Genomic DNA, 144,179 nt, shown 5'->3' with positions numbered 1-144,179 from the left:
ATGCCTTTACTTAAAGATTTCCGGAGAAATTCAATAAGTCTTTGAAGGAACTCACTCAGGTTTTAAACCGATGCCTTTACTTAAGGATTTCCAGAGAAATACAATAAGTCTGAGAAGGAACTCACTCGGGTTTTAAACCGATGCCTTGTAGAAGGAACTCACTTGGGTGTTAAACCGATGCCTTTACTTAAGGATATTTCGAAAATTCAATAAGTCTTGAAGGAACTTACTCGGGTTTCAAACTAACGCCTTGCAGAAGGAACTCACTCGGATTTTCATCTGATGCCTTGACTTAAGAAATTCCAAAAAAATTCCATAAGTGTTGAAGGACCCACACGGATTTTCATCCGATGCCTTATAGTCGGATCTTGTTCTTGAATGTGGTGTATGATGCCCCCCAATCAAAAGATAATTTGTTGAAAGCCAATAATTGCATTGATTCAATTGAAAATGGTTACATCACGAACAAAATTGAAATCATTATCAAGGATAAAAAATTTTTGAGATGCCTGGCATTCTACGAACGATCCAACTCTTTTTGGGTGTTGATGTTCTTCAGCCTGTAAGCTCCTGAGCCGACTGGTTTTACAACCATATAAGGTCCTTCCCAGGAAGGGTCCAATTTTCTTTGTTGGCGTGGGTCTGAAGCTAAGGTGTTTCTCAACACCAAATCTCCTGCTAAGTACCAACGATTTTTTACTCGGGTATTGTAATGTGACGCTATCCTTCTTTGATAATGTTGAGTTTGTGCTATTGCCTTTGCCCGAACTTCGTCCAACAAATCAAGACTATCAAGCAGTCCTTGCTAGTTCACTTTTTCCTCGAACTCTCGGTCCCGTAATGTCCCCTCCATTATCTCCACAGGTGCCAACGCTTTGAACCAGTATGCTAACCTGAATGGAGTTTCTCCTGTGGGTGTTCGAACCGTAGTTTGATAAGCCCACAGTACATTATGAAGTTCTTCGACCCATAAGGCCTTGTCAGCTTCAAGTCTTCTCTTTATCCCTTCAAGCAGCGTTCGGTTAGTAACTTCTACCTGTCCATTGCTCTGGGGGTATGCCACTGAGGACATACGATGCTCGATCATGTATGTACCACAAAATTGCTCAAATTGTGGACAGTCGAACTGAGTGCCATGGTCAATGACGATAATCTTTGGAATCCCAAAGCGATATATGATTGACTCAAGCACAAATTTCTCCACTTTTTTCTCAGTGATTGTTGCCAGGGCACTGGCTTCAACCCATTTTGTGAAGTAATCAATTGCTACTATTAGATATTCCCGTCCGCCTGATGCCTTTGTGAACTTGCCCATGATATCAATTCCCCACATCGCAAAGGGGATGGGATCTAGAATTGAAGTCATGGTTTCCGCTGGGCGCTTCGATACCGTAGCATGAATTTGACAATTGCTACATCGACGAACATACTCCATAGCAGCCTCCTGGATCTTAGGCCAATATAAACCAAGTCTTAGAATTCTGTGTGCCAGGGCTCGTCCACACATGTGAGCTCCACAAATTCCTTCATAAACTTCAGCCAAAACTGATTTTGCTCCTTTGGGACCTATACATCTCAGAAGTGGTCCATAATAAGATCTTTTGTATAGTCTTCCATTCTGAATGACAAATCTTGCTGATCGTATCTTGATCAATCTTGCCTCTTTCGGATCCTCAGGTAGTTTGTCATCTCTCAGATATTCGACTATCGGATCCATCCAGCAATGCTCTACTTCAATATAGGAAATTTCTTTCTCATGATAACTTGGAAATGTTATCTCTTCAATGTAGACTGAAGGGTCTAGATTTTTTTCTTTGGCATTGGCTAATCAGGATAGCTCGTCTTCCACTGTATTTTCAGTCCTTGGAATCTGAGATATCCTCAAATTCCGAAATTGCTTTTGAAATGCCTGCACAATCTCTTGATATTTCTGCAAACGAGGTTCTTTAATACCATACTCCCCCTGGACTTGGTTGACTATAAGTTCAGAGTCACTATAAATAGTAACATCTGCAATGGACAATGCTTTTGACAACCGAAGTCCAACTATCAGGGCTTCATATTCTGCTTCGTTATTACTAGCTTTGAATGCAAATCTCAAAGCATATCGAATGATAAATCCTGCTAGACTTTTCAATAGAATTCCAGCTCCTGCTCCATCCTTATTACTCGAGCCATCCACATATACCTCCCAAATGGTTGGTATAATGGGATCTTCAACAGTGGTCTCCACTGGTGCAGTAGTTTCTACTACAAAATCGGCTAAAGCCTGAGCTTTGATTGTCGTTTGATCGTGTCGCTAACCAATCAAAAATAAAATTCTATACTAATCTAGCAAGCAGAAAGTACGGGGTCGAACTATAAGGAACTAAAAGGCTAAGTTACTAAGATTGAATTTAACAAAACTAAATTTAAACTAAATTTATTAACTAATGTAAAACGTTAACTATGAATATGTGAAGATCTTTGGGATTTCGAATCCCCAATGCTTTTCCCTAACCGATATAACTCTACACTTCAAAGTAAATTAGGGATGGTCTTCCTAGATATGCCCTATCTTCGCAAGACTATCGTCCTACGCGGAAGCTTGGCACGCTTAGTTCGCTGAGTTATAGAACATCTTTGGCCAAACTCAAACACAATCAACTAGAAGATATAGAACAATCAACTTAATGAAATAAGCATGGTTCATCTACATCCCAAAGCAAAGGAACTAGCTACTCATTATTACAAAGTTCATAAGAAAAATAAAGATGAAACATAGGGAGAGAGAGAGAGAGAGATGTGGTCTTCTTCTTCAGCAATGAGAGAGATCAGAGCCGCATTCGCCGTCCTCTTTTCTGTGGTTGGCTTCTCTTTTATGTCTCCCGCACACAATGAATCCCCTCTCTTTACCCATCGATTTGACCTTTATTCTTTCGGAATTTGGGAAAACTCAAAACTGGAAAGTTGTAGATATTTTCAATATTGTTTCATAGCATCTTGAATCATCGAAATCCAAGCTCATACGAGATATATATGCCCAAAATACTGAAGGTAGGTCTGTTTACCCGATTTTCAGGTTTATTACCAATTTTGTTCCTTAGACCTCCACCTATTTCCAATTTGGCTAAGATCTCACTTTTCATGATTTTTTGAGCAGCAAGATTGAATGTCATGATTTAAAATCCACCAATATCTAATATATTTGCCAACTTTACTCCATATTATCTCTAATATCCAAAATCTCCTTATTCCTGAAAAATACACAAAAATACTCAATTAGATCTCTTTAATTAAATAAGTATGGGGAATTAAATCAAATAAATAATGGCAAATGCATGCTTATCAAATACCCCCACACTTGAGTGTTTGCTAGTCCTCGAGCAAAACAAAAAAAATAAAACTAATACAGAAAATAAAGAAAGAAAAACCTAACTCACTTTCGTAGGAATCACGGTTGCACTTAGCATGTGCAACAAGCCTTTAAACCCCTAGGTTACCCTAGTGGACGAGTTGTGTCTCGTGAGTGTTTGCAGAGAATACACACACAAAATTCTTAAGTGCTCTTCTAATTATTCTGGCAGTAGTAAGAGTAGAAAGATAGATTCCAAGACAAAGACACACCACTAAAGATTAAAGGGAATATAGGCACCCCCACACTTAAGCTCTTACACCCTCTCTTGAGTCTAGCTCTAGGCAAACAATTCAATCGAGAAGTCTCTTCTTATCTTCAGTCTACCAGTTCACCCTCAGATAAGACTAAACTATGTACGAAATAATACCAAGAACTCAAGATCTAAGCAATATTGACCTTCTTACACATTTCACCTTTATAAGCACATTAATTCACTTCTTTCTTTAATGGTCACAGTTCTAGTCCGTGCAATGTCTTGCCTCTTAAGCTTTCTAGATGGCCTATGTAACGAGTGTTGGGTCAGCCGCTCTCAAGCCAGATGGCTTTAAGGGACTAGGTGTAGAATACTCCTCGAACTTACTTACTCAAGCCAACTAGGTTACAAGCCAAGACTGGACCAAAGACACCTCAACTATTTGACATGAAGCACGATGTTGGTGACACCGAGACCCGGTTACTAAGAAGGAGGTCTAACCTTTAAACTTCAGCATTTTTTTTTCTTTTTCTTTTTTCACATTATACTTCAATTTACTTCACATTTAATAGTCTAAAATCGGTCTCAACTTGTCACCATAAGCACAAGGCAATACAAGATAACTAGATGGTCAAACCTTTTGGACTACCTGGAATTCCTATTTTCCGATTCAACCTCGGTCTCAAAATGTAAAACCCATTACTATTCTCTCAAGAGGATGTTCATTACATCAGATGGGATTTCTAAAAGACTTAAACTCTCATTTTGTATCTAAGCAAGGAATTAAAACATTTATCTTACCAAAGCCATAAAAAATTGGGCACTTTTTATCTTTGTGACAATGCTCTACCAACTATCAACAAGTCTTACTTGAGTTGACACCCCCCCCCCCACACTTAAATTATGCAATGACCTCAGTGCATGCAAAAAAATAATAGAAGCAAATAGAGGAAAGAGTGTACCCGATGTTTGAACTCATGATAGAGCACGCAACAGTAAAACCTAACAACAAACAAAGAAAAGAGAAGAAAAAGAACAAGAAATAACATCTATACAAATGGGTTGCCTCCCATAAAGCACTAAGTTTAGAGTCTTCAGCCAGACTCGGTAAGAAGCAGCCAATGGAGGTGGAGGCTCAAATCTAAATGTGAATGGTGACTGCTCCAAAGAAGTGGAAGAGTCCAACAATGTGTTGACTTCCTCAATATTTAGGTTAGATTCCCCAAATGGCAAGCAATGTTGTTGGGGATCATCAATAAGCATGTTCGGAGTATAATCAACCACTACCTCATCAATAAAGTTAATCGCAAAGCACTCTTCATCCCTATTTGAGCTTAAGGATGCATTGAAGATGTTGACTCTAAGTTTCTTATTGCCAAATGATATGTCCATGACACCCGATCTACAATTGATGCAAGCAGTCACAGTGGCTAAAAAGGGCCGTCCAAGAATGACTGGTGGTAACTTATTGGTAGTTGTATTGTCCATATCTAGGATCAAAAAATCAACAGGAAAATATAGATCCTCAACCTTTACCAAAATGTTTTCAAGTAGCCCACGGGGTCGTTTGATTGAACGGTCTACCAATTGTAGAATCACATCAGTGGATTTCAAATCTCCTAGACCAAACCTATCATAAACTGAACCGGGTAAAATATTCACACTAGCTCCTAAATCAAGCAATGCTTTACTTATGGATAAATCTCCAATGACACATGAAATTAAAGGTGTACCTGGATCTTTAAGTATAGGGGGCAGTTGGTTGGAAATTACCGAGCTGACTGATTCAGTTAGGTGCACAGTTTTAGGTGTTTGAGTCTTCAACTTACGCTTTTGGGTGCACAAATCTTTTAGAAACTTAGCATAAGCTGGGACTTGCTTGATAGCATCTAATAGTGGGAGATTGATACGAACTTGTTGGAATAAATCAATCATCTCCTGCATCTTAGCATTCTTTCTAGAATCTGGAATTGAGGACTCAAGAGCTTCAGGGAAGGGGGCTTTGGGAGTGTAAGATTTAGGAGTAGGACCCTCTACAATCGGAATGTGCAACCCCTTACAAGGAAATTGATGGGAAATACTCACAGGTGGTGTTTCTTTACTAGGCTTGTGTGAATCATTGCTAGTCTCATGGGTCAAATCAACCTCTTCTCGACTCTCAAGATCAATGGGCAATGGCTTAGGAGTAGGCAAAGGTGCATAATATTCCTTCCCACTGCGTGTCACAACCGAGACTGCTTGGACTTGTTCTTTCCTAGACCCAATTTGATGATTAGGGTTACCTATTTGTTGACTAGGTAACTGACCAACCTCCCTCCTACTGATGGCATCAGCTAGTTGACCAAGTTGAGTTTCCAATTTGTTGATGGACTGAGAATGAGAATGCAACAATTGAGTGTTTTGCTCTAAGCCACTAAGTGCTTTTAGTACCTTATCCTCAAATGATGAATTATGTGAGGGTTGTGAAGATGATGGTTGCTCATTCCTATAGGCATTTTGGTGCATATTAAATGGAGGTGGCCTATAAGGTATTTGATAAGAGGGATTGGGCATTGAGTTTCGCCATGAAAAATTGGGGTGGTTTCGCCATCCTGGGTTGTAGGCATTGGAATATGGATCATTACCCAATTTAGAGACTCCTTGGGCCAAATGTGCATGCTCCTTAACAAACTCAGGGTATTGTGTAGCCAAATAGCAGTCAGTGACATAATGGGATAGGCTAGAACATAAAGCACATGCTTCAATCTGATTAGGTGGAGAGAAACTTGTAGGAAGTGGAGATGGGGTTTGTTGTCCTAATGACAAGAGATAATCCAATTTCTTAGATAACAAGTCAACCTTAGCACTCATCTCAACGGTAGGATTGATCTCATAGAGACCGCTCCTCTTTGGTTGCCCAATGGATGGAATCTCAGTCCTAGCTGCTGAAGCATGGTGTTGGGAGTTTTCACTAAGGGTCTCAAAAAGTTCCCATGCCTCATTCTCATTCTTGTGCATGAAAGTCCCACCACAAGAAGAATCAACCATTTGCCTATGTCGGTCTCTAAAGCCATCATAAAAGCATTGAACCAATTGCCATTTAGGAATAGCATGATGGGGGCACTTTCTAAGCAATTCTTTTAATCTTTCCCAGGCCTCATGAAATTGTTCTCCTTCTTGTTGGGAGAAACTCGTTATCGCTTCTCCTAATGCTATTGGTACAGCCAATGGGGAAGAACTTTTTAAGGAACTCCTGTTGCATTTCTGCCCAAGTAGAAATTTTAACATTGTCCAAAAACTGAAGCCAATGCTTAGCTTTATCTTTAAGGGAGAATGGGAAAAGAAGTAACCTTAAAGCATCAACTGAGAGGTTTTGAATTTTAACCGTGGAAGACACCTCTAAAAACTCATCTAAGTGCTTATAAGGCTCTTCATTGGCATGTCCATAAAAAGATGGTAGCATTTGAATCACACTAGATTTGATCTCATATTGAGCTGCCTCTATGTTATGCAACTTAATACAAGAAACCGGAGTATATATCGTAGGAATGAAATGCTCACTTAAGGGCCTCATTGGATGCTCATAGTTTGCCATGGTTCTTTGCCTTCTAAGGTTGGCCAAAGTCTCTTCTAACTCTAAGTCAAGTGGAGTCAACTCAGGGTTTAGGGACCGACGACCATGCATGCACACAGAAGAATAAAAAAAAAGAATAAGCTAAATAAGGAAAATTAAAAGAAAATAACTATAGTAAAAGGGAGAGTTTAGGACGTACTTGAAGCGCAATCCACGTGATCTTTCGAACAAAAATTACACATGTGGGATCTGAGGGATGGGGATTTTTAAAAATTAACCTAAACAACCCAATCTAATGCAAATATTACAATTGAAAAGTCTTAAATACAATTATATCTAAGAAAGAAAAGATAACAACCTGATATGGAGAGTTTATGATCAGATCGGGTTCATACCTAGTCCGACCCTCAACCCCAGTCGAGACGGAGAAAACCGAATCGCTCCCGAGCGAACCGGATCCGGAAGATGGCTTGCTGAAGAAGAAAGCTTATTCGGCTGCAAGCGTGCCCTAATCTTACTTATGGATTAGGGTAATCACCCTGATGATGGCAGACTCAAACTGACGGCTGCGGATAATCATTATCGAAGGGATAACCATCGCATAACCTAAAGGTTATCTCAAGAGTCCTCTACTAGCCCAAACTAGTAGAAGTCTGTCGCTCAACGGATCTAACTAATAAGATCCAACGACTACCCGAAGAAGGCTCAAGTGCATCCAACGAAGGAGATTCGAAGGTACACTCTATATAAACCTCACTACCATACAAGGTGAGAGAGGGATCAATCGATCAAAAAGAATACTATCTGAGACTCAGGTTCATATACATACTGATAGACCTAAACTATCAGCGATCTACTATCTAGATCACCTTTCCCAGTTCTTCATTCCTTAGCTCTGTGCTTCTAGCAGAGCCGTTTGTGATTAAGTTCATCAACTCGACTTAGCCTTCGGAGGTGGACTCCCGACCCCAGCCGGTCGGGCCACATCCGACGCTTTCGTTTTGCAGGACATCACGTGGAGATCCAAGGGCTGAGCAGATTTTGGACGCATCATTTGGCGCCGTCTGTGGGAAATGACTTGAAAAGCCATGGTGACTAGATCAGCAGCCGCTGCACAACGCAATTCCGGTGTTCAGATACCTGGAGTGAATAATCCAAATATTCCCCAGGAAAGCCAAAATCCTATCGAGGTGGATGATGGCCAGGGAGGACGTAATCCTCCTCCTGATACAATCCAAGATCAATTGGATCAGGTAAAGATTCAACTCTTGGAGGTGAGCCAAGCACTCCGCATGCTCACCAGACGAGTGGTTTTACCACAAGACCCTGATCAACGCGATTTAGGGAGACGTGCATTGCCGCGTGACCAGAGAATGGCTGAAGACCGGAATGCTGATCAGAATTTCCGTGAAGGAGACCGAGGACTTCGGAGGATCGATGATCAACCGAGGCGAGGCGATCGGTTCGACAGACCGCAAGAGAGTACAACTGATTCAAATACAAGGTTGGATACAGGGGTAAGAACTCACTCACCCACTGTCAAAAGAACCGTTCGTGATGATCGAGCAGTTCGTGACGAGAGGAATGCTCGGGAAGGACGGGTTGTTCGTGATTATCGAGTAGCACGGGATGATCGTGTTAATCGAGGTCGTGATCATATTGCTGAAGATCACCCGACCCAGATTGGTCAAGAATTGGCCAACATCAATGAGAAATTAGGGTAGTTGGCTAAGGGAAGAATAGCTGAGGATATTTACTCAGTCATTCGGAAGACTCCTTTTGCAGAGCCAATTGCGGGATATCGGTTTCCCCATAACTTCTGTTTGCCTACCTTCTCAACATTCGATGGCTCCGGAGATCCAACAGCTCACATCGGCTATTACCAACGAGACCATGGCGCTTCTCGGGTAATTTCGATGAAATTTTATGTGGTTTTTGGTTCATCTCTAACTGGAGCAGCACAAAAGTGGTTTTCGAACCTCCCCTCTGGAAGGATTGTAAACTTTGATGAATTGGCACGCCAATTCATAGGGCAATTCCAGAGTGGGATACAGGTCAAGAAAACGGAAGAAACCTTGTTTACTGTCAAACAAGGAAAGAGCGAATCGATCGGGAGAGTTTGAAAAGATTCAACAAAGTGACGATGGAGATAGAAAACTTGGATGAACAAGTAGCCGAATCGCTCTATTCACAAGACTCACTAATCGGAAACTCCCGGAGTTATTACTACAGGATATGCCTGCGACTTATGCCGAGTTGGTACAGAGATGCCGAAGCTGTGCTGAAGTCATGGAGATTCTAGATGCGCGCCAAGGAGATAATAAAGTTTCCAATAAGGAACAAAAGGCTCCCGCGAAGCGAGAAGCCAAAGAAAAATGTTCGCAATCGGGTTGGAAAATCCCAGCCTTGGCGCCAAAGGTCCCCCGGTAAAAGTGAGTACACTCCATTGAATGCTCCTCGGGCTGATATTTTGAATATCCTCAAAAGAAAAAATATTTTAAAGTGGCCGCCTAAAATTCTTTTGAAACCCGGAGAGCAAGCAGGATCGGGAAAAGTATTGCCGATTCCACAAGGACTATGGTCATTATACTAATGATCGTCGTCATCTCGAAGGCAGATATTGAGAGATTGATATCTCAGGGACATCTGTCCAGTTTTGTTAGCAGGAGAAGGGAGGAGCCACGTGGGCCACGTGTGGCTGCTCCAAAGAGGGATCGTTCGGTTAGTTCAGAACGATCGAGGGAGGCCCCTAAGTCTAAAAAAGGCAAGGAGGTGATTGAAGCTGCTACTCGGTCACCGATCCTTACCATCTTGGGGGACCAGAGCCCGAATCATTCCGGAGTCTGAAAACAAAATCCAAATTTGTTGGAGCCGGAGAGGCGCAGAAGCGGAAGAAGTTGAATGGTGAAGATTCTATCACCTTTAGCGAGGAAGACGAAAGAAACGTATGTCTACCTCATGATGATGCTATAGTCATCAAGGTAGAGATTGCACGGCGGGAAGTGCATAGAGTTTTGATTGATACAGGGTCTGCAGCTGACCTAATTTCCTACAAAGTGTATCAAAAATTGAAGGTGGATCAGGACTTGATGAAACCTTCATCTACACACCTATATGGCTTTGCAGGGTCATCTGCAGTAGCGGAAGGATCGGTTCAGTTGGATTTATCCATTGGAAGTTTTCCTAAGGAAACAACTGTCCGAATCAATTTTTTGGTGGTTCGGAAACTACCAGCCTATAATATGATTCTCGGGCGACCATCTTTATCCAAGATAGGTGCTATTGTTTCGACAAAACACCTGAAGATAAAATTCTCGACTGATATGGGAATTGGTCAAGTCTCCTCCGACCGAAGATCTCTCGGCAGTGTTATGTTGCCTATTTAAAAGACAAGGAGGGTCCGAGGAAGGTAACTGCCCTCCCCATAGAAGTTCGAGATGATCGGGAAGAGACAGAGATGCAAAGGCCCGAACCAATGGAGAAACTGGAGCAAATCCAGCTGTGTACCGAAGACGAGAAAAAAATTACTTATATTGGGTCTGAACAGCTGGAAGAGTTTAAAGATGAGTTGAAGTTATTTCTTCAACAGAATAAAGATGTATTCGCATGGTCCGCCGAGGACATGCCGGGATCGATCGGGCCATTGCAGAGCACAAAATCTGGATAGACCCTAAGGCGAAACCAAGGATACGTAAAAGAAGAAATTTCTCTATTGAAAAGTATGAAGCCGTTCGAAGCGAAGTTGAAAAACTTAAGAATTCTGGTTTCATAGAACCAATCGAGTGCCCAACTTGGTTGGCCAACGTGGTGATGGTGAAAAAGGCGAATGGGAAGTGGAAGATGTGTACAGACTACACAGATCTAAACAAAGCTTGCCCAAAAGATTGCTACCCGTTGCCTCGGATTGACCTCTTGATAGATGCGATCGCAGGATATGAAACTTTAAGTTTCATGGATGCCTACTCAGTGGTATAATCAGATCCTTATGAATAAGGAGGATGAGAAGTATACGGCTTCCATGACTGATCGTGAGAGCTATTATTACAAGGTCATGCCTTTTGGCCTGAAGAATGCAGGAGCAACATATCAGAGGGCCGTCAACAAGATTTTCAAAGAGCTGATTGGAAAGAATGTTGAAGCTTATGTTGACGACATGCTAGTGAAAAGCTTTACAAAAGCAAATCATATTGCAGATTTGACTGAGGTTTTCTCAGTACTGCGGAAACATCAAATGAAGTTAAACCCAGAAAAGTGTGCCTTTGGAGTTTCCTCGGGCAAATTTTTGGGTTTCATGGTATCACAGAGGGGAATTGAGGCTAATCCTGCCAAAATACAAGCTCTGATTGATATGGAGGCTCCCAAAACCGTTCGGGATGTACAATGTTTGACAGGGAGAGTTGTTGCTTTGAATCGATTTATCTCCAAGTCTGGAGAAAAATGTTTGCCTTTCTTCAAGGCACTTAAAGACCTGAAGGGCAGTAAGGAAGCAAAGTGGACTCGAAGAGTGCCAGAAAGCTTTCGAGGAATTAAAAGAAGCACTTGGACAACCACCGATCCTGTCTAGGCCAGAGAAGGGGGAAATATTACAGCTATATCTAGCGACGTCCCTTTCGGCGGTCAGTGCAATACTTGTTCGGGAGAAAGATAAGAAACAGTGGCCGATTTACTATGTAAGCCACGTGTTGCTAGATGCGGAGACGAGATATTCGAAGATTGAGAAGCAGGCTCTGGCTCTCATGATGGCCGCCAGGAAGCTAAGGCCATATTTTCAGGCTCATCCAATTAAAGTATTTACAACTTTTCCTCTTAGTAAAGTTCTTAACAAACCTGATTTGTCTGGAAGAATGGTGTCCTAGTCGGTTGAGCTCAGTGAGTTCCAAGTGAGCTTTAAGCCCAGAACCGCAATCAAAGCTCGGGCATTAGCCGACTTTGTAGTAGAAACTACCGCACCAAGTGGAGCCCACCATTGAGGATCCCATTATACCAACCACTTGGGAGGTATATGTGGATGGTTCGAGTAATAAAGATGGAGCAAAGCGCCGGAATTCTATTAAAAAGTCCAGCAGGATTTATTATTCGGTATGCTTTGAGATTCGCATTTGATGCAAGTAATAACGAAGCGGAATATGAGGCCCTGGTAGCAAGACTTCGGTTGTCAAAAGCATTAGCTATTGCAGATGTTACTATTCATAGTGACTCTCAGCTTATAGTCAACCAAGTCCAGGGGGAGTATGGCATTAAAGAACCACGCTTGCAAAAATATCGGGAGATAGTGCAGCATTTCAAAACCAATTTCGGAATTTGAAGATATCTCGGATTTCGAGGAATGAAAATTCAGTGGCGCAGATGAGCTATCCCGACTAGCCAATGCCAAGGAAAAGAATCTAGACCCTTCGGTCTACATTGAAGAGATAACTTTTCCAAGTTATCATGAGAAAGAAATTTCTTATATTGAAGCAGAACGTTGCTGGATGGATCCAATAATCGAGTATCTAAGGGATGACAAATTACCCGAGGATCCAAAGAGAGGCAAGGTTGATCAAGATTCGATCAGCTAGATTTGTCATTCAGAATGGGAGACTATACAAAAGATCTTATGCTGGACCCCTTATGAGATGTATAGGCCCCGAAGGAGCAAAATCAGCTTTGGCTGAAGTTCATGAAGGAATTTGTGGAGCTCACATGGGTGGCCGAGCCCTGGCCCACAAAATTCTAAGACTTGGGTTATATTGGCCTAAGGTCCAAGAGGCTGCTATGGACTACGTTCGTCGATGTAGTAACTCACAAATTCATGCTACAAGATTTAAGCGCCCGGCGGAAACTATGACTTCAATTCTAAATCCCATTCCCTTTGCAATGTGGGGAATTGATATCATGGGCAAATTCACCAAGGCATCAAAGCGGACGGGAATATCTCGGTAGTAGCAATTGATTACTTCACAAAATGGGTAGAAGCCAGTGCACTGGCGACAATTACTAAGAAAAAAGTGGAGAAATTTGTGCTTGAATCAATCATATATCGCTTTGGAATTCCAAAGATTATTGTCACTGACCATGGTACTCAGTTCGACTGTCCACAATTTGAGCAATTATGTGGAACATATATGATCGAGCATCGTATGTCCTCAGTGGCATACCCCCAAAGCAATGGCCAGGTAGAGGTTACTAACCGAACGCTACTGAAAGGAATAAAGAGAAGACTCGAAGCTGACAAAGCTTCTTGGGTCGAAGAACTACATAATGTACTGTGGGCTTATAGAACTACGGTTCGAACACCTACAGGAGAAACTCCATTCAGGTTGGCATATGGATCCGAAGCATTGGCACCAGTGGAGATAATGGTGGGGACATTACGGGATCGTGAGTTCGAGGAAAAAGCAAATGAATTGATAGTCTTGATTTGTTCGACGAATTCGGGCAAAGGCAATAGCAAGAACTCAACATTATCAAAGAAGGATAGCGTCTCATTATAATACTCGAGTGAAGAATCGTCGGTACTTAGCCGGAGATTTGGTGTTGAGAAACACCCTAGCTTCCGACCCGCGTCACCAAAGAAAGTTGGACCCTTCCTGGGAAGGACCTTATATGGTTGTGAAACCGGTCGGTTCAGGAGCTTACAGGCTGAAGAACATCGATTCCCAGAAAGAGTTGGATCGTTCGTGGAATGCTAGGCATCTCAAAAAGTTTTATCCTTGAGGATGATTTCAATTTTGTTCGCAATATAATCATTTTCAACTCAATCAATGCAATTTTTGGCTTTCAACAAACTATCTTTTGATTGGGGGGCATCATACACCACATTCAAGAACAAGATCCAACTATAAGGCATCGGATGAAAATTCGTATGGGTCCTTCAACACTTATGGAAATTTTTCGAACTTTCTTAAGTCGGGGCATCGGATGAAAATCCGAGTGAGTTCCTTTTGCAAGGCGTCGGTTTGAAACCCGAGTGAGTTCCTTCGAGACTTATTGAATTTTTGAATTATCCTTAAGTAAAGGCATCGGTTTAAAACCCGAGTTAGTTCCTTCTCAAACTTATTGTATTTCTCCGGAAATCCTTAAGTAAAGGCATTGTTTCAGACAACTAAGACCTAATACAACGGTGATTCAAGTGGCTAGCAAAGTTCAAGATAAAGTAATTTCTTATTTCTTCAAAAGATCCAAAGAGGCCAGTATCAAAACAATTACAAGAGATGGATACAATCTTCGATCAAAGAAGAAAGTCATTATAGGTGACTGTTAACAAGTTATACAAGATCGACGCGACTTTGCTAGAACAAACATATGAGTCAACCATTGGTGGGGATTCAAGGAAAAGAAGAGAAGAAATGAGGATTACAAAAATATTTCGGTATGCATAAAATCCTCCGCAATTTCATACTCTTTGTCCAGCTTGTCCAGGAGAAGAATGGTCCTCGACCAAACTCGCATTCAGTACAAGCTCGTCATAATTGACTTCTTCTAGCGGAGAATAAACAGGAGAATCTTCCAGATATAGCATAATATCTGGATCGGAAGGTGGAGGATCAATCTTATCCTTGGTCCAGTCGGGAGGAGGAATACCCAGGTCGGTAAATACTTCAGGATGGCAAACAAGACCGTAGGGAGTCGTATCAAAATGAGGATCCTTCCTTAATATTGATTCCCATACTTCGTTCTCACCATCCCTGACGCCCGCAAGTTATAAGCATTCAGCATATCAACAAAAGGCTTATCGTGTACATACTTGAAGACGCAGGCTCTACGAACATCAGTTGGAAGGGATTCGAGCAAAGGAACGACAGCCTTGCCTTTCGTGTAACGTTTCGATCCTTTGGCTCCCGACTTTCCAACTGTTCGCCTCCAGTCGCCGGATCTTCTCCTTGGCATCATCCAAGTCCGACCGAAGACGACCAATCATCGAATTTTTTTCTCCTGCCACCTCCCAAGCTAGATTCCGAAGGCGAGCAATCTCAACATCTTTAGCTTCAGAGATTTCTCGAAGCCTAGAAACCTCATTGCTCAACCTAGTGAGTCTAGTAACTGCTTCCACTTGGTTGTGGAAGTTACCAAAGAAGACTCCCGCAAACAACTTCCGAGTTAGCGAGGAGCAGAAAAGTAATTTTTCAAAATCAGAGGATAATGAAGAAAGACTTACATCACCAAGTGACTTCGTAAAGACTTCATCCGGAAGTTTGGAAAGAACTCGCGCTCTCGTAAGTCATTCGAGCAGCAAGACACCATTCCAACGCTCTCGTCAAACTCGTTTGACACTAATTCAAGCGAAGGATGAGAAGGATGAACTACACCAAGAGAAGGATGAGCTTCATCACTTGTCACCCGACGGCGCTTCCTAGTGGCAAAATCCTCCAACTCAGAAGGAGAGGACGAGGATGCCAAACAAGCACTAGAGTTAGAAATAGGAGCAGCACTGCTGGGACCACACCTTCATCGACGCCAACATAGTTGCCTCGGATGCCCGAAGAGTCTCCTTCGGGGGTGCACCAACAGGCTCACCAGCAGCACCATCGGCAACGGAGTGATCAAGATCTTCCTGGGAAAGACGAGCAATCACTTCGGGCAAAGAAGGCGCAGGGACGGCATCAATAGAAACTGCGGGAATCTGACTTGAAGATTCACCGCCAGCAGTCGCCTTACGCTTGGAGGATTCACTAGCTGTAACCACCGCACTGGCCCCAACCACCACCGACGGAACGATTTTCTTGCAAGATTTTGCTCTGATAAAGTTCGGGTTGATCTTAGGAGCCACTATGCAAAACAACAAACAAACCAGCCGTATTAGTACAGAAATAAACGACAGCAACAGCGGGGAAACCTAGTTTTCTAAAACTTCTGACAAACCAACAAACTAAACCCCAAGTATAACTACTGTGTAGTTTACTCAGGGGGGAAGTGGGGAAAGAGATGAGTAATCAAAAAACTCACTTGTTCAGAAGTTGATAGAGCTGTTGTTGGAGTACGAGCTGTTGTTGGAGTACGAGGAATACGGAAGCAGGCCGAAGGACGAAAGGTCGCTTTGGCACTTTAGCAAATCTAACTTGCAAAAGTCAGGATAGATGGAGAGTACCCACGAAGGCTTTAAATAGCCTCAGGTATAAGACGACGGTTGAAGGCTAAGGACAACCGACGACCTAGATCGAAATGACACTTCGAAATCCGCAAAAAGCAAGATCAACGGTCGAAGGGATGCCACATGGAAACATGTGGAAGCGAGCACCTGATGCAGAGATACCTCCAATCGTCGCACTGCCATTAAAATAATGGATGTATTTCCTATTCATTGGAAACAGTGAATGGTATACAAAAGCAGGAAAACGTTTGAACTTCGCAGAAGGGAAACGTGCGGACTTTGCAATAAATGAAGTAGTGGGGAGGATTAATGCATCTTCCCGAAACGCATCTTCACAATATTTCTACAAGATTATTATTCGGCGAGGAATGAAAAGTTAAGTGATAAGTTTTATCATTAATACTTTGATATTCAAGGCAAGATTCCGGTAGGAGACGGGGAAACTTAGAGGCCAACATGAAAAAAGAAATGTCTATTCAATAAATTGAGGGTAAATCTTTACAAAAGGACAACTCCCTAAGCCTTTTCTTCTTTGTTGCCCGAGGGACCCGGGTCGGGAGGACTTTTCTCGAGACCATGAGAAGAGCCTTCCTCAAGAGTGGCATCGGCTGAATCCTCTACAACAACAACTTGAGACTCGGCCTGTGATTTCTCCTCTGGAAGTGCCGGCTCGTCATTCAGGTATGCCTCATATTGAGGGTCAGCTGGAAAAGGATCATCTTCTTCCTGGGCCCAGTCCGGGAGATCCATACCAACTTTCCCGAAGACCTCTTGATGGCATACCTCACGAAAAGGAGCAGTGTCGAAGTCAGGGATCGATCCAAGGATTCGCTCCCAAACGTCGTTCTGCCCCATGCGATAAGCTTGAATGTTGTAGAGACCTAGCAACTCGGAGAAAGGTACGCTGTTCAGGTATTTCCGAATGCACTCCTTCCGAAGTTCCCGGCTTTATATGCTCGAGCTTGCTAGGGATCGCCAACTTCAGATGTTCTTCGAGCTCCCTACTTTTGATTTCAAGGCTGTCACCAAACAACGTGGCATCTGCCTTTTGCTTCCTGGCCTCGCGCTCGGCTAGCAGTGACGCGAATTTTAGAAACTTCGAGGGCTTCCTTGAGGGAGACCACTTCTTCCTCATGCTTTTTCTGCAGCTCCACGGTAGCTGCAGTCAGCTGGTCTATTTCAGAATTGGCCTTGGCCAATTTCTCTTCACAAGTTTGCAGCAAGGAGTTGGTGCGACCAACCCGGCTCAATGCTTCCATGTGTTGATAAAAGCTCAACACAGCATTCCTGGGAAGGCGGAAGATATCAGGAGAAGTCATAAGAAATTATGAAAACATAAGTAAGCAAGAAGACCGGTACCTTGTAGATTGACTAACAAGGGAGGTGTCATCCAGGGCTTCAAACTCCCGGCGATCGAAGGAGCAAGACCGAGGGAGCTCCATTCTGCAGCTTTCTCGGGATCTCGAGTAACCCTGTCGGTCATCTTCAGGGTCCACTGGGGGGTGAAGGCCTCCTCACCATCCATCGAAGTTTTGGATTTTTTATTGGAGGGAGCATCAATTGTGTCATGCCTCCTCTTGGTTCGGGCGAAGGAAGAGACATTAGACCTCTCCACCATTGGTTTCTTCCCTTTACCCGAAGCATCAGCTACAGGCCTGATATTCCTGATACCCCTATAAGAGGGGTCGGGAGAGGGAAGAGAAGCCTCTTGATCTACGGTCAAGACCTTGGGAGATCGTTGCTCGGCTGTCACAACGGCCCTAGCGGCCTTCACCCGCAGCTTTCGGGGTTCATTCTCGGGAGGCACCGCAAAGAAGAAGGACAAGAGTCGGAATTCAAAACATATCACTTCAGTCAAATCAAAGGATGATGGTTAGAAGCTCACAATGAGCCAAGCCCCAAGATCTTAAGGATGGAGTTATACTCCACTTCATATCCATGTATCTCTTGATACCACGGAATGGATTTGATCTTCCTGATGGCCGCCTCGTCTTCTCTGGATAAGGGAAGGCCCCGGTTACTCTCGGAAGAAAAAGTATCGTTCGCGCCATCTTTTGTGGTTAGAAGGGCAAGTTCCTTTGACAAGGATGTTGCCCCTCCAATCAAGTTCAGCCTTATTGCGTTTGGAAAGAAAAACCCATCCGGGAGGATGGGAGATAGAAAGAACATGAAAATGTACAAAAAGAAAAAGACCAGTAAACTTACTGATTCAATGAGACGGAAGCTTGAGAGCAGGAAGGCGCGAAGCAGACAACAAAGGTTCAAATTCCAGACAGGAAGAATGAAACCTACGAAGACAACGAACCGCTTTTAAAACTCCCGCACGAGTGTTCGGGAATCTGAACGATCGAGATTGATTCAAAATCAACGATCAAGATTCAAAGACGTTTTGAAAGTTTGAACTCACGAATCCGAAATAGGCGTTCGGAAACCGTCGCTTGGATGACTTGAGCCACGACAGATCAACTGCAACGAGATATGTGGCCTTACACTCACAACGCTCGAGGAAAAGTGACCACCGCATTAAATGTGATATGACATTTAATGAAGCACGCAGAGATCATCACCTGACGACGAACCCAGTTAAAAACCAAGCCCTCGGGATCGACCGAACGCTTGGTCTGGGGGGCTCGTGATATGGAGAGTTTATGATCAGACCGGGTTCATACCTGGTCCGACCCTCGACCCCGGTCGAGACGGAGAAAACCGAATCGCTCCCGAGCGAACCGGATCCGGAAGATGGCTTGCTGAAGAAGAAAGCTTATTCGGCTGCAAGCGTGCCCTAATCTTACTTATGGATTAGGGTAATCACCCTGATGATGGCAGACTCAAACTGACGGCTGCGAATAATCATTATCGAAGGGATAACCATCGCATAACCTAAAGGTTATCTCAGGAGTCCTCTACTAGCCCAAACTAGTAGAAGTCTATCGCTCAACGGATCTAACTAATAAGATCCAACGACTACCCGAAGAAGGCTCAAGTGCATCCAACGAAGGAGATTCGAAGGTACACTCTATATAAACCTCACTACCATACAAGGTGAGAGAGGGATCAATCGATCAAAAAGAATACTATCTGAGACTCAGGTTCATATACATACTGATAGACCTAAACTATCAGCGATCTGCTATCTAGATCACCTTTCCCAGTTCTTCATTCCTTAGCTCTGTGCTTCTAGCAGAGCCGTTTGTGATTAAGTTCATCAACTGACTTAGCCTTCGGAGGTGGACTCCCGACCCCAGCGGTCGGGCCACATCTGACGCTTTCGTTTTGCAGGACATCACGTGGAGATCCAAGGGCTGAGCAGATTTTGGACGCATCACAACCTAAACTAATTATCGAATTGCTACTTTTGCAGTTGCCTACAAAACAAAAGAAAAAGAGATTTGTTAAATAAGCAAAGAAAAATAAAAAAAATTAAAAACACTAAAATTACTCTAAAAATTATGCCTAATTGACAAAAATCAATCCTAGCAACCGTGCTTTGGTTCCCCGGCAACGGCGCCAAAATTTGATCATGTCGCTAACCAATCAAAAATAAAATTCTATACTAATCTAGCAAGCAGAAAGTACGGGGTCGAACTATGGGGAACTAAAAGGCTAAGTTACTAAGATTGAATTTAACAAAACTAAATTTAAACTAAATTTATTAACTAATGTAAAACGTTAACTGTGAATATGTGAAGATCTTTGGGATTTCGAATCCCCAATGCTTTTCCCTAACCGATATAACTCTACACTTCAAAGTAAATTAGGGATGGTCTTCCTAGATATGCCCTATCTTCGCAAGACTATCGTCCTTCGCGGAAGCTTGGCACGCTTAGTTCGCTGAGTTATAGAACATCTTTAGCCAAACTCAAACACAATCAACTAGAAGATATAGAACAATCAACTTAATGAAATAAGCATGGTTCATCTACATCCCAAAGCAAAGGAACTAGCTACTCATTATTACAAAGTTCATAAGAAAAATAAAGATGAAACATAGGGAGAGAGAGAGAGAGAGAGAGATGTGGTCTTCTTCTTCAGCAATGAGAGAGATCAGAGCCGCATTCGCCGTCCTCTTTTCTGTGGTTGGCTTCTCTTTTATATCTCCCGCACACAATAAATCCCTCTCTCTTTACCCGTCGATTTGACCTTTATTCTTTCGGAATTTGGGAAAACTCAAAACTGGAAAGTTGTAGATATTTTCAATATTGTTTCATAGCATCTTGAGTCATCGAAATCCAAGCTCATACGAGAGAGATATGCGTAAAATACTGAAGGTAGGTCTGTTTACCCGATTTTCAGGTTTATTACCAATTTTGTTCCTTAGACCTCCACCTATTTCCAATTTGGCTAAGATCTCACTTTTCATGATTTCTTGAGCAGCAAGATTGAATGCCATGATTTATAATTCACCAATATCTAATATATTTTCCAACTTTACTCCATATTATCTCTAATATCCAAAATCTCTTTATTCCTGAAAAATACACAAAAATACTCAATTAGATCTCTTTAATTAAATAAGTATGGGGAATTAAATCAAATAAATAATGGTAAATGCATGCTTATCACCGTTCTGGGCTTAAAGCTCACTTGGAACTCACTGAGTTCGACTGACCAGGCCACCATCCTTCCAGATAAATCAGGCTTATTAAGAACTTTACTAAGAGGGAAAGTTGTAAATACCTCTATTGGATGAGTCTGAAAGTATGGCCGTAGCTTCCTGGCGGCTATCATGAGAGCCAAAGCCTGCTTCTCAATTTGAAAATATCGTGTCTCCGCATCAAGTAATACGTGACTCACATAGTAAATTGGCCACTGTTTCTTATCTTTCTCACGAACAAGTACTGCACTGACCGTTGAAAGGGACGCCGCTAGATATAGCTGTAAGACTTCCCCCTTCTCTGGTCGGGACAAAAGTGGTGGTTGTCCCTGTCACATCCTCCCAGCCGGTACCCTAACTGGCATACCCGAGAGTGTGATCCACAGCCCCAAAGATCAAGTTTAGGAACGATCATATCCATTTCGCACAATAACATAATCAAAAGCAAGAACAAATCATACTGTTCAAGTAATTTATAATAAAAGTCAAGAAAGGATCTCAGAAGGATCACTAAGAATATCAAAGTGCAGAAAACAAGATACCAAATCAAAAGACAACTGTAGAGTATAGCGAAAATATACTCCACAACATATGCGGAAGGTAGATCGAAATCTAAGTAAACCTCTAAGCTAATACAAGTAAAGTAAAAGATAAGTCTAGAAGAAACAAGAGAAATCTAATCCACATCTTCAGTCGGCTCTTCTTCATCTTTAGTCTTCATCTTCTTCACCTTGCTCTTCCTTATATGGACCGTCATCGTATTCCAAACCTGCAGAGAAGTCTAACAACAGATATGGTACAAAAGGAGTGAGTTTCGAAAGAAACCCAGTAAGGCAGTTTAATCCATAATAACATAAATGGCAGGATTACAAAACAAACATAAATGCAATATGGTATGAGACAAACAATGAATGTATGAATCTAACTCTATGTATGCTGGTCTCTATTGGAAGACATGCTTTAAGTCATAGCACCGTACTTCTTTAGGAAAGTCTCATTCACTCATCATCAGTTGGTAATGGGTCCGGCATCCCTCGGGACATTCCATGGATGGGGGTATAGGTCACCACTCTCTCACATCACCATTGGTCTAAGTACCGGCGCATGTCAGGGTAAAGCCTAGCCAAATGCAAGTCTTCTACTTAGTTACATCAAGTCAGATCCAGATACGTCCATTCCTCGTCCCTGACGATCCTTTCCGGTATCCTTCACACTAGAGTCCTCATAGTCCCTGACTACGGACTCATCAACCCTATTGGTTATCCACATATGGTAAACGGGAAGCTCTCACGTCCTCTCATGGGTTGGTTACCGGTCTTGAGCGCCCGTGAGCCCAAGTCTATCCATATGCAACCCTACCAATAAATGGCCCCCACAATGTGATTCCTGTCCTCTCATGGGTTGGTTACCGGTCTTGAGCGCCCATGAATCCCCATTGCTACCACGGGTCGTTCGGTCTCAATACCCCTCCGATTAGGGTCTGACATAACGGGACATCCTAGCCAAACACTACTAGACAGCCCTAGGTATGAAAACCAATAATTCAGGAAGGTGTCAATGGGCATCTTCGGAGAACATCCCATACTATTCCCTTCAATGTCCAAGGACAGAAGTGTCAAAAGGACACCTCTCCTTCCCAAACCATACTTAATCAATCACAATCACAAATCAATCATATCATACACTTTTACAGTATATAGAAAATATACCATAATAAGATTCATCTCATATACAGTTGACAAATAAAGACATTCATATACTAAAGAAAGCAAGTAAATAATACTACTATAATTGAAGTAAATACAGCAGTAATATATTCATAAAAGAATCTAATTATGGTAACAAATCCAAAAGATTCTAATATAGAAACTAAAATCACACAATCTATGCTATTATAGAAGTAACCATTCTTACCTTATATAACTTGAAGAGAATCTCCAAGGATCAAGGAGAATCTTCCCAAACTTGGCAAGAAGGTCCTAAACAAGTATATATATCATATTAGGAAAGAAACCTAGAAGGAAAGATATCAAAACATCCAAAACAGACCAAATTTGGAGTTGCTGTACTCATTGGTCGATTGGATTGGTCTACTGTCTTAGTCGACCAATCAGTCGACTAACAGAGACAGTGGCCTATAAAATCAGAGTTTTAAGAATAAAGAACCGAATTTGGTGGTTCAAAAGGGTACCAGAAAAGGGGGAAACTACTATGACAGTATCCTAGTATATAGAGGACTTCAAAACACTAATCAAATCAAGTCTTCAAGTTACAAATTAGGAAAACAAAAGTTACCATAATTAGATCAATCATGGTTCTTGAAGAATTCATAGTAAAAATCATGGACAAGAACAATAGGATGATGGATCATTGATTGTGATAAAGAAATCATGAAAAGCATGCATAGATCTTCAAGAAAAATAGATCTAAGACTGAAGAACATGAATCTAAATAAGGAAACAAAACTTACCATAAATGTATTAGTCATGGTTCTTGGAAAAAGCATGGTATGATCAAGAAGAAAGAAGTAGAGATTGATAGGTTACAACTCTTGTAAAGAAAACACAGCGATTGACTACTAATATGATCAATAAAACAGATCTAAGAAGATCAGAATTTGAATCAAAAGATGAACAAAGACAAGATCATGATTTAGATCATGATTCCTTCAAAAGCTTGCAATGATCATGGTTAAGATCATTGCATTAGCCATTAATCCTTAGGAAGATCATGAGGGATGAGTAGAGAGATGTTTGCAACAGAGAATGCAGCATCTTCTCTACTATGTCAGCCCAAAAAGGAAAGAAAAACAGAGATGGAGAAGAAGAAGAGAGTGTAGACATACCTTTGATGCAAGAGGAAGAAGATTACTTGAGTTCTTGCGAGGGATCAACCAAGGATGCAAGGAAATTGATTAGAATGGAGTTCTAACTCGTTCCAGAGGCTTAGGAGGCAGAGGAGACGAACTAATCCCGAGATTGGACTTAAATAGAGCAAGAAAGACCTAAATCTGGAAAACAGATCTCATTGGTCGATTGGATTGGTCTACTGGCCCAGTCGACCAATCAGTCGACCAATGGAGACAGCAAGGTACAGATTGCACTGTTTTGGTCATAACTTCTTTGTTTGAAGTCCGATTGACCCGAAATTCGAAAGGGAACTTCACACAAACATAATAAGACTATCTAGCATGAATTGGGAATCATCCATGGTCCAAAAATCAGTACTTTATAACTTGGGAACATGAGTTTCTAAATTGGAAACATGAGTTTCTAATTTGGCTAGAAATAAAGGGGAATTAGAGAGAAGAAGGCTTCTCTCTAATGGAATATCAAGAACATATCAGAGGCAAGAATAACTAAATAGAAAATCAAAAGAATACTAATCCTAGAATGAGAGGAATCAAAAATAGAAACTTACTAGAATGCTTATATCAATGGTCAGCATAGAAGGCTAAAATGGCTAGAAATAAAGGGGAATTGATTCAAGGAGATGAAATACATTGGAACAGTAGTAAGGCTAAGATCAAACATGTTAAACATTAATTAGAAAAGAAGCTACAGTAGAATGATCATGCTGTCCAAAACTCAACCAAAATCAGTGAAGAATTGAGGAGATTCACCATGTGGTTTCAAGGAATGAATAAAGTGATTGGGGGTTCACTCTAAGACATAAGGAGATTAGAGAATAGGTAGTTACAGTAGTTTAACACTTTCTCCACAATCAAAGCATCAAGATAGAACAGTAAGAAGAAGAAAAGAGAGAAGAAGGAGATAGAACACTGAAATTAAGGTCCAACTTCAAGATGTAACATTAAACTAACCTTTCTTCACCCAAAATAGATAGGGTGTCCTGGCTAGGTTTGGGCTGGATTTCGCAGTCCCAGTGCCTCTTTTAACTCCTCGAAAGCTCTCTGGCACTCTTCAGTCCACTTTGCTTCCTTGCTGCCCCTCAAATCTTTGAGTGCCTTGAAGAATGGTAAACACTTCTCCCCAGACTTTGAGATGAAATGATTCAAAGCGGCAATTCTCCCTATTAAACACTGCACATCACGAACAGTTTTGAGAGCCTCCATGTCAATTAGAGCCTGTATTTTGGCAGGATTAGCCTCAATACCCCTCTGTGACACCATGAAGCCCAAAAATTTGCCTGAAGAAACTCCAAAGGTGCACTTTTCTGGATTCAGCTTCATTTGATACTTTCGCAGTACTAAAAATACCTCAGTTAAATCTGCAATATGATTTGCTCTTGTAAAGCTCTTTACTAGCATGTCGTCAACATAAGCTTCAACATTCTTCCCGATTAAATCCTTGAAAATCTTGTTGACGGCCCTCTCTGATATGTACCTCCTGCATTTTTCAGGCCAAATGGCATGACTTTGTAATAGTAGCTTTCACGATCAGTCATGAAAGCCGTGAACTTCTCATCTTCCTTATTCATAAGGATCTGATTATACCCTGAGTAGGCATCCATGAAACTTAGAGTTTCATACCCTGCAGTCGCATCTATCAAGAGATCAATCCGAGGCAACGGATAGCAATCTTTAGGACAAGCCTTGTTGAGGTCTGTGTAGTCTGTACACATCCTCTACTTCCCATTCACTTTCTTGACCATTACCACGTTGGCTAACCAAGTTGGGCATTCAATTGGTTCTATGAAACCAGAATTCTTCAGTTTTTCAACTTCGCCCCGAACAGCCTCGTATTTTTCAATGGAGAAATTTCTCCTTTTCTGGATAGCTGGTTTCACCTTCGGATCTATCCAGAGTTTGTGCTCTGCGACAGCCCAATCAGTTCCTGGCATGTCTTCGGCAGACCATGCGAATACGTCACTATTCTGTTGAAGAAAAAACTTCAACTCATCCTTGAATTCCTCCAGCTGCTCAGACCCGATATAAGTAATCTTTTTCTCATCCTCGGTACACAGTTGGATTTGCTCCAGCTTTTCTACTGGCTCGGGCCTTTGCATTTTTGCTTCTTCCCAATCATCTCGAACTTCTATAGGTAGGGCAGTCACCTTCCTCGGGCCTTCCTTGTCTTTTAAATAGGCAACGTAACATTGACGAGAGATCCTCTGGTCAGAGGAAACTTGACCAATTCCCATGTCAGTCGGGAATTTTATCTTCAGGTGTTTCGTCGAAACAATAGCACCTATCTTGGACAAAGATGGTCGTCCGAGGATAACATTATAAGCTGGAAGTTCCCGAACAACCAAAAAATTGATTTGGATGGTCGCCTCCTTGGGAAAACTTCCAATAGATAAGTCCAACTGGACAGATCCTTCCGCTACTGCAGATGATCCTGCAAAGCCATATAAATGCGTGGATGAAGGCTCCATCAAGTCCTCATCCACCCTCAGCTTTTATACACTTCATAAGAAATTAGGTCATTTGCAGACCCTGTATCAACAAAAACTCTATGCACTTCTCGGCGCGCAATCTCTACCTTGATGATTATGGCATCATCGTGAGGTAGACAAACGCCTCTTTCATCCTCCTCGCCAAAGGTGATAGAATCTTCACCATTTGGCCTCTTCCGCTTCTGCGTCTCTCCGGTTCCGACAAATTTAGATTTTGTCTTTAACCTCCGGAGTGATTCGGGTTCTGGACCTCCGAAAATTGTAAGGATCAGTGATCGAGGAGTATCAATCACCTCCTTGCCCTTCTTAGACTTCGGAGCCTCCTTTGATCGCTCCGAACTAACCGAACGATCCCTTTTAAGGGCAGCCTCGCGTGGCTCACGTGGCTCCTCCCTCCTTCTGCTAACAAAATTGGACAAATGTCCCTGAGATATTAATCTCTCAATATCTGCTTTTAGATGACGACAATCATTAGTATAATGACCATAATCCTTGTGGAATCAACAATATTTTTCTCGATCCTGCTGCTCTCCAAGCTTCAAAGGAATTTTGGGTGGCCACTTCAGAATATTTTGCCTTTTGATGATATTCAGAATATCAGCCCGAGGAGCATTCAATGGAGTATACTCACTTTTACCAGGAGATCTCTGCCGCCAGGCCTGAGGTTTTCCAACCTGATCGCAAACATTCTTCTTTGGCTTCTGCTTTTGCTCAGGAGCCTTCGTTCCTTAGTGGAAACTTTCTTGTCTCCCTGACGCACATCTAAGATCTCCATGACTTCAGCCTGCTTTTGGCATCTCTGTACCAACTAAGCATAAGTTGCAGGCATATCCTGTAGTAATAACTCTAAGAGTCTTCGGTTGGTGAGTCCAGTGAATAGAGCAGTTTTAGCTACTTGCTCATCCAAATTCTCTATCTCCATCGTTACTCTGTTGAATCTTTTCAGATACTCTCTGATCGATTCCCTTTTTCCTTGTCTGATGGTAAATAAGGTTTCTTCCGTTTTCTTGACCTGGATTCCACTCTGGAATCGCCCTATGAATTTGCATGCCAACTCATCAAAGTTTACGATCCTTCCAGATGGGAGGTTCGAAAACCACTTTTGTGCTGCTCCGGTTAAAGATGAACCAAAAACCCTGCAGAAAATTTCATCAGAATTACCTGCAACTGCCATGGTCTGTTGATAATAGCCAATGTGGGCCGTAGGATCTCCGGAGCCATCGAATGTAGAAAAGGTAGGCAAACGGAAGTTGTGGGGAAACTGATATCCCGCAATTGGCTCGGCAAAGGGGGTCTTCCGAATAACTGAATAAATATCCTCGGTTATCCTTCCCCTAGCCAACTGTCCTAGTTTTTGATTGATGTTGGCCAATTCCTGACCAATATGAGTCGAGTGATTATCTACATTACGATCACAACCTCGAACAACACGATCTTCCCGAGCTATCCGATCATCACGAACGGCCCGTCTGTCACGAACATTCCGCTCATCGCGAACTGTTCGATCATCACGAACAGTTCGTCTAATAGTCGGTGATTGAGTTCTCACTCTTGTATCCAACCTTGTATGTGAATCGGTCGTACTTTCCTGTGGTCTATCGAACCGATCGTCCCGCCTAGGTTGATCGTCAATTCTCCCGCCTAGGTTGATCGTCAATTCTCCTAGGCCCTCGGTCACCTTCACGAAAGTTCTGACCGATATTCCGATCTTCAGTCAATCTTTGATCACATGGCAATACACGCCTCCCTGAATCGCGATGATCAGGTTCTTGCGGTAATACCACTCGTCTGGTTAGCACACGGAGTGCTTGACTCACCTCCAAGAGTTGAATCTTTACCTGATTCAGTTGATCTTGGAATGTCTCTGGAGGATCATGTCGTCCCTGACCACCATCTACCTCAAGAGGTGGTAGACTTCTCTGGGGAATATCCGGGTTATTCTCTCCAGGAATTTGAACACCGGTATCACGTTGTGCAGTGGCTGCTGTGGCTACTGCCGATCTAGTCACCATGGCTCTACAAGTTCTTCCCACAGACGGCGCCAAATGATGCGTCCAAAATCTGCTCAACCCTTAGATCTCCTTGTGATGACCTGCAAAACGAAAGCGTCAGATGTGGCCCGACCGCTGGGTTCGGGAGTCCACCTCCGAAGGCTAAGTCAGTTGATGAACTTAATCACAAACGGCTCTGCTAGAAGCATAGAGCTGAGGAATGAAGAACTGGGAAAGTGATCTAGATCGTAAGCCTCTGATAGTTTACGTCTACCAGTGTGTATGTGGATCTGAGTCTCCTCACCTCGTAGGCAAGTAAGGTTTATATAGAGTGTACCTTCGAATCTCCTTCATTGGATGCACTCGAGCCTTCTTCAGGTACTCGTTGGATCTTAACAGTTAGATTCGTTGAGCGATAGTGTGACACCCAACACAAATCTAGCCCTAAGACCCGATATGTTTTGGGTGAAGTAGGTTTTGTTTAATGTTGACTTTGAAGTTTGACCGTGATTTCAGTTTTACTATCTTTTAAAATCTTAGGAAGCCATGTCAGACCTTTTCCTTAGAGTTGGTCCAATGTCCCAAAATGAGGAAGATGTCTTTGTGGGCCGTCTCAGTAGAAGATTTGGTGTTTGACCCAAAACCCATGGATATTGATGATGGTGTTTCCTTATGGAAACCTTACTTGATTTGGTGTTGAACTATTTATTTGTGAAGAAGAACTTGATTGATGGACCTAAAGCTTAGTTGGACCTGGTTTGAAGACATCCCTCCATACTAGGTAAGTAGTATGATGTGTTGAAAGAAGCCCATCCAAAAATATTGAAGTTAGGCCCATTAAATCCCTATTTTTGAACAAGCTGTCCAGGCAGTGGCATTTTGGTAAATATCTGTTTTGAAGGTTTTCAAAAGCTTTATTTCTTTTAATTTCGTGGTAAACTATTCCCATTATGTTTCTAAACCTCTAGATAGTGTGGGATCGACCTTTGAACTTCCTCTTTGGCAATCAATCAACCAACAGGGTCAATTTGGTCAGTTTGGTGAAACCCTAGTAACTCTTGAACTCTTTGTGCTATTTAAAAGGGGGAACTGTCACATCCTCCCAGCCGGTACCCTATCTGGCATACCCGAGAGTGTGATCCACAGCCCGAAGATCAGGTATCGAGTAATCAACCTCCCACATAAACAATAACATAATCATGAACAATCATAATAAAAGTGCGGAAGATAAACCATAGATCCAATAAGGAAAGTATGAATCATATATAAATCAGAGTACTAGATATAATCAGAGTGTCAAAAACAGATATGTAAAGTGAGGCAAAATCCCACTCTACAACCAGCGGAAAAGTAGCTCTAAAAGAGAATAAACTAGACAAAATCTAATCCCAGTAGCAAGTACAATGGGTAACTAAATTGTTCTCCACTTTATAGACAACATCCCTATTAGTGTAAATCTCATAAACAGCACAAGGACGCTTCCACTCAATGGTCGGACTAAGCATCGTACGGAGCATAACCACTCGCGGGATCTTCAGTGTAATTGTTGTAACCGCAATCACCTTCCTGGAGATATGCCTCTTCGCCTTGCGCTTCTTCATAGGGACCGTCATAGTATTCAAGACTGCAGAATAGTCTAACAAACATTGTACAATAAAGGAATGAGTTTCAAAGAAACTCAGTAAGGCAGTTAAATCCATAATAACATAAATGGCAGGATTTCAGAACAAACATGAATGCAATATGATATGAGACAATCAATGAATGAATGAATCTAACTCTATGTATGCTGGTCTCTATTGGCAAACATGCTTTAAGTCATAGCACCGTACTTCTTTAGGAAGGTCTCAATCACTCATCATCAGTTGGTAATGGGTCCGGCATCCCTCGGGACATTCCATGGCTGGGGGTTAAGTCACCACTCTCTCACATCACCATTGGTCTAAGTACCGGTGCATGTCAGGGTAAAACCTAGCCAAATGCAAGTCTTCTACTTAGTTACATCAAGTTAGATCCAGATACGTCCATTCCTCGTCCCTGACGATCCTTTCCGGTATCCTTCACACTAGAGTCCTCATAGTCCCTGACTACGAACTCATCAACCCTATTGATCATCCACATATGGTAAACGGGAAGCTCTCACGTCCTCTCACGGGTTGGTTACCGGTCTTGAGCGCCCGTGAGCCCAAGTCTAACCATATGCAACCCTACCAATAAATGGCCCCCACAATGTGATTCCTGTCCTCTCACGGGTTGGTTACCGGTCTTGAGCGCCCATGAATCCCCATTGCTACCACGAGTCGGTCGGTCTCAATACCCCTCCGATTAGGGTCTGACATAACAGGACATCCTAGCCAAACACTACTAGACAATCCTAGATATGTCATCCAACAGTTTAGGAAGGTGTCCATAGGGCATCTCCGGAAACATCCCATAATATTCCCGTAGTAGTCCAAGGACAGAAGTGTCAAAAGGACACCTCTCCTTTCCAAACCATACTTAAGCATACACATGCATCAATTCATATCATCACATATATGGTAACTTCATATATGGAAAGAAATCAATAATTGCAATCACCTTGTATATAATTGGTAAGTAAATCATACATGAGTGAATTCAATATGAATAAGTAATGCTACTGTAATCAAAGTTATGCAACAGTAGTATATCATTGTAAGAATCTAATTAAGGAAACAAATCAATGATATTCAAGTATAGAAACTAGATTCATGCTATCTATGTAATTAAGGAAATAACCATCCTTACCTTTTATAACTCGCAAAGGGATCCTAAGAAATCAAGTAAGATCTTGGCAAACTTGAGAAGAAGGTCCTAAACAAGTGCATACAACATATTAGGAAAGATCCCTAACAGAAAAGATATCAAAACATCCAACATAGACCAATTCTGGAGTTGCTGTACTCATTGGTCGAGTGGATTGGTCGACTGGTCCAGTCGACCAATCAGTCGACCAATGCAGACAGTAGCCTAAAAAAAACAGAGTTTTAAGATATGAAATCCGAATTTGGTGGTTCAAAAGGGTACTAATCAAGGGGTAAACTACATCAGTAGTATCCTAACATATAGGGGACCTCAAAACACTAATCCAATCAAGCCATCAAGATCCAAATTACGAAACAAAAAGTTACCATAATTAGATCAACCATGGATCTTGAAGAATTCAAGGTAGAAATCAAAGACAAGAACAATAGGAGGATGGATCATTGCTTCAGGTAAAGGTATCATGAAAAACATACTTAGATCTTCAAGGAAATAGGCTTAAAAGCATAAATCTAAATAAGGAAACAAAACCTACCATATATGTAACTATCATGATTCATGAAGAACACATAGTATGGTAGAAGAGAACAACTAGAGATTGATAGATCATGGATCATGAAAAGAAAACACAGCAATTGACTACTAACATGATCAATATAGAAGATCCAAGGAGATCAGAATTCAAATCAGAAGTTAAACAAAGACTAGATCATGGTTTGATCATGATTCCTTCAAAAGCTTGCAATGATCATGGTTAAGATCATTGTTCTAGCCATTAATCCTTAGGATGATCATGAGAGACAAGTCCAGAGATGTTTGCAACAGAGAATGCAGCATCTCCTCTACTGTCTCAACTCAAAAAGGAAAGAAAATCAGAGATGGAGGAGAAGAAGAAGAGAGTATAGACATACCTTTTGATGCAAAAGGAAGAGTTTCGACGAAGATCCGTCAAGAAAATCACCAAGGATGCAAGGGAGATGACTTGCAGAGGTCTTTGGTTCGTTCCAAGGAGTTTGGAGGCAGCAAATACGAAGTAGACTCGAGATTGGACTTAAATAGAGCAAGCAAGACCTAATTGCCAAAGACAACACTCATTGGTCGAGCGGATTGGTCGACTGGACCAGTCGACCAATCAGTCGACCAATGCTGACAGCAATTCCAAAACAGGGAATTGAAGACCCAGATCAAATCCAATCCTAAAGGGGTTTTGCACACATAACAAATGACTTACCTAATAGGTAGAAATGTCTTCAAACCATGATAGAGAGCACTCCAAGTCCATCAACTAATCCGATCTCCATCAAGATTCAGTTTCCATAAATAGAACTTCATCATCAACTCTCATGGATTCAAAGCCAGACACCAAGTCCTCCACTGGGATGGCCCAAAGCTGACTTCTTACTTTACTTCGGGTCACTGGACCTACAAATAACAAGGTTTCCGGGTCAAGGTTAGGGCTGGGTTTTACAGGAACTCCAAGTGTTTCACTCTCAATCTGTTTCTAAGCCTTGGGAGAACGTGGGATAAGCCCTAGATCCTCTCCTTCGAAGCCAAGGAAGATCCTCAAGCATCTGTTCAGGTTTCTTCAGCTGTTTCTCTTCTAAAAGGTTAGTATTCAATTCGTTTCTTCTTTAATTCATTCTTTCTTCTCTACTTCTGATTTTCTGATGATGAGAGGGGTATTACACTGCTGTAATGACCTCTTCTTTAATTATTTTAGCCCTAGAGTGAATTCCACAATTCACTCTATGTTATTGAAAGCCATATGGCGATGATTCTTGAATTTGATTCCACCAAAACTCTTAATGATACTTTTCCTAATTTTTTACCTATCTTTATAATTGTGGGGAAGGTCTCATATTATTACCATGACCTTCCCTTGTGTCCTCATAATTGAGGAGTTGATCCCTAATTGTCCTTGGACCATTGGAAGCCAGAAGGGAGAGATTTTGAGGGGAAATTCTTGGGTAACTCTCATGAGAGGGTAACTAATTGGCAACCCTTTTATTTTCTATTAATTCATTGGACCCTCCCGAAAACCTTTCTTGATTGTAAATTCTTTGCCCTAAGGGTGAATCTTTATTCTCCTTAGTCTTTTCGTGGGATACACGGATTCTTGTTAGTAATCCCTAATTGTATGATTTGAATTTCTTTCCCTTCACTTTAATTGAGAACCTTATTTTCTCTCATTGGTAGACCCTTCCTAATTCCATTCTTTATTTTGAAATATTAATGAGATGTTCCCTTATCTATCTTGGGTTGTTTTTGTGGGAGTTAATTATAGGTAACTCTCATGGGAGGTAACCAACTCTCATGAGAGGTAACCATATATGAAACCCTAATGTTCTTTTATCTGTTGGAAACTTCCCAACACTTTTTCAGATTGTGCATTCTTTGTTTCTCTTTCCCATGAGTGAATATTGATTCGTTGTTTCTCTTTCCCTTGGGTGATATTTGTGTTAACCTAAACTTGATCACTATATTTTCTTCATGATCCATGTTTAACCTAATTAGGATTTCTAATTATTCTTTCTTCGTTCTTGTTCTTGTTTGAGATCAGGAAAAAGATGATGCATCCTTGCAACCATCTATTCCATGATCTCATTCTATTCTTTGAGATCTATGATCATCATCATGATCTTAACCCTAGCTAATAGATTCTTGAAACCTTAACCCTAACCCTTGAATGATCTTTCTCGAAACCTTTTGTAACCTTCCATGTGAGGGAAACCTCATGGGTAATATTTCTATTAACCTAAACTAGATTTCCTATGATTTCTTGTTATTTTCTTGATAACAATCATTCCCTTTCTTTTCGTGATCATAACCTTTTCATGAGCCATATGTTATGATGAAACCCTAACCCCTTTATTATTGACCTATTGAGATTGATTTTTCGGACTATGATCTCCCCCATGTCTTCATTTGGGTTAGGTTGTGCTTGGTCATCAACCCCATGAGCAAAGCACCCTTGTATAGCAATATACATGGGGGCGGTTGCTAGTGGCAGTCGATTGAACCAAACGACCGACTGGAGCGACCGCCCGGTCTGTTTTCGGGGTTTTGCCCTATTTTGCCCCCTGTTCGTTATAAATAGTATCCCTCGCCCTATTAACGCATTATTATGTTCGGGATTGCTATTTTGGGCGATTAGGCGGCTGTGGAAACGTATGGGATTCAGGTCTGAAGTGTTGTTAATGATATGAAACCTTTTCTCTTCTATTCTTGGTGATTCTGATTAAGGTAATGAATCTCCATCTACAATTCTCTTCTTTTTAACCTCTAATTGATATGAACCCATCTCCTTTTTGTTAGTGGTTACCCAATTGAGTTGTTGTACTCCCTTTCCAATGTTCTTGATGAGATCCTGTCCTGTAACGAATCCCTGCATTTGTTAATGGATGGATCTAGTCAAGGGGAAAGTTTCTGGGTAATCCATTTATGATGATTGTTAGTTTTCCCTTCACCTAATGTCTCTAGGAGTGTTAGATTCGAGACTTTAGCCATGATCACTCGAAATCCGGATTGAAAACGGATGATCAGAAGCCTGAGTTTCGGATCTGAAACTCTCTGTTTTTGGGGCGGTCACTAGTGGCGTTCTCTCAACTTAAGCGACCGGCCGGTTTCCAGTGTCTGTGTAAGTTTGATTTTGGATTTGTTTTGACTCTTAACTCTTATATATTCTTGTAACCCTATGCCTAGGTGTTCTCTATTTCAAATAAAAGTCTTATAATAGTTTTTGGATTGCAAGTTAGAGGACTTCTACTAAATTACAGGTAAGGACATGCATTCTTATTTATATGCAATTACATATACATGATGATTCTGTTGTTCTATTTACTATTCTTTGATCATGTAACTTGCTGTAATTGTATAAAGCATGTGAATCTTATTGTACACTTGCTGTTTGTGGTATTCCTTGATGTACTTCATCTTTTATGATATTGCACAACTGTTCATGGTATGATAAAGAGTGTTGTAGTGTAGTTGTGATGGAAGGGGTATTTCTTTGGGATATCTTAGCTTGGGATATCAGAAGGATGTGGAATGGGACACATGCCTACTGATGTCTCCAGCACTATCATGATTACTTGATGACATACTTAGGGAGTCTAGAATTGCATGGCTAGGTACCCCACATGCTATTACCCTTTCGGCAGGGGAATTGAAGCCGGGTGACCCGTGACAATGGTGACGTGACTATGTTTCATCCAACAGCGGTAACCAGTCTGTGCGAAGACTCAGTGGTCCACTGTTGGTCATGTAATGGTAGGGTTGCATATGTTAGGGTTGGGCTCATGGACGTCCAAGGAATGGACCTGGTGTCGTGAGGAGTCATGAGAGCATCCGCCCCAACAATATGTGGATGACCATAGGGTCAAGGAGTGGAGTCCAATAGCGGTAGCCAGTCCGTGAGGGTTCTCACTCCTAGGTTGCGAAGGATACTGAACCGAGTTGGTTGGTGCCATAGGGGAAGTATCTGGACTCCATATAGTATGTTACCATTATGACCTTGCATTGGATTAGAAACCCCGACATGCGCTAGTACTAATTGCCAATGGTCGTGGTGAGAGAGTGTTGACTTAACCCCCAGCCATGGTTTGAGAGCCAGGTGTGGACTTACCCCTTTGCCCAGGATCCCTACAGAGGTAACCAGTCCTTGCCGGATCAGAGTGATGAGACTTACCCAAAGGAGGGCTGGTGTATATCTTAAAGCATGTCAGCTTATAGAGACTTGCATAGTTAGATCTTAGTAGCATTCATATTTCTGCATACCATCCAAATCATTTCATTTGTGCATTCGTGGATTGTATTGACATATATATGAGAATTGCTTGTTCCTTACTGAGTTCATTGGAACTCATTCCTTTCATTGTATGTATTATATAAACTGTACAGATAGTTGCACAACGTCGGAAGTTGGAGATGATTCATTTGAAAGAGCCTTCTCGTATGAAACTGATGTGACACGACCAGTGGTACATGGACTTGCAGAGCATGAAGCCTCCTGATGATGCTTGTGTGCACATTAGCACCCAATGATGGCCGATGGAGGCAGATTGCCAGGATTTTGATGATCGTATGGAGAAAGATTGGAGGACCCCTCTGCTTGCTGATTTAGAAAACCAGTTTTTAGTTATAGAAAAGAAAACCAAAGAGAAGATTATTTAGTTATTTATTTTGCTTCCGCTGAACTCGATATTACTTTTGATTCTTGATTTTCCCTCTTTCGTTCGTTCTTGGTTATTTATTGGAGTATTTGGACTCCTGTAACCTTTTTATTGACTATTGCACTATTCTTGCTCTTGATTATCTGTATTTGTATTTATTATTATTGATAGACTAAAACCATGGATTCTGTGACGGTTCGCACCCACGGGTTGTCGGGCGATTAACCGGGCCCGGTGGGCGGGGTGTGACAGATAGACTTCTACTAGTTTGAACTAGTAGAGGACTCCTAAGATAACCTCCAGGTTATTCGATGATTATCCCTTCAATGATGATAAGTGACAGCCGTCAAGTTATGCCTTCCGTCATTAGGGTAAATAACCTAATCCATAAGTCGGATTAGGGCGTGCCTGTAGCTGATTTAGTTTTCTTCCTCAGCAAGCTATCTTCTAGACCCGGCTCTCGCTCGGAAGCGAGTTGATTCCCTCTGTCTCGACCGGGGTCGGGGATCAAACCGAGTATGAACCAGGTTCGATCATATTTCCTCTGTATCACATGGTATGGTCACATTTATCTAATTTCTCATAAGTCAGAAGCTCTAGAATGTTTTAAGAAATTCATGAGCTTAGTTGAGAATCAGTTAGATAAAAGGATTAAAACTCTTAGAACGGATAGAGGTAGAGAGTATCTCTCTGATATGTTCAAAGGGTTGTGTGATGAAAAGGGGATATCTAGATAACTTACTATTCCAGGGACTCCACAGCAAAATGGGGTTGCTGAGAGGAGGAATAGAACCTTGCTAGACATGGTGAGATCCATGATGGCGCAGGCAAATCTACCCATCTCTTATTGGGGAGATGCTTTGCTGACTGCGGCCTATATCCTCAACAAAAATCCAACCAAATCGGTTCCTTCCACACCTTATGAGTTGTGGATCGGAAGGAAGCCAGATTTGAGTTACTTGCGCGCATGGGGATGTGCAACATATGTTCATTCTACTTCTCACCAATATGGAAAGCTTGGACCCAGAGGAAGAAAGTGTATCTTTGTGAGATATTTTGAACCCTCAAAGGGCCATGTCTTCATTGGACTAGATGAGAATGAGAGGAGAACGGAACTTGAGTTTAGGGATGCAACATTCCTGGAGAATGATTTTCCATCTCTTTCAGGAGTTAACAAAGAATCATCGGAATTCTTTGAAATACAAGATAGTAGTCTTGTCACTCCAGGGATTCAGATTCTGGATAATGAACCTGGGGTTCATCCAAAAGATCCTAGTGGGAGTGGGAGTGCAGATGTGATAGCTACCTCAGAAGGTGAGCAATCTGACATGCACTTGCACCATAGTGGGCGTGGGCTAGTTCCTCGTCGACGTTTCGACATACAGGATGAAGCCTACATGGTAACTCTTGAAGAGATCGACTGTGAGATGACTTCAGTCGATAAGCATGAACCAAAGAGCATGCAGGAAGCTCTTGCAGGGTCAAGCTCAAAGGAATGGTTGAAAGCAATAGAGGAAGAGTTGGAGTTGATGAAAGTTAATCATGTCTGGGACTTGGTTGACTTGCCGCCAAGTCGAAAGGCAATTGGGAACAAGTGGGATCTCAATCAAGAGAAAGGCGGATGGATCTATTGAGAGATTCAAGGCTCGTTTAGTGGCTAAGGGCTACACTCAACGAGAGGGTGTTGATTATGAGGAAACTTTTTCCCCTGTGGTTAGGTTTGCCTCAATCCGCCTCATACTAGCTATTGTTGCTCAGTTGGACTTGGAGCTTTATCAGATGGATGTAAAAACTGCTTTTCTCAATAGAGAACTTGAGGAAGAGATCTATATGGATCAACCTCAAGGCTTTGAAGCTAATGGACTTAAGCGCAAAGTGTGCAAGCTTAAGAAGTCCATATATGGCTTAAAGCAAGCATCTAGACAGTGGAATGTGCGCTTCCACCAAGCTATGATGGAAAAAGGGTATTTCATGCTTGAGGAAGACCACTGTGTTTACACCAAGAGATCTGATAGTAATTATGTCATTCTGACACTGTACGTAGATGACATACTTATGGCTAGCAGTAGCAAGGAGCTATTGGAAACCATTAAGAAATGGTTGTCCTCCGTATTTGATATGAAGGACATGGGTGAAGCAAGCTATGTGCTTGGTGTCAAGATTGTCAGAATTAGGCAAAAGAGATTACTGAGTTTATCTCAGGAGACCTATATTGACAATGTCTTGACGAGATACCAGATGTACAACTACAAACCAATTGATACTCCAGTGAAGAAGGGTTTGCATTTGAGCGTTGATATGGGTCCTAAGACTCTAGGGGGAAAAACCAAGATGGAAAGAATTCCATATTCCAATGCAGTGGGTAGCCTTATGTACGCTATGATGTGTACTAGGCCGGACATTTGTTATACAGTGGGTTTGGTTAGCCGATACCAATCAAACCCAGGCATAGAGCACTGGAATGCAGTCAAGAGGATATTGAGATATCTCAGGGCAACGAGTAACTACATGCTGTGTTACCAAGGATCGGATTTGTGGTTAGTTGGCTATAGCGATGCCAACTGGGCTGGAGACATTGATGAGCACAAATCAACCTCTGGATATGCTTTCTTGCTGAATGGCGGGGCCATTTCGTGGTGTAGCAAGAAGCAGACTTGTATATCCCTCTCAACCATGGAAGCAGAGTATGTGGCATGCTCAGCTGCAATTCAAGAGGCTGTTTGGTTGAGGAGATTCCTTCGACATACTGGAATTGTGATGACATCCAAAGAGGTTGCCCTTGTCTACTATGATAGTGCGGCAGCTCTTATCTATGTCAAGGACCCCAAGTATCATGGGAAGACCAACCATATACATTTGAGATATCACTTTGTTAAAGACATTATATCAAGGAAGAAAGTTGTACTTAAGCACATGTCTACTAGTCAGATGGTAGCTAACCCTCTTACCAAACCTATAGCCAAGGATGTTTTTATTTCTCATGTAAAATCCTTGGGTTTCCGTAGATTGTGACTTACTTTTGTACTGAGACTTTCTTATTATTGAGTAATATGAGTTCATTCCAGCATTTCATTTATTCACTTTCTATGTGATTGTGTTTTTTCTAGCATAAAACAAGATATGTCAATAGGCAAGAGAATGGCTCACTCACACGAGCATTTGCCTCTAGCGCCTAGGAGGCGAGCAGAGATGAGACCGATTGTGAATGACTTTGTGTAGGTCAATGCATAATCATGATGTTGCCTTGATTTGGGATCAAGATGAGTTTCTGTATTGTGAAGAGAATCGACATGAATTTTCCCACTATTCATGTTGCCTTTTAGGAGCTAGGTGCGAGTACTTTATGTGGCGCCAAGGGGGCGACAATAAAGAAACTCGAGTTAGGTGCAAGATGTTGCGACTAGACTAAAACCTGTATGGTGTTGAGATGGACATACGTTCTATTGTATATACAATGCTCCACCATAGCATGTATATCATACTATGAGTGCTTAGTGATCATTGGAAACGAGAGGATGGATCCCTGCTCCTCTCATTGTGTGAGTTCTGGACCTTATGGTCCATTAGTGTTGTTAGTGACTTTTGACAACATCATGAAACAAAGGATTGATGTGGCTACTTTGGGGTGTTACCTATGGTCATCATAGATTCAACCTAAAGGGGCATTACCGGGAAAGGAGTCAATTCTAAGTGTAGTGATGGTCTGGGGCAAAAGGAAAGGTTTGATTCAACTGCACCCTAAAAAGTGTTTGCTGGCACCAAGTGTATGTGTTACAGTAGTGAACATTTTAAGGACAAGAAGGTGATCTCTCAAAGGGATCGAGATACCTTTAGTCTGGTGATTTTGATTAAACCTAGGACATTGTGTTATACTAATACTTATTTGATTTGTTTCTTTGAGTGATGTGCCATTCTAGCCTTCTGGGAAGGTTTCTAGTTTGGGGCTTACGCATGCAGGTATATCACCGGTTGCACAACCCATCTTGCTAGTATGACTTGTGGATGTTTGTGTCTGGGACAAAATTGGTCTATGTATCTAGGATACATAGTAAAGAGATCAATATATATATATATATGACACATTGAGAGATTAACACTTGCCTTGTGCAAGTGGGAGATGTTGGGATTTTATAATTATTAATTTAATTATATGCCCAAGGGCAATATTGGAAACTCACTATTAGGGCAGTTACAAAATAGGGTTATATATTTTTGTAACAACCACATAAGTGAGTGTTATTGCATTACATAAGTTTTCCAGAAACGGCGGAACCCATCTCTCTCTCCCTCTCTCCTAGAAACGCAGGAAAGAGTTCCTTGCTTTAGATCACTCTTCCATCCTTTCCACACGGCATTTGGGTTGTGGAAATTATTCCCTTCCTAGTGATTGTGGAATCACCCCGGTAGAGCTTTGGTGGTGGAACGAGAACGTGGATCCAGATTTACTTCCACTGGGAATACTTTATTAAAGGGAAAGCGAATCCAGGTAAGGATCTTTCCCAATCAATTATAGAATTGAATCACCCCGGTAGAGCTTTGGTGGTGGAACGAGAACGTGGATCTAGATTTACTTCCACTGGGAATACTTTATTAAAGGGAAAGCGAATCCAGGTAAGGATCTTTCCCAATCAATTATAGAATTGAATATATATGGAGTATTACCTACACCTAGTATAGAGAAATGCCTTCGAATCATGTCTCACTATACTTTAAGTCCATCAACTAGACTCATCTTCAACAAACTGCAGCTTTCTTTCTAGATCAGCACAGACTCCCAAGTATGGAACTCCATCATCAATTTCCATGGGTTTTGGGTCAAACACCATGTCTTCTATTGAGATGGCCCATAGTTGGCTTCTTTCTTTACTCCGGGTCTTCGGACCTACAAACAACCGGGTTTCCAGGTCAAGGTCAGGGTTAGGATAGGGCTGGATTTCACATTCATAGTATTGACCATCATAATCATCAGTACCTGTAGATAAGTCTAACAAAGATGTTGCAAAAATGAGTAAGTTCAAAAGAACTCAGCAATGCATTTCATTCCATAATAACATAATAACACATGATAGCAAATCATACCGAATGCAATATGATATGAAACAGACAATACAGATATGATTCTAACTCTATGTATGCTGGTCTCTATTGGCAGACATGCTTTAAGTCATAGCACGATACTACTCCTCTAGGTAGGGTCTAAATCACTCTCCCTTAACCATCTCAGTATCTTGGGTTCTCCAGTTGGCAATGGGTCCTAAAACCTTTTTGAACAACCTTGGCTGGGGTTTAGGTCAACACTCTCTCACGCCACCATTTGGTCTTAGTATTGACGCATGTCAAGGTTAAGCCTAGCCAAATGCAAGTCTTCTACTTAGTTATATCAACTTAGATCCAGATACTTCCATTCCTCACCTCTCGTGTTCCTTTCCGATATCCTTCTCCTTAGAGTCAGCGTGTCCTATGGCTACATCCAACTTGGACTACGGACTCATCAACCCTATTGGTCACCTACAAATAGTAAACCAAAAACTCTCATGTCCTCTCACGGGTTGGATACCAATCTTTAGCGCCCATGAGCCCAAGCCTACTACTGCAACCCTACCAATGAATGGCCCCCACAATGTGATCCATGTCTTCTCATGGGTTGGCAACTGGTCTTGAGTGCCCACAAATCCTCATTGTTGCCATGGGTTGCTTGGTCTCAATACCCTTCCGATCGGGTCTGGTATAACAAGGACATCCTAGCCAAACACTTCTAGACATGCCTTAGGTATGTCAACCAGTAATCAGGGAAAGTGCCAAGGGGCGCCATAGGAATGCATCCCATTCCACCTCCACCTGTGTCCAATGACAGAAATGCCAAAAGGGCATTCCCCATTCCCCAATCACAACCTAAACAATCACATTCCCAAATCAGTCATTCACAAGCACAACTGATAATACAAAACATAAGTAAATAATCATTCATACATGATTGAAATAATAGTTGTATCACAAGAACAAGTACTACTGTAGTTGAGAAACTACAGTAGTAATATAATTATAAGAAAACTAATATGTTAGTATGATCATGTAATCTAATTAATTACAAGTAAACATGTATATTAGGTTATTAGGGATCAACCGTCCTTACCTTAAACAATCTTCAAAGAATTCCGAAGAATAAAGAGGAGAGATCCAAGACTAGCAAACAAACCCTAAACAAGCAGATAACAATCATTAGGAATAAGCCCTAAAAGATTAGAAGTCAAACGGATTAAAACGGACAAAGAAACAAGCTACTGTCAGCTTGGGCAGCTTGGTCCAGTCGACCCAAGGAATAGTACGGGGTAGAAAACCTAAATCGGTCATATCTTTTTCGTTTGAAGTCTGATTCCTTTGAAATTCGAAGGGGAGTTCCCTAAAAACAAAGTAAGATTATCTAAGAAGGTCTAAGCATCAAACATGGTAAAAAAAATTAGAGTTCTAGTTGAACCATAAAATTAGGGTTTCATCGCAGATAGTCCGTGGATCTCACAAAAAGACTAGAGAGAATAATGATTCACTCTAGGGAAAGAAGAATAGAAATTCACAATCAAGAAAGGTGCTGGGGAGGATCCAGCAAATAAAAGATAAAGCATGGTTCCCAATTTAGATACCCTTTCTTGGAGGTTACCAAAATTTCCTTCAAAATAAACCCAGGGTAGATTCACAAAGAGCAAGGGAAAATAGGGTTCCACCCAACAATCATGGGGATGCAAGCGAAGATCATGGTAATAGTATCAGACCTTCCTCACAATCATAAAGATAGATAGAAAAATTAAGGAAAGAGTAATCAAGATCTCAGGTAAAATCAAATACAATGACCATCACCATATGGCTTCAAGAATGTAGAGTGAATGGGGAATTCACTCTAAGGCTAAGAGGATCGAGAAGAGGCCATTACCAGTAGTGTAATACCTTCCTCATAATCAAGCAATCAGAAGAAATAGAAGAGAGAATAGATCAAAGAAGAAACAATTGAATTACTAACCTTTGTAGAAGAAGATTCGATGAAGAAACTCAAACAGATGCTTGGAGATCTTCCTTGGCTTCAAAGAGGAGGTTTTTGGGTTCTTCCCACGTTCTCCAGAGGCTTTAAATTGATAATGAGTGAAAAACACGGAGTTCCCCTTTAAATAGAACAATAAAACCCTAAAAATAATAAGAGTTTAACAATTTTGACCCCACTGTCACTGTGGGTCGATTGGTTGGTCGACTGGCCCAATTGACCCATGCTGACAGCAAGCCCAAAATAGGAAATTCAAGGTCCAAACCTCAATATTTTTGAATGGGCTTCTTACAACTCATCAAACAATTACCTATCATGGAGGGATGCCTTCAAACCATGTCCAACAACCAGGCTCTCCTTCATCAATGTATAGTTTTTTCTCCAACTCAGACAAAGTTTCCAAGTATGGAACACCATCATCAATTTCCATGGGTTCTGGGTCAAACACCATGTCTTCCATTGAGATGACCCATAGTTGTCTTCTTCCATAACTTCGGGTCTTTGAACGTACAAACAACAAGGTTTCCGGGTTAGGGTTAGGGTTGGTTTTCACAATAAAAGAATTTTCAACTAACTACAACTATACCTAAAAGTCAAAGCGAGTAGAGGTTTTTCTCCACCCACCACGTGTGTTCTGCCTTTACTCAGTCCACAACAACCCCCATGAATAAAATAATGCAAAATTAGGTTGTGGAAGGTTTTAAATAGGGTGCCGGGCAAGTTAGGGATTTTAGGTAGGGTTTTTTAATCGACCGCTAAGTTGGCCGGTCACTTGGTCAATGAACCGCTTTAAGCAACCGCCTCAAGGTACTTTTTAGTATATGGGCATTTGCACTCCCGGTTGATCCTTAGCTCTACTGCAACCTTAACCAACATGTGGAGGAATCTTACCTTGTTTGCAGACATCTTCCAACTTAACATTTTTCGTGCTGGATATCCATTTGCCCAGTTCATTTGGGTTTCTGTTGGATCTACTTCTGGTTCTTAGTAGGGCAAGTTCTTCACCAACAATATCTAGATCCTTAGGCTATGGGGCCAAAACCTGGGCCTCAATCCGGATAGAGTAGTACCAAAAAGGCCCTATTAAATATTGCATTTTATGTTTCCACCATTCTATTGCTATCCCAGTTCACTCTCTCTAACCTCTCTCGAACTGGAATTCTACTCCCTCCGACTAAGATTGGTTGAAGCCCGACACAATAGATGTATGCATATTAGGGTTGTTAAGCATGGGAGTGTATTGACAGTCTTATTTGTCAATGCTTCCTTATAGAGTAGCAGTTGAGAAATAGTGGGCCTGCTCGATTGATTCACGGACGTCGAAGAAGTGAGAAATCAAACAATAAGAGAACAAATTATCGAGATGGGGAGAAATGTCGGATAGTTGAGGCCGGGATAGTAAGGAAGGAGTTAGAAATCAAACATCAAAGGTTAAAACCTGCCACGCCGATTGGTTACCCAAGTCCCCTGCGAGCACAAGTGAAGGAATGGTGACAACATGGGTATAGAGATAGTGTCGTGGTGACCCAACGAAAAAGAAATCGGCCGAAAAGCATCCCAGTGTCAAGGTTAGGGTTTCGAGTTTCTAAAAGAGGTTAGGCCCTAGGGTTTGTTTCCTCTTTCTTCCTCCTCTATTTCTGACGGTCGAGGTTCTTTCTGATGTAATATATAATATATTAATCTTCTTCTGGAAATGAGACATCTAATCATAGAGATTCTTGTGCAAGTGTTCATTATCCTTTGATTCTTCTAATTGCATCGATCGATCTTTATTCTCCTACCATGTGGCATCATGGGCAAAGTGAGTTGCATCATGTTTGGTTTCTTGTCTAGCGGTTTGAGAGAGAGAGAGATATTTGAATTTTGAAGGAGAGAATACATTTGCTACAGAGATGGTAATTGATAATTCAGATATTTTCCACCGGGTGCACCGTTCACCAGATAATCACTTAATTAGGTCATTTGCATTAGGTGAGTTGTGAAAAATAAAAATAAAATGAACGACAGTGGAAAGAATCTGAATTCGATACGTAAAATGGTGGTTTCCTTCTTTCGCAAATTTAGGCATATTAGGAGGAAAAAGTAAAACAGAAATTTCGACCAGAACCATTGGATTATTAAAGGCGACATGTCGTCTCCTTTTAGTGGATACCTTTAGAACTTTTTAGTGGATACTTAGATACAGCCACTCTCGCCTGATAAAGTGGCCATTACAGGCATTACTCGAGCAAAGCTTGGCAGAAGGCTATAAATAAAAAACATCGCCACTGCCACTGCCACTGCCACTCACCACTCGCTAGCCGACACCGAGCTCCAGTTGAGTCACGTACGTTGCACTCTGTGGTAAAAACAGTAAATACAAAACCGACTCCAACAAAATCTTCAACAGCAAGGCGTCTTGAAGTTCGACAAGCCAAAAGTAAGAGAAAGGCTGCAACAGAACTGTGAGCCACAAACTCATTTTCATTTCTCGCCTGAGGAGATTCATTTTAGAATCACAAGAATATCCCACTTGGTGATCAAACAACGTCCATTCTTATGGTTGACACGTCAGTAATCTAACCGTTTCGTTTTTCAGGACTTTCTTTTTCCCCTTTTTTCCTTTTTGGTAAGATTTTTCAGGATTCTTCAGTCTTCGCCTTTTTTTTAATCTCTCTTTCCTTTGCTTCGTATTCTCTCGTAATTTCCTATTTTTAAATTCAAAAAATGGAGGGGAACCAATTCCCTCCAAATGATTGGCCATTTAACTAACACCACTCCAAAAACTCCAACCGCGTTACAAAAAAGTCGACACTGTGTTTCCGATTCCCTTCTCCTTTTTCTCTTCTCGTGTAGGAAAAGCTTTCTTCTCTATTCTTCTCTTCTTTCTTTATCAGATAAAAAAGTCGCTTTCTCGCATATATTCCTTTCAGCTTGCTTTTTCTCTCTTTTCATACGGACAACTCAAACAAGCGCTCAGTTGGTCCCCAGAGTATAAGGATTCAGTGGAGTCTCTCTGTCTGCAACTCTCTCCAAGAAGAAGGGAGCTCGAATACACAAATCAGTTATTCAATTAACTGTCTCATTGCAGTTTCTGTAAGCGATGTTCTTTCTAATTTACTTCCTTCTCTCTTTCTTTTTTTAATTTGTTGTACTTTGTGTTAGAATTGCTGTTGATCTCTTTTTTATGCCATCGAAGCGAATGACTCCTGTTAATATGATGTTAACGGTAGTTTAATGATCTTGTGAGTTTAGATTACAAATTTAGACAAACTGGAGTAGGTTCTGGCTTTATTTGAATTAGAAACAGGACATTGGTGCTGGTTTTTTATTAGATTATCATCTCGTATTAAAAGTTGGATCAATTAGTAGTTCTACGGTTCCGCTGCAATATCGTCTAGACCGTTTGATCTTGCTGGAATTAGTCTATCTGCTCTGTTTCAGGTGGGTGGTAGAATTTTAGTCATTCGTGATGTTTTGATAGGTTAAAGATCTTCCGGTGACAATAATTAATAATTTTTTTCTTCAGTTGTATTGATTTTAGAGAGTGTGTGCTCTGCTTTACCTCTAGTATAATCAATTCCGTCTAGAATATGGGAGATTGATTTGTTATGTTTGTCATTCACGTCTTTGACACAGTAAAAAGCTGCAGAAAGTGTCAATTTTGTTTGAATGAGGATTTATGGTAAATTGTTGTAGTTATAGTATTTCTTTTTATTTATTTATATGTATTTTTAATGGCTACATCTCTTACTTTGGTAGAGTAAGTTAAAGTTTCTGAAAATACCATTAAATTTTCAGAAACTTTTGGGTGTATGTCACTGTTTTGAGTTTCCAAATAGACTGAGACTTGAAGTCGAAATTAAATTCCTCTTTTCTATTAGTATTTGCATCTCTGTTTTTGGTGTTTTTCCCCAGCAAATGTATATCACCTAAAACATGTCAGTTTGTTGAGTTTAGAAGTCGAATCTTTCTGTCATTTTCCTTTTCGTTCTGTCATCTTTCAAGAGTGCAATGAGGAAGGGAAAATTTCATTATCTACGATTCAAATTATTGTGGCTTTTTTATTGGTACCTTCTATGACGTCTTTTCTCTTCTGGTTTGAGGCAGAAAAGCTTCATTTTGGCTCCTAATTTACCACATCACCGTTGAGACTCCCAATTTGTAGACATAATTCGTCTTTATGATTTATTATTCATGGAGGGTGTCTTTCCCTTGCATAAATTACATTTTTCTAGTATCTGGTAGTGAAAAATTAGTCTGTGTTTTCAGTTTTGGTCAAACATCCAATAGAGTTCATACCCAGTGCATGAGGCTGCCACTGCAGGATCTGAGGGGTTATCATGTCTACAGTCTTACCACTGCTTTCGCAGTGAGGCTGCTTCGAATGATTAATTTATTTAAGGTGCTGACCTCAATCGTCCAAGTGCGGTAGCAATACAATGAAAATGCCTCCATTTCATGTTTTCAATAAATTCAGCCTCAGAGCTCTGTTAGGTGTATTAGGTAATCTCATTGAGTTTATATCTGGTCTCTTTACGTTCCTTCCATAATTTTGAGGTACGTTATGATTCATTTTATCAAAAGAAAGACTAGAGAATGAATGAAGTTTGATTCATCATTAACAATGAAAATAATGACTAATTGTTCTTTATTTTCAAGTAACTGAAATACATTAGAAAATTGAATCTAGAACGAACTTACAGTGAAATGGACATGTTGGCAAAAACATTAGTTTGTTTATGTGACAGTCCCATCTGTTTGATACCATTATCAAACTTCTTTTTTCCTGGGTACAGAAAAAGATGACTTATGTTTATACTCTCATTTCTTGACCCCAAATCCCTCTAACCGGTGAAGCAATAGAGGCGATCCTGTGGCTTCGACTCTGCTACCTACTGGCAGGATTACCAGCAACTACAAGCACTATGTCTTCGTCACTGTTGCGGCTGTGGATAGTCAAGTATTGAATTGATGTAACAGAATGGGTATATTTAACATTTTATGATCAATGCTGCATAAATTATTCTTGGTCTTCTAACCTTTCCTCACTTCAGCGGTTCATTCAGCCATTGGTGAACCAGCTACATTGCCTTTCTATGAGAGACTAGAAGTAGTGTCTTAGTATTCTGGCAGGAGGCCGTAGAAGAAATATCTTGGTTAGAGAATATTCATATGCCGAGAACTGTGGTAGAATGATATTCTAACTGTTAGATATGAAGAACTACGTGTCACGACTATTCCCTTCAAATCTCACTTTATTCTGGCAACGTTTCATCGTCGGATTCACCGGAAAAAAAATAAAATAAAATTCTTCTTCCTCTCTTTCTGCTCACTCTCTCTCCTATGTGCATTCTTCTTCTTCTTTTTTCTTTTTTTCTTGTTCTGTTGTGCAACTACTATTGTGAGGCAGCAATAGGTTTTCAAAAGAAAACCCTATTGCTTCACTTAAAACATGGGCTTAATGGGCCGGACCCAACAAATCTCCCCCTCCGTGCCCATGAGGGAGGAAACCACAATTTGACTCCTTACTTGGAATCTATGTGCGCAAGTTCCTTGCACATCTCAAACTTCTCTCGAGTAACAATCTTTGTTAACATATCAGAGGCATTCTTATCAGTGTGAATTTTCACAATCTTCAACAGCTCATCTTCCACCACATCACACAACCAATGATATCTTACATCAATGTGCTTTGTACGAGAGTGATATATAGAGTTCTTGTTCAAGTCTATAGCACTCTGACTGTCACAATATACCACATACTTGCTTCAAACCCAATTCTTGGAGAAATCTTTTCAACCACAACATTTCTTTCCCTGCTTCTACAACAACAATGTATTCAGCTTTAGTTCTAGACAAAGCCACACATTTCTGTAGTTTGGATTGCCAAGAGACAACTCCCTTTGCAAAAGTAAACAAATACCCCAGAAGTTGACTTTCTACAATCAAGGTCACTTGCCATATCAGAACCAACATACCCTTCCAAGACTGGATTTGAACCTCCAAAACACAAACACAATTTGGAACTCCCTCTCAAATATCTTAAGATCCATTTCATAGCTTCCCAATGATCTCCTCTGGATTATCAAGAAACCTGCTCACAACACTAACTGCTTGTGTTATGTCTAGTCTAGTGTAGACCATGGCATACATAAGACTACCAACTGTAGAAGAGTAAAGAATACCTAGCATTGCTTCTCTTTTTTGACTGATAGATGAACATGATTGCTTACTCAGTTTAGAGTGACTGGCAAGAGGCATGCTTACAGGCTTAGCACCCTGTATGTCGAACCTTTTAAGCACCCGTTCAACATATTTTTCTTGTGACAATTATAGCTTCCTAACCTTCCTATCTCAAACAATCTGCATGCCCAATATTTGTCTTGCCAGCCCTAAGTCCTTCATATCAGAGGACTTGAACAACTGTTCTTTCAACTTGTTAATCATATCTGCATCTTGTCCAATGATCAACATGTCATCAACATAAAGGAGAAGAACAATGAACTTACCATCTAGAAATTTTTTGAAATATACACAATAATCTGCTTGAGTCCTCTTATACCCAATAGCCACCATAAGTGAGTCAAACTTCTTGTACCACTGCCTTGGTGCTTGCTTTAGTCCATAAAGACTCTTCTTTAACTTGCATACCAAGTGTTCATTCCTTTTGACTTTAACCCCTTTTAGTTGCATCATATAAATTTCTTTATTTAAGTCATCATGAAGAAATGCAGTTTTCACATCTAACTGCTCAAGCTCAAGGTCCATGCTAGCTACTAAACTCAAAATGACTCGAATGGATGTCAAATTTACAACTGGAGAGAAGATCTCATCAAAGTCAATGCCCTTCTTCTGTTCGAACCCTTTCAAGCCTTGTATACCTTGTGCTTTATTAGTTTCCCATATGCATCTCTCTTTATCTTGTATACCCCATTTGTTCCGCAATGCTTTTCTGCCTTTAAGAAGTGTAACCAACTCATAAGTATGGTTCTTATGCAAGGAACTCATCTCTTCTTGTATAGCTTTCATCCAACTAATTTTATCACTGTGGATTACTGCTTCCTGAAAGCTTCCGGCTCTCCCTCATCAGTAAGAAGAATATGCTCAGAACTGAGATACTTTTGTGTTGGTCCATGCTCTCTTGTGGACCGTCTCACTTGAAATTCTACAACCTCTTCTTGTGGGGGCTGCTCCCCCTGCTCAATATCCTCATGCTCCATAGAATCATCTGTCACAATCTTTGGATCATTAAGATCAACCTGTTCTTCATGAGTAGGTTCTCCTCCTAGAACGGATGTGTGATCAAACATAATATTCTCAACATGAGTTGGCTTCTCAGACTTCTCAAAGTATAATATTTTTAGCTTTACGAAATATTACATCTCTACTTCTGAAAGTCGTCTTCTTTTTTGAATCCCATAATCTGTACCCAAATTCTTCATTTCCATATCCTAAGAATATGCAAGGAACTGCCTTGTCTTCAAGCTTTGGTCTTTGCTCCTTTGATATATGTGCAAATGCCTTGCAACCAAACATCTCCAGATGAGAGTAGGAGACATCCTTCCCTCTCCACACCCTTTCTGGAATATCAGACTTTAAAGGAGCTGATGGAGACCTATTCATCAGATAACAAGCAGTATTGGCTGCTTCTCCCCAAAATGGTTTTTGCAACATAGCCATCTTCAACATGCATCTCACTTTCTCAACAATGGTTCGGTTGTATCTCTTTGTTACCCCATTGTGTTGAGGGGTTCTAGGAATTGTTTTCTCATGTTTGATACCATACCCTAGAATAATAGCTCTTGAACTCTTTTGATGTGTACTTTCCTCCATTATTAGTGCAGAGATACTTTATAATTTTTTCCTGTTTCTCTTTCGGCCATGGCATGGAATTGGTGAAAATAATGGAGTGTCTGGTCTTTGGATTTCAACAAAAACAACTACATCTTTCGTGATGCATCATCAATGAAAGTAATAAAATATCTATTGCCTCCTAATGATGGAACCTCAAATGGACCATAAATATCAGAATGTACCAATTCTAATAAATTTGACTTCCTACCATGATGTTTTTGAAATGAAACTCTATGTTGTTTACCAAATAAACAATAATCACAAGGATTTAAAAACATACATTTGACAAGAGGAATCATGACTTCTTTTCTAGAACATGCAAGCCCTTGTCACTTATGTGATTCAGTCTCCTATGCCGTAAATCAGGTAAGGAATCATCCTCTGCTGCATTCAATCCACCTTCACATATTCTTCCTCTTGTCATGTACAAAGAGCAATAAACATCTCCTGTAGCAACCACCAATGACCCCTTGGTGAGCTTCCACCTTTCATTACTGAAGGTACTCTCAAATCCTTTTTTATCCAAGGCAATCCCCGAGATCAAATTGAGACACAAATCAGGAGCATGCTGTACATCTTCCAAAGTGAGTGTGTAGCTCATGTTTGTCACTATACAAACATCACCAATACCCACAATATTGCAAGCACTAATGTTCCCCATCTTCATAGTTCCAAAGTCTCGTACTTTGTATTTAGTGAAGGAGTCCCTAATAGGAGTAGCATGATAAGAAGCTCTTGTGTCAATAATCCACTAAGCCTGGTGATCTGACACATACAAATGCTGGTCCTCACCAAAAGGAAGAAGAACTAAAGCATCATCAGATGCTATAGAGGCAGTGTTATTATCATCATATTTCTTCTGACTGCTCTCTTCATTTTGCTCTCTTTTCCAAATTCTACACTTTCTTTTCATATGCCCCTCTTTGCCACAATGGTAACACTTGAATTTTTCTCTAGATTTTAATCTGTCTTTTGATTTACCATGACTATTGGCTTTATCATGACCTTTGTTAAACTTGTCTTTGCTCCTCCCCCTGTTCTCTGTGACAAGTGCTTGTGCATCATTTGAACCCATGGACTTCCTTCTTGTGGCTTCATTCAATAATGCACTGGTAACCATGTTCAATGATAGTTTACCCTCTGGAACAGAATTGCTAACTGATACAACCAAAGTCTCCTAAGAATCTGGTAAGGAACTCAATAATAATAAAGCTTGCAACTCATCTTCAAGCTTCAATCTCATTGTATTCAACTGATTCACTATGTTTTAATATTCATTCAAGTATTCAGTAACTGAAGTATTTTCTTTCAACTTCATATTAACAAGCTTTCTCATCAGAAAAGCTATATTCCCAGCTGTCTTCCTCTTATAAAGACTCGCTAACTTCTTCCAAAGTTCTTGCGCCGATGACTCATTTGCAACATGCAACATGATGGAAAACATTAATGTCCAACCACTGTCAGATTGTGCCAACAGTTCTCCTATTTAATTTGGTCCACTCAGCTTCAGACATATCTAATGGTCGATTAATATCACCTTCAACAGGTTCATATAAATCCCTACAAAATGAGAGATTTTCCATCATAGGCTTCCAAATCAACCAATTTGATCAATTAAACTTAATCATAGTACTTGAGGTACTTTCCATTTTAATTTACACAACTATCGACTTGGTGTTGATACCACTTTGATGGGAGGCTATACAATATATTAGTGTAAATTAAAGTAACAAACACAACACTAATGGATCAGGCATTCAACAAGCAAACCATAACAAACACACATGAATTTTTAACGTGGAAAAACCCACAAGAGAAAAAACTATGGAATCGTTATCGGAGTCCACTCAAACTTCACTATCACTAATAATGGACATACAATCAATATTTCATATTTAGATAACAATAGAGGAACACAAAGTCACAACCACATCATCAAAGAAATTGAAATCAGAGAGAATGGAGAAAAGTCACCAGAGAGGCTTCCCGAGAACTATGGTAGAATGATATTCTGACCGTTGGATATGAAGAGGTAGGTGCCAAGATCATTCCCTTCAAATCTCACTTCATTCCGGCAACGTTTCACCATTGGATTCTCCGGAAAAACCAGAAGAAAAAAAAAACCTTTCTTCTTCCTCTCTTTCTTCTCACTCTCTTCTGTCTGCAGTCTTTTCTTTTCTTATGTTCTGTTGTGCGGCTACTATTGTGAGGCAGCAATAGGTTTTCAAAAGAAAACCCTATTGCTTCACTTAAAACATGGGCCTAATGGGCCAGGCCCAACAATTTCTTTGTAGATTTGTAGTCCAGTAATTGAGTTGAGAAAAGCTAATTGGTTCGTGAAGGGTCCAAAGCAACTAATTTTTTATTTGGGCTAATCTGCTGCACAGCCTTTATGGAAGTCTAGCTTTGAGTTATCTTCATGGTTGCTATTGGTAGTAAATTCTGGTGTCAAAATTTAGCCTATAACATTCTATGGTAGTAATTTTCCTCAAACGTCTATCACGAATTCCTATTGAGCTTTTTTCTAACCTTGGGTTTGTGGGTGGTTTTTTGCCTTTTATCTTTTTGTGTCAAAAGTAGTTCTTTGATGTTTCAGCAACTTTAATTTTGTGCCTTCTCAAGCATTATATACTTTTTTATCTTTATGATTAGCGCATGCCCAGATGATTCGTCTTTGATCGACTAGAAATCTACAGAAACCAATAATAATCCTTTTCCTTCAAAGTCGAACATAGCTAGACACAACGAAAGAAACCTGAATTAGACCCTCAACATTTGGCCATTCTTCCTTTTCTTCTATGTACTTTTTGTTATTTATTTGTTTATTTATATATTTTTTATTTTCTGATATAAAAAAATCACCAATTTATCTTTCTATTTTCTTTTTTTTTTTTTTGGGAATCTTTCTATTTTCTTGATTTGAGTAGAATCCGCAAAGACACCTTGAGGGTGTTGTGGGATGCATTTATCTGCTGTTGGATTTGGATTCGGACTGTAGGTTCCCTCTACGAATATTCCACTTCTATATCACTTAGAAAACTACACTTTCAACTTGGTTTTTTGATTATCAGTCTGACAATGAGAGGGGGGGGGTTTGGGGATTTGAATTAAGGTCACAAATACCTCTTTCGATTCCTGTAAATATTTACTGTATAGTCATATATGCACCTCATCTAAATTTAAAGGTTGTATCAAATGTCTACACTCATCTTGCACATTTCACATAAAAGAAAGAACAATGCACATTTCACATAGGAAAAAGAACAATCATTCAAAGAACATAAGATATATATGGCTTGGCAAATTGCCTATGTCTACGAAGTAATGTCCTAATAGAGCTTCGTATTTATTTAATGCTCTCCTACTATAAATTTTATCAATACAATGATCAAAGAGCAGTCATTTTTAATACATTTAATACATGGAGTACCCAAGTCAACATGAACTCTTGCACCTATAAGAAAATAAGGATGTAACCTCAAACAACTTATATTGAACAAACAACTACTTCAAAGGTGGAACTATTCAAATAAGGGAGATTACAATAGGAAATTTACCAACGCTCTTCAATATTTTAATTAGAATATGTCCGGGCTTCTTGTCCACACAAATCTTGCTTTTAGGCTTATTCTCTTGTCTTTTCTTGTCTACACATGCTAAGATCATAAACAATTCTATTTTGTTTCGCCCAAAATAGAGTGTTACAACAAAAAGAACGTGAATGTACTAAACCATCTGATTATATCTTCTGGATATATTCTAAATGAAATCTAATTCTGTAAACTGTTGGATTATCTCCTTAACGTTGCAGGTCAAATCTAGGTTGTTGGATATTTTAAGTCATATAAGATTGGAGTGCACTACACAAGATTATTTCAAGTGGAATATGATCTGATTGTATCTTAAATCTGCGATACTATGGATCATTTTAATCATAATGCTCTTTGCAGTGCACTATACTTTACATCCTTTTGACCAACCATAAGCCACACGATGGAATCTTTTCTTCCTTGAGTACTTAAATTCCAAGCGCATCAATCTTAGCCATTAAAAACAAATCTTTCTACTTAGCCTTTTGATAGCTGTTTGATTTGCATTATTCAAACTTTTATAATTATGTATTCCTCCCTAAGATTTGATTCTTTTTAAAAAAAGATTCCCAAAACTTTACAAAATTATACTTTAGCCCCTGTTCCAAAACAGCGTCAAAAAGACTTAGAGAGCAATTTCTCTTGAATCCTCAAACTGTCTAGATTTGCTTCCATATTGCTCACCCTTACAATAAATACCATTACTCCATTTGATGTTAGAATCACAATTCAAAAAGTGCACTTGAAAGAAGACTTCATGAAATACATCTTTCCGATTGAAATTGAACCCAAAAACAACTACATGACCATCCAAAAACTCATTCAAGATGACCCTTGGACAGTGACCTTTGAAATCCGCCATACTAAGGAACATTGGTTTCACCTAAAACTCTCAGATCTTCTCGTAATCTCAAACCATTATAGTAGTGCTAATCACTGTCTAAAACATAGTGAACACCTAAAATCTTCTATGAATCCTTCATTTCAATACAAACCACACTCTAGTACACTGTATCTTAGTTATCAACATGACAACACATATAGCTCTCTGATGGGACCCCTCACTTGGTGACTCTTCTTTGCATGTCAACCAATGGTAGTTGAAGCAAAATGTGCTTGTTTAAATGGCTAAAAGCTTGCAGAGCTTCACGGGCTTTGGCATTTCCTATATCCAATAGCGAATTCGTAATATAATCCAAGAGTCCACTTGCTTACTGTAACGAGGAAAACAACAAGACTCCATGCAAGTCTACTTCTGTCAACTTTTGGCTTACTTTTTTTTCCTTAGGACCATTTAGATTGGTTGGAACTTGCTTTCTCAATCAATAAGATATTTTAAAAGTGTGAGAAAATGCATGATTTTAATTGTCTTATTGGGTGTTAGGGAATAAGGAGAATAAGGAGAATGAAATAAGTCTCCTGAAGTGGATGTTGTTTGTTGGCTACTCTTTTCAGAGACTCTTTTGGGCGTTAAATCCTACCATACACTCCAAATACAAGTAAAAGTAATTTTCTCTATAAATTAGCCCCCTTTTTTTTTTTTTTCCTTTAACAGATGAAGCTGGTATAAATGGAATTCGTACATCACTGTGATTTATCTTGTTGGTGATTATTGTTGGAATAAATGTTTAGATTTGATTGAATAATGGTAAACTGATACACATGAATACATGACTTTCTCTATAAGAAAAATAATTTATTTGGATTGAAAATTACAGTAAAAGATATATCTAGAATAGAAGATTATTGGGATGGGTTGGGGGTGATGAACCACGGTGGTTATGGTGATTGGGCAGAATGCAAATAGACACTCTACTTTTGCTCTTGCTGGAAGAATGGTTGATAATAACATTCTCTCTATGGAGCTTCGAGCAATAAATATGGGTTTATCTTATGCATTGCATAAGGTAGTATAGTGGGTTTAGATGGCTTCCAACTCTTTGGCAGTGATTTCCATGGTGGCAGGTACTTTTCGAATCCCTTGGTACGTTGCAGACCTTGTTGGCGAGATTTAAAGAACTATCCATAGATTTCAGGGATACACCTTTGTTCATAGGGTGTGAGAGCTTAATGCTTGTGCGGACTTCTTTGCTAGCCTCATGGTTACTATTGTGAGATAGAACTTCAATATGATGACCTTCTTGTTGCTTCTCAACCTTATGATGCAGCTGGTAAATGCTATTATACAATGTAGGGGTGTCAATTTGTAGTTCGAACCATTAAAACCGAACCGCACCGGCCCGAACCGAACCTTAATCGGCTGTGTTTGGGTTGAGGGTGGCGGAGCCCGCACCAACCCGAAACCGAACCACAACCCATTATAGCCCGTTTTACAACCCGTTTTGTAATTTTACATTAAATAGTATTTGAATCAATATATTATCACTAGGTAGTTGGTATAAACAACTAAAGAATTAAGCATGAATTCAAAAATCAAATAGTCATTCTACTACTTAATATCTAAATTCTTGATTTCTATAGAATTTGTGAATTTTTTTTAATGGAAATTGACCAATAGCAACTTTGCTTTCCATAGAATATTGATTTTTGTTGTAGGATGCTCAATTATTTCTTGCACACCATAAACCGTTAGCGAGCCCGAACCCAAACCGCACCAAACCGAAGCCGGCTCGAAATCGTTATTTTGCTAATGGGCCGTGTTTGGGCTAGGTGTTTTTCAGCCCGAAACAGTTAGGCCTAGCCCGAAACCGCCCCTTACCGCACCGTTGACACCCCTAATACAATGTAACCTCTATACTTCTCTGTATTTTTTATTCTATTAATATTATACAAGCTCTCAGTTTACATAAAAAAGATTACAAGAAGTATGAAATCCACCTAAAATAAAAGATTATAATAAAATATAACTAATAATAAACTACCTAAAATGCAATATATGTATAGATATACTTATATTACAATAAGTGATTCTTAATATTGAAAATATGCAAAAAATATTGGTAATTTTTTTAAATTAACTATTAAAGAGAGGCAAAAGAACATGAGGTTAAAATAAAAGCAATTAAATTCATACTTTTTTAACGAAATTAAACACCCATTATGGTGACAGTTTTCGATTTTGACAAGGAATTTTTTCCTTTTTTTTAGTCTTATTTGAATATTCTGATGGCATAAATTTTTTTAATTTAGAGGACATGCTTGATTTGATGTAAAAATTCTAATTTATGTAATGATAATGGAGGATTTATTCTCAATTTATGATAGAATCCTTCCAGGTTGAACTCATGCGAAGTTATATTTTAAAATATCTTTTATTGGGTTATTATTCTTATTATAAATACGTGAGTAATGATATGGGTGTCTGTTAATACAACCTAGAGGGGGGGGGGCTGATTAGGTTGTAACTAGTAGATTGTCCCAATTTCTCGGTTTAATTGCAATGTCAAGATAAATTGAAGGTTAAATGAAATTAGACAATAACAAATAATCACAACACAAGAATTTATAATGGTTCGATTTTATAAGTTTACGTTCACTCCTCTCTTGTTCTTAAGAGAGTATTCCACTAGTGATTTTCTTTCAATACGGTTGGTAGATGTTGTGGAGAACATATATCCCGAGGACCCCCCCTCGGGACGAACGTACACCCCCACTCGGGATAGAGAAGTCTTCTTAAGGGAAGTCCTCTTAGGAGGATTCTGAGAATCCCTTATGGAGAAAACGCATACCCACTCGGGACTTGATTATTCTGAAGACTCGGGAGGAATCGTGTTCTCCCTTGAGAGGCACAGAAAACCCCCTCGGGCCATGATTATTCTGAAGACTCGGGAGGAATAGTGTTCTCCCTTGAGAGGCACAGAAAACCCCCTCGGGCCATGATTATTCTGAAGACTCGGGAGGAATAGTGTTCTCCCTTGAGAAGCACAGAAAACCCCCTCGGGAGGAAGCATATTCACCCCTTCAGGGAACATGCACGAAATAAGCTCAAGAAGCCCATTTGGACTAAGTCCAAGAGAGACATTGAAGAAGACGGCCAGGTCAAGAGAGTTAGTTATAGATAACTACTCAGTAAGAGCCGTTCCGAGAATTGGGGAGATGAGTCATCAGATTACGGCTCTATCTGGTCCGACAAAGAAGGAGCCGTTATTCCAAAGAGACTCCACTCACTCCTCAACTATGGATCCGAAACTTAAGGAATCGCCGCCTTCAGGTAACCTCTATATAAACCCACCTCCTACATGGAGAAAGGTACGAGAACTTTCATCTGAGTACTTACTCATTACGTTCTTGAGAACTCTCTCAAGAACCATTATTGTTGCCTAGGCTGACTTGAGCGTCGGAGGCGGTTCCCCGGCCAAAATTAGGCCGGACCGTTCTTGCTTTCTTTGTGTGTGCAGGCATCCCAGTTATTTCAACTTGGTTGGAGAGCTCTTAAGGTGGTCATCTCAATATCCGGCTCTCGAAGAAGTTCTAGACGCAACAATAGAGAATCAAACACTTACAATCTTTATTACGGGGGCAAGAGTACTCTTTATAATATTTGTTTACTAAGTAGGGCAAGAGAACCCTTTACAATCTTTGTTCTAAATAGGGTAAGAGCACCCTCTACCAATTATAATCAACCTAGACTAGAATTGAACAATCAATACAAGTTGAAGAAGTGAAATATATTACTTAACAAAGGGAGTGACATTTTATCCCTTGTGTGAATGTGATGTAATGATAAATGTATGCTCAAGATATGAAATGCACCACCAAGAAGTTTCAATGGCCTTCAACGATTCTAAGCTTGACTCTAATGAGCTTGCTTAACAACTTTGGAATGTTTTTCAAAGTTGGATGGAGTTGGAAGGCTATTGATCAATGTTAAATCACTCAAGTAATGGCTTTAAGACTTGTGAGGGAGTAATAGCTCAGTAGGCAAGGTAGAACCCCTCAAATGGGGGTGGTTGGGCTTATAAAGAAGTCATTCAATTGTTTGGCCCAACCTCCCAACGGATATAAGATTTCAGTGAAATTTTACTCCACAGACGTCCGTCTGACCAGATGGAGCTCCGTCTCAAGAAATAACTGTTAAAATATAGCTGTTGGACTTGAGTCAGGACCAGACGGTCGTCTGTCTGGCCTACTGTGACCAGACGGACAACCGTCCGTTGCACAATAGCTCATCTACTTTGAGACTTGGACTTGGCTTGGGTTTTTGGTCTTTTTGGTCAAACCTAAGCCTCATACACCTCCCTACTATGTCCTAGGTTAGTCTAGTGACATGATATGCATATAATTAATGTGGTTACATATGTGAGAGTGTCCTAAGTCCTAAATTCATCTAAGTCTTAATTCTTGACTTGATCTTCGCATCTTCTTGTGCATTGAACTTGATACTCATCTTGACTTTGGTTCTTTGTCCAAGATTGCTTGTCTTGGTTTGGGCTTGAGCATCCAATGAATTTGATCCAATGAGATGGAATCAATCCACTTTAGTATTGAGCTGGACAAATATAGCTTAATGTAGACATTAGTAAATTGTGTTTGTTATCATCAAAATTAATGGAGGCTGATGTGGCAATGCTAACATGGCATTTCCCAACAATGTCTATAAATTCTGTGGTGACTAGTGAATCACATGATCGTGGACATAAAAGCCAAATTATGTTTATCTTATATTGATTCATGTGGTTTTGAATGCTATTATTACAACCTAGAGGGGGTGATTAGGTTGTATCTAGTGGATTGTCCCAAATTCTCGGTTTAATTGCAATTTCAATATAAATTGAAGATTTAAATAAAATTAGTTAATAACAAGCAATCACAACACAAGAGTTTATAGTGGTTCGACTTTACAAGTCTACGTCCACTTCTCTCTTGGCCTCAAGAGAGTATTCCACTATTGATTCCCTTTCAATATGGTGGGTAGATAATCAAACCATTACAATCTTTGTTACGGGGCAAGATTACCCTTTACAATCTTTGTTCACTAAGTAGGGCAAGAACACCCTTATACAATCTTTGTTCTACATAGGGCAAGAGCATCCTCTACCCTCTACCAATTCTAATCAACCTAGACTAGAATTGAAACAATCAATACAAGTATAAGAAGTAATGAATATTACCTAACAAGGGGAGTGATACTTTACCCGTTGTATGAATGTGATGCAATGATATGAATGCTTCAAGGAATGCAATGCACCAACAATACGTCTCAATGACCTTCAATAACTCCAAACTTGACTCCAATGAGCTTGCTTAATAACTTTGGAATGTTCTTCAAAGTTGGGTGGAGTTGGAAGACTAGTAAACAATGCTACATCACTCAAGTAATTGCTTTTTGACTTGTGTGTGAGTAATAGCTCAGTTGATAAGATTAAACCTCTCAAATGGGGGTGGTTGAGCTTATAAAGAAGTCCTCCAAATGCTTGGCCCAACCTCCCAACCTCCCAACGGATATAAAATTTTAGTAAAATATCCGTTGGGCTTAAGTCAGGATCAGACAGAATTTTGTCTGCCAGACAAACAATCCGTCTGGCATTTTGTGAGCAAAACAAGTCTGTCAGCAACTAACCGTCTAGTGCACAGACTGCTGACTTAGTTTGGGACTTGGACTTGGCTTGGGTTTTTTGTCTTTTTGGTCAAACCTAAGCTACATACACCTTCCTAATGTGTCCTAGGTCAGTCTTGTGACCTGAATTACATATTATCAATGTAGTTACATATGCGAGAGTGTCCTAAGTCCTAAATTCAACTAAGTCTTGATCTTTGACTTGATATTCGCCTCTTCTTGTGCATTGGACTTGATACTCATTTTGGCTTTGGTTCTTTGTCCAAGATTGCTTGACTTGATTTGAACTTGAGTATCCGGTAAGTTTTTGGTTTAATCAAATTGCATCGAGATCCACTTTAGTGATGAGCTGGATAAAACACATCTTAATGAAAACATTAGTAAATTGTCTTTGTCATCATCAAAATTGATGGAGACTGATGTGACAAATGCCTAACATGACATTTCCCAACAAATGCTTTTTTCAATATTTAGTGTGTTCAGTACATTCATGATTTACTTGATGATCTTTAAAATTGTCAAGGGATTAAATGAAATTAGTGGGTTCGTATGCTTGCACCATAAGTTTAGTTGGTTTTGTTTCCATAAACATTAGCTTTTAATTTTTAATGAAAAATACAATGCTCTAAATTCTTAATGTAATTTTATCTCCAATGGAATAGTAGAAGATTGTAAAATTAGCTATAAATTCTAAGTTAATGATATTCTTTTAGAGTTAATGAATGCAACTTCAATGAGGAACTACATAGTGGTTAAAACTTCCACTATTTTGGTTGTGTCCTAAGATTGACTCATTCATTATCAAAAAAATAAAAAATAAAGATACTAATTGACTCATTAGCTATTATTCCATCATGTGCTTGATTGATTATCTTTTGAACCATGTTTGGAGGGATGTTATTTGAAATATCCATTAGAGGAATTTTGGGGCCTAGTTGAATATTAAAATTTTGAAAGATCATTTTATTATTCTTGTTATTCCATAAAACATTAGTTTAAAAAAAAAAAAAAATTTTTTGGTGATTGGATCCCTAGCTACTATAGAATTATATATTTATGGCTTTGGATTATTGATCTCTATTTGTTATTTGTTATGTTATTAATTTGTTATTTTTTATTTTTTTTTTTGTTTTTTGTTTGTGTGCGCATATTATGTTGGGAAGAAAATGATGGATTTGGTGGATTTGGATAGTAGCAATGTGTTTCTAACTTGTGGTCTATTGGTCCATGGTTGGCATATACTGACTAGTTCGAGTTATCACGTTTATCATTGTTGCATGTTCTTACTTTGTCATAAAATGCCATTTTACTGTTAGGGTTATTCTAATATAATATGTGAGATTAGATTAATTATTATAATAATTCATGGGGTTAATACATCGGGTTAATGCACTGTCATTAGGTTTGAGACGGGCCAAATTGGTCTATTGTGTAAGTGGACTAAGGTTTGAAATTGCTATTATAAATAGTTACGATGGCCCATTCAATTACTTTAGTTTTTTGTTCTCTTCTCTCTTCACAAGGAATATGTACAGTAGGAAATACAAGAATATTGAAGAAAGCTCCGTCACTCTATAGATTTGAATAGGGTTTGAGAAAAACCCAAAGTTACTCCAATATTTATAAAAAATATCTTTTGAGGCGTAAATATTTGAAGGTGTTAGTGATTCGAGAGAAAAGGGAGCACCAACAAGTTTTAAACATTTGGTAGTTAAAATGAGGTAGCGGGGAGATGGAATTAGATGGAACCTCAAAACTAAAACTAATAACATAAACCTTAGAAGTGTCTTAGGGTTTTGGAGTTTTTGATTGAAAAGAATCTAGTAGAAAACTAGTTAAATGAGATTAATCTTTTACGACCAAAGGTAATCATTCGTAGCCAATCTAATATGCATTTGTAGTTAATTACTTATTACTAAAGCATTAATATTAGGAGATATATTTCTACAAAAAAACATATTAGGATTAAGATTTATTCAAAAAGAGAAAAATTATGAGTAAGATTTGAAACTTTTTTTTTTTTGGCTCAACAGAAGGAAGAGTAAGACTTGAAGTTGATAATACCACGTGTGTTGACATGCATTTGTTGTCAACACTTTGTTTTGGGAGTGAAGTGTGTACTAGAAATCATTCTCTATGGGCTTTGGAATATTATATTGGTTTGGGGAGTGTGCATTGCAGTAGTGGGGATAGAATTTGTTGTGAATGTTTATTTGTTAACTTGGGACCACATCCCGTGGTTACTAAATGGTTATTTTTGTTTTCTTAAGTAGAAAAGTAATTTTGTTTTGGTTTTCTTCTAATTAGCTATTCAGACACTGTAGATTTTTTATATGTACATGCCTTTGAGCACCTATCAATAGAAATAGATGTTATTAGATATTGTACGAGGATGGTGCTATAACTACCTGAATTTTATGAAGCTGATAGATTTTTATTAGATGGACGGGAGTATAACTATTCTATATGTGAGGGCTTTGCACTTGACTCCAATTAAGTTAGAATTTTTGATCTTATATTAAGAAGACGCATTGGTCTTCGCTAATTGAACTGATATTTTTTCAAACATTTTCTCTCTTAATTTAATATATTTAAAATAAATTGTATGAGGTTGTGTGATGATTTTAGTATTTTTCTATGTCTACAAAAAAAAAAAAAAAATTCTTTTATGAAAAGGTAAATGTTTAAGATAGAAAATTAAATGACTAATATATGTTGACTTTTAGTTTGTGTTTAATATGGGTTCTCATTCTCATCCTTGAAAGTGTAAAATGCGTTTTTGACGGTAAATGCGAGATTGTTTAGATTCATGTGCATTATCTCTTTCAAGTTAGGATTTGACAATAGAGCGTGTAGTTCTATTGAGGCATATAGTTTTAATAATTCAATTTATAGCATTAAATCTTTACAAGAAAGTTATAACATTGAAAAGATTTTTTCGAATCGAAAAACTCGTGCTTCCTTTACTGTGATAAACTGCTAAAATTGTTAGTTTCATCATCAGAAATTTGCCCACAAATAAAATTTTCTAATCATTACGTTTTAGATGTTTTCTTCATAGGAGTGGTATTGAAGGGCTACACTTTATGTTTTTTGGTTAAGAAGGGCTACACTCTTTTTTTTTTTTTTTTTTTTTGGTACGAAGAAGGGCTACACTCACTGCAGGTATTTCGTGAGATATATCTCAAACAGTATGATTCTTTATAGCCATTGTTTTGATTCATGGTTTGTTATTTCATAGGAACTTCATACACTTAGAATGTTCTACCAAAAAAAAAAAAAGAAAAACACTTAAAATGTGATACTGCTGAGGTACTTATAGATTGGAATTTTGTCTTGGTGGTTGGCGATCCAGTCATTTTCGATTGCCCTTTTTTCTTGTATGAATGAACTAATCATTGCAGTGACCAACTGATCCAGTTTGTTTTATTCTTTTTTCCTTCTCTTTGTTTTAATGAATTTGTTAAGCAATTGATTTGATTCTTTATATACTTTCCAGCAAATCAGCCCCATGGGCATATCATGCATGTATTCCTATCGTGCACTTTTTGATTTTTATTATTATTTCCGGTGGAGGTTGAGTATGCCAACGTGCCAAAGGATGCGCACTGAGGTTGCTAAGTTGGAGATCCAGTGTAGCCTAAGGCATACATACCTTTATTTATTTATTCATTTTTTTTCCATGGCTTAGTGCTCGTGTTTGGACGAATTAGAAACAGGTTGAACAGAAAAGGGGAAAAAAAAAAAAATTCTTGTTTTTCCTGCAGCTACCGTTTTAGCTTTCTAATAGGTAATCTTTGGGACGTTGGATTGGCATCTCTGCTATTTGTTTAGGTATTACACAATTTTTGTTTTTGGGTTTCTCTGTTTATGCGCGGATGGAAAACGAAAGGCTGTGTTTTGGCTGATCTATCGGGATATTCTTCTTTCTTTACCATCCCAATTCCCAAACCCAGAAATGGAAGTTGTCAGTCCAACGATACGGGCGGAATGGCTTCCATTTCCACTGCTGCTCCTTCCATCTTCTCGACTGGAAAAGGGACACGACCCGCCATATTGTCCAGAGCGAAGTGTCCATGAGAGTGCAAAGCTGGGGAATCTCCGCTCCCTTTCTTCGTGTATGATGTATGAACAGAGCTCGAATTTTGTGATGTTTTCACAGTTATTTAGTAGCTATTATTATACCTTCAAATTGGTATTGATGGATAATAAATATAAGTGAACAAAGAATCTGTACCATATATAAACTTAAATTCAATATAATTGGTTTCGCAGTTAGATTTTAGGTGGGCCATCGGTAGTCTGCATGGCTCAGAGTCTTTGTGTGCCTTGTGGTCTCTTGATCTTCTTCTCTCACTTTATATACAAAACGGTTCTAGCTTTGGTAATGGAAAGATAGTCACTCATTTGGACAAAACCCAGAGCTTCTTCCGATTTTGCCAATTTGCTATTTCCCCGTGAACAGAGCATTGACGGTTTTGGAACATTTCCTCATCGGAGATGGTAAGAGTTATAATTCAGTGAGTGGACAGGTTAAATCACCAAAAGCGATCAAAATTAGGTGAGGAGCCCAGGCTGGTTGGCAATGCTTTTTGTTCTTCCATGTTGTTTACTTATTTCCATTGTGTTTAACAGTCATGCTGTTTCATGTTGTTTGCCCGTAGGTGTTGTTTTTGCTGTAAAATCAGTTTCTTTTTCTAACTTTTGATAGTTGACAGGAGATCCAGATTTACGAAATCTTCCTCGGATTTCTCATCATTAACTTCTTCAGTTCTTTGGCTGTTCCTGATACTATTCTCTCCCTCTCCATATTTCTTTTTATTCTCTTCTTTTACCGTCAATTGCGTATAGTCCTTTTTAAACTTGAACAGTAGAAAGCCAGGTATTTAAGCTTATACTGAGAATTTGATCTCGATTGTACTTTGCGACCTTCAGTTGAACCACATTTTTTGTGTTTCTGTGTGTTCGCTCTCTTTTTTTTTTTTTTTGGGGGGGGGGGGGGGGTTCTTATGATTGCAGTATAAAGGTATTTACTAATCAGTAACTGATAGAGGTGGAATAGCATAATACCTCTCTGAATCCAAGTGGAATATTAGAAAGCTTCAGATGGGACTTTGTTAATATTGCTATACCTTCTTAAGGTTCATGTGGCATGGTGCTGACGTTGTTCTGGTCCTGATAAATGCAGGCAAAGTGATCACTCTTGACTAGGAATTAAATATAGCCTTTGAAGTTGGTGTTGGGGGTGGACCACAGGTTGAGCGTATGCCTGGGAACAAGTGCAATCGTAATTCTGCCATTCCGACGACTAGAGTGGAAAGACTCTTGAGACAACGACAACTAAGGAAAAATAAGAATCGACCGAATGAGGAATCAGGTGATTTTAGCAGGGAGTGTGAGCATCCTGAGAATGAATTGAGTCTCAAGGATGGCAATAACTGGGGAATTAACAATGACGATGAGTTCCTAGATATAAGTGCAGCAGAAAAAGCAAGCTGTGGGAGATACGAAAGGCAGGGGAGCCGGTCTCCGAAACAACGACTTTTGGTAGTGGCTAACAGATTGCCAGTATCTGCAGTTAGGAAGGGTGAGGACTCATGGTTGCTGGAGATAAGTGCAGGTGGTCTAGTCAGTGCCCTTCTGGGTAAGTGTTCTCTAACATTTGTCCAATGCATTATTACTGAGAAATGTTGTTTATATGATTTTTATTTTTGTCTGGTCGTCATTTGAACCCCTTCCATTTCCAAGGCTGTGATGACAATTTTTACTTAACACACATTGTTGCAATACTTTCTTTTACCAACCGTAGCAGTATCCTGTTCTTTTGGTAGATATTTATCTTTTTCCTGTGTACATGAAGCTTTCTCTGCTAGAAATAGCTAAGAAGTAAAATTAAGGTGCCTTAGGTAATTTTCTTGCAGGTGTGAAAGATTTTGAGGCCAAATGGATTGGATGGGCTGGTGTAAATGTACCAGATGAGGTTGGGCAGGGGGCACTTACTAAAGCACTGGCTGAGAAGGTACTCCTGGTTTCGTATTTCAACTCATCCATGATTATAACATTTAAATATGTGACCTATAATAACTTACTAATATCCAAGGTACATAAACTTGTCTCAAACAGCAGTCTCAACCAAGTCAAGTTTCTTGAGATCCCAGCTAGTTCTTTTTGTTTTCCCTTTTTCCTGTTTGCTCATTTTAGAATGACATTTTGGTTGGTGAATGATAATAGTTGGCTCCAAAACTTTTACAGAAGCTTGTTTTTAGACTTAGGGTTAATGAATTCATTTTAATATTCAAATTGTAAAAAGGGCACCAAATTTTTAACATTTTGGTTTTGCATCCTTGGTCTGTAGTAATAACAAACTTCACAAGATATAGTGAAGTTTTCGCAATGCATATTATAGTCAGTACGGTGAATAACACACAAGTCTTATACTCCTTGTTACCCTGGTCTTTGGTGTCAAATTTGGAGTCCAACATTGCATGTTGATAGCCACAAAGGAGGTCGAGATTCTTGAAATATCCAAAATTTGTTTGGTTTATTTGAAATTGAACATTCTGTATGTTTTGTTTGTCATCTTCTCTAGAATGGTTGAGATACTTGAGTTCTCTGAGGCCTTGCTGAGTTTCTGAACTATGCGTGTTCCCCACCCCTGCTTCCCCACCTCCCACCCAAGAAAAAAGAAGGGGTTTAGCTGTAATTTCTACAGTTGGACTAGCATGAGTAAACTTTGTGGTTTTTTGTTGACATAGAACTACAGTTGATCCAACTGCTGAAGTCTGCTTGGTTGAATGTAGAGGTGCATTCCTGTTTTCCTTGATGAAGAGATAGTTCATCAATATTATAATGGCTACTGCAACAATATCTTGTGGCCTCTTTTCCATTACCTTGGACTTCCACAAGAAGATCGCTTGGCGACCACTCGTAGTTTCCAGTCTCAGTTTGACGCATATAAGAGGGCCAATCAAATGTTTGCTGACGTGGTAAATAAGCATTATGAAGACGGTGATGTTGTTTGGTGCCATGATTATCATCTGATGTTTCTTCCTGAATGTCTAAAGAAATATAACATCAACATGAAAGTTGGCTGGTTTCTCCACACACCCTTCCCTTCATCAGAGATCCATAGGACACTGCCATCTCGATCAGAGTTGCTAAAATCTGTTCTTGCAGCAGATTTAGTTGGGTAAGTTTTATTATATTTTCTTAATATTTGGAAGCCCATCTGCTACCCACCACTCTTGATTCAGATGTCTGCTGAAAATAAAATCATGTGAGGGCATTTTGTGGCTGAATGTTTTTAGCCACTAGGGAGGTCCATTTATAAACACTGCATTTTTTAACAGCTAAATATTTGAAGATGCATTACTAAGCTGAAAATAGAACGTCCATAGGACTTTTCTGATGTTCATTATGATGCAATATTTGGCTTTATAACCATATTGGGTAACAAATGATCTGGTCTGAAAATATCCCAGTCTTGTTAGAAATTTCTTTATAAATAATGTTGATGCAGGCAGTATTATCAATGGCCACTCCTTTGGGAACCAAAATTTTAATTTGTACTTCCCAACTTTGTTGCAACTAGCATGCAAATTAAGTTAAGAAGGTTACGAATTTCTAAATTATCAAGTCTTAATTGTATCTTATCATGTTTTCTGGTGTATTTCTGGAGTTTTAATTCCAGAGTCCAGTTTAGTTTTTCTTATAATTTCTAAATTCTTAGCTTATATGCAGAGTCCCACTCCAAAATCTTCTTGAACTTGCTATCGGAATTTGCATGTAGTCCCCAATTTCGATGAAATTTCGATCATTTTGACCTAATTTCAACCATTTCGAATTGGTTCACCCAAGTTTTGATTTTTTTTGGTTGGAATTTGGGTTTCAACCATTTTCGATCAATATCGATCTCTCTGCATTTCGTTTCGGTTTCTTCAAAAACACCAAAATTTCGCCCATTTCAGTTGAATTTTTAACTATGCATATATTAAATGTTTGATTCAAGATTACATATACAAATAAAATATATAATATATATATATATATATATATATATATATATATATATATATATATATAATAACCAAAAAGAAACTCCCAAGCTTTAGTTCCAAGTTGAGTCCTTGGGTGGATCAATCCCTTGAGACATGTAGTACTTTGAAGGTTGAATACTAGACAAAAGCAAGCCATGTCATGGTATGCCTAAACTTGTCCATGTAGTCTGTCCTTGCCCTTTTGTAGGTGGCCTCATCAACACATAAAGTGGATACCCTAGCCTTGGGAATGTGTTGTCAAGCTATGAATTATAACCCAATGATTATGGTTGAACTGGCATAACTGGGTGTGATGGGAGACAAATTAGTGGCTGAAATTGGGTGAGAAAGGTCTTGAAAGCAACAAAAATCAGAAAAAAATGGGGGTGAGGGGGTCGTAATTCTGGCGGCTGTACTGCTCAAGTTTTGATTTTGCAGAACTCAAGCGAGATATGGTACTTTGTACTTTTATTCCTAGAATGGGCTGGTTTGGGTCGAAACCAAGTATTTCGACCGAGATGAGTAAAAAATTGGTACTTTTTTCCCCTTCATATAAGTTCGTCTTGATTTTGGAAAAAAATTGAGATTTCGACCGAGATTTCGGTAATCTCGGTTTAAATTTGTGCATTGGTTCAAGCCATAGTTTGAAATTTTCAATGATATACTTAAATCTTGATATTTTATCTTGCTTTGACACAGGTGAAAAGAAAATCACTAGAAAGTGGACATGGATCTCTTAAGTCATCATGAATTGATTCATTGTAGGAGTAATATTATAGAGAATACCATGATCTTGGTCTGGTTTTCGTTTCTTTTGAATTGGATCTTTGATGTGAACTAGGATTTAGGGTTTAATTGATTGATGCAAGCCCTAGGTCCATGTCTACCATTGGGAACCTTTCAAGTGAGTCAGCAGTATTCTAGGTAGGGTTTGTAATACCTTGTGGTTGAACGTTCGAGGATTTTAGAATGGGTTGGCCAGGGTTCAGGTAGGGCTAGGACTTGGGGCTTATTGAGATTCAATCCTAAACCTTGCTGTAATTTTAATTTCAGAATTGAATCTTTAAGTCTAGGGTTTAGGGAGGTTAGGGTTTTGATAGAAATTAGTGTTCTAGGGGGTGGCCAGTGTAGGGTTAAGGTTGAAGGTAAAGGAAGGGTAGGGGATGGTGGTTCTAAAAGGAAATAGGTTTTGGCGGAAGGATTTGAAAGATCTAAGTGAAAAGGAAGGCTATGGCTTCTAGGATTTTTGAAATCTAGGGTAGCAAAGAGATTAGGGTTAGACTAGGGTTTGGGTTGATTCAATTGAGCTGAAATCAAAAGGGTTAGGGGAATGATGTTCCTAAAGTTTAGAATAGATCTAATGGCTAGATTGACGTAGATCTAACCTTGAATTTTAGTTCTTAGAAGAAGTCTGAAAATTCCAGAGAAATTCTAGAAATAGAACAATGATATGGGGCTTCGGGTTTAGAGGAAGAAGAGGGGATTCAGTCTCCCTAGGGTTAGTGGGGGTGGGTAGGACTATGGTTAGGATCAGAAGCTAGGGGACGGGAGGGGAAAGAAGTTTCAAAAGGCTGCGTTTGTTTGCTGGAATAAAGGTGGGGTGGGAACAAATTTGAAAAAACAAACTTTTCCATTAAATCTCAAAAGTGTTGTTTGTTTGGTTGATGGGGGTGGGAAAGTGTGGAAAACCAAAAAGTGGGACCCACATTTAACACTTTTTTACAAAATTCCTTCTTTTCCTTTCCTTCTCCCTCACCCCATTACACATGGGGCCCATATTTTTTTCCCCACCCCACCCTTGCAAACAAACGCAGCCAAAGGGATTGGGATTGGTAGAGTTAGGGTTTGCGGATGGGAGGGGTTGCCGCAAGCTAAGGGATGCGGAAGGGTTGGACAGGATCGTAATCTAGAGTAAGCGGAGGTTAGGGTTTAGGTTTTAGAGATGGCGTAGGGTTCATATAGCTACTGCATGGTTTTGGAAGGGTTGGGGATGACCTGCGATGGGATGGGGTAGGCTAGAGTTGTAGAATGAGGTTGGAAAGGGATGGGGAAGGCTGGGGATGAGAGAGGAGAAGAGGCAATGGGGCTTGGATTGGGTTTGGGTTTGGGTTTGTACTTACTTGAGGATTGAATATGAATGCTGGACATCAGAATTTTCTGCCCAATTTAGTCTTCTTAAAGCTACCACAGGCCCCCTCTAGGTGATGTAAACCGGGATCTGGCAAAGGATAATGCTGTAATTTCCCTAGATTCATGGTTTCCTAGGAAATTCCAGCAAAGAAGAGTGAGAATTCTAGGGTTTCAGAGGGTATTTTCACAAACAAACTTAGTTACAGTGTGGACAGAGATCTGGATGTTTGCAGAAATCAGATTTTAGGGTTTTTAAAGGCTTCGGCTGGGGGGAACAAGGGCTTATCTTTGCTGGTTCTTCAGTCACAGAACTGGGTTTCAGGGATTCAGAAGGTTTAAGGAGGTCTGATTTATCTAAGGGTTTCTGACATTTTAGATTTCTGCAGAATTCTTCCAAGGAAGAAGATGAAGTGCAGAGTTTTAGAAATTGAGAAAACACTACCTTACTTAAGAATAGCTGCAGGTTTCTTATCACAGGGATGGTGTGACCTAAGGGAAGGGGAAAGGAGGCTAAAGGGGAGGGGAATTAAGGTTTTAACAGTGGGTGGGGGTTGCTGCTATCGCAGGGAAAAAGGGGGAAGGGGAGGGTCTAGGGTTGCTACATGAAGGGGTAGGGCCTGCTGAAATTGAAGGGTAGGGGGAGGGAGTAATTGAGATGGGAATGAGAGGGGGGTTTCTAGGTCTAGGCAAGAGGGGAGAGGCAGGGAAAGGCTGTGGCGGAGGGAGGGAGGGGTTTCTAGGGTTGTGCCTGGAGAGGATAAGGGGTGGGGGGAGGGGCTGTACTTACGTGGGGGCTGGTGATTAGATCGCTGGAATGCTTGAATGCTTGAAGACTAGAATGCTCAATAAACAACTACAGGGTCCTCCTCAAAGGAACCCTGCCACCTCTTGGCAATGAACACTCAATTCTTTATTCAATCAAATCTTAGAATTACAAAGAACTTAATAGGCTATTTATAGCCTTAAAAAATGACTCTAACTTGGGTTGGGATTCCCTAATGGATAAGGATCCCACCTCTTGACCAAAACACTTAAATTGGAATTTGATTACTTAAAGACCTCAATCCTAAATTTTTAATCTACTATTAGACGCATGCTAATTAAACTTTAAGTTAACTTAAAAAAACATGCTTTAACTTAGGACTCATCCAAAACAACTTTGAATCAAAATAAGACTCAAAACCAAGCCAAACTCAACTCGGCTTACTAATTTGAACTCAACTAAACTTCTGAAATATTTTGGATTTTGGAAATAATTCAAGAATTTAAAAAGAGGCAAAATGCCCAAAATACCCCCTAACTAGGGGTTTGGCTTGGTCATGGTGGTTTCTTGGAGCCATTGTGGGGGCTGCACTTGAGGTTTCGGCCGGTGGGGTCCTTGTGTTCACATCACTAGGGAACCCATGACTTCTCTGGATGCCTTCAACTCTCAATCATATTCTACTAATCAATTCAACTTGATTTCAATGCTAGGAGGCTTATTTGTAGCCTATTGATGAAAGTCAAACTTGGACTCCAACTTGCAAGACAACTCAAACTAAAACTCGTACTTGACTAAGACTTTAATTCACACAAGGAACCTTCATATCTCACACTTTGAGGAACCCAATTTGAAGTCTAAGAGTAGATATGGAATCTTTGTAAGAAGTAGGACAACTCTAGAGGACTCGTTCACAACTTAGGAAGCCTACCTCAATCAGAACTCTTTATTAACTTGACAAATAGGAACTCAAATTCAAAACCAAAAGTAGATCTAAGGTCCGACAAGCATAATGGACCCAGCTAAACCCTAATTTAGACTAAACAAATAATGCAAAATTATCAAAATACCCCTGCTGGCTCTATTTTGGCCGATAATCTGGTTTATATCAATTTTATAAGTTAAGACCTCAGGGAACATTACCTGTTCTGTTTGTTTTGTTTGGACAGTTGCAGCCTAACCCTATTAAATTGGGATAAGAATTTATTTGTGGTTGTTGTAAAGGTCTCAGGATTTTAACAACTGCATGCTCTACTTTCCAGGTTCCATACATATGATTATGCTAGGCACTTTGTCAGTGCTTGTACTCGCATTCTTGGGCTTGAGGGTACACCTGAAGGAGTAGAGGATCAAGGGAGGCTGACACGGGTGGCTGCTGTACGTATTAGTGGTGTGGTTGATTGATCACTTTGTTTCCTGTATTTACAGAATGTATGAAAGAATGAGATGTTTTGTTTTTAATTGTTCCTTATTGTATTCAGGGTTTCATGATGTTCAATATGAGCTATCTGACTGTGTTTTCCTTGTCTAATTTATTTTATATGTTTGAATTCAGTTTCCTATTGGGATAGATGCTGAAAGATTTACTCGAGCTCTTGAACTTCCAAAAGTCCAGGAACACATAAGAGAATTAAAAGAAAGATTTGCTGGCCGAAAGGTGTACTCATTTATTAAAAAGATTTCCCTTTCTAATATTTTGTGGTGATATTTTCTTATTTATTACTTACGAGAAGAAAAAAAGAGTATGCACTTATTTTTTTGATTGGACAATTGTTGTTAAGGCTGCCTTTATTATTTTACACTTTGTCTGTTTATCTTCTAAAATAGAGTGACCTATATTATTGTTGTTGTTATCATCGTTGTTCTTTTTGTTGATTAATTAGGACAAACCTAATTCTTAATCAACATCTATATTGAATGCTCAACCTCTTCTAAACATGGAAAGTTATAGCTACTTGACTCTCTTGGTATTTCATCAAAAGAATGTTGGGTAGACTTAAATCATGTATCACGTGAACTATCTATTCAGATGGAAGCTTTAGTGTTAGACTTTGTGAAGTATACATGATGCGACATTTATATGATTGTTTTGTGTGGAAAATTCGCAGACACTAGGGTCTTGATTCCTTGTCTGCACATCAAAATTATTCCACTTGGTATCAAAGAGGTGTCCCAACAGAATTGACAGTTAGCCATGAAAACACTTCTATTCCAAAATGCTATTTATCTTAAAATATCTCAAAGTTGTGTTGCCTGCAAAACTGATTGAGGTTTTGTTCTATCTGCTAATTGTCGTTATTAGGCTAGATTCATTTCATGATATTTTGTTTTCAAAACCTCAAATGACATCCTTGAATCAAGTGGCCAAATGCATTTTTAACATACCATTAGATTGTGATGCTTCAAGGATCATCCTAGTACTAGGTCAGCAGATGTCAAATTGATGCAACAAATCACAGCTTGAGAAGTATGATGCGATTGGCGTTTGTACTTTAATCAAAATTTTGTTCACCTTCACTCCTTTTTCCTTTATGTTATTATTTGCACTTGTATGTCTACATTAAATTAATGCAGCCCTTTTTGTGTGATGTAACTTAGATCATTAAATTCTGTCAGTTACTTAATGGGAACAAATTATTTCGTTCTCTTTTCATAGTCTATCTTCTTATTCTTGTTTTTTGCATTATGCACAGGTTATGTTAGGTGTTGATCGTCTTGATATGATCAAAGGAATTCCACAAAAGATATTGGCATTTGAAAAGTTCCTTGAAGAAAATGCACATTGGCGTGACAAAGTAGTTTTACTTCAAATAGCTGTGCCTACAAGGACAGATGTTCCAGAGTGTATGCACTTTTAATATGCTTTCATCACCACTTATTCAGTCCTAGTAGGGTCCCCAAGGAGAGTTAAATTCATGACTCTTGATTGTGAAGTGTTGGCCTGAGCTCTTTTTTCATATTTAGTTATTGAATAGCCAACGAGTAATGCAGTTTGAGTGCACAAAAATTTTTTGTACTTGGTTTTTGGAGAATAATATGGTATGTCATGTTCCACGAAGTTGGTTAACGTGTAGGTCCTGTAGGATACCCATGCCGTATAAAAGATGGGAATTAGTTTTCTGTCTGGGAGTGTGGCCTATGCATTTGTCTCTCTCCCTTTCCAAGGGATGCCTTTTACATAGGGAGGAGACAGATATAGTAATGTTAGTGCTGGCATAGGCCACACTCATAGAGAGTTCATTTCTCATCGAAGTTATATGTAGCTTATTATTTTTTATACTAGGGAGGCTAAATGGTATGGGTTTTCTCTTTGGTCTTTGGTGTGGGTGCTGATAAATTGTTTTAGAGCTCTGAATGGGTACAAGATATAAGTTTAGCTGGCAGGATTGATACTTTCCTGTGAATCAGGAACATGACTAGCGTCAATTTATGGCTATCTATACCTGATGCATAGTGTCATTCCTGTTGACACTGCTTGACATTTTGTGTAGTTATTTCAGTTGTATTTAAGAGGTTGAGAAGAAAAATATGTGGGTGGAGTAGAGAAGAGGAGGAAGAGACAATGTAGGGTTAGACAATAGTGACTTTGTGTTGGTACTAGAAACTTCTGTTGGTTGAAATGCTACAAATTGACTAACTTGAATATTAAGACCTTAGCCATTTTTGTAGGCACCTCAAAAGAGAACTTAAAATATACCTCCTGCCAGTGTGGGCTGGAAAAAGTTTTATGATTTAAAGAGAACATGACATGCGGGTTTGATCATGAAATTTGGTCCTTTGCCAAAGTCACATCTCTCTATCTTTCATTTTCTCTTCGTTTGATCTTAAAAAGAAACGAAAAAAATTGTGGTGGCATCTATGTAGTTTTAGACGTCTAGCGTATTTTTAGCTACAATTTTTCCATTATATGCGGATTAATATCTACTCTTTAGTTCTTTTTGCTAGGTATTTGTGTTTATTCGTAGGTGAAAATGATCATAAGCTTCTTTAATTCAGCAATGGTGCTCCTGTATTGAGTCTAGACAACTTAGTTGTTAAGATGTTGCCTTGGTGACTTCCTTGGCATCCAAGCATCTTGACATTGTTGTGTTGGTCACCTAGGCAGGCAATTTGGTTGCCTAGCCAGCTTCAAGGCCCTGGGTGCTCTTGATGCTGTGGCAACTATGATAGACAGTCTCAGATTTTTCTCAATCATCAGGGTAACTGATCTGGTATCAGTTTTTTTTTTATTATTTGATTTTCTGTTTTTCTTGTTTAACAGATCAAAAGCTCACAAGCCAGGTCCATGAAATTGTTGGGCGCATTAATGGCAGATTTGGCACTTTGACAGCTGTTCCAATACATCACCTGGTCTGTCATCACCTTTGTTACTTGATATTTCCTTCATTTTCCAAAGGTAGCTTGTAATTAATGGCTTTGCTTAGTTGTATTAAAATAATGGAAATGACTGCTGGCCTTCTTGAATAATTGATTTTGCATGAAGGCTTTTCAGAAATAAAATACATATGCTGGGAATTCCAATAGTATATTCATTTTCTGTAAATGGTAGTTACTTATGTATTGCTTAATGGTTTCACTATAGATGAAATAACATTTTGGTGGAGAACAAGTTTGGGGGATCTAATCAATTTCGAGGATTTAATGAATTTGGGTTTGGAAGGTCTACAAACACAAAACTCACTACACATACTCGTAGAAAATCATATATATCATCTGCAGAAAATTTGTTCTAGGATTTATGGAAACTTGGGGAGACACATGATAGGTCAGTACATTCTTTTACTGTCCCGTGTGAGCTTGAGTATTTAGATTTTAGACTTGTGATCAAGTTTTAAATCAGCACCAAACTCCAAAGTGAAAGGGGGATGGACGTCACACCAGATAGAGATTAGGAAGAATATCATTCACATTCACACAACTGAACAGCATACAATAATAACTGCAAATGTGGTACACAATATGGTTGACGAATGCAGTCTTGAAAGCTGACTCAGTGGTGCAAAAGAAAAAAACACTTTGCTGCGGTAATTTTTTCTGGGAACTTGTTTGGACATCTTTGTTGGTTTTTTACCCAGTTTGGGTCTAAAACATGGTATTTGCCTTTTTTAGGCCTGTGAAAGACAATGGAACAATCACATTTTGTAAAAACTAAGTCCTTGTACGAGTTTGACTTCTGACATAGATTGTAGATGCTAAAACTATATGTTATAAATTCTTTGACATAGCTTAGTTGATGATCAACTAGGAGCTAGTTCTTCCAAGATCTTGATTAGAACCAACTTATGGGGCAAAATAGGTGAGACCTAGGTAGGTTTGGTTATGGCCTTATGGGTATGGTCTTGAGGGTTGGGGCTATGATTGCATTATTTTACTGCTAAGATGGATAAGCTAAATATATAATGGAATAGTGATCGCATATGGGATGGTTACGTTCGGCTTCAAATAGGTTAGGTCAGGTTTCAAGGAATTTCAAGATACAGGGTCAAAATAGGGAGATATCAGGTAATTCTCTTAGGGCCTGTTTGGTTACTTGAGTCTGGAGATTTCAAGAATCTAGAGATTTCAAATTTATGGAGTCATGGTTCATAAAATTAACTGTTTGGTTAGCTTAGATATTTGGAAAGAGATCTGTAGATTCATTCTGAAAAAACATTTATGGAGTCATGGTTCAAATGTGTAGCGACAGTAAGGGGTGAAATCCAGGATTTCACCTCATACCCATAAATCATACCCTCAACCATATCGGGTATCCTTGCTGAATGGGAATACTCTGGAGGTAAATCAACGGTTTTCCGTACCACTGAAGCTCATTCGATATGAGGAAGAGGTATGGTGTGATGTATTCCTTATGCATCTTACTGATGTTCTGTTTGGTCGACCATGGATGTATGATAATGATGTTCTAGTCCGGGGAAGAAAAACCAGTGTGTAATCAAGTTCAAAGGACATCACACTATCCTCCACCCAGTCAATGTCCCTACTGAAATGCGTCAACGGAGGTCCTTGAGGACCAACCAAAAGGGGACCAATGAAGCACAAAAGTTGTCGTCCATACCGTAAAAGAAGCTGTTGGTTGTTCCTTACAAGGAGTTCATTCACACTAGCCATGATACAAGGCTGATATTGGCTCTCGTTACAAGGGAAGTCATGCCTCCACCTGAGGTGACATTCCCTCTACCCATCAAAGAGTTACTTTCTGATTTTTCTGATGTGGTTCCTGATGAGTTGCCTAATAGGCTACCTCCTATGCACGATATTCAACATGCCATTGATTTGGTACCGGGTTCGGTGTTACCAAACCTACCTGCTTATCGCCTTAGCCCAACGAGCACAATGAACTCAAAAGACAGGTGAATGCGTTGCTACATAAATGATTCATTTAGGAGAGCTTAAGTCCATGAGCTGTACCAGCATTACTGACTCCAAAGAAGGATGGCTCATGGCACATGTTTGTGGACAATAGAACAATCAACAAGATACAATCAAGTATATGTTTCCTATACCGTGGCTTGATGACATGTTAAACATGCTATCTGGGGCTAAGATCTTTTCTAAATTGGATCTTAGAAGTGGCTATCATCAAATTCGTATTCAGCTTGGAGACGAGTGGAAGACTGCCTTCAAGACCAAGGATGGACTATTTGACGAATGCATCTAATACATTCATGAGGGTGATGACAGAGGAACTCTATCCTTTTATTGGTCGATTTTTGGTTGTATACTTTGATGATATATTGATCTACAACAAGCATTCGGACGTCACATTGATCATCTACAACAAGTCTTGAGAGTGCTTCGCCATGAGAAGCTATAAATTAATCTTAAGAAATGCTACTCTATGCTGCCAAAGGTTGTGTTCCTTGGTTTTATTGTCTCATCACAAGGGGTAGAAGTTGATCCAGAGAAGATAAAAGTATAACAGATTGGACTACACCAAAGACAATCATTGAGGTTCATAGTTTTCATGGACTTGCATCGTTTTACAGGAGATTCATTTGGAACTTTAGTGCAGTCATGGCACCTATTACCGAATGTTTGAAGCAAGGCAAAGGTGAGTTCAAATGGATAGAAGCGGCAACCAAAGCCCTTCATCTTATCAAGCAAAAGATGACAGAAGCTCCAATACCTCGCCTGCTAGATTTTGACCGTATATTTGAGGTAGCAACTGATGCCTCACATATTGGTATAGGAGGTGTATTGATGCAAGGAGGGCACCCTATTGCTTTCTATAGCGAGAAACTCAATGATGCCAAGCGACTCTATTCAACATATGATCTGGAGCTCTATGTTGTTGTCTAGGTGTATGCCATTGGAGACATTCTCTCATCGGAAAAAAGTTCATTCTCTATACCGATTATGAGGCCTTCAAGTATATTTACATTCACAGAAGTTGATTAGCAACAGACACGCTAAATGGGTTGCTTATCTATAAGAGTTTGTGTTCGCAATGAAGTACAAAGCAGGAAAGGAGAATACAGTGGCTGATGCATTAAGCCGAAAAGTACTTACTCTTAGCACATTCTCAGCAAATGTAGTTAGCATTGATTAGATACGTGATGAGTACGCATCCGACGAGGATTTCAACATGCTATACAAGGAGTTACAGCAAGACATGTAGCATCATAAATACTCACTTCACGATGAGTATTTTTTTTGGGAACTCGGTTATGCATTCCAAATTCCTCCCTACGACATCACATCATACAGGAGTTGCATGGCGGTGGTTTGGGAGGTCATTTTGGCAGGGATAAGACTATCATACAAGTTACTGATCGGTATTATTGGCCTCATATTGCAAAGGATGTTGATCATGTAATCAAGAGATGCATAGTCTGTTAGCTAGCCAAGGGAACGAAGCAAAATATAGGTTTGTACTCACCATTACCAGTTCCTTATGCACCTTGGATTGATATTAGTATGGATTTCATACTTGGGCTACCCTCAACAAAAGAGTGATACGAGTCCATCATGGTTGTGGTTGACCGATTCTAAAAGATGGCTCACTTTATACCATATCGCAAGACCTTTGATGCATCTCACATTGCAAAGATATTCTTTAAGGAGGTTGTACAACTACATGGGCTACCAAGTAACATTGTCTCAGATCATCACGTCAAGCTTATGAGCTACTTTTGGAAGACATTGTGGCTGAAAACTAACACAAAGTTATAGTTTTCAACCGCATTCCATCCATAAACTGACGGGCAGACAGAGGTGGTGAATCGAAGCTTTGAGGTGTTTGGTTTGTGACTATGAGAAGACATGGCTGTCTGTACTCAACATGGCTGTTTGTACTCAACATGGCTGAGTTTGCTTACAAGAACTCAGTTAATCGTACGACAGGTCGTACTCCTTTTGAGATCCTACTTGGAGTTCAACCCCGACGGCCTATAGACCTCATTCCACTACCACCACAAGCACGCGGAGTATTGAGGCTGACGAGTTTCTATGCCATATCACAGAGGTACATGCTAATGTTCGCCGAAGAATAGCTCTCAGCATTGATGTCTACAAGGCTATAGCAGATCATCATCAATAATATGTGGAGTTTCAACCAGGAGACATGTTGATGGTTCGTGTCAACCCAGAAAGGTTCCAACATGTGGTCAACAACAAACTCCATCCAAAGAAGATGGGTCCATACAAGGTGCTTAAACGCATTAGACCAAATGCTTATGTACTTGAGCTACCAAAAGAAATGAACATAAGCAATGTCTTCAACGTGGCTGACTTACATCTTTATGTAGGACACCACTCTTATGATGGAGACACTGAACAAATGTTGAGGCTGCCCCAACTCAAGCCACCAATCACTTGTATGGGGAGTCTATGTTACTGTGGAGGAGCTGGAGGAGATCAATGTCTGTTGGATTCTCAACTATAACATGATCTTGACTGGTCTTTCCCTAAATAGAAGTAGAACCTAACTTTCAGGTTCCTTTTCAAAGGCCAACACTAGTTGGTACTTGATTAGTAAAATACTCATAAAAACAACAGCAAAAGCTGAAGCAAAAACTAGAACAAGAACTGCTGATTCACAGCTCCCAAGAACCTCAAATCAACATGGATGAGCCAGAGACAAGACAACAGCTGGAGCAAATTCTGAAGGCACAGCAAGACATGCTAGCGCAACAGACAGATATGAACACAAGGGTTACAAACTTGGAGCAAACCAGGACTGCAGATTAAGTGTAAACTCCACCTTCTCCCCCATGTAGACTTCAAATACTAACTCATGTGTACAGCACTACATCAAATACTAAAGTGATTAACTAATAACACATCATTCTGATGTTCAAAACTTCAAATAACAAGATTGTAAATGTTATTTGTAAATATAACATCGCTTAATATTTCGAAGATGTATAGTGATGTAATAAGTGGGTTTTCGACGTGATGATATTGCTAAAGAGTTTATTGTATGCCTGCACACAATGCATATAAGTGCCATTATCAGAAAACTGCAGGAATAATATCCTAGGGTAATTTATAATAGGGTAATTTGCCCCCCTTGGACTCTACTTGTGCGCAAGCCTTTGGCACCGGGTTCGCCCTTTTTTCATGAACATGTGGTTTTGATGAGAATATTGAGATTAACCCATTACTACTGGGGTTAATATCTTGAGTAGGTATTTTTGGCTGGGGAAGAAGCCATCCACAAAACCTAATCCTGTGCTTGGAATTGGAATGTCTCCATAGAAAAGAAGGCACTGATGATGATGATGAGTTGGATAGCCATAAAGTGACTGCTGCTGCTGTTACTGACTATAGCCATTATAATCAGAATTGATACCAATTAAAATCCAACACAAAAGAGGCTTTCTTTTATTAGGAAACAGCCTAGGGTTGACACATGTATTGTTTGGGTCTTCAATCGATGAATTTCCCTTGTAATTGGCCAACTTAATGGACCTAACATTTGCATTCGTAAGTTTAGTATGAAATTTTCTGTAGTTTATTTTCAGCCCTTTAGTTATGTCAAATGAACCAATGGTTCAACTTTAGTTCAATTTAATTTAGTAGGTAGTCCTTTTAAAGTCAAAGACATTTGAGTCGTCTTCTGGGAGAGCTAGTGTTTTGTTTTTTTGAACTTCCTAGACAGTAGTTATGAGGTTTTTCCTTTTAAGGAAATCCTTTAAGTTAATTCATCTTATGAATGCAATCCCCCCAAGCAATTGAACTATTTCCAGTTTTACTTTGACATGTAATGTTTTCTATTTATTCCCCATCGTGGAAGAGTGGAGGGTCAGAGTTAATGAACTGAATTGTGTTTTGAAGTTCAAGAGATGAAGGTCCTGGGCCTCTTCTTTCTCTTGGAGATCACTGCACCATGCTCATTTTCAATTGCCAAGCAGCTGTGGATAGGCTGGAATCTGTCCATCGTCCACAAACAACTTTGGGCAGTGTTCTTCAATCTACCAGGCTGGTCTGGGATTTTGCCAGGAGATCTTTATCTTTCACCCCTCCCAAGGTCAAGTTCCTTTGTTCTACCCTTCTCCCTTAATTTTTGTTATAATGTTTGAAGGACCAGCCTCAATCAAACCTGCACTAAATCTTCCCCAAGGTGCTTTCCGAGTCGAAGACTTACTTTCCACCATCAATATAAGCTGAAACTTTGAGAATAACTTCTCTTTAACAGAACTTAAAATTGATTAAAGTTTCACAGTCATCCACTCATCTGAAATCTCCAGCAAGCCGGATCAGTTATTTCCGGGGTTACCGGTTGGAATAAGGTTTCTTTGCTTTGAGATGGTCATGTATATAAGGAATAAAGGATCATGAGTCTCCTCGGTGATACTCCTGCAAGGAACTCAAAACAATACGTTGTCACTGGGTGCATCCCCGTTTTCATGACTTTCTCACTACGCTAGGAAATTGTTTTTCTTATTAGAATGGGAGGGATTGAGTTTTTGAGTGAGATTGCTCCCTCCTAAACCATCTAACCTATAATTGTTGGTTCATAAGACTTAAACCATCAGAGTTCCTTCTGTTTGTATGGGAGCAATTCCCCCTAATAGAACCTCCATTTGATCCTAGTTGCAGCCCCTAACTTTCTCTCTAGGCCCTCTGACTCAGATTCCCTACATTATAACTAAACCCCAAATTTAGAGAACATCTGAATTGCCTGAAACTCACTTCAGTCCTTACCCTGCACCTGCATGCTTTTTTCTTAAATCCCACTTCAATTTGATCTTTGTAGACGCTAAACAACCCCTCCCCTCCTTTCCCTATCTTGGTTCTGGTTTTGCCGACTTTCCTGGCAGCATTGGCCTTTGGTTTATACCACCAATTCCATGCTACATCTGATACTATCCTGGCCATAATCATAGTCGTACTAACCTTGAGATGTATGAAAGCTGATGCTCACACTCACAATTACTAGTAGTATCTATGTTTATGCTTCAAAACTTTTATGCATGGTATCAGATTCATGTACTCAGAACATGTAACGCTCCAATCTCCATGTAAGGAGAAAGTCGTCCTGGATCAAGGATCGTCGTTACTTAGGTAGTGAACCAAAATACACTAAGAGGGTTTCCATAGACAATGTGAATAATAAAATCCACCAAAACTACAAATGATCGCAGCGGAAAATATTCAAATATAAATCAAAATGCTTCCATGAATTGTCTCATAATTTTAATGAAATCCAAATAAAGGTCCAAATAAAGGTCTAGAATCCAAGATTTACAAATAATAGGAAATTTCAATATTTATCTATCCTAAGAGATGTAGTAGACATGATCTTGATCTTCATCCTCTGAATATCCATCATCCCTCTGATCAAGTCCATCATCTGTAGAAGTAAGGGGTAAGTTTCGGGAAGAAACTTAGCAAGTACAACCTAACACATATCAACAGTTTCCTTTCTTTTTATATTTAATATTTAATTAAATAGAATATTATACAAATAAAATCAACTAACATGTATAAATGAGAAAATAAAGTCATGACATGCCCAATGATATGAATGAGACTCAATGATGCCAAAAAGATAGAAATAAATCACACCCTCACTGGTCTAGGGTTGATAGGATGTCCCATGCCGTTACATGGCCTGCGCGCGTTACACAGCCCAACATCCATCTACCCTAACCCAAATGTTTCCAAACTCAATGTATGTTCCATGCCGTTACATGGCTGCGCGCGTTACACAACCTTAACATACATTCTCATCCAAAAACACAACTACCATCTCTCATGCATACATGGTCTAAGGTAGATCGGATGTCCCATGCCGTTACATGGCCTGCGCGCGTTACACAACCCAACATCCATCTACCTTAACCAAATGTTTTAGAATCAATGTATGTTCCATGCCGTTACATGGCCTGCGCGCGTTACACAGCCTTAACATACATTCTCATCCAAAACATCTACTAACTCAACATCACACATAATGCTAATATGACCATGACATGTCTTAATGAATCATATGCAAACAATGCAAGATCATATGAAAATGATGAATTTTGGATATAGTCCATTATAAAATCAATGCATAATACAATAATAAATAACCCAATAAAACACAAATATAAAGATACATTCATGCTTATAGAAAAGATTAATAAATTCAAGGGAAAGATTAGTTATTGATAGATCATAAAAATTTCATAAAATATAATCTAAAAGAATACATATTTATATACTCAAAGACAAGATACTAATAAATCAAGATAGACAAAATCTAAAACGTATTCATACTCAAAATCAAATTATTAAATCAAAGAAATAAATCATATACCAATAAACTATGTAAATCAAACATCATATAAAACGTATTAATAATCAAGATAAGTTATAAATTCAATAAAAGAATCAATCACTAAGAAGTCACGTAAAACTATAAATTAGATCATACAAAAGAAGACAATAACATATTGAAAGTGTGAAGATTGTACTTATAGTGGAGAAATCACAAAAAGAATATCACCCTTCGATAGAGGGTCTTCAACGCTCTAAATTATCTTCTTCTTTTCTCTGCACCCTTGTCTTTCTTTTCTATTATTGCTTAACCAATATAGGCTCTGAATTCTCTTCTTTAATAACCAATATAGGCTCTCAATTCTCTTCTTTAATATACCACGTTCTCATCATCTTTCTTCTCTCCCCTCAATATTCCTTAAGATTCCTCAATATTGTCTCTTCCTAAACTACACCTAAATCCTCCTAAACTCCACGTTTCTTTCACCATCAATTTCTCTCTCCTCTCAATATTCCCTTCTCTTACCATCCATTTCTCTCTCCTCAATATTCCCTCCTCCTAACCTCCACGATTCCATCAACCATCTCCTCCTGAATTCCCACGTTTTCCTTATATTCCCATACTTAGTTTCTCTCAATACTTGATTCCCTCAATATTGGATTCCTCTTTTTATTTGATTACATATTTTATCTCTCATGCAATATTTGATTTGTCTTTTATTCCCTATTTATGCATATCTCCCTATTTATGCAATATTTTCTTTATCATTTAATCATTCTTTTATTTATGCAATGTTTTTGACTTCCACGCATGAAATCCCCAAGATTCTAAAGTAGATCCGGATGGGGTTAAAACAATATCAAAATGTGTAATATAATTTATGTAGCTATGAGGCATTGAACCCCGGACCTCTTTCTTTATTCAAGGAGCTTGTTAACCGTCTAGCTAATTCTCAACCTATGATTGAATTTAGCAAATAAATCCTAGTAACTATGTTAATCCCATACTAGTTCGGCTTTTAACGGTAATTATTTGAATATCAATACAAAATGCCAAGACTACCCCTATGTTTTAGTTGCGGGTGTTACAGAACATCCAGTTAGTGACCATGTTTATGACCATGATTATGTCTCTTGTTATTAGCAGCATGGTGAGAGATCTCGCGAGATCTCGCCTTTTTTGTTAACTGAGATGAGATGGTAGTCGAGTACTACGAAATAGGATATGTTGCTCGATATCTTGCCATATCTCGCTATATCTCGCCATATCTCGTTATATCTTGCCATATTCGTTGGAACTCTCAATTTTTGCCAGCTTTTTTGCGGATTTCAGTTGGATTTTCATTTGCAACTACTCTTAGCACATCAACCACATCAAAGGGAGATCAATCATTCTCTACTTGTCTTATGAACTTATGAGTTAATGACTTATATAGAACTTCTAATGGTTGTATAATTTTATTATTCTATTCTCGAGAGTTGAGATTGTGGTACTCATATAATCATATGGATGTAATTTTGATGACATTCAAGTTATTTGATGTATTTGATACACTTGTTTTTTATTTATATGCCTTAATGGTTCTATAGTAAATGTTGTATAACCTTGCACTCCCCAGTCTTAAAGCATTTTGGTTTCACACTATGGGTAGACTTAGAAATCATACTTAGGGTTGTTTTCTCACAAATCCAAGGCCACTAGTGTGAATTAAAAGGCCTTAAATAGGCTAAATACAAAGTTTCAGCCCAACCTGGACCCCAACACGTACCAAGATGGGCCACCAAGTTGATGCAAAAAAAATCACACATCTCAACCAAGATCTTGCCATCTCGGTTTTTTCAAGGTGGTGAGATCTTGCTCGAGAGCGAGATCGTCTTCCATGATTAGTAGAGTCTCCATGATCCTACTTCTGTGTGGCATGTGTAAACTTAGTTTCACTTGTTAGATCACATGATTTTGCCCCTCAAACATGTTGGTACTTTGTGCCGTATCTTAATTATCATAATAAATGCTACTTACAATGCCACCACCACCACCAAGAGTACCATCATCATCATGAGGCAACCCATTTGGATGGTGTTCCTCATCATGATTATTTCCAGTCGGAGGCTTGAAAGGATGAAGGGACTTGAACCCACAAGAGCCTCTTACAGCATATACCCTTCCTCATTTGTACCAATTGTACTGGCAATGGTAGTGTTAGGCTTATCCCCAAACTTATCCATTATTGGTTTGCCACAATGCATTACTCAATGGTATAGGGGATGCTCTTCATCATTAGAGTCATGCTAGGTGCACTTGTGCCATTAAGCACCTACCAGTCAGCACAGTAAGAATAGAATATTAAGAATACCTATAGGTGTATGTGAAACTTATAATTTGTGTAATAGGCAATAGTGAACTTACCAGGGTTTGGCTTTTTTCTACCTTCTACTGTAGCTTGTTGACTAAAGTGATGGCATCATCCCTTTAAGTGCTTTAGATTTGTTTTTGTTTCAAGGTTCAATAATGCCTTACATTAGTAATTAGTCTTTCACTCACTACCATCTTTTGGTTCCCCATGTCCTTTAGCATAAGGTCTTAGGTCAATGAATTGAATTATGGTTGCCAATGCTAGTAATCAGAGATTACACAATTTGAACAATCATGAATTGTTCCCTAATAGAAATAGTTGTTATGTTACCCCATGACTAAAAAATGATTAACTAAGGTTCTTTTATCTGAAGAGGGGGGGTTTCTTTCAATTTTCTCCGTGAATTAAAAAACAAAAATCTTAGCTATTGGTTTGATTTGAATCACATGTTAATTTAAATAGATAATTGATTCATATATCGTGATGAGCTTGAAACATCAAATTTTTTCTATTAGATTTGAATGCACTTTTTGTATATTGGCGAATAGAGGTATATCCTCTTACTAATCTTATTCATCAATTTCTCTCCGGCCTTCTCGTAGATAGAATTGTTATTTGTCACAATTGTATACTGTTCTTTGGCCTGCTGAAGAATGTAATTTGGGGAAGATGCTCTTCTCAAAGGAGGTTGGTTTTACCCTTCTCCATACCAACGCTGTTTCCTCTTCTTACATCCATGCTTTATGGTGTAGCCTCAAAGGGACTCAGGGCCAGTTTCAACTAATTTACATAAATTCAGAAACAATAGGGTGTGTCTGAAAATTGATCTAAAGGTGGGGATATATGTATTACTATCATGGTTTATGGCTGGAGTGGAGACAGTGCATCTTCAACTTCATGGTCAACTATAATGGGAACAGGACATTCTTGAAGAAGGGTAGTAGGATTCAAGGTTGTGGAATGTTGTGTCCAAGGTAAGGGCAAAAAGTGTTATCCAAATTGTGGTACAGTTCACATTACAAGAAGGCTAGAGAAAAGTTCATGAATAAGAAGACTAGTAGGGTTCATCCTTTTTCGACACCATATGCAGCACATTCCATTGATTTTATGCTAAAGGACATGGTGGAAAGAAGAAGACTGTAGCAACTAGCAAGTGTGGTCCAGAGAGCAAGGCAAGTGATTACTTTTGCTTATAACCGTGATTAGGCCTAGCAACTGATCAGGATAAAGCATGGTGGTGATCTACTAAGGCCTAGGGTCATTAGATCCACAATTAGCTACATTGTCTTGAAGAGTTTTTGGAATAAAATTGTTTGTTTTAGGACCATGTTTGCTAGTGAATTATGTTTGGGTGGAGGGAAGCAAATAGAGTAAGGGAGGGCAGCGCAATGGACCACTTCAAGTGACTAGTGGCCACCCCATATACATGGTGCACTTGAAACCATGATGGAATGAGAAATGGTGTGAAGACTCAGTGCTGCCATGGAAGTTTGAATGCAATGATATTATTTTCTCTGCACTTGCTATTGATTCGTCTGTCTATAGACTCGATGCTGCTGTGATTGGAAACACGAATCATGATGGTTTTTTGGCTATGATTTTCTGTTGTTAATATTGATGGTTCTTAACATACGAAGACAGTATCATGATTTTTTCTGGATGCTGCTGTGAAGATCCTCTGGTTGTAGCAACAGGATCTGCGTTCAGGCTTCTTCCTGCTCTTAAAGGAGTTTGTCGGCCATGTGATGATCTCTTTCTGCAAACTTTTTGAGGGTGCTGGTTATTTTTTTATCCTTTCTTCTTCTTTCTCTTTGGTTTTTGAGTATGTCAATTAATCTTAGCTTTTGTTATGGAGTTTTCTTGTGTTGTAGTTTTTTTTTTTTGGATGAATAAATAATCTATTAAAGAGACAAAACAAAAAACAAAATCACAGGCTCGAGTTAGCTAGCGGTGGAGATTTGGGAGTTGATCCCCCAAGAGACAACAATAAGCCTGTTCCTTGGGGAATCAACAACCGGGGGGAGGGGAGAGGAAGAAATCCTAGCTGAAACATCAAAATAAATAGCATTCCAAATGGAATCGATAGAGCGGGATTTGGAGTGCTAGCACCTGAGATTACGCTTCCACCATAGTTGTAGTTGGATGTGGTTTTCTTCCACTATTGGACAACAAGTTAGTCTCAAACTCAAGGGGGTTAAAATTATTTGTTATGGGCCCAGTGTATACAATAGTATATCGTGGCTAGAGATTTAACTTAAAAATATTACATCTGACCCTCCTACCTCTAGTGATGGTGGATTTAGTAACTAGCGGAAGGAGAATGCCATCACTGTTATCTGGTTATGGAATAGCATGAAACCTGATATGGCTGCTAATGTTATGTTTAATTAAAAAAGTAAATGTAAAGGATTCACAGAATATCTACTAGTTAGACAATTCATGCATGGTGGATTATACATTTGTAATGAGTAACCATTATTCATTTTTCACTTACATCATGAACTGCTGAAAGAGTGATAGTTCAAGAACTAGCGAGATCCTGGTTACTCACAAAAATGCATTAACTTGGTTGAGATCTTGGATGAGATCTCGGTTCAACTAGATCTTGGTTCAACTTAACACATAAAAGGGCCCCAACTTGATCCAATATGTGATATCTCACCAGAACTTGATCGGTTTGGTTGATTTCACTGCTGGAAGCTTTACTCTATTTTCACAAGAAAAATTTATCTGAGTTGCCCTTGCGGTGCATTTTTACTGTATTGTAATTTGAACATATCTAGTGTTTATTGAAGTTGATTCTTGTGAAATGTATGATTTGATTAATTTTTAACTTATTTGTAGAATAGGGTATTTAGACTTTTAATTCATCTTACCAGATACAATCGATGTTTCAACTTTATTTTGAGTTATTTTCTTTTAAAGTAGGTTATATCAAGTTTCGAACCCATCCCATATCAAATACCCACCTAGATGGCAAATCAAGTTGATTGGGAAAAACAAAACTATTCCTGCTCAATGAAATCTTGCCCCAGCTTAGTCTTTTGGGGGAGTGAGTTGGGCAGCAAGATCAAGATCTTGAACCATGTCAACGACATGTCTTTAGGCTGTGCTGGTAGAGTGTCATGCAGATACCCATTTCGGACTTCTTTTAAGACGTTGAAATTTGGAAGTGTTTGAAAAGTAGCATAAAGATTAGGAACTTGAAACTACTATCATAAAGGCATGGATTAGAGAAAATTTGGTTACATTTTCATTCCTAAAATACCCTGATTCTTATTAACTAAATTGGATATCAGTAAGGTTTATAATTGTAATTTAACATATAAAATTTGATTGTTAATATTGTATATGATTAATGAATTTGCCATTAAATACAATCTGAAAGGGCATCTAAAACTGCAACCAACCCTCACTCCTTTCCATTCAAGTTTACTTTGAAGATGTGCATGCATTTTTCAAATAGAACTCCAAAGGGCATCCTACTCACAGTCTTTTGCATCCCTTTTATTAAATTACATTATATATGCAAACACTTCAATTTATTCTTGGGACAAACCCATAACATTTGTTGCAAACCTTTTCTTTTCCACTTCTTTGATCCTAGAACTAACAACATTGATTTGATCCTAGATTAACACGTCCATCTACATGTGTAATTTATATATATATATATATATATATATATATATATATAGTGTGTGTGTGTGTGTGTGTGTCAAATGTTTATATTGACAAAAGTGAGTGATTATATTTTCTTCTTGTCTCTACAGGACCGATCGCTTGACTTTAATGCATTATGTGCACTTTATGCAGTTACTGGTACTCACTTTTCTAACATTATGCTAAAGCTTTTAGTTAACATTATTGTAGACCCAAAGAACCTTGATGTATTTGTACTTGATATTCTTTTCTTACAAATAAGAGTAGATTGCATGAAGGAGGTAAGAAGTGGAAAAGTAGCGTTTCTCTTTTCTTTGCCAACCTCCCCCCATCTCCACTGCACAAAAAAAAAAAAAAAAAAAAAAAAAAAAAAAAGAAAAGAGAAAAATCTTGGGGAGTGATCTAGTGTTTAACATGTGCTTGTGTTGTCTACTTCCCCTCATTAGAACTAATAACTTCATTCTTGCCTATGTGGTGTTTATTTCTATCAATTGATAAAAATTAGTCTGGTGTTGTTGAGATATTTACACTGCATTCTGCATGATTGAGTCTCAAGGTGAGAGTATGCTCAAAGCCATAATAAAACAAAAGAATATTAAAAAATAACAGTAAGTTTAGGACAAGGAAAATTTTAGTGGAAAAAGCCATAACAAAAGAACATTAGAAAATAAAATTAAGTTTAGGACAAGGAAACTTTTAGTAGAAAAAGAAAAGATAAGAGTGTTGGAAATAAAAACCAAAAAGTTTTGTGAAAATGATAATTACATCTGTAGTATACGTAAGATTGTTGACTAAAGCGCTGGCCTTCACACATGCATCTATGAGTGCTGATCACTCTGTGTGTGACTACTAAAAGGAAACATGGTTAGATCAATGGAAGCTAATGGAACCTACCAGTCATGGCATTCATTAGTCCTGCTTCAAATGATCTACTTAACATAGTAATTGATGTAAACCCAATTTTCTGCTGGTGTAGAAAGGGCAACTTCTCCAGTCGTCTTCCTCAGTTTCTGCTGTAAGGACCTTTGATATAACATTCAGAGATAGTGATGTAAACCAGCATCCAGGGTTTAGGGTAACAAAGTGATTCCCTAGACTTATGGTTGCCCAAGAAATTCCAGCAAAGTGGAATGAAATTTCTAGGGTTTCAGAGGGTAATTTTCACACTTCAGATTCAGTACAGTGTGAACAGGGTTTGGGATAATTGCAGAATTCTCGATTTAGGGTTTAGGAAGGTTCGGCCAGGGTAGAATGGGGTCCCATCTATGCTGGTTCTGTGATTCAGATCTAGGGTTCCAAGGTTCAGCGGGTCTTAGAGGGTGTGAACAGCCTAAACCCAGGGTTTCAGAAGCTCTCAAAATTCAGCAGAATTCATCTCCACAAAGAAGATGAATTGCGGGTTTTTTTTAGAACTTAAATATACTAGATTAACTAAGTGGCAACTGTGCGGTTATACCCAAAGGGTTATTGCTACCTGGTTGGAGTAAGAGGGGAGGCTTAAGGGGCTGGGGTTTAGGATCTGCAGGTTGGGGGATTCTAGGGAAGCTGCAGGGAAGGAGGGGCAGGGAAGCTTGCAGGTGTCTAGGAGGAAGTAGGGGAGAGGCTGGGGAGGTCGTGGGGATTAGGGGAAGGGGCTAGGGAAGTTGTGGGACCTAGGGGCTGCTGCTGGATTGACGCACCAGCAAGGTCGGAGGTTTGGGGAGGTTTTGCAGGGCAGGGAAGGGGTGGGGAAGGTCACGGACAAGAGAGGGAGGGATGGGAATGGGGCTGTTGGTGTTTCTCTTACTTACTTGAAGGCTTGAAGAAGGCTTGGATGCCTTGATGAAGACTTGTGACTACTGGATTGTTGAAGAAATGGAAGAATTTTGCACAAAACATTCAAACAAGGCCTACCTAATAAGGAGATCTTGATCGTCAACTCAAAAATTTTATTAATCATCAAAATTGAGTTCTACATTAGACCAATGGGCTATTTATAGCCTTTACCAATAAACTCTAACTTGGATTGGGATTCCTTAATGAATGAGGATCCCAACTCTTGACCATAACACTTTAAAGAGGACTCAAATTATTATGAGATTTACAACCCTTAGATTGAAATCTTAACTTGGGATTCAATCAAAAGAACTTTAAAAAAAACTAGGACTTTGAAGCAAAATCAAATCATACACAACTTAACAATTTTGACTCAACGAAAATTTTAGAAAATTCTAGAGCTTATTTCAAAGGTAAAATAAAAGCTGAAATGCCCGATATACCTCTCTAAAGGATTTTGACCTGCTTAGGGTGGCTTCTTGGAGCCATCAAGCCACCCTAGGGGCCCACTGTAATTTTTGTCAGGTGGGGTCTTTGTGTTCTCATAAATTGCTTCCTTCTTGAAGACATTCATCCCCGATGAATTGTTGACTGTTGTTGGGACTCTTGTTGCCCCTGGGACTGTCTTCATGCTAGGTCTCTGTGGAGTCTTCCTAGACTGGGTGATCATGATTGGTGGCTTTGAGTAGGACTCTGCTGACTGGTGCACATGACCGGTCTCTTCTTGGCATTTTCAACTAGGTTCAGTGGAAGTAGTACAATCATTTGTCCTTCATGCTCGAATGCACTTGTTCTCTGTGTAAGGAATGGGGACATCTTGATCAAATAGCCATAGTCTTCCTAATATAATGTGAATAGTCTTCATAGGGATAACATCAGACTAGATGGCATCAGAGTAGGAGTGCACTGGGATAAGGCTCCTAGTAACCACGTCAAGTCTGAAGTCATTTAAGAGTGCTACTTTGTAGGGCTTTGGATGCTTTTTTGGTATCAGTCTTGTCTTCTGTAGGAACTCTTCTGCGATTGAGTTAGGGCTACAATAGGGCCGAGCTTTTGCAATCTCAAGCCCAGCCCTATATATTCAAATCTAAGCTCATTCCTGCCCTAACCTTGAATCAGGGCCAAAGATTATTGTACCTGACCCTAAGCCCTACAGGGCCAAGCCAAGCCCATTCTCGCCTTGATTGGCTCCGTCCCTGGCCCTGATTGGCCCTGTCCTTGGCCCTATCCCTAGCCCTGATTGGCTCTTTCTCTAGCCCTGTCCCTAGCCCTGACCCTGATTGACCCTATACTTGGCCCTATCTTGTCCTTGTTCCTAATTCATTGAGATCAAGCATTAGGGACAAAATTAGGGTTAAAATTTGGGCCAGGGTCAAGGCCAAAAATCAGGGATGGGTCGGGACAGGCCTGACGGGCCAGAGAGTAATCCTAGGCCCACCTTGGGCCCTAGTTAGGGCCAGAATATTTTGGTCCTAACTTGCCCTCAGGTCCAAAATCTTGAGCCCAAGCCCTATTAGGGCTTAGGGAGAGCTTAGGGTGGGTCAAGGTCATCAAGGCCAAACTTGCACCCCTACACTAGTTGATGCTACTGCCACTGTGCACGATGCCTTGGGCTTTGAGTAGTGGTGGTGGACATCAAAGCTTTGGAGACCAAGTTGAGATGGACTACTAGATCTATCTTGTCCTTGCTATATTCTTCATCTTCAAACCGTAGAGGTGGACACTCTTAGATCTCTTTAGTAGTTGTGTCGATGGGTTACCTCTAGGACTACGGGTCCTCTCCTCTTCGGACACACTCTAGTGAAGTGTCCTTTCTTGTTACAGGAAAAACATACTACTGGATTGCTGCCGAAATTTGGTGCTGTTCTGGTAGTAGTTGCCTTTGTATTTGCCTTTGTATTTGAAATTGGGCTATTAGTGGAGGATCCTTTCTGTAGTTGTGTGGGCTGCTTCCTTTGGGCCAATAATGTTTCAGCCCTTAGGACTTTATGAAACAAGTCCCTCAAATCAACAATAACTGTAACCCCCATTGCTAGCTGGATGTCTGGCTTTAATCCAAGCCTAAACGTAGTCATGATTTGAAGCTTACTCTCCCTAGTGCTAGTTCTTGAAGCCAAAGAGTCAAACTATTGAATGTAATTGGCCATTGAGGAGTTACCTTGCTTCAGTGTGTGAAACTGCTCTTGGAGTCTTGCTGTAATGTTCTGGGAGATACCTTTCTGTAAGCTCTCATCTGGTCCCACATTGTGGGTTCTCTACCTTCATACTAGAGCTCTCTGGCCATAATGTTCTACCATTCTTTGGCTGCACCTGTACGGAGAAGTGATATAATCCATATTGAAGGAACTAGAAGAGCTAGGGGTAGACCTGAGATAACCTTAGGAGAAGTGGTGAGAAAGGATATGTATAGCTTAGGCCTTGTATCTACCATGCCCTCGAACAGAACTGATTGGAGGGCAAGAATCCATGTAGCCGACCCTATTCAGTTGGGACAAGGCTTATTGTTGTTGTTGTTGATTCTTTGGCTGCACCAATCAGTTTAGTTTTGGCTAATTGCATTGTCCTCTCCTCTGATAGGTCATACCAGTGGAAATAATCATCTAGGGCTGCCCACCGGTCATAGAAAACTTGGGGGGATCAAGGGACCCATTGAACTATTTTAGCTCTAATTTGACCTTGTGTGGTCTGTACCTCTTCTTTGCTCTTGGCTTCCTGCGAAGTAGGCCCTCATGTACTCTTTGAACGAGTGCTGTGTTGCTGGCTGGAGTCTCATACCTGGACTCCCTGGTGTAGCCATTTCTGTCTCTAGAATTCCTTGGGTGGTATGGTTCTTGCTTGTCTTCTCTGTACCTTCTTACACCTGTTGCTCCTTCACCATATGGAACATATATTTGAGATGGAAGTCTAGATGGGGGAGGAGGTGGAGTTTGCACTCAAATCTGCAGTCCTGGTTTGCTCCAAGTTTGTAACCCTTCTGTTCATATCTGTCAGTTGTGCTAGCATGTCTTGCTGGGCCTTCAGAATTTGCTCCAGCTGTTGTCTTGTCTCTGGCTCATCCATGGTGATTTGAGGTTCTTGGGAGCTGTTGGAACATGCAGTTCTGGGGTTAAGGTTACCAAAGTGATTTCCCTAGACCTATGGTTGCCCAGGAAATCCCAGCAAAGAGGAATTAAATTTCTAGGGTTTCAGAGGATAATTTTCACACTTTTAGATTCAGTAGTGTGAACAGGGTTTGGGATAATTGTAGAAATCTGGATACAGGGTTTAGGAAGGTTCGGCCAGGGTAGAATCGAGTCCTATCTATGTTGGTTCTGTGATTCAGATCTAAGGTTCAAAGGTTCAGAGGTCTTAGAGGAATAGCCTTAACCCATGGTTTCAGAAGCTCTTAAAATTCTGCAGAATTCTTCTCCACGAAGAAGATGAATTGCAGGTTTTTTCAGAACTTAAGAAAACAAGATTAACTAAGAGGGAACTGAGGGTTATACCCAAAGGATAATTGTTACCTGGTTGGAGTAAGAAGGGAGGCTTAAGGGGCTGCGGTTTAGGATCTGCAGGTGGGGGGGGGGATTCTAGGGATGCTGCAGGGAATGAGGGGAAGGGAAGCTTGTGGCTGTCTAGGGGAAGTAGTGGAGAGTCTAGGGAGGTCATCGGAATTAGGGGAAGGGGATATGGAAGTCGTGGGAACTAGGGGAGGCTGCTAGATTGACACAGCAGCAAGGTCCGGTTTTTGGGGGAGGGGTGGTTGCACAGGGCAAGGAAGGGGTGGGGAAGGTCATGGACAAGAGAGGTAGGGCTGGGAATGAGGCTGGGGGGGGGGTGGGGGTTTCTTGAAGGCACGAAGAAGGCTTGGATCCATTGATGAAGACTTGTAACTGCTGGATTGTTGAAGATGAAGAATTTTGAACCAAAGACTTAACCAAGGCCTACCCAATAAGGAGACGTTAATCCTCAACTAAATAATGTCATTAATCATCAAAACTGAGTTTTACATTACCAATGGGCTATTTATAGCCTTTACCAAGAGACTCTGACTTGGGTTGGGATTCCCCGTTTGGTAACGTTCTTAAAAAACGTTTTTGGCTTTCGTATGTTCTTTGGGAACGAAAGAATGGGTTAGAGGCGTTTGTTAAAATAGTTTGTTCTTTTGTTCTTTAAGAACAGACCGGTTAGAAATGTTCTATAGAACGCCTTTTGCTGAACATCAAAAAGATGTTTTTACCAAAGAACAGAAACGGAAGTGATAAAATTGGTTCAAACTGAAACCTTAGAACGAGTTTATCAAAACCAACTTATTCTAATAGTGTTCTGAAAATATTTTCAGAACGGATTTATCAAACGCCCATTTCCAAGCAAAGAATGGTCTTTTAGCACCGAAACATTAAAATATGGTTTGCATAAGAACTGGTCTCTCAGAATGGAAATGTTATCAAACACATACTTAATGAATGAGGATCCCAATTGTTAACCAAAACACTTAAAAGAGGATACAAATTCCTACAAGATATCAACCCTTTAGATTGGAATCGTAACTTGGGACTTGATTAAAACAACTCTAAATTAAATTGACTCTGAAGCAAAACCAAAACCACACTCAACTTAGCAAACTGGAGAATTAGGGTTAGTATGGGTATGGTTTGGGATGATTTGGAGAAGTAATGGATAATTCGAGAGGAGAAAAAAAAAAAAAATCCCTAGGTGAGATAGATTACGGTTTTATCAATTAAAGGAAAGGGTAGGAAAGGTTTGGGATGTCTAGGGGCAAGGTAAAGGAAGAGTATGCTTGCGGTTGGGAAAATTGGGTAAGTCTAGGATGGATCTTGGATGAAATCTTCTTTTTTTGGATGAATGAATAAATATATTAAAGGAACAAAACACCGAACTACAAGAAAGATCCAATTGGGAAGGATCAAAGAGAAGGATGGAATTGGGAGTTGAGTCCCCAAGAAACAACAATGAGCCTGTTCCTTGGTGAATCAACAATTGGGGGATGGGGAATACAAGCATGGTAGAAGATCTCCCTCTTGAGGGCGAGATCTCGCTCAGTGAGATCTCGGTCGAGATATAAAATTTTTTTGCGTCAACTCGGTGGGTTTTAGGGTCCTAATTGGGTTGAAACTTGGTATTTAGCTTATTTAAGGCCTTTTGAAAACGTTGGTGACCTTGGATTTGTTAGAAACAACCCTATGTATGATTTATAAGTCTACCGATAGTGTGAAACTGAAATGTAGTAGCATTAGGGAATGCAATGTTATACAACATGTAATATAGAACCTTTAAGGCATATAAATGAAAAGCAAGTATATCAAATGCATCAACTAATTTAAATGTTATCAAAATTCCATCCATATGAGTATCACAATCTCAATTTTCAAGAATAAAATAATTATACAACCATTAGAAGTTGTATATAAGTCATTAAATCATAAATTTATAAGACAAGTAGAGAATGATTGATCTTTCTTGTTATAGATGTGCTAAGAGTAGTTGCAAGTGAAAATTCAGCCAAAATCCATAAAAAAAAGGAAAGAAATTGAGAGTTCCAACGAGATATGGCGAGATCTTGAGCGAGATATCCCAACTCTCTGCTCTCGCCCTCCATCTCGTCTCGCCAAGGTGAAAAAACGAGATATCTCGCGAGATCTCCCACCATGAATACAAGCAAGCTTAGTAGATACATCAAAGTAAATCGCATTCCAAATTGAGTCGAGAGAGTGGGATTTGGAAGTCCAACGCCTGAGATTACGCTCCCACCAAAGATGGTGGACCATAGCACCAAAGACGAGCTTACTAATTCGGTCACAAATAGAGGGACCTGAAAAGTTACTTAATATCCAAGAATAGTCACGACCAAACCCAAATGAACATAGTTGTCAAACCGGCAAGGTGACCAAAGCGATTGGGGCTCCGTATAGGTAATTAGGTGACAAAGCGGTGCTTATGCGGCAATAAGGCGACCAAAGTAGTTGGGTCAATTTTTTTTTAATACACTACTTTTAAACTACTTTTCAATACCATTACTTTCTATAATAAGCTAAACAAATATTCAATAATCACATTCATCCCAATAAAACAAGCATTCAAGAATCATAATTATGAAGAATTATTTAGAAAAAGAACACAAACATAAGTTCATCTCATCAAACCATGGATGTCAACACGTTTGCCTAGGCATTTACTGATTCATTGATTATTGATGTTGAGTATGGCTTATACTTCACATTCTATTGCCAATGGGCATGGGGTCCTACTCACTTTGGGTACTGGGGTCCCGCTCACGAAGCAAAACATAGGTTCTATGTCACTTTGGCCCTTGGAGTTCCTTTGCAGATTGGGCGTCAATCAAGTGGTTCAAAACAAAGCGATTGAAAAGCTGCTTTGCCGCTTAGGCGGACGTTTTAACAACTATGCAAATGAGCGACGGGAGTGGGGCCAAATGTAGGCAAAGGCTTTCCTCCAGAGGGAACTAGAGAAAGGGTAAGAAAAAAACAAATGCTCAATGTCGTCAGTACCAATCCAGCGAAGGATACATTTGGGGTTCGCAGGGATGTGACAGGTAATAAGGAAAGCCTGGGTTGGGAGGGCTAGGTTTAGGGCTTGCCAAAGGGTAAGAGAGTGATGGGGAATGTGACCTTTGAACCAAACTAGGGGGGCCAAGAGGGGGAGGGAGATCGAACCAGGTTTCTAGCAGAAGACGTGGTGAAGGATTTGGTGGCGGAAGGGAGCCAAACTAGAGTATCATGGGTGGAGGAAAATATAGGGAGGAGAGAGTTCCAGACTTGTGTGAGACTAGGGTGGGGGAGAGAGACCCAGGAGCCATCGGAGATGAAGTTCGATAAAAGGGTGGATTTGGGGATGTGGGTTTCATAGCCAGTGCGGGGGAAGAAGGGTGAGGAGAATGCCCATCGGATGCCACGGATCTAGCCAGAAGTTAGTGGAGAGGCCACAGGAAATTTGGGTGGTAATGGCAGGAAGGGCACGGGGTCTGAGGAGAAGAAGTTTCCTCCAGACCCAAGATGGATTGGAAGGGATAAGGGTAGTCCAGAAAGAGTCAGATTTGAGAAGGTAAGAGTAAACCCAATTGACCCAAATGGAATCTTGTTGGAGACAATTTTCCTAATGAATTTGAGCAAAGATTGACCTCTTGGATCTGCCGAATTCCTAGGCCCCCCTCAGTTTTAAGCCGATAGATGTTGGACCAATTGATGGGACGGAGGAATCGTGAGGAATCTTGGCCCTTCCAGAGAAAGGCACAGAAGAGAGATTCCGTTGCCGATGAGATGGACTTGGGAATTGGGAAAATGCCACACCAATAAAGGTAGGAGGATTGGAGGACAGACCGAATGAGCTCCACCTTACCGGCAAAGGAGAGGAGCGTGCTTTTCCAATGTTGGAGGCTCTTACAAATTCGGGCTAGCATGGGGGAGTAGTGATGGCGAGTGAGTCTACCAGGGATAAGAGGGAGACCAAGGTAGACCACAACGAAGGATCCAGGCTTGAATCCCGAAAGATTCAGGAGATTGGGGTGCAGAGAATCGAAACCCCCAGAGAGGAAGATGGTAGATCTGTCGAGGTTGACTTTAAGCCCAGAGATGGACTTGAAGAAGGCGAGGGAAGAGAGAATGGAGGAGATGGAGATGTGATCGGCTTTGGAGAAGATCATGAGATCATCAGCTCTGGATGAAATCTTGAATCTTCTTCTTTTTGATCTTTGCTTTCTTTCTTTTTTCTTCTTCTTTCTCTTCTTTCTTCATTTCTTTTTTTCCTTCTTCTTTTGTTTCTTTTTCCTTCTCTTTTTCTTTTTTCTCTTGTTTTCTTTTATGTTTTTCTTTCTTCTAATTCTGCTGTAAGATTCAAGAAGAAATTGAATTACAGAAAATTTTGCAATCCAAAAAAGGGGCTGCAATGGGTTTCTTCGTTTCCTAGGCTGTCGCAAAACCAAGAAAGGGGAAGAAGGAAAAAGGAAGAGGAAAAGGGTGAAGCTGCTGTCGTTGGGTATGGGGGAGGGTTGCGTTAGCTTAGGAGGGAGGGGAAGGGGTTGGTTTGCACTTACTTGGATGGGAGGACATAAGGTTGTTTAGATGGTTTAGTATGGCTACTGTAGTAGGCTTGAAGGTGATTAAGGAGATGAAGAATTGTAAGAATTACTCACAAAGCTGTGGGATTCCTCCTAGGAACCCAGAACTCCCTCTTTCCTTCAAAATTCTGATTTTATTCAATAACTGATGACTTCTTTATTCATAATAAGAGGGGCTATTTTGAGCCTTACAACTTCAACTTATTTGGACTCAACTTGGACTCTAACTAGGGAATCCACTTATGATTTACAACTCAATACCAATTTAAAGGAATCTCCTGACAATCATGCAAAACTAATTAGGTTATTATCTAGAGGGTATCTTTTCTGAATTTGATTGCAACTGGGACTCTATACTAGAGTAGGACCTTGTCATATTTCATACAACATTGATTTGAACAAAAAAATGATGGTTGATCCATGACCCTTGGAATGAGGGGATTCCGACCAGACCCCTATTGAGCCTTAAAAGGGTTGGGAAAATGACTAAAATCCCATGGGGTAATCGTCCAGCTTTAAATGGGCCTTTTGGGTTTCCTTTTTGGGGTCCAATCCTGATTAAATCGGCTCTCCCGTTCTTGATAGCATTCATCACCAGATGAATGTTCTTGTCAAGTGACTCAGGATCAATCTTCTAGAGGTCTTCCATGTGAAGTCATCCTCGCATCTTGCAGTGGGGAAGAAGTAGCTAGTGTGTGGTTTCTTACACCTTTCTTGAATAGATTTTCGGTAAGATAGGGCTTGTGGGGATGACGTCTTCAATCCTAGGGGATTATTTGTTAAAAGATGAAGGAGGAAAGTAAAAAGGCATGCTTTTGGAGTCTTTCCTTGTCACCACCTCTGTTAGTACCATAGCTATAGCCTTGAGAATACTTGTTGTATCTCCTCCAAAAAAAAAATTTGAGACCCAAAGGAGGGCCAATTTTGCATTGAATTGGTGCCGGTGTGGTCCTAATATCTGTGGGCAGCAATACTCTACCATTAGTGTCTAGGGCATTGGGTACCTCTAGAGGAGTGGGTACCTCATCAATGGATCTTCTTGGGCTGCCTCTAGTTCTGACCATGGGGCCTCTTTGTTGGGAGTTGGTTGGTGAATGTTGGGGTCGGCAACTCCCCTTCTTTGACAAGACTCTCTGGCTAAGTGATCTTCCACTCCTAGGGTATCTTTGTCAATCTTTCTCGCACATTCTCTAGAAGGATCTTCTGGATTTGTGAAGAGGGTTCACCTTCTAGTTGGTGAGCTTCAGCCTTGGTGCTTGTGCGGTCCCTTGTTTGTCCTCTTGACTTGGTCCCTCAAGATTTCCTTGATGAAGTTAGACTTTAGTTGCTTTCTTGTCTAGGTCCTTTAGATTCTGGAACCATTGAGCTCTGTATTTTAGTACCGAGTTGCTTTGAGGGCTTGTGTCTCGTTATTTCTCTTGGTAGGTTCAAGGCCAGGAGTACAATTTTTTGGTCTTTGTGAACGAACTTATGTATATTTCCTCTCCCAATGATAGCTATATCATTGTCATACACCTAAAGTCTCCCTAAAATAATACCAGACAACCTCATAGGTACTACATCACATTAGACATCTTTAGAATAGGTGTGGAAACTGATGGGAGCTAGACACTTATGGGTCACTTCCTCCTACCTCTCACTTGTCTACTAGGGAGATTCTAGGGGGTTGAGCATGCCTCTCAATTTTCAAGTTGGCTGTCTTTACAAATTCTTTAGAACTACTACCACTATCAACAATTAGCAAAGCTTTGTATCCACCTGATTTGGCTTTAATGTAGAAAGAGCAACTTCTCCTCCAGTCTTCTTCTTCAGTATCTTTTGTGAGGACCTTTAATATAAAAATTAGGGATAGTCTGGAATAGTGTTCTTCATAGTAGTTCTCAACTCCTATTGATTCTTTGTAGTTGCCTATTATTCTATCCATGGTGCTAACTATTGCTGGTTTATGCTTGCTTTGATTTTTGGGGCACCTTATATGTTTTGTTCTTGCTGGTTCTTGTAGCTTTGATACCACTGATGTAACCTAGGGTTTGGGTTAGATCTTCGATGGTCCTCTTTAATAAAAGCCAACAAATAATGGATGGTCCATGGATTAGGATATAATCTGTGGGTTGAAAATGAGATGTTTTAGAGATTCTGAGAGCCTATAGGTATCCTAGGGGAGGGTTTGGGAATTGCTATGGGATAGTTAAAAGTTATGGGATACCCTATGGGATGACGTGAGGGGGAGAAAAGGACTATTATTTATGTATCTTGGGTTGTGGGATTATCCTAAGGCCCTAGGGATGACTTAGGTTTAATAGGAAAGGGGAGGGATGAATTAAGGTTAATATGGGTATGGTTTTGGGATGATAAGTGGGAAAGGGTTACCTAGGGCGTCCCTCGTAAGCAATGCGTTGTATTGGTGCCAGGGTGTGGTGTTCAGTAGGTAAGGGTTCTCGTGCCGTGGACGAGTGCGTGTAAAGAAGCTAGTCCAAAAACGTAGGATTAGATTGGCATCTTGGAACATAGGTCAATATGTAAGAGCTTAGAATTAATAGATGTTATATGGAAAGGAAGAATTAATATAGCTTGCATTCAGGAGACTAGATGGAAGGGTAAAAAAGCTTAAGTGTTGGATGACTTTAAACTTTGGTATACTAAGGATGAAAGTAATAAAGGTATGATAGTGGATAAAGATTTAAAGAATGATGAGGTGGATGTTAAAAGATTAGATGACTGGATTATTGCTATTAAGCTTGTAATGGAGTCAGGAGAAAGAGATTGCAAATGTATTTAGTGCATATGCACTTCAAGTAGGACTAGATAAAGGATGGATTGGTTCAAGGAATTCGTCAAGGAGAAAAGATAATCATAACGGGTGATTTAAATGGACATTAGGGAAGATCAAGGAGAATATGAAAGTGTACATGGAGGATATGATTTTGGAAAGAGAAATGAGGAAGGGATCTCAATTTTAGACTTTTAACTGTTGTTTTTGATCTATCTATTGCAAATACTTCCTTTAAAAAGAGGGAGGAGCATTTTATTACCTTCAAAAGTGGACATCACAAAAGCCAAATAGATTTCTTCCTAACTAAAAGGTCGGATAGATTGTTGTGTAAGGATTGCAAAGTGATACTAGGGGAAAGCTTGACTGTGCAACATAGACTAGTGGTCTTGGATATGTGCCTAACTCCACAAACTCATAAAAGGTGCACGGTTAACCATCCTAGGATAAGATAGTGGAACTTAAAAGGAGATTGCTTGAAATCCTTCATTAATGAAATAGTCAAACAAGGAAAGTGGGTAACTATGGAGGCATCAAACTGATGAGTCATACTATGAAATTATGGGAGAGAGTAATTGAAGTTTGTTTGAGTCAAGTAACCATAATTATGCTGAACCAATTTGGCTTTATGCCGGAAGATCAAGAACATAAGCTATTTACTTTATTAAGAGCGTTATGGGAATGTATAGAGAGTATAAGAAAGATCTTCATTATGGGTTTTATTGACTTTTAAAAAGCTTATGATTGAGTCCCTAGAGTGTTGATTTGGCAAGTACTAGAGTAAAAAAAATTTGCAAGCAAATATGTAGACATAGTTAGGGATATGTATGATGGTTCAATGACAAGTGTAAAAACAGTGGGAGGATGAGGTGGTAGATTCCCAATTGTAGTCCGACTACATCAAGGATCAACTTTCAGCCTATATTTATTTGCATTTATAATGGATGAATTAGCCCACATTCATGATGAGGTTCCTTGGTATATGCTTTTTGTTGATTACATTGTGTTGATAGATGAGACATAACTAGGGATTAATACCTAGTTAAAATCATGGAGATCAACTTTGGAATCAAAAGATTTTAGACTAAGTAAAATGAAAATGGAATGTCTAGTTTGTAACTTTACACTTGATCGGGCAGATGATGAGGTGGTGAAACTTGATGAGAAGGAGATTCTTTAAAGCAATTGTTTTAGGTATATTTGCTCAATCATAAATAAAAAAGGTGATATAGAGGATGATGTTTTTAAAAGAATTAGAATAGGGTGGATGCAGTGGAGAGGTGCGTTCGAGCTCTTGTGCGATCGATGTATTCCTTTAAAGCTTGAAGGAAAATTCTATAGGACCGTGGTATGACTAGCTATGATGTATGGTGCCAAGTTTGGGCTGTTCTCATATAAGATAAACTCAGTGTAGCTGAAATGAGGATGCTAAAATGGATGAGTGGCAAAACTAAGAAGGATAAGGAACAATCATATTCGAGCTGGTTTAAACTTCAAGAAAGTCATTTGAGGTGGCATGGTCACGTTCAACCAAGGCCTATAAATGCCCCTATGCAGAGAAGTGAGTTAGTCCAGATTGAAGGAATTAGAAAAACTAGTGGTGGACCTAAGATGACCTTACGAGAAGTGGTGAGAAACAATGTGCGTAGCTTAGGCCTTTTATCTAGAATGACCTTAAACGGAGCTGATTGGAAGGCAAGAATCCTTGTAGCTGACCCCATTTAGTTGGGAGAAGGCTTCTTGTTGTTGTGTTTTGGGATGATTTGGAGAAGTAATGAAAAATTCGAGAAGAAAAGAAAAATCCCTAGGTGAGATAGTTTAGGGTTTTTATCAATAAAGGAAAAGGGTGGGAAAGGTTTTGGAACTCTACAGTTAAAGGAAAGGAAGAGTAAGATTGCGGTTGGGAAAATTGGTTAAGTCTTGGATGGATCTTGGATGAAAATGAAATCTTGTATCCTCTTCTTCTTTACCTTACCGTTTTTTTTTTGTTCTTCTTCTTTCTTTTCTTTCATCTTTCTTTTCTCTCTTCATTTCTTTTTTTCGTTCTTCTTTTGTTTCTTTTCTTCTTCTTTTTCTTCTATCTTGTTTTCTTTTCTGTTTTTCCTTCTTGTAATTTTTCTGCAAGATTCGAGAAGAAATTGAATTACAGAAATTCTGCAATCCAAGAAAAGGTGCTGTGATGGGTTTCTTGGTTTCCTAGGCTGTTGCAAAACCAAGAAAGGGAAAGAAGTAGGAAAGAGGAAGGGGAAAGGGGTGAATCTGCCGCCACTGGGAGTGGGGGAGGGTTGCATCGGCTTAGGAGGTAGGGGAAGGGGCTGGTTTGCACTTAATTGGATGGGAGGACTTTAGGCTGCTGAGATGCTTGAGTATGCTGCTGTCGTAGGCTTTAAGGTGATGATGGAGATGAAGAATTTCAGGAATTACTCACACAGCCATTGGATTCCTCCTAGGAACCCAGGACTCCCTCTTTCCTTGAAAATTCTGATTTTGTTCAATAACTCAAGATTTCTGTATCCATAATAGGAGGGACTATTTATAGCCTTACATCTCAAAACTTATTTGGACTCAATTTGGACTCTAATTAACAAACTTGGACTCTTAACTCATTAATTAGACTTGGACTCTAACTAGGGAATCCACTTATTAGAATCCCTTTTACAACGTAATACCAATCAAAAGGAATTTCTTAACAGTCTAACAATCTTGCAAAATGTAAATAGGTAATTATGGAGAAGGAATCTTTTTTGAATTAGATTCCAATTGGGGCTTTAGAGTGGATTAGGACTGTCATATCTCATATGTTACTGATCCAAACGAAAAAATAACGCTAGATCCATGACCCTTGGATCAAGGGGATTCCAACCAGACCCCTATTGTGGCCTAAAAGGACTGGTAAAAATCACCAAAATACCTTTGGATATTTGGCCAGCTTTGAAGTGGGCCTTTTGGGTCTGGTTTCTTGGATCCAATTGTAGGGTGTCCAACCCTGTTTACATCACTTGCAATCTTCTTTCTTTTATTTTCTTTGCTTTCTTCTTCTTTTTTCTTCTGTTTTTTCTTTTGTATAATTCTGCCACAAGAAACAGAAATAAATGAAAACAGAAAATTAAAAGAAATAAAAAAAAAATTGGGAGAGAGAGGCTGCTGCAAGAAAGAGAGAAGGGGGATCTTGGAGCTGTCGCAGGGGTGGGATGGGTCTCCTGGTTTGATTATCGGGTATTCTCTATTGTGGACTCGCCCTCACATCTTGCAATGGGAGGAAGTAGTAGGTATGCTGCTGCTAGTATTGCTCCATGACAAAATTCTGGAAAAGTGATAGGAGATGGGATGTAATATTTTAGTCTAGGAGCCTTCTTTTCAAAGAATCAAGGGGTATGAGGAAGACGCTAAGTCCTAGGTTAGAGTCATTGGTGATGCCACTATAGTCCTTTTGGTCCACTAGGCTTCCGCTGGGTACTATTGATGTGGTTCCTCCAAGATACCCTTTGAGGCCAAGGATGGGGCTACTGTAGCGTGGAATAGAGGCTGGTGCTTCTCTGAAACTCGTGAGCAACAACTGTGTTTCTTTTGCAAGGGCATGGCATTCTTATAGTAGGGCAGGCACTTCTTGGGTATGTGTCTTAACTCCTTAAACTTATAAAATGTGTGTAGTTAACTATCCTAGGATAAGATATTGGGACTTAAAAGGAGATTGCTTGAAATCCTTCACTAATTAGTTAAACAAGGAAAGTGGGAATTTGAGGGGGATGTTAATGCAATGTAGAATGTGATGGCTACATTTATTAGGAAGGTGGCTAAAGATGTCATAGGAGAATAAAAAAGAAACCTCCGTTCCTATAGAGAGACTCGGTGGTGGGATCGTGAGGTTAAAGCAGCCATTAATAATAAGAAAACTAGTTTTTAGACATGGCAAAAAACTAAGGATGTAGAGGATCTGCAAAGGTATAAGTTGGTTAGAAATGAAAGTAAGAAAAAAAAGCACTTGTACCCTAAAAAAGAAAATAGCTAAGAAAAGTATGGGAAAAGCAAGAGGGAAGAGTTATGAAGATTTATATAATAAGCTACACATGAAGGAAGGGGAAAAATCTATTTATGACATAGCTAAAATAAGGGATAGGAAGAATAGAGATCTAGACCATGTTTGATGTATTAAAAGTGAAGATGATAAAGTACTAGTACGTGATGAGGATATTAAAAAGACATGGGAAATCTATTTCTCTAGTTTACTAGATGAGCATACTTCTAGTTTTAGTACATGTCATTCAAGTGATTACACCATTCACCATGGCACCAACTTTTGAACATTTATATGGAAAATTTCGAATGTCAGAAGTTAATGCTTTAAGTAGGATGAAAATAAGCAAGGCACAAGGTCCCAATGAAATCCCCATTTGAAGTATGGAAGAGCATAGGAACCTATGAGCAAAAGGAAAATGCTAGATTAATGGAGAAGGATCGTGGTTCCAATTTATAAAAATAAAGGATTGTTTTAGCTATAAAGGCATCAAATTGATGAGTTATACTATGTATTTATGGGAGAGGGTAAGGCATCATTTGTTTGCTAGACAAAAGGGGTGGGAAAAATGAACATGTGGGAGTCACATGTAGTGGGGTGGGGAAATAAGAAAGGATTTTGTAGAAAAGTTACAGATTTGTGTCCCACTTTTACTATATCCCTCACTTTTCCATGAAGTTTCACTAAATATGTGGGATTTTAAAAGGGGTGGAGTGGGAAAAGTGACTTGCCATGTCAGTAGACATGCTTCCTTAGTTTAAGTAAACTTGTTGCCCACTTTCCCACGCTCTTAAACCAAACACACCATCTTTGGGATTTTATGGAAAAACTTGCTTTTTCCCACCCTTTTTTCCCCTTCCATTTCATATTCAACAAACAAATGATGCCTAATTGAAACTTGTTTGAGACAAGTAGCCATAATAGCCCCAAACAAATCCCCCTAGATTCAGATGGTCTAGCCCCTACAGGCCTAGAGGGACCAGCTCTTAAAGCTCTAGCTTTGGCCATATCCTACTCCTGATGGTGCAATTGCCTACTCTCTACCATGGCCGGCCGCATGTCCCTCTCCTCCTGATCTCTCGCCACATCAACAGGACAACATCCTGATTATCATCTGAATCATCTCTGTATGATGATGGTCCTCACACTGCATCATCTATTGCTTTGTTGACTCTCCTCTGATCATCTTTCTTCTTCCCCTTTGTTTTCTATAAATCCCTAAGTGCCTTCCCTACATCTAGATGGGCCTCTGTGCATGTCGTCACATCCTTTGAACTCCCGATGATGTGACCCTTGAACCTGTTGATGCCACCTGAGTAGATTCTCTTCCCACAAAAATTACATTGTGTTTTATTTTTGTCTCCATCAATAGCCACAATGTATTGCCATGTTGGGTCAATCCTCCCTCCTACTGCTGGTCTCTCAGGCTGTCCATGTGTCTGTCCCCGTCCACCCTGGGAAGAACTAGCTCCCCTGACTGTTGCATGCAAAGTGATGCTATAAGTCACTAAACAACACCAAAATAATTTTCTCTACACAAATAAACAATCATGTATGATGTAAATATGTAATCGTGTACCTAAGGAATAGCATGTATGATGTAAATATGTAATCATATACCTAAGTATAAGTGTATAACTATTAACTACTAAGTATTAAGTATAAACTAGCAATTCTTCATCTTATTTTTAAATATAAAATGAATTTTTTATAATTTTTTTGGCAAAATAAATAGGCTGCCCATATCAAAACCGGTGATGAAGCCACATGGGCAACACAGCCAGCACTTGAGAAATACTTACATAATTATTCCATAAATTTCAAAACATTTTCCCCGAGTTTCCCCTATTTTTTCCATTTTTTCATAATTATTAGTATTTTAATATTTTTTGAAAAATAAAATTATTATTTATTGGGTGAAAAAATATTTCGACTCTATGAGTCCGTAGATCGGCTCACGGAGTTCCACATGTTTTTTCTATCATCATAAAACATTTATATCACTTAAAAAAGTAATCATTTTTAGTGTTCACAATATAATTTTTTACTCACAAAAAAAAAATACTTTGTGAAAAAAAATTCCGACTCTGTGAGCTCGTAGATCAGCTCACGGTATTCAACATACTTTAATTTCATAACCATCCAACATCATTATTGCATGCATTTTGTCAAAAATTAGTTGGAAAAGAATGGTTACCTGTGAGATGAAAAAACTCGCAGATCTGTGCAAAACCCCTCCTGATCGATAGAAACAATGTGATATCCGGCAATAACGAAGCAAGATGTACTCATAGATGTTGAAGATCGGACCAAAATATGGTGAAAAGTGCAAGAAATAAGAGAGGCTATGGAGTAGCTGACTTTTTTATTATTTTGAGTCGCTGGGGGGAATCATGTCGCCCCCCAGCGACAGGGCGAGGTCTTATCTGGATAAGATTAGTAGATAAGGTTCCTGACTAGATAAGGAACCTAATTTGAGGACAATTAGGATTAGAGTTTAATTATGTTTCTAAGCTGTAAAAGGCTAAAGATTCTCAAGCCTCCTACAGAAATCTTCAGTTTTTAACGAATAAAGAAATCTGAAAGTTTACAGTCAAGGAGGTTTAGCAGGGTTCCTTTTAGGGGGACCCTGCAGTTGTTTGCCTAGAGCATTCTGTTCTTGCAAAGTTCTCTTAAATCAGGGTTTCGAGCATCTATTTCAGCAAGAGAATCAGTGCTTCAGGTTGCAGAATTCAGATCAGAATTTCCCAGGTCAGTCCAGCTCCCCAAACCCATCGCAAGCCCACCTTTCTTCCTCCCCTTATCTAAGCTACCCTGGAACACCTCTGCCAGGCCATCACAGCCTTTCTAAATCCCTTCTCTCCCCCTGTTTAGACCTGGAACCATGTCCCCTATCCCCTGCGATTCTCCTAGATGCAAATCCCCAGCTCCCAGCCCCACGATACCTCTTAAATCCTTCCCTCTCTCTCTCTCTCTCTCAGTACTCTGTTCTTGGCGGAAAAACCAGAAAAAAGAATTGCAGAAAAAAAGGCAAAAAAGAAAGAAAAAAAATCTGAAAAGAAAAATCGAGTAGAAGAAAGAAAATAATATGAATCAGAAGGAGATTCTTGGAGGAGTTCCCAATCCCTTCCTACCTCATCCCATAGTTATTTCAGACCGTTCCCACATATCCCTAGATCCCGTATACCAAAGGGCAAGCTTCCACGGCTTTCCAAAATTACCCACAAACCCAAACCCCTAAAATTGCCCTGAACTAGGAAATTCTGCAATGTAATTGATTCCTTCGGTCCTTCCTCCTTGGTTCACATCACCCATGGTTTGGTTTAGCCTTCCAGGACCCTCTTTACAACACAAATTTGGACTAATAATAAGGTGGACCTTGTTTATGGGATGGTTTGGGTTCCCTATGGGATGATATGGGTATACCTTGGAAATGCTGGATGTTTAAGGATAACCTATGGGGGTGATCTTGGGGTAACAGATTACCCAAGGGGTGGTGGGATTGATGTAGGAGTTAACTAACAGCTACGGGGAAGGGTTTTGGGATATACCCAAAATGGGAATGGGAGGGAAGTAGTTTAGTTAAATAATTTGGAGATAGATGGGAAAGATGTGGGCTGTTATAAGGTATCCTATTTTGGATGTAATAGGGTGCTATTAACTTAGGCAAGGTGGGAAGGGGAAATATCTTGCGGCAAGAGGGGGAGGGATTCTTGATTGAATCTTGGAATTCTCAAGATCCGTGATTTTTCTTCTTCTTTCTTTCTTTTCTTTTTGTTCTTCTTCGTTTCTTTTCTTTCTTCTTCTTCCTTTTTCCCCCATTTTTTTGGTTCTTTTCTGTTTCTGTTTTGTCGCATGAACCAGGAGAAAAATTAGTGGAAAGATTGGGTATAGCAAGAAAGGAAGGGTGGGGTGATTCTTGCTGCTGCAAGGGGAAAGGAGAATAGGGGATGGATGGGCTGCAGTCGCAGATGGGAAAGATGGCTGGGGAGGGGATGCGGAGGTAGTGGATTAGGTAGGGATATATTTGCAATGGAGGGGAGGGGGTGGACTCGGCCTGTGTTGAAGGGGGGGGGGCTAGGGAGTTGCTGCAATGGTGGAATGGGGCTGTACTTTTTCTGCTGTGAGTTGAAGAAGAGGAGCTTGGAAACCAGAAATCTTGCCTCAAACCTCAGCCTAGGTTGTGTGGAAACTACCCACGACTCTAAGCCTTCAATTCTATTAATCTTTCACTAACTTTTACAATGAGATATCAGATATGTGAGCTATTTATAACTTACAAGAAAGAAATTGGACTTGCATTGGGTCTCAAAGAAAATTAATATTAACAAAACTCTAATTACTTGCCTTTAATCTTAGACCACAAAAATTAACTTAATAAAATAAACCTTATCTAGAAGGAATCTTGTAATTAGATTCTCACGTAATTTTACTTTGACTCAACTAAACAAGGGGAAAAATCAATTTCGAATCGTCAAAAGACATGGAATCTAATTAGACCACGACACCCCAAGGAGGGGCATAGAAAATGACCAAAATACCCCCTAGGCGCATTCGGCCAACTTTGCTGCTGCATGCTCAAGGGGGCTGTTTGGGCTCAATTCGTGGGCTTTCTTGGGCCTTCTTTTGGTGGTCTTTTTTTTTTTTTTTTTTTTTTTTTTGGGGGGGGGGGTTTGGGCTTGGTTACATTAGTTAGGTTCATGCCTTATTTGTCTCCTTTTGTGGTCCCACTATTCACCGGCATATCCCACCAACTGATTAAGCACTAGCCTCATCTTGCCATACTTTGATAAGTAATGCCAGTTAAAATACTCTTCTAGATCATCGAACCGCTCATAGAAGATTTGAAGATTGTTGACACCATCATAGGTTTCTAACTTGTACATCTCTGGAGGCCTTTGTGGTTGCAGTATTCCTCTGTGCATACAATGGTGAGACTGTAAGTAGTCTCTAGCTGGTTCTTCTAGGGCTTTGGCTACTATTGATTCATCTAGCTCTGATGTGTTGGTACTTGGACTTGTTGGAATTCTTGCTCTAATACTAATGATGTAAACCCAAATTTAGGTTTAGGGTTACTAGGATGGTTTCCCTAAAATCAAGAGTTTGCCCAGAATCTTCCGACAAATAAGTTAAAAATATTATGGGATGGCTTGTCATCTAAGAAAGTTTTTGGAAACCCTTAGGAGGGATATGGGCTGATAGGGAAAAGCTAAGGTTTCAATAAAAATTATTTGAGAAGGGAAGGGAAGGGAAGCCTGCGATTTGGTATGTGAAGGGGATAAACAATATAAACAATTTGGAATTAGATGGAAGAGGGGTGGGTTGTTATAGGGTAAACTAAAATTATCAGGGAAAGGTTGGAAACCTGAAGTAGGGTGGAAAGGGAAAGGGAACCTTACGATTAGGGATTGGAGGGTTCTTGAGATGTTTCTTTCTTTCTTGTCTTTTCTTTTCTTTTCTGTTTTTCTTTCTTGTAATTCTTCTGCAAGAACTGTTAAGTAATGAAACAGAAATAAAAGAAAACAGAAGACTAAAAGAAACAGAAAAAAGGCAGAGGGAAAGGCTGCCACAAGGAAAAGGGGGGGGGGGATCGGGGAGCTGTTGCAAGGGTGGGTTTCTTGATGGAGTTGCAGAGTATGGAAGGGGTTTAGGGCTGCTGTACTTGTTTGATTGGAAGAAAGTGCTGTGAATGCTGGAATGATGAAGGAGATGCTGATCTTGAATAAGAACTCTCATTTACTCAACCGTGGTCTCCTCAACAGGGACACGATCTTTAACTCAACTCAATTTTATTCAAAATCAGACTTAAAAAATTACAAAGAAAGACTAGGCCTATTTATAGCCTACAAAAGACTGCTACCTAAGTGGGATTCCTAAATAGGTAGGGTCTCCCTTACAATTAATCTCAACCATCCAAATATAGACTAAAACATATTTTAGAATCTCCTTGAAAATAGATTCCTTCTAAGACTCTAAGCCTCCAACATAATGAAAGGAACTCTTTTTGTAAATAAAGACTCACAAGAGTCCTTTATTGAAAGACTCCTAAGCACTCAAGAACCCAACTTTAACCTAAACAAGACTTCTAAATAATGATGCAAATGAAGAAATAAAAATCTGAAATTTAATTCCAACAAATATATTTGTCTGGCATTGACCAAATATGGTAGAAGATCTTGCTATCGAGCGAGATCTCGGTCGAGATATGCAATTTTTTGGTGTCAACTCGGTGGCCAATCTCGGTGGGTTTTAGGGTCATAATTAGGCTGAAACTTGATATTTAGCCTATTTAAGGCTTTTTGAACACATTGGTGGTCTTGATTTTGTCAGAAAACAACCCTAAGTATGATTTTGAAGTCTAGCCATAGTGTGAAACTGAAATGTTGTAGGACTAGGGATTGTAAGGTTATACATGTAATATAGAACCTTTGAGGCATATAAATGAAAAGCAAGTGTATCAAATGCATCAAATAACCTAAATGTCATCAAAATTTCATCCATATGAGTATCACAATCTCAATTTTCAAGAATAAAATAATAAAATTATACTACCATTAGAAGTTCTGTATGAGTCATTAAATTATAAGTTCATAAGACAAGCAAAGAATGATTGAGCTTCCTTCGATGTTGTAGATGTGCTAAGAGTAGTTGCTAGTGAAAATCCATCCGAAATCTGCAAAAATATGGGCAAAAATTGAGAGTTACAGCGAGATATAATGAGAGGCGAGATCTCGGGCAAGATATCCCAACTTTGATCTATCTCCATCTCGTCTCGCTTCTTTGAAAAAGCGAGATATCTCATGAGATCTCCCACCATGGACCAAATTACCTCTATAAGAGGGTTCAGCCAGTCCTTGGGGCCCAAACTAGGGTTTCGGCACCCTCATACCCTTGTTTACATCTGTCAAATTCCCAATTTTTTATTTTGTTGTGTTTTTGGCCTTAAGATCTGAAGAGTCATCAAGGTCTTGTTTTCTTGTCTTGAAAGAACTGAATAAGATATACCATATACCTTGTAATAACTTCTAGGAAGGTGGCTTCTATCTTGAAGCGTTTATTCTAAAGTTCACTTATGTAGGGCATCTTGTATGAGGAAGGTTATCGAAAGACTCATCATAACGTCATTTTATAAATTATGTACTTAAAAGGTCAGATTGAAAATAATGTGTACTCAAGATATGTGATCCTGATTGGAAGTTTGGAATGATATGGCATACACAGACACAACAACAAAAGCCCCCAACAAATGGGGCGGCACATGGACGCCCCCAACGCAGGCCAGCGAACAAGGCCTAAGCTATACAACCTCCACCACCTCCTAAGGACAGGCACCCCAGCCCAGTCCTCAATAGGAATACACCCCGACAGAGCAAAGGCCCGGAACGGCGCCACCCAAACGACCCAAGCACACAGGAGCAACCCGGACCAACCAAAGACGCACACCACCAGGCCACCACCACAGCACCAGCCGAGACAAGACAACGCACACGACCGACACGCGGGGACAACGGCTAAAAACAGCAATGGAACGCGACACAAGACCGGAGACCCTCCACACCACCCAAACGGGAAACCCCCAAACACCCACGAGACCGGACCAAAACAACCGAGGAACGCGACACCACCACGCGACTGACAAAGTACAAACAGAAGCGACTACAAGTTAAAGCCGCCAAGCCCCCAGAAGGACCCCCGGCCCAACACACCACCAAAAGCACCGGGGCTCACTAAGCTGGTTAATCACCAACGGAAAGAAGGGCAGGACGGAGCCCGCGGTCCTGCCCCCCCGTCAGTCACCACCTTCTTCCTGACTTCAGGCCATAACGCGGGACTCTGTTCAGGTCTACCTTGAAGGTCCACATTTCTTCTTCTAGTTCTATTGTTAGCCTCCGTTGTGTCTTCCGTAACCCAATGGTTCTCCGTATGTAGTTAAGTGTCTCAACCGGGTTTCAATTATTCTCTCCCATAAGTTCTTCTGTTTGTCTTTCCAAAATGTGTATATCTGATTTTGTAATTACTTTCTGTTCTACTATAAAGTCTAGATACTTGTATGCTATTGCAACTATATTTTGGGATCTCATTTTTATTATATTTTTTTGGGGGGTGGGGGTTGGAAGCACCAGAATCTCTTGGTACAGAAACCTGAAAGAACCCAAAATTTTGAAACTATAACAGTTGGAAAATTAGAAATAATGTTGGATGTATGACTTTAGGGAAATGAAACAAGTAGTATGACATAATTTTAAAGTACCATATCATTGATTATAGTAAATTATGTTGTCATAAGAATTGATTGAGTTCAGCCGTCTTGCTAAACCTGGGCGTTCTGGAGGCTATCTGAGTCATGAAGGCACATAGTTCTAATTGTGTCTTTTTTATTCCCCTGGTTTTACCAATATAGCATGAAATCCATCAATGGGATCAGGTTAAATTTTCTGTAATTTGGTATTGAAATGTTGCTTTAGACAAGTCTTTGGTTTTCAAGCTTAGAATTGGGCAGTTGATCTCCTTTCTATGCTAATACTATTGTTCGTTTTTTGTGTATAGACATAGCGCTTGTTACATCTTTGAGGGATGGAATGAATCTTGTCAGCTATGAGTTTGTGGCCTGTCAGGATTCAAAGAAAGGAGTATTAATTCTTAGTGAAGTAAGTTATGATTGCCATTTTATCTTTTGTGCATCTCAGGATAATCAAATTATTTAATAATGATGCTTCTTATTTTCTGCATTATTCAAAAGCCTTAAACTGTTCAGTGTTCACATCTTATCAGAAAATCAGATGATTTTGTTGGGTATCTATTTGAGAATTCTTAAGGCTATGATTGGATTGCAAGAAAAGTATTTTTGAAATATGGAGATAACAACTCGTAAACTCATATATCTACTTTAGTTGTTTCTATGGCAACAGAGATGATCCATCAGAGTTTCCTCATCCTCCACCATGAAAATCATAGCAGGAAACCAATCTTATTCATCCAGTAAAATGGTACTTTAGTATATAAATAGATGAAGAAGGTGACAAAAGAGATAGATTGGTTGGCTAGAAAAACAACTAGGAACACTCTGGAACTGTAATAGTATTGTTACACTATATTTCAAGACAAATGTGATACTTCAGTGAGATATCAAGGTGCTTCATCATCGTCATTATCAGGGGCTCTATGAGAGTGAGATTCCATGTGGATTCTGGATAAAGGAGAGCTCCCTTGCTATACTAGATTTTGTCCCTTATATTTTAGTTTTTATTTATTTATTATTTTATTTTAATAACAGTTTTGTGCTCATAACTTCTTCTTGTTAATGCGACTCATCAGTTTTCAACATTCAATCATCTGTCTTTCCTGAAATTTCGATGGCCTTATTTGCTCTCCATGTTAACCTTCCTCCTTCCATGTGAGCAAGCAAGTTCCTCCTCACTTTACGCTCAAATTAATACATGTCTCTCTCTCTCTCTCTCTCTCTCTCTCTCTCTCTCTCTCTCTCTCTCTCTCTCTCTCTCTCATCTTTAATTCAAAGGTTTAGTGGTCTAATGATGACATAATGGCAACAAATGCAGTAGGAGACCACATATTCATGGTTTTGTTATTCATATATGTTTATTGGAGGCAAACTTTCGGTTGGGTCATATAGGTGTTACATTTTTTGTCCTGGGTTTTCTTTGTAATTTACCATTGTAGTGGGCCTAAATATGGGTAATTTTTTCAGTTGTAGTGGATAGGATTAGATGCAAATAGAAGTATAGGTAATTTTCCTGCTTAACTCATACTAATGATTTAGGTCCATTAAGCTGGCCAATTACAAAGGAAAGTAGGAATGCCATCGAATTGAGGCCCAAGACCTATGTGACTCAACCGTTGGCCTAATCCTTGGAAAAGAACCAGATTTGGAGCTGGATCTGCATTATTAACTTTCTGCTTTGCTGTCCAAGAAAGTTTGGTGAGAGAGCAAAATGCAGTTAAGTGACCTCAACCAGAGATTACCATATGATCTTCCCTTCTGTGATCTCTTGTTTTTAATTTAAGGGTCTTGAAAATTTGCTGCCAATCTGGCAATTGATGAAGTATTTACTGTTGCTGGATATGAAATTTGTGATCATCTTCTTGACTTGTTAACGCTTGCGACTGGTTTACATTATCTCCAGATCCTTTAGACTGTTAATCTTGGTTTGTTACGTTTTTCCTGACTGACTGTCGAAGCGTTTTTTTTGTAATGTCATTCCAATCCACTCATCTGTGTATGCTTAACCCAATAATAAAGAAATAAGGAAGCAAGTATCCTATTGATAGAGCACTTTCCATTGTCTGTCTGGTGGATTAGTAGATGTTCTAAAAATAAAATGCTGAAGTTCCTCTTGGTATGTAATGTTTTCAGTTGTAAGAACAGCAGTTTAATAGCTTTATGTAAAGTATATTTATAATAAATGATCAATCCCTAGCCAAAAAAAAAAAAAAAAAAAAAAAAAGCTTAAAAGCTTGTAGAAAATCTTGGCAATGTCACGTTAATCATGTATGGTTATGAACTATGAGGGTTTATTATGTGAGTTGATACTTTCATTTTTCTCTTCAGTTTGCTGGAGCTGCGCAGTCCCTTGGTGCTGGAGCTATCCTAGTAAATCCATGGAACATCACTGAAGTTGCTAGTGCAATTGGTCAAGCTTTAGATATGAATGCTGAGGATAGAGAAAAACGGCACCTTCATAACTTTAAGCACGTGACAACCCACACTGCTCAACTTTGGGCTGAGACCTTTGTGAGGTATGGTCGTATGGTAATTGTTGACTTGCATCTGTTCGATAGAGTGATAATCTTGTCATTCCTTTTTATGCCATTCAGTGTATTTTTGTCTTTGATAAGAATTAGGCTTGCACCCTAATGGGGTAGGTTAAGGACCAACACATCACAATTAAAAGGTCATGATTTAGCTTAATTTTTAAAGCTTTCTCCCATTATATTGACATAAATATGAATTGTTACTACTTGAAATCTATTCCAAATCTTGAGCAAGGTTAAATTCAGAAGATATTTAAATAGAAAGTCAATTTAATAAAGCTTTTTGTTGATTCTGGCTGGCAATAACAAAACCTTTTTAAAGAAAATGGAAAACACACACATGGATTATTCTGAAATTTGATGTTGAAGTACAACTCTAGAACTTTGAACCAACAACAGGCTTCTTTCATTCCAATCACCCTGTACAATTTAGTGTTTCTGATGCAAGCTCTCATTTATGTCCTTTCTCAACAATGAATATGGAACTGATGTTGAATTTAGATCTTACTATCAGTTTTGTTTTTCCAATTCAATGTATTTTCTGCGTTAGTATCCTCATTCCTCAAAATATTTCCTGGAAATAATTTTTACTATAGAATTATGTCTTATAGAGTATTGGGTGCGCCAGAAAGGTTAATCGTTTGGCTTTAAGGCCACTTGGGGTGGAGGGCTGCTTGGTGATGGTGCCCCGGTCCCTACCATGCTAGAAGAGGTTCCAAGGAACGCAGCCCCATTATTTCCGAAGCGGTGAAGTGATGCCTCACCATACCTGACATTAATACCCTATGTGTAATGTCTTACGAATATCAGGATATTTGTGGACAAATCTACAGATGAGTTTACCTTTGAACAGATGACTCTTGCTTGGGTAAAGGGGTTGGACAAAACACTCTTTCCTTACTGCCTGAGCTCTCTATAACTCATTCAGCCCCCTTTAGAAGGTTCAGTGTTGTCATCAATCTGACTTACACATTCGATGTGGTTTGCCAGTTCTCAGATCGACTTCCATTTGATAGCTTTTTCTCTTAGCACAGGACCTTAGTTTGAAATTTTGCGAGATTTTGGATGTTTCGAGGTCACTGGAATGAAACGTGCCTGCAAAATGAAATTGACTGGAGTTTTGAATCGATGGCATTTCGTTGAAATTTCGGTGTTTCGGCCCTAAATCTTTCAAATCTTGGGAATTATACATGAGGATTCAAAAATACATTGCCAATTGGTGACTATTTTTGTGGTATGATTATTTAATTGTGCTGATATAGCCTAAAATAAGGTTTCTGTGAATGTGAATTTATACTTCAAGAATGTTTTGATGTCTGAAAATACATTCAGATTTGACCGCAGACACAAACAAGAGTGTAAATGCAAAAGATCATCATGCGTTGTTTATTTAACCAAACTAACCATGGATATGTGTTTAAAGGCCCTTAAATAGGATGTCCACAAAGAACCAGACCAATAAAATGCATAAAACCCGCCAAATCATTCCACCGAAACTTGGCAGAATGTATAATAGGTTTTGGCAAAATTTTGAAAGATTTCGGTCTAGCCACCTCAAGACGAGACAAAATCTTTAACCTTGGTTTGACCATATCTAGCTGTTTGGCTCTGTTCAAGTAAGAGGTTAGATTTGGCCACAAATGATTAAATGAAAGATTATAAGTTTTCAAAGATGAGGTTTCTTACATGTATTTTCTACCTCTGAAAGTTCGTACCTATTCTCTCAAAAACCCTCAAATGATTTTTGATTAAAAAAAAAATTATGCTGTTTCTTGAGTGATAGCACCAAAATAAAGCCCAAGTGCTCCACAAATTTTTTGTAAGGACAGGGTGAAATCTTGAATTTTTTGAATTGCTTCCTTGTTTGTCTGCTATTGGATGAAATGAGAAACAAAAGCTGAAATCTAGGTTTTTAACTGATCGCAATATGTTTCGTAATATATGATGCCATTTAAGTTAATACATTGTGACAGTGTTGATAGGTAATTTTAAAATTCAAAATTATTTTTTGTACTGAATTGATGGTATCACATTGTATTCCCTGTGTTGCATAGTATCTGCTGAAAGTATGTGATATTTATTGTTAGGCTTTTGCAACTCTAAATTAAAAAGAATTACTTTTTGTTTGTATTTGAAAAGGTATTGCATGTAGCTCAAGTATCTTATTGTATAGAGTCTATCGATACATTGTGATACAAAAGACATAAGTGTTTTATTTTGGAGGTGTATTGCATTGATGGGCTATGATGCCCGATACGTTTGGGCTGATAAGAGACAGTATGTTGCCATAGCTAAGTCCACGGCTGCAGAAATTTGCATATCCAAAGGCTTTCTTAGGTTTGAACTTCAAAGTTCAAAATTATAGATATGGGAAAGTTGGAATATTTTCTTGGCATAGAAGTAGACTAATTTACCAACTCTATGTCCTTTTCACAAAGTGTTTTCTTGAACTACTATCTGAGATTGTCATGTTAGGTTGTAGACCTGCTGGAACTCAAGTTAGGCTCTCATGCTAAGAGTAAAGATGGTGAACCTGTAGACAAAGTCTGCTACTGAAGGCTAGTAAATAAAGAGAAAGAAAAACCAGATGCGAATTTCAGTTCATTCATGATCGCTGAAACAACATTCAAATTGGGATATTTCAGTTCTTGCTCCATTTTGTTCATTAATAAACTCTTGTTTCCACTTTGATTAATAAATTTACACAAAACCCACCTATCATATCAACATCAAATTGAAGCAGAAAAGGTTCTTTGATGCAAATGCATTGTGGTGTTTACTGATGTGTTGAAAGAGAAATCATCTATTGTTGATATTCACGATCGGGTTTAGGGTTTGACATTGATTTTCTTCCTCATTCCGTGTTCTCTCTTCTGTCGAAATCGTAGACAAGCTTTGAAGCTTTAGGAAACCATGAGGGGAACGAAAAAACTCCAGTTTCAATCAAAACCTCGAAATTTTGACGAAAACATGCAAAATTGGGAAATTTCCCCCAATTGGGTTGAAATAGACTAGCCGGTTGATGAGAACAAAATTGAGGGAAACTCTGAAAATTTTGTGGAAACCTGAGACTTTTTCTTACACGTTTCGTGTTTTCTCCAAATTTTTTATATTTTTTCTTTCATGTTTTCCTGAATACCATGACAAATACCCCCTCCATCAAGATTTGTGTATTCCCTTAGACTAGTTATCTTAAGCATGCTAATGACCAGACTTAAAAGAGCTGTAGTTGTCAATTACCTCAGCAACCATAGGCATAACATTAAACTTGTAAATGGATAGCCGAAATCTGCCTCCGAATTCACATTCGTATTTGTTTAAGGGTATCTGTATCCGGAACTTTTTTTTCCGGAAAATATCTATATCCGTCCACTAAGCAACTGGATTTGGATTTGGATAATTGCTTATCAGATCAGATAATATCCGGTTAAAAATAGAGTAAAGTATTCAACATTTTTTTATCTGAAAATGGATGATAATTGGATTCGAAAATCAGTAACCAGATAAACGAAAATCGCAAATTATCCGGTTAGAGTAAGGTATTAAACACTTTTTTTCTAAAAAAGATTATTATAATCGGATTTGGAAATCGGTAATTGGAAATTTAAAAAAAAAATGACAATCACCAATCAATAATCGGATAGTTTATCGAATCGAATTATAATCTGATATTCGATAAAGTTCCGGATTCAAGTTCGGATGCCTTCTCTAAATTTCTGCCGGATTTAGATTAGGATGGCGGTTTTACTACTCGGATTTGGATTTAGATTCTGATACTGGTGTATTCGAGCCAAATCTGATCTGTTTATAGGTCTACATAACATGTCATGGGATGTCTATGTTCGTTAGTCGGAGGAGAGGATGTTACAGGCATAGTACTACTCGGCTCACGGGATGGATCCACTAAGGCACTTCTTTTGGCATTGAGTTTTTTTTTTTTTTTTTTTTTGATGAATAAATAATAATATAAAACAAACAACAAACTACAAGAATGATCCAAACGGGAAGGATCATGGAGAAGGGATGAATTGGGAGTTGAGTCCCCAGGAGACAACAATAAGCATGTTCCTTTGGGAATCAACAACTAGGGGGGACAAATGAGCCTAGCCGAAACATCAAAATAAATCGCGTTCCAAATCGAATCAAGAGAGCGGGATTTAGAAGTCCAACGCCTTAGATTCCGCTCCCACCAGAGATGATGGATCATAGCACCATAGACAAGCTTACCAACTCGGTTGCAAATTGAGGAGCCTGTTAAGTTACTTAAAACCCAAGATCAGTCACTATCAAACCCAAATGAGCGCCGGGAGCAGGGCCAAATGAAAGCAAGGGCTTTTCTCTAGAGAGAACTTCCCTTTTATTGAGTTGTACTTCTCTTTTATGGTCAGTTACTTTGTATTTGATGTTTTGAACTTAGAAGTTGTTGAAGTATACGTAAATTTGGGATTTTTACTGTTCACGTTCTTGTTCACGTGAACAGTAAAAACAGCTTTTACTGTTCACGTTATTGTTCATGTGAACAGTATTATGCTATTGTTTTTATTATATTTTCTATTTCTAATGTGAGAGTCTTGCTATATAAGTTTTAGGAGTTTTTTAGAAAGCATAGTTTCTATTTTAGGAGTTAGGAAGTTACTAAAGCTGTAATATTTTGTTTCCTTTTTCTAGAGGACAATTACTTGTCTCTCAAGTTGTATTAGATTCATTAGAAGCTATAAATAAAATGGCTCTATGATTCTAAACTCTTTAGCTAAGAATCACAGGCCTTTTCTATTGGTTCTTCATCTCTCTTCTCTTCTTCTTCTTCTCTCTTTTCTTTGTTTAAGTTCAACTGCTATTTTGATTGTTTAAAGCTTGTTTTCTAACATGGCATCAGAGCTTTTTGGAATCAAAATAGTGTTGTTCTCAATATTCTCTTCTGAAGTTTTTTTTTTTTTTTTTTTTTTCCTTTCTGTTTCCTTGGTGTGCAGCCACCTAATGCTGTATATTATGGACTCTTAGATCAGATATTCATGTGAACTGATCTTCTCTACTTATTACCTTACTCTTACACGTTCCAGAACTTGGATACCTTTGTTACCTCTTTTTTTGCTGCAAACCTTTTTTTTTTTTCTCCTATTCTGTCCTAAGGTTGCAGAATTTTTTTTGTGCTCATTCTACTTCAAGTTTTGGAAAACTAATTTGAGTGATATCTATCTCAGTTTAATGTCTTCACTTACATGTGACTCAATCATGAGTACGGCTGAGTCAAGAGGATCTTAAGGAGATCATGTAAACATTCAAATCACATCTATCAAGCTCAAAGGTAGTTCTAATTACTTATTGTGGTCGCAAGTGGTTCGGGTGTACATACTTGCAAAAGGTAAGCTTAAGTTCATTGAGATGAACCTCCTGTTGAAATTGACAAATCCTATTTTAGTTGGATCCAAGATGATGCAATCATCAAAATTTGGATGTGAAATAGTATGGAACCTGATATTGCAGCGAATGTTATGTTCCATAAGACTGCAAAGGGAATATGGGATGATTTTGCAAGAGACTTATTCCCAAGCTAAAAATATGACTCGGATTTTTAGTATTTATGAAAAGCTATTTCAATTTCAGCAAGCTGACTAGTCTCTGCCAGATTATTACAACTCCTTTAAAGGCATGATGGAGGAGTTGAATGTCTTTCAACCTCTCACCATTGATATAGAGAAGCTTAAGGCCCAACGGAATGAATTTTTTGTGTCTAAGTTTCTTGCAAGATTGAACCCTAAACTGAAATCTGTCAAAGGACATCTTCTTGCTGGTTAGTATGTCCCTAATCTTAGTGAAGTATATTCTAGACTTCAACGTATTGCCTTGCCTGAAGGGAGTTCTCCAAAAAAAAGTTCTAAAGGAGAAAATTCAGCCTTCACTACCTCTCATGGAAGGGGACATGGTCGTGGTTCAGGGGGAGTTAGTAGGTCTTTTGGAGGTCGTGGTGTTCAACTGTTTGATAAGACATCTCGACTTTGTACTCATTGCGGTAAAACAGGGCACTTAGTGGAAGCTTGTTGGGCCAAACATGGAAAACCAGAGTGGGCCAAGCACCTTGCCAATCATGTCGTTTCTGATGGTGGTACTGATACTGTAGCAAACAATGATAGTGGTTCTGGATCTTCTTCAAGGGACTTGTCTAAGACTCTAAGAGATGATGTAAGCCAATTCCTTCGCCGATTGCAAAATATTGAAACTGGCGCTTCCACATCCACTAGTACTTCTGCTGCCACACTTTCTCATGTAGGTAACACAGCACTTCTCACTTCAACTCCCACCTCTTGGATCATCGATTCAGGGGCCTCTTCCCACATGACTGGTAAGTCATCCATTTTTAGCTCTTTTTCTAAATCTACCACTAAAAATTTTGTTGTCATAGCTAATAGGACTTCCACACCTATTCTAGGCTCTTGAAGTGTTTCTCCTACACCTTCTCTTACTTTATCATAAATACTTCATGTTGCTAACTTTCATTTCAACTTATTATCTGTTAGTCAATTAACTAAAGCACTAAACTGCTCTGTGACTTTTACTCCTACTTATTGTGTTTTCCAGGACCTTCACACGAGGAAGACGATTGGTGGAGGGTGTGAAAGGAACGGACTCTACTATCTGGACTATGCTACACCTATTGCGGCTCTTTCTGATGATTGTGTAAATGCTCTCTAGTGGCACTATCGTTTAGGCCATCTGTCTTTACCTAGATTAAAAATTTTATTTCCTTCTTTTAAATCAGTGTCTAGATTAAATTGTGAAGCATGTGAGATAGGGAAGCATCATCGTGCCACCTATCCTCCATGCTCTATCTCTCGTAGTGAGTCCTTATTTTCTCTTGTTCATTCCGATATTTGGGGCCCTTGTAGAATTAGTAATAGGCATGGTTTTTTATATTTTGTTACTTTTGCGGACGATTTCTCCCGTCTTACATGGTTGTATCTTTTAAAGGATCGGACAGAGTTCTTAACTACATTTAAAAATTTTATTTATGAAATTCGAACTCAATTTTCTCTTCCTATTAAAATTTTTCGGTCTAATAATGCTTTAGAATATGTGCAACATGATATATCTAATCTGTGTGATTCTCTTGGAATGATTCATCAAACCAGTTGTTCATTCACTCCCCAACAAAATGGAGTGGCTAAACGCAAAAATCGTCACCTCTTGGAGGTTGCACGTGCTATTTTGATTCAGATGAATGTTCCAGAGAGTTACTGGTGTGATGCGGTTTTGACTACTAGTCATTTAATAAACCGCATGCCTATGCCTTTGCTTTCTGACAAATCTGCTTTTTCAATTGTTTTTCCCAATAGAGAACCATTTTCAGTTCCACCCAAAATTTTTGGTTGTGTGTGTTTTGTTCACATACCACATCCTTTGGATAAACTTTCCCCCCATTCTATTAAGTGTATTTTTCTTGGGTACTCACGTACTCAAAAAGGTTTTCGTTGTTATGATCCGGTTCTTCGCAAACAATTTACAAGTGCGGATGTGTCCTTTTTTGAAGACACTCCTTATTATCCTAGTCAATCTGTGTCTGTTGAAAACTGTGTTTTGGATGATACTCCTCCTATTCCCTCTTTAGTTCCTTCCACTAACAATGTTCCTCTACAGGTTTATCAGCGAAGACATAAGTTGGCAGAACATATTGTGGATAGTAGAGTTCCTCCTAACAATATCAGCGGCTCTCCTTTAGTGGAGCCTGAAGCTGGCCCTACGGATGTTCCTTCTTCATCCTCTCCACCAGTGGATTCTTCTAGTGGAGATCCCACTCTGCCTTCAGATGACTTACCAATTGTTTTAAGGAAAGGTACTCGTACTTGCACTTTACACTTTAACATTGTTTATTCTGTTTCCAATTTTGTTTCTACCTCTTATCTCCCTCCTAGCTTTCGTTGCCTTGCTTTGTCTATGTCTACCGTTCATATTAACCCATCATACCGAAGCTCTTAAAATTCCTGGCTGGAAAGCCGCTATGGATGTGGAAATGGATGCTTTACATTCTCATCATACATGGTCTTTAGTCAACTTACCTCCTGGGAAAGATGTGGTCCGCTGTCAGTGGGTGTATACTATTAAGTACCATTCTGATGGTACGGTTGAAAGGCTCAAGGCCCGCTTGGTGGCTAAGGGCTATACACAAACATATGGTGTAGATTATTTTGAGACTTTTTCTCATGTGGCAAGACTAAATTCTGTCCGTGTCTTGATATCTTTGGCTGTGAATTATGATTGGCCTCTTTTTCAGCTTAACATAAAAAATTCATTCTTATATGGTGATCTTCATGAAGAAGTTTACATGGAGCAACCTCCAGGGTATGTTGCTCTGGGGGAGGACAATGTTCATGTTTGCAAGCTTCATAAAGCGATTTATGGACTCAAACAGTCTCCACGGGCTTGGTTTGAGAAATTTAGCAAGACTGTGGAGTCTTTTGGATTTGTACAGTGTTATTCTGATCACTATATCTTTATTAGATGGTAGGGTGATTGTGTTGTCATTATGATAGTTTATGTTTATGATATTGTTCTTTCAGGCAATGATGTTGATGCAATCCATATAGTCAAGGCACACTTATAGAAATCTTTCCAAACCAAAGACTTAGGTGATCTACAATATTTCTTGGGGATTGAAGTGATCCGCAGTAAATAGGGAGTAAGTTTGTCACAAAGGAAGTATGTGTTAGATCTTTTGACTGAGATTGGCATGCTTGCTTCTAAACCTAGCGACATTCCCATGGATCCTCAGTTAAAGTTAGGATGAGATGATGGTGACTTGTTGGATGATGTCCATCATTTAGGAGTTTTATTAGTAAACTTATTTATCTTACTATTACTCGTCCTGATATTTCTTTTTCTGTTGGTGTGTTGAGTCAATTTATGCAGTCTCATAGGAAGGCCCATTGGGACGCAGCGATGAAAGTACTTCAGTACCTCAAGAGTGCACCCGGAAAAGGTCTCATCTATCGACCAAGTCTGAGTATGGACTTGGTTGCCTTTTCTAATGCAGATTGGGCTGGATCCGTAATTAATCGCTGGTCAATTACATGTTATTGTACTTTTCTTGGTGGAAATCCTGTGACCTGGAAGGGTAAGAAATAGTCTACCATTGCCCAACCTAGTGCCAAAGTTGAGTAGAGGGCTATGGCCCACACCGCTGCTAAATTGATGTGGCTTCGTTCGTTATTAGAGGAAATGGGATTTCCAGTTTCTGCCCCTATGAAAATGTTTTGTGATAATCAGGCAGTCACTTACATTGCTAGTAATCCAGTGTTCTATGAGAGGAGGAAGCATATAGAGGTAGACTGTCACTTTGTGTGTGATGCAGTTAAGAAGAAGCTTATAGCGACTCCTTTTGTGAGCTCTACTAACTAGCTAGCTGATTTGTTCACCAAGGCTCTATTCAGACCAAGTTTTCAGTTTATTTGTTGCAAGCTGGGCATGGGAGTTGAGGGGGAGTGTTGAAATATACACAAGTTTAGGCTATTTTACTATTCGCGTTACTATGCACATAAACAGTAAAAGCTATTTTTACTTCTCACGTTACTATTCATGTGAACAATCATATGCTAGTGATGCTACTCTACTTTCTATTTCTAATGTAGGAGTCTTGCTACATAAGTTCTGAGAGTTTCTAGAAAGCATAGCTTCTATTTTAGTGGTAGTTTCTGTTTTCAGAACTTTCTATTTTAGGAGCTAGAAAGTTACTAAAGCTGTAATTTTTTTTATTTTTTTTTAGAGGACAACTACTTGTCTCTCAAGTTGTATTAGATTCATTAGAATCTATAAATAAAAGGGCTCTGTGATTCTAGACTGTTTAGCTAGAATCACAGGCCTCTCTTTTTCTCTGTTCAAGTTCAGCTGCTGTTTTGATTATTTAAAGCTTCTTCTTCTCTCCTTTTCTCTGTTCAAGTTCAGTTTCTGTTTTGATTATTTAAAGCTTATTTTCTAACAATTTCGATTTGCAAAAGTGCAGCATTTCGCTCGAAATTTCGAGCATTGTAAGCAAAATTTTTTCCATTCTTCAATCTCCTGCACCAACTCAACAGACCAGAAGATTTAACAAGTACAGCAACCCAACCCCCTTCCCCCTCCTCCTTTTTCACTCGATACCCTCCCCCACCCTTCCATTTTCTTGTGCAAGCACTCTCTCCCACTTCCTGACCCTGCGGTAGCCCTTTCCCGCCCTTGCAATAACCCCTTGACCCATTCCCTTTACCCTATGGCTACTCTAGATAGAACCCTGGTGTAGGACAGCCCTAGGCTAGGGTATTCTACAAGACAAAGGATCCTAAATCATGAAGGGAGGGGAATTGCACAGCACACAATTAATTTCCATGCTTAGATTACTATACGAAATTAAATTCCAGCAAGGATGAATATAATTAACATACAGAAATCAAACTAAAGGAGCTTAAGGAAGAACAAATCAGATTAATTATCCAATCCACAAAAGTAGGCATGGGGGGTAGGGCATTACATTCAAGGGAATAAAGATAATTTAGACAAATGATAATGTGATCTCTTTTCATTCAATAATGGAATAAGTCATACAATCAATATATTAAACCTAATCCCAACCCAACTAACATATAACCAACCACCAAAGAGGAACTAGTAACAAAGCATATAACCAGCAGTCAAAGATAAATAATTCAGAAAATAGGACTTGCTGCAAGGAGAGGGAAAGGGAGGAAGCGAGCTCTTGGCAGAGAGGGTACTGCTGTAGGAACAAGAAGATAAAAAATTAGAAAAGAACAAAGAGGTAAGAGAAGGAAAGAGAGACTTCCGGCAGAAAAACAGAGGCTGCCGTAGGGTAGGGAAATTAGAGAAAATAAGTAAAAGAGGGAAGAAAAGAAAAAAGAAGATTTTATTGTAGGAAGAGGTGCAGACGTGGGAAATGGGGAAGAAGGAAAAAAAAAATCCAGGACACAAAATATGGCTTCTTTGGGAAAAATAAGAGTAGATCTTTGTAGAGAAAAGAAAGGAATTTTTGTGATGTGAGATAAGGGTGAAAGGAGGGAAGAAGCTTACCTAGAGAGGAGGAAGATAGCTCCACGTGAGAGAGAACCAGAATTCCGCCAGGAGAGAGAAAAGAGTTGCAATCGTGCTTTTCTTTTTCTTTTTTTTTTCTTCTTTCATTTGTTCTTTCCTCTTGTGGCTGGTTAACTACTTAAAAGGAAAAAAAAAAATCAAACTACCACATATACCCTCAATAACTCAATGAAATAAAATAAAACCTAATAACTCAAAACTGTGGGAAAAGGTCTAAGGAAAGGTTCCGCCGCCTCCGCCTCTAGTAGATAGAAACGAGTGGTGGGCGGTTGTGGTGTGATGTCCCCATCAATCTTCCCCACCTAGGAAGAACTCACCTCCGGTGAATGAGAGTTTTGGTAGTACTCCAATAAGTCAAGGTCCAACCGCTGAAACTTCTTGTAGGTGATCCAATCATCACTTGCCGGTCGTCCATGCCATCTAATAAAAAACTCATGCCGTCCTCCATGGGTGGTGGAAATGACTCTCTCATCTAGCACATCCTCAATCTCCTCAGGTAAGGTGGTATACTAGGGTAGGAGAGGGGAAGGGGTAAAGGGGGCAAAATGGCTCTGCTGGTCAATATCAAAAGGGGAATCTCCAACTGCAGGTGGATATGGTGAAGGGGTAGTGTGTTGATCATGATAAGGAGTGAGGTCCTCAACATTGAAGATGTTATGTATCCCCATATCAGTTGGCAAGTCAATCACATAAGCACTTGTGCCAATTCTCTTAATTACCTTGAATGGGCTTGCCCCACGAGCATGAAGCTTGCTCGCTTTTCCTCTCACAAACCTAGCCGGGTGTATCCGAACCATTACCAAGTCATCTACTTTGAACTCCTGTAGCCTTTGATGAACATCTGCACAAGACTAATATTCCTCATTGCTGGAAGCAATCCGTTGTCATATCTCTAAATGTAAATCATGTATGCACTGTGCAAAAGACCGGCTGACTCACTAACTCTAGAGTTGACTAGGGCAGCTGTAAGATCTATAGGGGCTCTCGGTTTTCAAGCAAACCTCGAAAGGAGATAGACCAGTGGAGGCAAACTCAACATGGGACAGAATACAATCCCACGTACCCAAACTGTCACCAACTAGACATCTAAGGAGATTACCGTCGATCTGAGGTTGGAAAGCTGTGGAAAACTGGAGTTTGGTGCCTAACATGTGCCATAAAGTACGCCAGAAGTGAGTAGTGAATTTGACATCTCTGTCAGACACTATGGTGAGGGGAAGGCCATGGTACTTGAAGACATTATGAAAGAAGAATTTTGCCACTGCAAAGGCATCAGATGTCTTCGAGCACGGGATAAAGTGGGTCATCTTTGAGAAGCGATTTACTACCACAAGATAGAATCATTGCCTCTCAAAGTCCTCGGTAAGCTTAACACAAAGTCGATGCTAAGGTCCTGCCATGGAGAGTGGGGAATGGGTAGAGGAGTATACAAACCCGTGCTTGTGCTGTTTTGCAGTTTGACAGGCGCAACACTGGCAAATAACACGCGCTACATCTCTCTGCAAGCCAGGCCAATAAAGGTGGTCCTCTACTAAAGGAATGATCTTATCTCAACCAAAGTCTCCAGCGGCTCTGCTGTTGTGCATTTCCCAAATCAGATGGTCTCTCAATGAAGTCCTAGGAATGCATAATCTGTGATCTCTAAATAAGAATCCACCTCTCAGTGTATGATCAGGATGTGGCTCAGGTGGGTCACTGCTAAAAGTAGGGAGTTGATCTTGCATTGTTCCTCAATTTTTGCTTCCATTTTTATTTTCTCATTCACACAAACACATGACTAGCAATAAAAAGAATTGGGATTGCAGAAGGGTTAAACCCACTAACTTAGTTTCCTCCGTAATTTGATTTAAATCAATCACTTCTAGGTATAATACTTTTGAAATACATAATTTTATTTAAATCAATCACTTCCAGGTATAATACTTTAGAAATACATAATCAGTAGCATCTCACTATTAGAGACTCCATCTTCGTGCAAGATTGAAATATTGTGAGCCTCATTCTGTAAGTCGCTCTTGAGGAAACAAGTTTTATATTTTAGTGCAATAAAAGCTGGCATAGATCAGGAGAAGCAATGCCAAGAGGTAGATTTTGGGTTTATGTGTTTGAACTTGTGTATTGAATTAGAATGGAGGGAGTAGATGGTTACGTAGGTGGGCAGATAAGAAAGAAAGAAGGGGAGGGCCTAGAGACGGTGGAAGGAGGAATAGAAAAGGCAAACCCAGTGCCGAAGGCTTCTGCAGAAGCAGATTCCAGGGGGGGGGTTTGCCACAGCCTTACCCCAACAATTTTTGCTGAGAGGCTGTCTTTATACCTTGACCAAACTACAACTATGGTCCACCGACCACTACGCCAAGGCCTGTCCCTAAATTGTAATAACAGTGAAAAATAAAAGGCAATGGTCTTTGAAGAAAATAGAAGGGAAATGTAAGGGCACAATGGTCATATGGCCATTTATGTTATGTAGGCAATCTTTTTATTTTTGGTTGGGTTGGGGAGGGATGGGTGCTCGAAGGCAAGGACCAAGATAGCCATCCCCATTTAGGTGGGGGAAAAGACTTGTTGTTGTTGTTGTTATTGGGGAGGGTGGGTCCATGAAATACGGGTCTAAACTGAGGTGGTGAACATACCAAAGTCTTGATTAAAATTTTACTGTCATTGTCAATTACATGAGAAGGATATCAGTAGGATCATGTCCATCTGTCGAACATATTGTTATGCAGACAGTACTGCTTGATGTACTCCTTCCAATATAAAGCTTTTTTTGTTGCTTAACTTTTCACTATATGTTTTTTACTGAGGAGTAGTTTTTACATGTAGTGAACTGAATGATACCATTATTGAAGCTCAATTAAGGAGGAGAAAATTTCCAAATTTACTTCCAGTTGAAGATGCAATAAAGCGTTACTTGCAGGCTCAGAATCGTTTACTAATATTGGTATCCTTACTTTCATCCTTCTTATATGTTAGACTATGAATATATCATCTTTGCTCACTCTAGCATGCTGTTGCACATTATCTTGAACATGTACCAGCAAGATACTCAACATAGGCTCAGTGTATGACAAAGTGATAATTGACTTTTTTTCCTTCTCTTGCGTCTGTTCTCGCTGCTGACAGTGGAAATGTTGTAACTTAAATGACAAGTGAAACTGATGTTGGGCATATGGATTTTGTCATGCCACTCTCTTTTTTTAAAGACACAACTCCTCACTCAGAAGGCTACATTCCTAAAGTCTATTAGCATTTAAAGTCTATTTGGGCACAATCAATTGTACAACCCATGTGTTGCTTCATTCTTGTCACTAAATTCATGTACCTATTCTTCTTGAGCAAGAGTTTTCTTCTTTTGCCCCTGGGTGAATAAAAAATTGCAGCACCAAAAGGAGAGTGATAAGGAGGTTGTACAATGGAAATTACAAGGCCCTACAAAGAAGGCAACACTGAAAAGAAAGGGAAATTCCCAACAAACAAGACAATAAAGACTAACGGTGGGAGGGGGCTGCCATTCAAAGCCAACCGTTGCAACAAACACTATCCTGGATCATGACAAAGGGCATAGTTACAAATTTTCAAGCTCTGTGGCAGAACCATTGACCGAAAGACTAGATGGAGGTTGGCTGTGAGACTAGGAAATACAATATCAATGCTCCCCCCCCCCCCCCCCCCCGCTGCCCCTTTTTCTCACTGCCTTGCTGGAAAATGCACTTCAGCCGGAATTTTTGTCGGTGTTTTGGCCAGAAGACCTCCTAGTCTTCATCAACAACTGTCCTACAACATCCCAAATGTTAGTTTTTCAAAAACTATGGTCTACACTTCTATGAATGTTAATTTGATCTAGACTTTCACAGGAATGATTCTCTCTCTCTCTCTCTCTCTCTCTCTCTCTCTCTCTCTCTCTCTCTCTCCCTCTCTGTTATCCATTTTTTTAACTTTTTGCATTAACAATATATTTGTTAAGAAATTAAAATTAAAATGTTATTATAAATACTAATGTTTTGGGATGGTTCTAATATATGTAGACTTCACTGGAAGGCCTACAACCTCGTGGAGTCAAAATTTTCCATTAATTATGGTTTGAAGATTAATAATTTAATTTAAATAACTTTGAAAAATATTTTTAGTTAAATGGTAAATTATCTATTTTTTTTTTAATTGATTCTTACGTTATATTGTCTTTTTAAAAAATACAGTGATGTTAAAATGAGCATGCCATGTTTATGTTTTTACAACAAAGTTTGTATGTCCTGAATTAAAAATAATTTTTATATGCTTTAATTAACTTAAAAATCTAGTTTTATTAGTTTAGTGTTTTTGTGTCTGAATATGTTAATTTGAACACTTTATGTATGAACTTGGATTATATTTTTTGATAGATACTACTGTTTGACGATATGTATTATGTTTCAGTTCAAATGCTTGAACATTTAGGTGGCGGTGGTGGTGTGATTGCATGGCAACATGGAGATGCCCGAACTGCCGGCAAAAGGAAGTCTTAGTATCGGTATTGGGAGAAGATGTTGAATTATTGGGGTACAACTAGGTTGAAGTAACACTTGGCAGGGGGATACAGAGGTGGGGCCATATGCCCCAAAGTTCCTTATGAAGTGCTACAAGTAGTTATAAAAAATTTGAAAATAGGGAGATTAAATAGGACACCAAAGGAACAATAACAAAGGTAGTTTGATGAGGTTGTGTTATAAAAGCTGCCTATAGAGGAGGATGAGAGTGAGAAGTCTTGGGGTAGATTATCAGGCGGAGTGGGGAAACTTTCAGGCTGCTTTTGCTGCATGTACACAGTCCTTGCACTTTGAAAATGTGACTCAATATGAACAAGCAAGGGGAGCAGGTGCATTTGGCACAGCTGCATTTGTATTTGAGCAAGGAGGTTACTGGAGGAGAAAGTCTAGACATGGGGAAGACCCACATACCCGAAATCAGGTACTTCATTATGACCCCACCACCTTCAGGCATTGAGACTACTGCCAACCAAACATCTCTTAAGAACATTCCCCCTAGTATTGCCATCAACAGAATCTTGTTCCACAACAACGTTCCCCCTAATATAGCCTAGGAGACATATTCAAGTGATGTCTGATGTTGCTGGGACAGCTGGTCCAGGAATGAGAGGACCACGGAAGTGGATGAATATGTACTTGCCCAAGTATTGGTAGTACACTGAGACACTGAAGCCACAGTGGGGTAGAAGGGGTGACTGTTATGGCTGATGGATGGATTGGACCTTCTAGAGAGTCCATTATAAACTTCATGGTAAACTGTAACAGTAAGTCTGCTCTCTTGAAGGCTTTTGGTTGCATTCGAAGAGTTAAAGGATGCAGATTTCCAGTATAAAGTGTTAAGAAACTAGAGGTAAGGGCAAGCAATATTATCCAAGTTACTGATAACAGTGCTAATTATAAGAAAAGACCAGGGAGATGTTGATGAACAAGAAGAGCAATAGGATTGGTCTCTTTTGGACTCCTTGTGCTGCATATTCCCTTGATTTGATGTAGACGGACATAAGGAAGACGAAGTCTGTGGGTAGTGTGGTCCAAAGAGCTAGGCAATAGACCATATTCGTATAAAACTGTGGGTATGCCTTGCTATTCTTGAGGACAAAGTGTGGTGGTGATCTAGCGAGGCCTATTGATGTGAACACAAGGACTCCTTGGCCAAAATTACAAGTGGGCCCCCAGGATTGCTCCAAGAAACCACCTGGCTGAAACCCTTTTGGGGGTGTTTTGGGCATTTTAGCCCTTATTGTAACTCTAAAATTACCTTTAGAGTTTTCTATAATTTTCATTGAGTGCAATTCGCTAAGTTGAGTGTGGTTTGGTTTTGCTTCAAAGTCCTAGTTTGGTTTTAAGGTGTTTTGATTAAGTCCCAAGTTAAGATTTCAATCTAAGGGTTGTAATCTCGTAGTAATTTGATTCCTCTTTAAAGTGTTTTGGTCAAGAGTTGGGATCCTTATTCATTAAGGAATTCCTACCCAAGTGAGAGTCTGTTGGTAAAGGTTATACATAGTCCATGGGTTTATTGTAAAACTCAATTTTGAGGACTAATAAAAAAAATAAAAAAAGGGTAGGCCTCGGTTGAGTATTTTGTTCAAAATTCATCATCTTCTTCAACAATCCAGCAGTTACAAGTCTTCATGAAAATGAAAGCACCCAAGCCTTCTTCATGTCTTCAAGTAAGTAAGAGAAGCCCCCCACCCCCACCCCATTCCCAGCTCTCCCCTCTCTTGTCTGTGACCTTCCCCACCCCTTCCCTTGCCTTGCACAATCTCCCCAAACTCCCTACCTTGCTGCTGTGTCAATCCAGCAGCCTCCCCTAGGTCCCACAACTTCCCTAGCCACTTCCCCTAATCCCCACGACCACCCCAGCCTCTCCCCTACTTCCCCTAGACACCAGCAAGCTTCCCTCCCCCTCCTTCCCTGCGCCTTCCCTAATCCCCCCCCCTCCCCACCTGCAGATCCTGAACCCCAGCCACTTAAGCCTCCTCCTTACTCCAACCAGGTTGCTATTACACTTCGGGTATAACCCTACAGTTCCTTCTTACTCAGTCTTGTTTTTCTTAAGTTCTAAAGAAGACTTGCAATTCTTCTTTGTCTAGAAGAATTTTGCAAAATTTTAAGAGCTTCCAAAACACTGGGTTTAGGCTATTCAGACACTTTTAAGACCTCTGAACTTTTGAACCCTAGATCTAAATCACAGAACCAGCATTGATATGACCCAATTCTACTCTGGTTGAACCTTCCTAAACCCTAAATCCAAAATTCTGCAATTATCCCAAACCCAGTTCACACTGTACTGAATCTGAAAGTGTGAAAATTACCCTTTAAAACCCTAGAAATTTCATTCCTCTTTGCTGGAGTTTCCTGGGCAACCATAAGTCTAGGGAAATCACTTTGTTATCCTTGACCTTAGATCTTGATTTACATTAATTAGTATTAGAGTAGTTGGTTCCAGCAACTCTCAAGAACCTCAAATCACCATGGATGAGCCAGAGACAAGACAACAACCAGAGGAAATTCTTAAGTCCCAGCAAGACATGCTAGAACAACTGACAGAGATGAAACACAAGGGTTACAAACTTGGAGCAAACCCGGACTGCAAATTGAGTGCAAACTCCACCTCCTCCCCAACTTAGACTTCATCTCAAATATATGTTCCATATGATGAAGGAGCAAGTGGTGCAAGAAGGTACAGAGAAGATGAGCCTCATATGGAACATATATTTGAGATGAAGTCTAAGTTGGGGAGGAGGTGGAGATGCACCCAATTGCAGGGGGTTGGCCAAGTTGAACCCGTGTATCCGTCAGTGCGCGCCGGCCGCCCCCCCCATCCATGGGATTTGGGCGAGAGTGAATAACACCCTAGTAATTCTAAAGACAGAAACGGCTACACCAGGGAGTCCAGGTATGAAAATCCAGCCAATGAAAAGTATGATCCAGATGGTGGGCAACAGAAGGCAGCCAACAACACAACAGTCATTCAAAGAGTACATGAGGGCCTACATCACTAGAGGCTAAGAGCAAAGAAGAGGTATAGACCACCAAAAGGTCAAATAAGCTAAAAGAGTTCAATGGGTCCCTTGACCCCCAAGTTTTTTGTGGGTGGAGGGCAGCCCTTGACGATTATTTCGACTGGTTTGACCTATTAGAGGAAAGGAAGATGCAATTAGCCATAACTAAACTGATTGGTGCAGCCAGAGAATGGTGAAACACTATGGCCATAGTGCTCTATTAAGGTAGAGAACCCACCATGTGGAGCTAGATGAGAAGAGCTGACAAATAGGTACCACCCAGAACATTACAAAACAAGACTCCAAGAGCAATTTCACATGCTGAAGCATGGTAACTCAGTGGCTGATTACATTCAACAGTTTGACTCTGGCTTCAAGAACAGGTACTAGGGAGTGTAAGCTTTAAACAATGACTAGGTTTAGGCTTGGATTAAAGCTAAACATCCAGCTGGCATTGGGCGTTACAGATTTTGTTGATTTGAGGGACTCGTTTGATAAAGTGCTGAGGGCCGAAACATTATTGGCCCAAAGGAAGTAACCTTTATTGAGGGAGATTTAGCAATTGTTCCCAGAGGAACTACCAGTGAGCTATGATCCATATGTGATACTTAGCACACCGTCGATCTAGTTTCAGGTTCATCTATGTTGAATTTACCTCACTACCACATAAACCGCAAAGAGCATGCTGAGTTGAAGTGTCAAGTAGATGAACTACTCCAAAAGGGTTTCATTCAGGAGACACTCAGTCTGTGTTGTGCCAGACTTTACTCACACCAAAGAAAGATGACACTTGGCATCCATGTGCAGATAGCTTAGCCATAAACAAAATCATGTTAGCTATATGTTTCCTACACCTAGACTCAACGGTATGCTTGACATGATGGCTAGTGTTACCATATTCTTTAAAATTGACCTGAAGAGTCGATACCAACAGAGAAGGATGAAGACATAGGATGAATCGAGGACAGCCTTCAAGACTAAAGATGGCCTTTATAAGAGCCAATCATACTATTCAAGCTCTCAAATGCCCCCAGTACCTTCATAAGGATCATGATAGAGGTGTTCAGGCCTTTTATAGGGAAGTTCCTTGTGGTCTACTTTGATGAAATTTTCATTTATAATAAGACTTGGGAAGCTTACTTTAATCACCTACGTCAAGCATTCCAGGCACTTCTAAAAGAGAAGCTTTACACTAATCTTAATAATTTTACCTTCTTGAGTGACTAGGTTGTGTTTTTAGGTTTTGCTGTGTCATCCAGTGGAGTATCAACTAACCCCAAAAAGATTAGGGAGATAATAGAGTGGCCAAAACCAACCAATATTCATGAAGTTAGGTGCTTTCATGGTTTAGCCACTTATTACTGGCAGTTTATTCACAGGCTTAGCTCCATTATGACTCTCGCCACTGATTGCAGAAGAAAAGGGGAGTTTAAATGGACTAAAAGTGCTACTATGGCCTTTCAGGAGATCAAGAGACTGATATTTGAGTCACCAATCTTGCACTTATCAAACTTCTGCAAGGTCTTTGAAGTAGCTTGTGATGCAACTCAGGTAGGTATTGAAGTCGTCCTTAATAAAGATGCCTACTTTAGGGAGAAGCTAAATGAAGCTAAGCAACAGTACTTGACGTATGATAAGGAATACTATGCAGTAGTATGGGCTTAGAGATACTAGTGTCATTTTTTCTGCCGTAAGAGTTCGTCCTACTTTTTGATCACCAGGGACTCAGGTACTTAAGTTCCTAGAAGAAATAAACCGCATTCATGCCAAGTTGGTTGAGTTTCTGCAGTAGTATACTTTTTTTCTTAAGCACAAGCCTGGAATGGAGAACAAAGCCGCCAATGCCTTTAGTCGAGTGAATGCCTTGTTGCGGCTACACAGGTCCCTACTGCACTGTCTATCTATGTAAATTGTTGGGATGTTAGTATCACGCTTGCCCTGATTTTGGAGGGATCTTCACTTCTCTTACTAGTGATCCACCTAGCCACACTCTAATTATACCTTGTGAGATGGATTCCTGTTTAGAGGTCATAGATTATGCATTCCCAAGACTTCATTAAGAGATCATTCGATTTCGGAGTTGCATAAAGGCTGACCCGTCGCCGGTCACTTTAGTCGAGATAAAACCATTCCGCTAGTGGAGGACCGATTTATTGGTCTTGTTTGCAAAGAGATGTGGCGTGTATCATTCGCTAGTATTGCACCAGTCAAACTACGAAACAACATAAGCAAAACACAGGCCTATGTACTCCTCTACCCATTCATCATTCACTATGGTAGGACTATAGCATGGATTTCATGTTAAGCTTACCTAGGACCTCGAGAGCTAATGACTCTATCTTTGTGGTTGTGGATCACTTCTCGAAGATGGCCCGTTTAATCAGCCTGATAACCAACCCTTAAACACCACTTATTAATCAATCTGTTGTATGAAGATTCTCTCCCTGTGCCTCATCCCGTATCAATTGACTAATATATGACCCCAATGAACAGTTCTTGTGCTCGAAGACATCTGATGCCTCTGTGGTGGCAAAGTTATTCTTTCATAATGTCTTTAAGTACTATAGCCTTCCCCTCACCATAGTGTCTAACCAAGATGTCAAGTTCATTAGTCATTTCTAGCACACCTTGTCGACATATTGGCTTCGAACTCTAGTTCACTACAACATTCATTCCTCAGACCAAGGTCATTAATAGGAGTTTAAGCAACCTTCTTAGGTGTCTTAGTGAGAGTCTACGTACTTGGGATTATATTATGTCCCATAATGAGTTTATGCCTAAGAACTGGTCAACTGGTTTGTCTCCTTTCAAGGTTTGCTTAGTGTCCAGCCTAGAGCCCCTATAGATCTCACACCTACCCTGGTCAATTCTAGAGTTGGCAAGTTAGTCAAGTCTCTTACACAGCGTGTATGACTTGCATGGAGAGATACAACAACTGATTGCTTCCAGCAATTAGTATAAGTCTCATTTAGATGTTCACCGAAGGTTATAGAAGTTCAAAGATGACTTGGTTTATGGTTCGGATCCACCTGGCTAGGTTTGTGAGAGGAAAAGCAGGCAAGCCTCATGCTCATGGGGCAGGCCTATTTAGTGTAATTAAGGAGATCAGTGCCAATGCATGTGTCATCCATTATAGGGATAAGCAACATCTTCAATGTTGAGGATCTCACACCTTACAATGACCAACACATTACCCCTTCACCCTATCCCCCTGCATTAGGAAATTCCCCTTTTGACATAAACTAGCATAACCCTTAAGGCCACATTGCACCTTCCCCTCCATTACCCTAGTTTAACACCATACCTGAGATATTGTGAATGTGCTAGATGAGAGACTCATATCCACCACCCATCAAGGAGGGCCACATGAGTTTTTCATCAGCTTGTGACTCTTGGGTCACACGTGAGGAGTTTCCACAGCTGGACCCTGGCTCCCTAGAGTACTACCAGAGCTTTCATTCACTAGATGTGAATTCTTCATAAGCGGGGAGGATTGATAGGGACATCACACGTCCACCTATCGTTCACTACTACCAAATACAGAGGTGACCACCTTGGAACTTTTTGGCTTGGTTCGGCAAGGAGTACGAGGATTTCTACTAGTGGGTCACCTAGACCCTTAGGACTGTGGTCCACACCTTTTCATTACATTAATTTCATGTTTTTGGCTTGTTACAGTCTAATAAATTACTCAGGAATGGATTTTCTTTATCAATTAGTGTCTAAAGCACCAAAAAGGGGGAAGAGAATTTTAGAAACAGAATCATGGATTTAGCAATTGGGATTTTCTCTCTCCTGGAAGAATTTCTTGCTCTCTCTCTCTCTCTCTCTCTCTCTCTCTCTCTCTCTCTCTCTCTCTCTCTCTCGCGCTGATAAGTCTCCTTCCTCTTGATCTCCTTTTGGCCTGAAAAAATCCATCATCCTTCCCTCTCCAGTCCGGAAAATCTCCCTTGCCTGGTTCTCTTTTTTCATCTTATTTCTTTTCTCTTCTTCTCTTCCATATCCTTGTGGCAGCACCTTGTCTTTCTGCTGACAGTCTCCTTGTTTTCTCCCTTCTTATTTTCTCTTCTTCTCCACATATACCCCTGCAGCAGCACCATTCTGCCAGCATATATTGCTCTACTGCCTTTCTTAGTTCCCCTTATATTTCTAACCTCTGTTCTAGCTTCTGCTTCTCTTCTCCTTTGTCTGCTACAGTCTTGCCCCTCCCCGGTTTTCCTCCCTTTTCTTGTGCCTCTTTCCCTACGTTGGAGAAGCCTATCAGGTGATCCATCACTTTCTTGTTATTTCGTGTCATCTCTTTCCTTTACAGCAATTTATCGTGCTGAAAGTATCCTTTAGTGACTGCTGGATTTTTTTAATTCTCTTTTTTGTAACCCTACTTGGTGCTTTGGTTAGGTGTTAGTCTAGGTTTGCGGTTGAGATTGAATATTGCTTATGTACTTTACTTCTTATTGAATGGATTAATAAAGCATGTGAATTTTGTTGATTTTCTGGCCAACAATCAAGTAGTCTTCATAGACCAAAACCCCAAAGTTAGGGTTTCTCTTTGCCTAATTAAAATGTCTCTGATGCTTGTTCTTTATTTGGAATTACTTGCTTTATGGTTCTTCCATAAATAAGTTCTACATGTATCTTTTTTTTTCCATTGTTTTAATGTATTATATATCTCATATTACACGCGAATATGCAGGGGTTCAATGCAACCTTAACAGAACCGGTGGATACACCTGGTGGGAGAGGGGGTGATCAAATTAAAGAAATGCATGTTAAATTGCACCCAGACTTGAAAGAGCCTTTGCAAATTCTTTGCAATGACCCAACAACAACAATTGTTGTTCTCAGTGGAAGCGAGAGGAAGGATCTAGATGAAGTACTCCCGTCTAAATCTTTCTATTTGGTTTCTTGTTTATTCATATATTAGATACTAAACCAAATGATCTGTATGGCAGAATTTTGGACAATACAACATGTGGTTAGCAGCAGAGAATGGAATGTTTTTGCGTCTTACAAAGAAAGAATGGATGACAACAATGCCAGAGCATCTAAACATGGATTGGGTTGACAGTGTGAAGGTAGTTTATTAAAATTCATGTTGAGTCTGTCTTATGGTTTCATCTAAATCTCTAAACCTATGCCTTTTTAACAAATTCTCAGCATGTTTTCGAATATTTTACGGAAAGAACACCTCGATCTCATTTGGAATCTCGTGAGACTTCACTCGTATGGAACTATAAATATGCAGGTACTTGATCAAAGATTGATGTCTCTTTCCTGATTTTTTTTTTCTTTGATATTATAAGTTGTCGTTTACTATTTCACTCATTTCAAAAGATCTTCACCTTATTATGTTGGCAGATGTTGAATTTGGACGTCTTCAAGCAAGGGATTTATTGCAGCACCTGTGGACAGGCCCCATCTCTAATGCAGCTGTTGATGTTGTCCAGGGAAGTCGGTCGGTTGAGGTCAGATCAGTTGGTGTTACGAAGGTGTGTAGACTGTACAGTTCAGCTAAAAATGTTTGATTTCATTGTGTATGTTGTTAGTTGGTTGTATCTAAGATTTTATCTTCTTTATTGGATATGTCACGCAGGGTGCAGCAATTGACCGCATCTTAGGAGAGATAATCCATAGCAAAAATATGCAGACACCAATTGATTACGTCCTGTGTATTGGGCATTTTATGGGGAAGGTATTTTACTCTGTTTTGACTTTATAATTCTTAATTTTTATAGTTAATTGAAACACATATTTAATTTGGCATCGTTTCAGAGCAAGGTATTCTGCCTGCATGTATATGAGAGCTTACAGGGTTGGTCATTTTTGTTGGGGGGAAGGGGGGGGGGGGGATATTCATCCATGGGATGTGTTTGTATCATCATGTTCTGTCTGTTGGCACAGTGATGTGAAGCAAATTCTACGGTTTAGCTTGTAGGAGTATCACCCTAGGATTCAGCTCACTCCAGGATCCTCCGAGAACCAGCAGTGTTCTAGGGCGCTAGGTGCCTTTAATTTGAAGGATTCTTGAAAGAGCTAGGATTTGCAAAGGTTTATTAGGCCTAGAAGAGTTCAGCCAGGCTTAGGGCTATGGAACTTTAGATTTTTGGAGCTTAAGCCTTGCTTTAATAAAGATTTCAGATCAAGGATTTAGGTCTATGGTTAGGTTTAGGGGTTTTGGAGTTGAGTTTTAAGGGGATTAGGGTTCCGCTGCTACTGTGTATTATCTTCAAGTTTGGGTTTGTAGGTTAGGTCTTAGAAAATAGGGTTTTGGGTTTCGCTCAGGGTAGGGAGTGGATTGTTAATGCTTTATAATTTCAGGTTAATTCTAATAGGTTTGGGTTTCGTTTGAAGTATCCCACTTGGTTAGGACTCTTAGGAAAGTCAACTAGGGTTAGGGAGAGGTAGAATGGGAGTGGGAGATGGCAATCCTAGAAGAGTTTGAAGTTAGGTTGAGGAATTTGGGAGTCATAGGGGTTCTAGTAAAACTAGAGTTTAGGGTTTCTAGAGGTTGAATATGAATTGCATAAAATTCTAGCACAAAATGGATGAAGGCCTTCTGATGAACTAAAAGTAGGGATAAGGAGAAGGGAAGGGTGCAATCTTATAGGGGAAGGGAGGGGGTGAGAGTTAGGGGATCTAGGGTTGTGGGGGAGGGGGTATGCTGCTGCCACTGAGAAGAACGGGTGGAAAAGCTTGCAGGGAAGGGAAGGGGGAGAGGGTTAGGAAGGAGCTGGGTTGTTATTTACTTGGAGATGGAGGAAGCCTGCTCTGATGTTGTTGAATGATTATTAGAATTTGCTGCAGCTTGAAAACAAAGACTCAAACTACCACTCTATGGTTGCCGCAGGCCTCCCCAAACGAAACCAGGACTTCTCTTCCTCCAAACTCTCAGTAAGTATTTTATTAATCAATTCAACTTGTTAATTATAGAGAATGGAGCTTTATTTATAGCCTCAAAAAGAATAAAATGAAGACTTAGACTAGGAAACCCACTGACTGGACTTCAAATTAGAACTCTAATTCTAAGTGTGGCTCTGACTTAACTGATGACTCTCACATAATCAAGGACTGTATCATATCTTACTCTAGAGAGATCTAACTTGGATTCTAAGAGTAGATATGGAGTCCTAACAAAAAGTAGACTGACAGTAGGGGATTCCAACACAAACTAGTAATCACACCTAGACAAGAACTCTGCAATAAATAAATCACAAAATACTAACTCAAATGAGAAAATAAAAATAGATCTAGGGTAATAACAACTAGCTGGAGTCAATGGGACCCTTACCTAGTGCTTCATATCTACTCAGGGGATCATATTCCGATATTACTACTTACATTCCCTCTATGTCCTAGATCATTGTGAGACGTGTAGCGGGTTCAGGCCATCAGGGCTGGAAATTAC

At 39.5% G+C, this 144,179-nt stretch overlaps 1 protein-coding gene and 1 non-coding gene across 5 annotated transcripts; both read left to right on the top strand.

The window, feature by feature from the left end:
- Positions 1-6,675: 6,675 nt before the first annotated feature.
- On the top strand, positions 6,676-6,783 carry LOC149011294 (small nucleolar RNA R71). Its single transcript, XR_016174866.1, has one exon. It is a non-coding gene; the product is annotated as a small nucleolar RNA R71 (small nucleolar RNA).
- A 38,670-nt stretch (positions 6,784-45,453) lies between these two features.
- Positions 45,454-142,466, top strand: LOC149011293 (alpha,alpha-trehalose-phosphate synthase [UDP-forming] 1-like; the record flags this gene model as incomplete). Of its 4 annotated transcripts, none has more annotated exon segments than XM_089160624.1 (17): positions 45,454-46,216; positions 66,273-66,728; positions 67,006-67,103; positions 67,885-68,273; positions 73,273-73,387; positions 73,566-73,667; positions 74,704-74,854; positions 76,272-76,360; positions 90,846-90,894; positions 115,957-116,057; positions 117,977-118,164; positions 132,070-132,187; positions 141,468-141,647; positions 141,727-141,849; positions 141,932-142,019; positions 142,133-142,263; positions 142,368-142,466. In XM_089160624.1, coding segments are annotated over 16 exon segments (2,400 nt in total), but the record flags the coding sequence as incomplete, so codon positions are not given.
- Between the last annotated feature and the right edge of the window lie 1,713 nt (positions 142,467-144,179).

The sequence above is a fragment of the Hakea prostrata genome, chromosome 7 (genome assembly GCF_041222555.1).
Source record: "Hakea prostrata isolate BN-2017 chromosome 7, UWA_Hpros_2, whole genome shotgun sequence".
In the NCBI taxonomy this organism is placed as follows: Eukaryota; Viridiplantae; Streptophyta; class Magnoliopsida; order Proteales; family Proteaceae; genus Hakea; species Hakea prostrata.
The sequence above is the reverse complement of the archived record's forward strand: the minus strand, read 5'-3'. Positions and strand labels throughout refer to the sequence as shown.